Here is a 144179-nt window from a genome sequence, read left to right as displayed (position 1 = left end):
AAATGTGGCATCTTAATTGTATGCTTATATTCTTTCAAAGGAAATGTTGTTTTTTCCAACACCTTGACATCTCTGACAATGAGGACACAGCAATTTTGTTTTCATTTAGAATTGCGTAATTGCAGATACTTGTAATTTAGAGAAGATTTCAAGAACTTGACGATACAACTTAACAAAAATCACCTTTGTAAAAAAAAAAAAATCTTTTCATTGCCTAGTTTATTCTCTGTCCATATCTGTGTGTGTGTGTGTGTGTGTGTGTGTGTGTGTGTGTGTGTGCATTTGTGTGTATGTGAGTGTGTGTGTGTGTGTGTGTGCATTCACATCCGTACATGTGTGTATGTATGTATGTATGTGTGTGTGCGTGTGTGTGTGTGTGTGTGTGTGTCTGTGTGTGCTACTCTTGTGATGTGTATTTGTAATGTGCAGATGCTTGTAAGTCAGAGTAGCAGGGACAGTTTGAGACCATGTGGATAACTGTGGCCAGGAGGCTACAGTCTTAGGGTCACAGTCAGACAGGCATGCAGACCAGTGTGTAATGAAGCATTAGACACAGCTGGTGTTGACTGGGGCAAGCCCCAAGTTATGAGAATGAGAGAAAGGTCAAATATAAAGAAAGAAAAAAAAAGTGGCTTTAGGTTCCAAAAGCCATTTGGTTACAAAAAAAAGGACCAGACCCACTAGCCACCTGCTTTACAAAACAACATCTGAATGTTTTGGCTAACCTTGACATTGGACCTGGTAAAGGGGAGCTAGCTATATGGTTCCATAAACAACAACAAAAAAAAACCATACAAAAAGATGACTTTCAGTCCTCTCAAAGACATCACTCAGACACAAGTAAATATGCTACCGTCAGTATCAGTGCATAAATATGACTCCCCTCCAAAAAAATGCAAAAACCACAGGGAGAAAGCACGGACAGAGCAGATTTCATCAAGTCATGTAGAGCAGCCATACAATGACCTGTGAAGGGGAGCCAGGGGGAATCAATAATCTGAGCTACCAATCTGTTCCAGGTGCTTTATGATGTGACTGTGGTAATTATCACCTGATCAATAAAAGTGTTTGTTGTGCAAAGGGGATGGGCCCTGGGCCTCAGTAATTGGTTTCTCCTGGAGTGCAGGTTTTATGTATACATTTTTTTTTTCCTGCCCTCAATGCCGGGTAGGGGAGGAGCATCAGGAAAAAAAGGGGCGGAGAGGATGTCCAATCCCCTTCTGTTTTCTGCTCGGCATGACACATCGCCGATATCGTAACTTGCCGCTGTTTTTATTTACAGATGGGGGTTGCATTTACTTGCATCATTAAACAGTCATGAGGCGACAATTTCAGCTCTTCAGATGTAAAGAAGAGCGTGCAGCACCAGTGAATGAAATAAGAGTGAAAAGGATGAGGTCGGAAATTCTTCCTGGGAGAGATAGCAGATCTTTTTTCATTCGGTTTGTAATTTTCATGTGCCTTTAAAGTCACGAAGTTCTTCAAAAGTTATTTCCGAGCACAAGTGAAACATAATTCGGCATGAGATAGAATGATTTTTGCCAAGTCACAGCTATCGTTTCCTTCGCGTTGCACAACAATGGCAAAGCTATGAATTTTTGGAAGGTTGCATGTAAAGGCAATAAATAACTTACACCTTTTTAGCTCCTCCAGTCTGATGTTTGTCCTCCTGTCTAAGATGAAGAAAGGACGAACGAATCCGTCTTTACTGCAAGTTCTCTTCCAGCTTATGTTCTTGTACATAATGAGAGGAAAATGACTCAGTGCTAAGTCTTCACTCTGTGCTTTCAAATAATCTCAGCAGTAATTGTGCTTCTCTATGAGGGACCCAGACATTGCTAATCTAATTTACTTCTCCTTTCAAAATCAAGCCCCATCTGACAGCCATCCAACTGCCAAAGTAACCAACTATTCCTCTTCTCATGTCTCATTTAGACAAATCACGCTTTGCTCTACCATATCGCCATGAGCAATTCATCATCTGTCTGACACTATGTAGATTCTCACATGTCTAGTGAAATGTTTGGTTCATTAGTGCTGCACTTAAGGAAGCCTGAACTTTGTGCTCTGTCTTCTCTCTCTTTAATTTGGAACACTGTCCTGCTGCCAGCGAGTAATAGGCCATGATCCCAAAATAGCACAACCTCTGCCGAGAAAGGGGGAGCAGAAAAGCTGCCGCTGGATGAAACACACACACACACACACACACACACACACGCATACACATTTGTGCTGGTACTTAAGCCTTTCTGGTGATTATCACAATTGATCACAGCTAAGTGTGATTGATTGTTATGGTAATACCTCATAACACCATGTCAATCAATTAACCTTGTTTATAACATCCTGACTCATCTATACACTCAGTATATTGATATTTTAATACAACACTGGCATAAAACGTGTTTCAAAAAATTGGGGTCTTTCATGTCCTGGCAGTTTTTTCCTTACTGCATTTTTTTTTTCTCCCTGTGTTACTGCAGATGAATTTCTCCAGGCTTTATGTGTGTCTGCGCGGACCCACCAAAAGAGCAGCTGTCTCTGCACCGGCCATTGCTCTTCATATTTCATTATCGTAATTTACAGCAAAGGTCGTTTTTATGAATCGACTGAGGATAGACCAGTTTTTTTTTTTTTTTTTTGTCCCAACTTAATTAAAGCTCAGCTACTGCACACTGACAAGGCTGTTTTTTTTTTTTTTGTTTTGTTTTTTTTATCAAGATTCAATAATCAGCAGAAGTAAATCATATCCACTCTGTTGCATCAGTAGTTAGCAGGCCGGAACAAATGCAGAAAAATAAATAGACTGCTCACACATGCCTGGAATTATTGTGGTTAAAGATGCCAGGTTATAGACCAAAAGAAGTCCCAGACGCATTCCACTTAACCAAACAACATACAATGCAGGAGGCAGTATAACAACATCATTTTTTTTTTTTGGTACGTAGGCCTGCTGAGCGTGAGCCCGACGCTTCGAAAGAAGGCAGCGTTCATGATGATGATTTTGTGCAGTGATAAAGTGTGATTAGGACTGGATCCTCTTCCAGGCACAGCCTCATTAATTATCAGTGGTGATTTAGTAGGATGCCACCATCAGTTCTCCTCTCCTGTGAGTCTCATCCACTACTGTTGTCATTGCAAATTACTGTGAGTCTGCATCACTGAATTATGATCAACAGTTAAACTTCATTGTCAAATGTCCCCAACAAAATATTCTATAAAACGGCTCTCTCCGCTATATTTTGCTAACTAAAGCGGCTGAAATAGTGTGAAGCTCTATCGAAACATATGATTTCGTCGCATTACTAAACTGACATGATAGCATCGACCCTCTTTATTGGGGTTAGTGGTATTCCTTCCCCGCAGCAAATCACAGTCATTGAAATTTTGCTCACAAAATCCATAATCTTATGAGAGCTGCCTCATTTGCTGTGCGATAAGATGAAATAAGCTGAGAGGACTTATAACAAAAAACCTTAATCACTTATTTAAGCATGCAGCCCTGAGTCAATTGATATTTTTTCATTAGTAAAATATGTTTCTCAAATCTACACGAAGAATCCAATTCTGGTGTTGATACAGAATTTCATGCCAATTAATTGTTTTTGTAAACCGTTTTTATTTTGTCGCCAAAGTTGAAAAGACAAAGTGACTGGCCAAGCATGCTACCCTCTGCCATCAATCATGTAGCTGGATTAACTACCACAGTTCCCATCACAAAGAAATCAATTAAAGTTAAACTTGTTGATTTGTTTCTATAGCCCATAAATCACCTCTCTAAATGCCTCTCTCTCTCTCTCTCTCTCTCTCTCTCTTACTGTCCCCCCAATTTCAATTCCTGTGCTGTGCCAGGTGGCACAATAAAAACAAACAAATAAATAAATACATACGTAAATATTTTATGATTAAATTAATTTTAAAAGAGGTTTTTACATTGTTTTCTCAATTCTCTACAGATTTGAGCTCAAAGTGTATGTATACAATCTCTGGTATCTGGCCATCAAACACTCTATCTTATCTTCACACTGGAATAAATTCTTTTTGAACTGACCATAAAAAGGCCCTAAGTGTTTTCTCAGCCTCTCAATCTGGTTTTGTCATATCAAAGGGAGTTCAGTACATTGTGTTAAGCAGGCATATCCTCCAAGAATCACCAATTTTTCACTGGGCAATTATGGCCCTGTTTCCCCTCATCCGTGCCAGGGAGAAGCAGGTGGGTGGTGCGACAAAGCTGAGGCCTTCAGTACCTCAACAGGCTGCTACTCTTGGATGCATTGCTTCAGGTCTGTGGTGTGCCTTTTGTACTGGGTATGAAATGTGATGCCCCTGCTCTCCTTTGGCATCGCATTCTAGTTCTGCTGGTATTTGAATCTTCCAGCCCCAGCATATGCCTGTGGAGTCAGACAGTTCTCACAGTCTGTTGACATTCTGGAAGTATGCAGAAAATTCTGACATTCTCATTCTATCCAGTTGGGACGAAGGAAGTAGATCCAATTTAATAATGAGATTCAGGGCAAAGGGTTTCCATGGCGATTCACTCATGGCAGCATACAAGTTCTTGTTACAGGTTTGGATGTTCTGTAGATTGAACATATCCAGTCTGAAAATGTTTTATGAAGGGAAATTTGTGTGTAGAGTGTCAAGCACATAGCTTCTGCGCATATAACGAAGCTGAGGCACCAAGGTATCTCTAATCAATCAGCCCAGCAGAGCAGATTTTAAACAATTATTTCACTAGGCACTGAAAAATTACATGACAAATATAATAGGCAGATAATAAACCCAGTGGGTAAATTATTACACAAACAAATGAAGAACACGTTTCCTTAACTGATTTAAAATCAAGCTACATTAATTTCACAATAAGTTACCCTTCTACTAAGTTCCCATGAACACACATTTACAGCTTTCTATGACATAGATGAAATGATATAAATCGATACAGGAGCGAGAGGACGTGATCATGAAAAGTTTATTTATTTACTTATTTGTTTATTCACATTCATCTCGCTGTATGCATATAACTCGTGTACACTATCAACAGAAACATGTCAGTTCCAGGCGAATTAAGTTGGTTACTGGTCATTATCCCAAACACCTGAAAAACAGTAAAACAATACAGCCGTTGATTGCTGAAGTGCCTCATATTAATTACTCCAAGTACATTTCAAACAAATAAGACCCAGTACAGCACTTTTTGTGCCGAAGAAAAACAAGATGTGAAAAAATACACCCCACCTGGAGAGCACTTTGGTTCATTGGCATGGGGCATTTTGTTAGCATCTCTTCAAATCGCTGTTTGCCCATCTCACAGTTGAGGGTATTCTTTCAGACAGAATGTTTCTTTCATTCTTTCTAGAATGTGTATAATTCACAGTAGCCATTACTGATTCATCCCAGTTTGATTTAGACTTAATTACTGCAGGTGTTACGGCACTAACATTTTTTTGAATTAGCTTTAACTTGTGTTTTTTTCCCCCAGTTATCTTCTTCTCCTTCTCCTTCTTCTTCTTCTTCTTCTTCTTCTTCTTCTTCTTCAATCTTTCTTTCTTTGTTCTTCCACTTCTTCTACCAGTGTGACCCATATAGCTCCCAAACCATTTGATAACTTTTAATGATCTTTGGCACACCAGTAAAACCTTATTTTTAAGAGGATATCTTGAAAATTAGCTCTGTTTGTGCCTTAGAACACCATTCCACATTAGCACATTTAAAGACTCATATCTCGAAAGGCACTCATTATAGATGTCTCAGAGTCTCTAAGCAGCTTTTTCTGATCCATATGGCAATTTATGTCCTCTCCAAATTGTGATATCTACTGCCAAAAGATCCCTCTTTTCAGACACTGTTTGGTACATCAACCCATACTTGATATCATTTCAGTCAGTGACATCAGTTCAACAAAAGCTATCAACAGAGTTGCCACAACAAACAAAAAAGCCAGAGCGGTAGGAATCATTTGCTTTGGAGTATGACAAGTAAACAAAATGATCATTTTCAAAACTCATTGCTATTCTCAGTTTTAAAAATATCAAGAAACATAAAATGTCTGGTTGCAGCATTCTTCGATATTGCAAAACTGTTTTATAATTTACATAGATTTTCACATTCCTTTTCTGTCTTAATTTACATGTCCACCTTTGGAAGTGTACCAGAAAATATGTCAAAGTAAAAATTCCACGTGCATTGTTTGTCTTCAAAGATATTTTAGGGAAATGTTTGCCAAAACTGGATAATAAGTGATAGTGCGTCAACTGATTTTGTTTTGTATTTGATTTTTTTTTTTTTTTTTAATTTATCAAACTTACCACATGGTTTACCTAATTGCATGTATGTTTTCAGCGTTCTGCTGTACAGTGACAACTCCAATTTTATTCATTTTTAAATAATGTAAAAATAATGCATGTGTAAATTATATCTACTTGTTTTTAGCTGTGGTACTATAGTGCTGCAGTATGTCCCCACCAATGGGCTAATTCGTCCAAGACAGTTCGATCCTGATAAACTTGCATGAAAGGAGAGCAGAAAGACTGCCCTTTCAAAGATATTAAAATAAAGTTGCTGCATATAAAAGAATAACATCATGATCGGGTAACCAAATTTCTCTCATTGCATTCCCATTGCTAATCCAAAGCAAATATTGAACACTCAGGACAGGAGATTAATGACAAACACAGTTTTGAACCTCGAGTTGATATGCTGAATAATGACATTCACAGCAGAACTGACATCTTATCTTTAGTTAAGATCTTCTATAACGTTGAGCCAATTTCCCTTTTTTTTTCATGTGGAACAGCTAGTCAATTCATCAAGTTCCATGTTTTGACCAATTATTTTATGCCCCTCAGGATTGCCGCATGCAGCCACATTTAATGTTTTTTTTTTTTTTATTGTACGGAAGACACTGTCTGCAATTTTAATGAAATTAAAGGAAATCAATGTGAGCATGATGTTTTGGCATTTAGATATCACAAAGAGGTGCGTTGGGAGCACTGTATGACAATGATGTGTGAGGCTAACACATTCGTCAAACTGTTTCTGGAAGCGTACTCCGTGCCAGCATAAGAAAACAAAAAATTCATGTCTCCAGAGCCAGCTCAGCGTTGGTTCCATTCAGACTCAATACACATGCAGGAATGTGGACTGCTTGTGTCCAAGCTTTCACACTTACTAAAAGAATGCTCATTTAAGCTTCTGGCAAGCCAACCTCTAACATACCATCTCCCTCTGTTACTTGGCACAGACTCAATCTTGGCTCCCTCTTCATGAGGTGAGTCTTACTAATGAGCCAATCACAAGCAGGTGTGTGATTCCTGCCAGGCCTGCTAGAGAGGGTCACTTTCAACTTAGAACCCCCGAGTCCAAAGTTCACTGTCGAATGCTCCCGATCAGTACCCCTCAGCTGCCCAGTTTAGATTTGGAAAACCGCTGGCCTGCCCTGGGGTGCACTTCCAGCCAACTGAAACGCCCTGCCTGGCTCAGATCAGAAGGGATTGAATTACCAGCGCTGGCGAAGGGAACATCTGTACGTTCAGATCCCTTCTGGACTACTTAGACATCTTCATAAGCGCGAAGGAGGAAAAACAACAGAACCAGTCATCGCTTCAGCCTCCGTGTAAAATTAGTTTTGAATTCAAGTGCTGTGTTGTGTGTCCTCTTAATAATTATGCAGCTTACACAGCGATCGGAGGCAGATAGAGATAGAGAAAACTTTGTGGTGGAAATGAAGCAAGAATGTGTGCTCCAAATGAAAATGTAGGAACGTAAAAAAAACAAAAAAAAAAAACAACCTGAGATCTAACGTCCTGAGGCATTGCTGAGCACGGTGACACATCTCTTGTCATGTGACAGCGAGCAATTATTCCCTTGGAGCAGCGTTAGCAGAAGAGTAAACACCCTTTTTATGAGACATCTTTTCTCTTCAGTGGGTCTCAGACCCCCATCTGTTTGTTTACCCTTAGCAATGTCTTAGCATTTCATTCTTCAGATCCCCATGCTGTCCTCTAGAGCTTTGCAGCTTAATGAGTGACTTTTGTTACGAGATACAAAGGCTGATGCCATCTCCACCGACATAACATTTATGTGTTCAAAAATCTTGTCTCTTGGTTTTTTTTTTTTTTTGTTTTTTTGTTTTTTTGTTTTTCTTAATCATGAGGCCTTGACTTTGCCTCTTCACAGACTAACTTTTTCCTTTAGGGGTTACAAACTAATTCATTCCATCAGGAAAATGTTTCTATGTTATATTATGAATAGTTCTAACTGAGGAAGAGTCAAGGCATGACACAGCAGAGGAGGGTAAGATATTCCAGGGAGAATAATATAATATCGTGTTCTCAACAATTCACCAAACAGTTGAAGGCATTTCACATAAACTAGAATATGAGAGTTGTGATCTTGCATCCAAGCGTCTTTGTTACTGAGGCGCCGAATATTCATAACAAAACAGGATGAACATACAGACTGCGTTTGACTCTCACAAAAAAGAATTCAGAAAATAGTTTTCTTTTTGTCGAAAGAGAAACATTTCACCACACTACAATACACAGCCTTTGGAAGCTTTGCATCAACATTGGTTTCTGGGGAGACACAGGGAAAACACAAAAGCTTTACTTCAATTCATCTACTCAGGCAGGTTAACCAAGTTAGATATTTAACTCACCCGACGTTTCCAAGACACACACGCTACCCGGAAAAAATACTATCCATTAACTTTTCATTCAGTCTACAGTCACCTGAGAGTAAACAGGCAAACAGGAAAATATGAAAAAGGACGTTTATATATATATATACATATCATGTACTGCAGAGACAAATGATGAGTTATGGCAATGTGCCTTTTAATTATGCACCTATGGCATAGAACCAAAATGCTTGGATTTAATGCTGGCAGCGTGCCATCCTGCCCATCACTCGCTGTACCTGAGGTCTAACATGCTTTATTGATAACTATGAATCAATAGCCGGTGAGGAGACCTTGGGGAAACGGATGATTTTAATTACGGATCATTAATTTGATCAGGGCTTATGAATCATAAGGAAGATGAAAGGACTGAGGCTTACACCGCGATGGCAAACTGCTCTCTGTATTTTAACTGGCTCATTCAGCACAATATCAAAGAAGGACAGGGCACATAAAGGGACGGACAGATAGACAGTAACATAAAATGGAACGACATGAAGAAGCAGACAAAGAAAACGACCATGTCTACAAACAAATGCATGACAGGGAGAAGGCCAATAAAACCGAGCCCTGAGGTAATGCCCTTCACGATAATGTCTAGAAAACTAGAACGCCGCCCATTATAATCTCTCTGAGGCTTCCAATGATCCTGATTGTCCGTTCTATCGTGTCCATCACCTTATGAAATCTGCTACAGCCACACAAACAGGGACATTCCACATGCGGCGGGGACAGGTTATTCAATTTTTTTTGTCGTTCACCTGGATTGATTTGGAGCAAGGGAAAAGCATATGGCATACTTTGACTTGCAGCCCCTAGCTCCTTTGCAGTCAATCCTGCCAGGAAGTCAAAATCTAAAAAAGAGTAGCTGCCAGGCTATGCATGAGAGTGCTGTTTTCTACTTTTTCTTGGATGGGTGGGTGGATTAAAAGAATGTGAGGGGAGGAGGGAGGGAGAGAAGGAGAGAGAGAGAGAGAGAGAGAGAGAGAGAGAGAGAAATGAAGAGTCATGTGCCTGTAAGTAACTAGGTGGCACCATGCAGTCCTGAGACTGCTGCAGCAACACACATGAATCCTCAATGTCTGGGCCATTCTCTGCCATTAGTACAGCATTCCTCAGAGAGCCTGAGGGCCTGCCTGGAGACGCTCTGGTCTGTCAGGGCACAAGAAAACCTTTAACTGAGATTACCGTCAGAGAGCAGGCCCGGGCCACTGGACAGTACCCAAAGCATAGGCATCCTCTCATTCCCCCCGCCAACTCTGACTGTGCTAGCTTGCGGGCTCTCATTGAGATGCAATACGTATAGACGCACATCATTAACATACTTATCAATGTTGCTTTGAAACAATGTGTATTCAGAGGATGGAAACTTGTAATGCCACCTCTTTTTTTTTCTTCACTTTTTAGGCAACTGGATTATAATGTTATCCAATTAGAAATACAGACGTAACCACACAGCTCAGTCATTAAGTGACAATATGGTATTTGTCTAACTTAGCCAAGGATGAAATTCCCAATTAAGCAGCCAAGTCTTGGTTCAAATACATTAAATTTATGAACCATGAAACCATGTAATCTTAGGGCAGTTCCTTCCTTATGCTATAACTTCTCTTTACCACCCATCCATGGAAGGGAACCATACTATTAGATTACGTGGCATGCTATTAGGATGTGGTTCTTAAAACAAACAAACAAACAAACAAACAAATAAATTAATAAACAAAAAATAACCTCATTTATAATTTTATTAGGAATCAGATATTCAACTCCCCTTATTCATATGCAGTGTGTTGAATTTTTTGAAATGAGCAATATAATGTGCCACAGGGGGAGGCAAGTGGATCATTGAGTTCTGACTAAGATCCTCTTACATTTGGCACCATATGGTGCAGAGATGCAGTGATTTGGCCATTAAAAGAGAGATGATTTATGGGAGCTTGATGGAATCTAAGCGAGCTCTTTCTCGATCTGATGGCTGACTGATTCTCCTTGGCCTTGTCCGTCTCCACATATTAGCCTTGTCAAGGTCGGTGACATTGGCCCACAAGTGCTTATCACCCTCCCGCATTACTAATTAATATGTAGAGAACCAAGTCATTAATTACTTACTCACAACATGAGACACTGTTCATTGTAATTTATTACAAAGGAGAAATCAATAATCTTCTAATGAAGTAAATTACGTGGTATCGGTACAGTTGACAGTACGTTTGTACAAAGGAAAGTCACATTAAACTTTTGAGTGGCTCCATTTTTTCCCCTGGCACAGTGATTGAATATGATTTGCTTGATTTATTCCAACATTTTGCAGTGTTCTTTCCTTTAATCCCTGGAGTGGAGATGTTGTCAACTCGATTACAACTCATGACATGAATAAAAACACTTGGCCCAGCAACATTTTTAGATAAATATCAGTCAAAGAGGAAGACACTTTTAAGCCCAGGGCCTCCATAAGATTAACGGTGTGTTTTACTGTTCCTGGATGTGTAAAAGAATCAAGACAAAATGTTTCATGAAACTCTACATGCACCTTCCTGTCCTTCACACAAGGATAAATGTTTGTTTACACACACACAAAGATTATCTGCCAGTCAAGCAAAACCAGACATATTGATAGAAAGACATAATGACTATAAGAACTAATTGTTCTTTGTTGTTTCCATATCAACGCAACAATTCAACGTCATGTAAGGGCTAAAGTAGAAACATAAAAAGAATTCCTGCAAATATATAAAACTATATATTATATAAATATAAAATAACATATTGTATGTACACTCCAAGTCCATGTAAAGGCTTTAATCTGTCAGTTAACATTACTATGATACCTTTGATGCATTTAATGAAGTAAAGCTGTTTTGTTTTGAGAAAAAAAACACGAACTAAAGGATGAATTTGGAAGTTTCCTTGTCTTTTAGTCATGCACAGCTGACAGGAAAGAGCACATGGCCCAAAAGCATTTTAAAGAGCTCAACAACACACTCCAAATCATTCTGTAAATGTACTGTGCAAATCCACAGTTAACATCTGTAAAAAGAGAATATCCATCCTAGTCTTTTTTCTATATAGTTTGAACTACGACTGACAATCCTACATAATAAGATCTCTTTTAGGGGAACTTCCTGTGAAAAATGAATGATGATTCAGTTAATTTTGTTGTACAATGCTCTGTACTGTGTACACAAATTATACTGGGTGTATGTTAAATTTATTGTTATGAAAAAGGGCGCAGAACACAACTGAGTTGGAAATATCATATGAGATACCACTCTCAAAACCAGTGCTCAGCCCCCACGGTTCAATGTTAATGTGAATTTTAAACCTTTAAACGTCAAGGGGAAAATGCAATAATAGAGTGTATATGAAACAGGTCAACATACTTATGTCTCATCCTTCAGCTTTGTGTTCAGATTGCGTGTGTGTGTGTGTGCGTGAGAGAGAGAGAGAGAGAGAGAGAGAGAGAGAGAGAGGGAGAGAAGTGAAGAGACAAAAAGAGAGAATGAGAGTGAGAAATGGGAGTGAAAAAAGGAGAGGGGAGATAGACAGAGAAAGAGAGAGAGAGAGAGAAAGAGAGAGAGAGAGAGAGGGGAGTAGGAGAGGGGGGAGAGAGAAAGAGGGAGAGAGAGAGAGAGAGACTGTGAGAAAGTGCTACAGTGCCACCCAAAGGCACAGGCACACACCACAGTCTCTTGACAAGATTAGTCATGTATGGTGCATCAGTGCTTCCATCACAGATGACTGAATCTCAGTTGGAACACACTACAGTATGCACAGGCATTTACTCCCATGGCATGGGCATAATGCAGCTCTGAAAAACACTAAGTTTTAATTGACTGTAAGGCATACAGCCCATTTGAGCTATAAGCAATGCACTAGTGCATTGCAGCACCTTGTAGCAGATCCATCACTGCAGTGATTGCTGGCTCTTGGGCATGTTTTGAATACTTAGCATGTAGAGTGCCACTTTGTTCCCCCGTATTCCTCCTTTAATGACGTTTTGTTCGGTGATAGCCCGGAAGAGTAGATTTAATCAGTCTTTGTTAATGCTTGACCCTGCACATGTCCTTCTAGAAGGCACAAAAGGAATACTCAACAAGCCACTTCACCAGGAGAAAGACCCTTTACCTCTGATCCTGGGCACCTGCATATTTTAGTCATGTCACGTCACAGCGGTGGTGTTTGGCCTGGACCCACGGATGATACTGCAGACTCCATTTTTGCAGCTTGTTAAAAATGCATGATATAATTCGCAATCTGCAGTAACCAGCTTTGTATTTTAACCCTTTACAAGGCACCAGTGAGAAGATGGCAATTACTGCCAGCTGCCACTGCTTGAGACGCATAGCAGAGGTTACTGGATTAGAAATCTTGTGTGCTATTTAAAATGTTATTACTATTATTTTTTTAAATCTTTCATTCTTAAAAAAAAAAAAGGTACATTTTATTGGATGTGTATGACTTTAATGTATGCCTGTATGCATGACTCTGGGCTTCGGATATCAGAATGTTGTTTCATAAGTCAACGGATATTTCAACGTCAAAGCATTTATAAAGTTTGGATTTATGCTCCTCTGCTTGGGCGCACGGTGCCTAGTCCTGTCAATCAATACATCATGATAAACTGATTGGTTATGGTGTACGCTCTCTCAGGCATTCAGACAGCCTTATTACTGCATACAGGTTTTAACATGGTACAGCTCATTGCATTAGTTTTGATTCAATCTCTGTCCCATTTTAGCTGAGCTGGATATTCTCTTCAAATATCAGCAGTGACTATAAAGAGTTATTCACACTCTATAATCAATCACATTCATTTTCTACTTCACCAAAGAGTATGGTTGTTTGATTTAGACTTAGTATGAAAGAAACAGAAAAGGAGACAGTCATACAGGTAGAGCTGTAAAGCTTTGATGAAAGGCATTGTGTCAATAGCAGGTGTCTGTAAAATGGCACTCATGAATATTTATTGTGAAAAACTGATGACTGATTTTTCTAAAATGACATGAATATTTTAACAGTAACTCTTTATCTCATTCAAAAGTGCTAACTTATGACATGGTATTATACCTATCATCACAACATTGCCAACAGTAACTTTTCAGCATTTAGAAGTGTATCCTCACGAGCCTCAAAGACCATTACAATTATCACTGCCTTACAATGTTACAGAAATGTCACAACTAAATTGAAAAATGTTCCCTTACAATGTTACAGAAATGTCACAACTAAATTGGAAAATTTTCCCAAACCTAGAGTTTTCAGTGACTTAAAACTCACACAGTCAAAACAGTGTTTTGTTGTTGTTGTTTTTTTCATAATAAGATTTGCTAGGACAGTCGAGGTCCCACCCCCTCGCCCCCCTGTTTGCAAACAACATGGTATGCAGGTGTTGTAATCTCGTATTATGTAATGCGATTGTTCTGTTTTGTCATTCTTTCACATTAAAGTGTTTTATTTAAGAAAGGAAAACATCAAAACAATTGTAATAACAAACAACTGTTTAAGATTAATGGGAGGGATTTATAACATGGGAGAAAGATTTTTTTTTCTGTCTTTTTTTTTTTTTGAAGAAGAAAAGCATTTGAGACCCTTTATCACAGTACAAGTAAGCTTCTCTCTTATCTGATATGACAAGTCCTTATAGCTTCACAGGGGGCATTTCCTGACATTTCCTTCATCTCTTCTTGCTTCTGCTTTTTTTTTTTCTTTTTCGGTCCTCTGTTTGTTTGCTAAGTTAGTTGCAAGACAGGAGCTCACCAAAGACACATAGCCAAAGCTGTCTATCACATGTCCTGCCAGGAAACTCAGCAGTGGACACGGAAACACAGACACAATCGTCTTTTTTTTTTTTCTGGTCTGGACCCCATGCAGTGACAAAACACAACAGGGAGTCCTCTCAGGATGACTACATGAAACATATTTGACAGAATGCAAAAGCAAGCACTCACTAGGATCTCAGGCCACACAGGCTGTTTTCGAGACTTGAGGCTAATGCGAAAGGAGGAGGTGCTTGGGGTGTGGTAGTTTTTTTTTTTTTCTTTTCATCTTCCTGCAAGGTAAGCAAAGAGCCTGCCATATGTGTTTATGAAGAGGGGGAGGGGGGAGGTTCATATATCACAAGGTAGAGAGTGCATCAGGTCAATAACTAACTGTCTCCTAGAAGTGAAAAAAAAGACTTAAAAAAAAAAAGAGGAATAAAGATTTTTCTTAAAGTTCAATGGGCTAATGTGCGATAGGTCAGGTGTTTAATGACTATACATTCCAAGAAGTTGCGTAAACGGGGAGTGGGGGGAGGGGGGGGGGGCCTCTTGTAATGGCTGAAAGAGGCCTAGAGGCATCACTGACATTTAACATGTCCATATATAACAGCCAAGTCAGAGATCTGCCTAGAAGTTGTATTTGCCCCTGTAATAAAGTCTTTGGCAGAAGAGCGGGCTATTTATCGATCTGCAATTGCCGAGTAAATGCATGCCCTTGAAAAGAAGAGGTGAGCCTTAAATGGCTATGCATTTATTCATACACTGATGATGCTGCTCACAAGCGGAGAAAATCATCTTTGATGATCCCCCTCAAAGCTGGGAGACTGGAAATGACTGACCGCTAAACACACCAAGCATTCACTACAAGACGTTTCCCACTATATGTTCTCCATATAGGATGTGATAAAAATAGTATCAGTTGCATTTTATGAATGCCTGTACACTCTGTTTTATGGACACTGAATGTGTGGTGTTGCACGCTTTAGGTCTTTTATGCATAGTGAGAGAGCAAGTGAATTTTGCTTTTTTTTTTGTTGTTGTTGTTTAGACATGCATATTAAATCAATCAAAGTCTCACCAGCCTTTCTTGGTGACATTCTACAGGAAAAATGTAAATATCATTGCCATCCTACAGCAATGTGGACCAATTATTCAACTCACAAGGTACATGTCAATGCCCCAACTTGTATTTAAAGACCCTCCAATGGAGTCGGATGGCATGTGCTATGAAAATGCAGACATGTTAAAATCTGAAAGGATGACATTAAGGATGAAAGATGAACAGGTTGACGGAGGGTTGAGCGAGACAATAAAATCAAGGCCGCCCAAGAGGCAAGATGGATTGATGAGCTTATTGAGTGGAAATGGCAGGCTGCCAGCTAGCACGGAGGTCAGCACGGAAGGATACCTCTTTGAAGAAATGATGCATTCGAGAGGACCAAGGCTGCCAGGCTAATGTTACAGTTGAGAAGGGGAAAGGGCTGGGTGGGGGGGGTGGGGGGGGGGGGTCGGTGGCAGGGGAGGCAGAGAGAGAAAGGTGCGGAGAAAGAACAGAGAACAGAGAAAGCAGGAAGAGGGAGGAAGAAGAAGAAGAAGAAGAAGAAGAGAAAGAAGAAGAAGAGAGAGGTGAATGTGAGAGACAGTGGGCAGTGATGAAGAGTGGGAGTGAGACATGTGAAAGAGAGAGAGGCACGGGGGAAGACGTCGTGGCTGACTGAACGTGGTTCGTTTAAATTAAAGATCGCAATAGCAATGACATAAATCTCGCACCTCATGCGCTACCATTACGGTACTTTTCCATGGTTAACCATCCCTTACAAATTCATGTAGGAGTCAGGCTTCAGTGAGCACACACCAGCTTTGTTCTCGTACAGTATATTTATATACATTACACCGTGGTCAAACTTCTTTTATCAATCACTCTAATTATTCAAGACCATCAAGAAGGAAAAAAAAAAAAAAATTATGTACCGCCTCCCTGAGATGAAATATATTCTCCATCTGCCTGTTTCCATTTACTGCAGTGGAAAGCACAAAGACTGTGCGAACACTTGAGCCGTCTAATTGAGCTTTAGAACAGGATGCTGAAATGAAATTTATGCAACCCATCTGCCACATAAACAAACAGAGTTGATGGAGGCAACTGATGGAAACAGTCAAAAGTAAACTGCAACATTTTTCAAAAAAAAAAAAAATAAAATAACAAAGGTCTTAGTTCAATTTATTGTTACCACAGACTCCTGTACGATTTCCTCAGACCTTTTCGAGTCTCTGTGTTCTCCTCGCTCTTTGTTACCTTTTGACTCTCTCTGTTGTTGCCTTGGCTAAGGGGAGAACCCATGCTGCACTGTAGAACGGCTGAAGGTTTCTCTCCCTTTTTTTCTTTTTTTTTCATTTTCCTCATCGCACCTCTCTGACAGGGTGATAAATGCTTCAAGAATTATTTGTTGAGTTCGGCTTGTTGATTGATATCCCACATGGAGGTTTTCAAAAAGCAACACTTACGATGTCTCTGTGGTACAATCAAGTGATAAACAGAGGAAGCAGGAATTATTGCTATTAAGTAAAAGGCTTTGATCTGCGATATTGGCTCCTGTCTATGAGTTCATTATTGCACTCTAAAAATATGGAGGGGGCAAAAAACGAAAACTTTGCTCCATCTCTGTGAAAGCGTTTTCACGGGGGACTTCACTTTGTGCCTGAAAAAAAAAAAGGTATGCATGTATGATTGCACTTTTAATCTCAAACAATGCATGGTTTTCCTGCCTCACAATGTTCTGAAGAAGAAGAAGAAGAAGAAGAAGAAGAAGTGAAAGAGAGAAATAAAGGCCCGCAGTTGTCCCTGAGACAACTTGTTCAGTGTTCATTTTTTTTTTTCTCTCCATCTGTCAAAGTCTGTGTCTCTCACTCCACTACACAGCCTACAGTAAATAAAAAGGAGAAGGTTGTCATAAATGCCCATAAAGCTTATTAGAAGCTCTGCTGACAACTACTGAAGGCCAAATCAACCAAATGAAGCAGAGTGAATGTTCTGTCAGGCAAACATTTACATCACTGCAATTCAGGTCATCCTGAGACAGTAAAAATGAAACATTTAAGTTCCCCTCCTGCCGCGTCCCTTTCCGTTGCCATTTTCACTCCATTACTACTGTCGATGATGCATGTTTCCCACTCTCGCTGCCTAACTGTTGAAATGACCGATACAGTCTTTTTGCATGTAAGCATACAGGCAAACTACTCTAGATGTAACAAACAGAGAAACGCGACAAACATGAAAAAGAGTGCATGCTGTTGATTTAAAATATATATTACTGAACAGCCAGATGTAAACACCACGTTTTCTGCATACATCTTCACCATGACAGAAATAAATCATGAACATAGACAGTTTCAGGAGTGATACAAATCCATTTCTCCTTGTCAGTGGCCCACTAATCTGTGGTCCTCACAAAATGAACACCTGGTAAACAAAACAGCTAATTATATTCAAAGATGGTTTCGTTTCTTTGGTCTGGATAGCACTCTCGTTCTTTTCATTCCAGACTTTAAAGGATTATTGAAGGAGTTGTCTATCTAAATCTTTCCCGTTTCAGAATAAAATAAAAGTCATTTCTAAGTCAGACAACCCATCAATAATTAACTTTTACAAGGTCATCTATTGATAAGGAACTGACAAGCACTCCCTTCATGTTATCCTTGCTTTTTAAAAGTTGGCTTTAAATTGCTTCTGTTGAACCTCTTCCTTTATCGTACACTACATAAATCACCCTGTCACTGACTATACTGTCATTAGCTTTAAAACGAATTTCATTTTAACTAGACTTAACACAATCACTCGACATTTGCATTTACAGACAATATGGAAAAAAAAACAAAAACTTGTTCTGAAGTAATACACAAATCAACAAAAGAAAACATTAACATGAAATACAACACATTGTGTGGGTTCTGCAAGACACATGTGAACTGAGAGCTCTGAAATATAATCTATCCTCTTCGGGAACAAATCAGAGGAATGTACAAGTCATTTAATTACATGCTGTTAGCATACAGAAGTAAGATCTTTTATGTTTGTATTTTACACGACACAGCGCAAATAAACACAATTAAGCTACAACTACAAATGATGAATAGGGACACTGAGGTGATATTTAAAAAAACTAAGAAAAATCAGCATGCATTATAATAAAATATTTTCCTTGGAAACGTTAATAAAGGACACAGAATTCTAAAGGGGACTGTTTTAACCAATTCTCAGAACTGAATTACACATCAAAAGAGATTTCCACAAAACTGCTCTTGAGAAGTTTTCATGCACAGACAAATATACGGTCACGGCTTTCTCAAAGTACTGTTTGCAGTCTTCTTCTCTGAATTTTGACCAGTTTCAAAGAGAATCTTAAAAAAAAACCCCACAATAACAAGAACACATAAGGGCCTTAGTCATGCACTATATCCATTAACAATATGTCCTATGTCCTTTTGTTTAGCTTAGGCTATAGAAATATGTAGTGGACTTGCTGTTTTCATGCAGTCAGTCACTAACAGTTTTTTTTAATGTGCTGGCAGTCTAAAATATCTCACTCCAGCTGCAGTTCACCTTAGATGAGAATAGTGTTTGGCAGAGGGCACTAAATTCTTCACATATGGGATATACCACTTATATGGTTTAAAGACACTTTAAACGTTAGAATTTCTGTTGGAACTGAGCATTAATATACAATGAATTTTTTTGCACCTAACATTCAATATTAAGACAAAACACTCACAGAATAAATGTTTTCAGAAGACATTAATACTAAATAAAAGAAAACATAAGCATAAGGAGACAAGACCAAACACTAGGAAAGATAAAAAATGTATGTGTGTGTGTGTGCGCGCGCGTGTGTTCCTGTATGTGTGTTTGTGTGTGTGCATGTGTGTGCGTGTACACATGCCTGTGTGTTTGTGTTTGTGTGTGTGTGCACACAAACATACTGACATTTTGTTGACATGAAAATGGGATTCAAGACAGTGACCCTCACTGCAATCTTTACAGTCACTAGGTAAGCTGACAAAAGCAGATTTTTCTCTGCTTGAGACAGAACATGTTTAACTCTATGTGCAGTGTGTACTCCCCATAGCTGAAGTCTGATATGAAATGAAACATCAAAGATATACAGGCACTCACTGCATTCCTCCCCCACACTCAAGTGGTTTCCCCAGTTGCTGAATAGAAATGCTTTTGATCTAAAACAACTTGAAGCTTCTGTACTCTCAAATGAGAATTAATATTGCATGGAAACAACCTTGCAAGATACACTTTCTCTCTCTCTCTCTCTCTCTCTCTCTCTCTCTCTCTCTCTCTCTCTCTTTCTCTCTTTCGCAATGATTCTGCAATCTTCTGTGCACTATGTGTATCATTTGGTTTAAGTCATAGATGAATTGAAATCGGGATCTGGCACATCTTTCCACAGTGATCAAACTCCTGGGATCATTTTGCAGAATTACTGATGACAGCCTTCGGTAGGGTTACCTATGATGCAATCGCCTTACCTGTCAGTTCTCTGTGTTTCATCAAAGCAATTCTTCTCTAACATGCACAACCTTGTGATTAAAATCTCCTGAATCATCTTTCCAGCCAGATTTAAGGATTATTTCTTAAGCATAATAAATCATTTGACTCAGTACATAAATCAATCAATGCTCTTCAGAACTTACAGTGATGTTCTTATCCTGAACTGAACAAAAGTAGTCCACACAGTTGCTGCCCTTTAGTCCGCTTCCCCCTGGACAATTCTATCAGAGCATATAGTCCCTGAATTGTTGTTAAATTCCATTAGAGAGTAAGTGTATGATAATTGCATCCGATTAGGTGTGAAATTGAAGCACCTGAGTTTCACTCTTGTGGTTCTGAATTGGCACTGCATCACTGATTTTTTTTTCTTTTTTTTTTTTTTTTAACTGCTAAAACAGATGCATCAACAAAAACACATTTTCTATTAGCATCAGTTCTGGTATTGGCCTAATATTGATTTAGTCATGGAATACCTTTAAAAGAAAGTGATAATAAAACCGCTGAGATATACAGCGGTTCAAAGGGTTAAATGGCTGCATCATTTTCAGGGCTGGCAGGAAATTATTTTCATCAACTTTTCATTAGGTTTGCCTTAATACTAGATTGTGTCCCTTGATACCTGCAGGAATGAAATGAAGTTAATATGCCTGTTAGGTACAGATGAAGACTCCAGCTGGTTTTGATCTGAAGCGCTGTCAGCTCCCCCTCATTTGGTCCAATTGCCCCAAGGAACTCAATAATCACGCCTGTAATAACCTCATAGCAGCATCATTTGGGTCGGACAGGCTCTAAGACACGGAAAAGAGCTGGTCATCAGCAGAATAAACTCTTCCTGATTAACTGTCAGTACTGTCTCTAAAATATATTTCATCAGCCCCACACTTACAAACATCATTTGCTGTTTTACTATGCTGTCCCTCGTGGACACCTAATGGAAAAAATACCCTCCACCCACTTGAATCTGTCCTCAGTTCACTAAAGGGCAAGGGGGGGGGGGGGAATAATAAAGCACTTATTCTATTTCACCTTGGGAACCACAACAGTATAGAGTTCAACAAGGCATGAAAAATGGTATTTGAAACTCTCAAATGTCGTGACATGGTATATTCCCCCAGCCTTCACTTTTCATGTGCTTTTTTTTTAGCTAAACAACATGCTCAAAAACAAAAAAGGGTTATGTGTTTTGTTATTTTGTTGGTTTTTTTTTTTGGCTAGATTAAATTTATACATCGAATCATTGCAGTAACCAAGAAAGTCCAAAGGTCCAAAAAAATCCGAACTAGACAGAGAGGACAATGAAAGAGGACTGCTGTAACATATATGTCCACGAGCAAACAAACAAACAAACAAAAAAAAATGTGCAAAGGGTTTTAAAAAATGTGCGCTTTTACCGAGACTTTCACAGCCAGCTAAGCCTCATGAGTAGGGGAAAAAAGCGATGGTAAGAAGCTTTAATGTTCCATATTAAAGTGAAAAAAAAAGTGATTGATGTTAAAATTTCCTGTTACAAAGAAAACAAGAGGTTTCTAGAGAAAATAATATGCAAGTGTTCACAGTTTCAAAGCAACTTTTCTTTTGATTGAATTCGTGTATTAATTTGAATCCAAGTCAAAATCAGTTTTTAGATGACATATCAAAGTTAATGGCCAGAGTGATCTTTTTTAAGAAAAAAAAAATCTTTGCTTTTCTTGTACTTTTGTTAATGAAAGGAAAGTTCCAGCTCACATCTCTACTTTTGCTGGATAGCCCTCCATCCCACTTTTAACAAGGAAGTTATTTTATTATACGATGCTCTGTTCAGTGTAGTTACATCTATGGAGTGATGAAGTGCCCTGAGGAAAGCAATTCTGTGGATGAGGCTGTTAGTGTATAGGGGATCAAAGCAATTTGCAAAGAAACACACATCAAAAACCCAAGCACAATGTGTTACCTAGCAACCCCAGACCAGGTGTTTCAGAGCAAATGGAAAAAAAAGAGAATCAATGTACAATATTCTCCGATGCGCATTTTTAAACAATATGGAGGAAAGGAAAATGCATGGAGGAATGGGAAACTGTCCATACCATTCCAACCAATTTAATTCCACATAGCGTCCCTTAATAACATGTGCTTAGGCAATACTTGCACGTCGCCAGTTGGACAATTTGTACTTCAGCAATCCTGTGCTTACACACACACACATGCACATGCACATACACACATTCCAGACAAAGACAGACTGCATGGGGATAGTGTGATATCTGCAACTAGAACAGGTCGCCTCAAGTGGCCCATTTCCACTGAGTCGTTCTGTCAAGATGAAGTTGGGTAATCATGTCTGATGCTCTGCAGAGAGCAGCCATACGGCTGCAGAGAGGTGATGCCAGTGGGCCCACTCTCTCCACAGACAAGCCGTTACCCAGATTAAGGCACTGCTGTCATATTAGTGACAATTAAAGCACCACTAGTCCCCTCAAACCAAACAGACAGAGGGTAGAGCTGTCTCCGCCTGGTCTCTGCTGGCTTTGTATGTGCTAGTTTGTCCTCATGTGCAAAGAAGGCAATATACGCTAATCCACTTACACATTTCCTCTTCCAGATTTAGGGACTGCCGCTGAGTGACAGTAACGGCAGAGCTTTGTTTGAGGCAGCCTAGGTTATTTTCAGCAGCAGAAAGAGGGATGGTGGGGAAGTGTTAATGCCAAAGCGTTTGAGGAGAAATGTTCCCGTGTCTCACAGGGACACTTAAGTCGACTAGCCTTAAGATTGATGTGACACTACGTTGCTTGGCTGTCTGTCTTACACAGCAGAAACAGGTGTAAACCAATAGCCTGATGAAAGCTTACTTTAATGCCTCTGACTGATCAGCTCCCCCATTCAGACTCCTGACGTGTTTTCTCCCTAAACAATAGGAAGGCAAGGACAAAGTGTAGCTCCGGATATGGAACATACATAAAACATCCCTAAGACAGACTAGATCCTTCGGCTTTTAAAGAAATGGCTATAAGATGCGTCACTGCTCAGAGAAATGTGGGAGAACTTGGCAAAAATAAAGTCGTGAAATTCACCACAAGCCAAAATAAAAAGGAAAAGGAATCTGCTCTTAATATCAGCACTGCCTGTTTTTTAATAAAACAAACGGGACCCCAGCTACACAATTAAACGCTAACAGACTCTTCACCACGGCAGACAAAATATTTAATAAGAGGCTGCTTCCATTTGGACCCAACAACGGAGACATTGAAACTATTCTTGATACGACCATGAAGCAGAAGCTGTAAAATTGCATGAAAATAGAGTAAAGGAAACTGTAGCCTAAATTCTGCAGCGTAACAGATTGCAATGCATAGAACCATCATTAGGACAAGGAGAATTCGTTCCGTCAAGCAAATAAGCCTATGCCAATCAGAGTCCATTACACTAAGTTGTGGCATGAGCTCATATCACAAAAGAGAGGTTGCAAAATAATTGGAAAAAGGCTGTATTTAGCATAATACATGACAATTTAATCAGACCATAAGATGAAGATTAAAGAGATGTGAGACAATGATTCCCCAACTGCTTTTAAATATCCAGTAAATCAAAGTGCCTCTGAGGAACATCAGAGAGGAGCAGAGTGGGGTTTTTTTTTTCTTTTTTTTTTTTTTTCCTCTTTTTTTCATGAGGGCTGAGTGAATGATATGGCTAAGACTGATCAGACCCTGCAATACAGGCTGAAAGTCATGGCAAATGGAGCCAGGGCTGGCTGGGAAGAAGCTAGACCATGATGATATGTCTGAATGTGAGCTTGTTGAGAAGAGAGAGAGGCAAACTGAGGTGAGTCCCATAAACACCCAGAAGACTCATTCTACTGACAGCTATAATTTGAATAGAGGGAGCAGAGCGGGAGTTTCAAACGATCTGTCATCAGTTCTCCTGATCAGGCCACCTCTCCAATGGCCTATTATTATCAGAAGAGAAAAAAAAACACCACAGACTTCCCCTGCCAGATGTCCCTGTGAAACCAATTATTTCTCCATCTGAGGCTGCAGCCATGTCTCACAATATGTCACCTTTTATCCAAAGAACTGAGGCACCGAAAGATGTGAGGTTAGTTTTCATTCACTCCATTCCATCCAACTTCTCTCATGGACCATTTCATGCACCATCATACTCAACACCAAAACATCTACAGTTTTTAAGCTGTTGCTGTCCATACAGCATACACACGCACCACATAACACTGTTACTACTCTTCACATGGCCATAATACAGGGAGCAAAATTATTGTTCGTAAAATTCTGTAATAAGCCCTTTCGCATGATTAAACCATGTATTTGTTTCTCTGCAATTACATAAAACCTTTTTTCTAATGTAAATCCATGCTGCAACCTAGTTTAATGAGCTATGATTGACGTAGTCTTAAATAGTCCAAAGTTAATGCAAGTTTATATCCTTCATCAGTTGCAGAGCTCTTGACTGACACATTTATTGTGTATTCTGAATGTGCATGGAACAGCGAAGTTTGTTTACTTTTTGAAGCTTTGAAGATTTATAGTTAAACTTCACAGGTTTCCTGTCGGGTTCTATTTCACTGTTGTGATTTTAAAGTTATAAAGGTGAAAAGCAGTCCTCTCTTCTATTTCATGATGATTCAAATGCTGCTCTAAATGGAGAGATTCTCAGTAAGAGACTGCATACAGAAAATGGCTTTTTGTGAGTGTATACCAGTATCATATATTGTCAATTGTTATGTGTGCATTATTCAAAGCCAAGTAAACAACAGGCAGAGAAACAAGGTTTGGCTCTCTACCAACTGTCTCATTAGCTTTGTCGTGCTCCTGAAAAACAAACACTCACTACTCTCACTGAAAGGAAGCCAGGTTTCACATGAAAGTGCTACATTTACGAATACAGACAGCTGCTGTAGTCTACTTGAGGGAGCAGTTTTAGCTCCCATGCGTAAATCACAATAGACCCCCCCCCCTCAAATTACAAACTTTTATATTCACAATTTCTGCATTGCATGTAAAGGAGAGGCTTTTCTTTCTTTCTCTCTTTCTTTCTCTCTTTCTTTTTCCTCACCATTATTTGTGCCTCATAGTCTATTTCATATCTGGAACTAGATTTAATTTTTGGTCTTGTATGCTCCTATAGTTAGCTCAAATTCCTAGCTAAAACATCACAAATTTTAGCATGCTGAAATTCAGCCATCAAAGAAAAGATTCATGAAGATGTCACATACGGCAAAGGAGTGATTTATCTGCATGTTTTCGATCTCTGTAAAGCATGCGGTGTGGTTGGGGAATGGACACCACTGGGTAGGGTGAAATTACCTCCACCATTTGCTGAGATACATCTTGACTTTCCTTAGAAGCATGTGGGCAAAGGTTAATATTCTATGTACCTTTTCAGTGTCACCTACAACTCAAGGGGGCCTTGGAGAGAAGTGGTATTGGAGCCTCTTATAGCCCAATTTAGACAAATATATCTCTGTCACACTCGCTGTGTATATGTTTGACTGTCTGTTTCAACCGTAGAAACAGATATTCTCCTTTAATGTGTGCAAGTTGCTATTAACTTAAAGTTATTGAATAAGCTGACGATAAGTGCGTGTCTATGCCTGTAAGTAATTGTTTTCATTCTGATAGTACTGAGGCTGTTCTACTTGCCCCTTCAAAAATAAATCACTCCAGATAATGAAAAACCTGAAGCCGCCGTCTTCTGCATGTGGTGGGTTCTCCTTACGCTATACATGTAGGCTCAGTCATGCTGTCTGGCAGTGTATTTTCATTTCCTGCCATGTAAAATACGCCTGTGCTGGCGATTGATCATCCACTGGGATGTGCTATCACAAAGGCTCCCTTATCTCCCACCTCTCCCCGCAACCGCTGAGGGTGTGCAGATTGTCATATGACACATTTCACTCTGGCAATTCTTGTGTAATAACGCATGATGACAACATTGCAGGCTCGATAACAAAAAGCAGTGAGAGAATCTAAGCAAGCAATGACTTTTATCTGCATTGCACCTTATTAAAGTCATGACCTTGGCTGAGAGATAGCGAATCTGGGATTAGGAGGTCTTGTTTTTTTGGGGGGGGGGTTTTTGTAGATATACCAGAGGATGATGTTGATCGGTGGAAAGGAAGTCTGGTGCTGAGAATGCACCTGCAGCATAATTGGGCCCTTAAGCAGGGGGAAAGAGGGGCTGATGCAACAGCGCTGTCACGAGTCCTCTTCAGGTGGAATGTAAACAAGGCCAAGCGTTCGTTAGCCGCGGAGCCAAGTAAGATAGACACGGAGGTTGAATCAATCTGAACTATGAGTGAGGGGCGAGGAGACAGAGTGAGAGGAAGCAGTAACAAAGCAGAGATCTAACAGAGACGGATCTGTCTGTACTGTACGAGTACAGCCAAAGCTGAGATCTCTTTGAGCTACTGCCCTTCTTCATAGACACACTGATTAGAGCCGTTCACTCCCTACTCCTCGTGCTGATTACTGCTCTGTGTCCTGCTGTAATAGCGCTGCCCACTCACTCCCAATTAACCTGATCACTATCTCCCCCATGATATAGATAACATGAGCTTCATCCACTGGGTTTTCAGTGCTGTTTCTCCTCCACGAAGGTGAATGGTGATGTTTCAAAGTGACAATATTGCCATCTGTTGGAAACGTATTAAGTGCTGTCACCATAAATCCTCAAATGCAGAGTGCATCTCACTGACACCTATTGGAAAGATGACACTCTATCTTGCCATGATTTCTGTTTTCATTATATATAATCATATTCAATGAATGACTGCTGAGACCTTGAAGTGTAAATGCATTTGGAAGACATAAATCATTCTGAAACATTTGAATCTTTCTGAGCTGTGCATTGTTATAGAGAAAACTTCTTGTTATCTTGAGATTACTTGTAACATTTACACTTTAAGGCTGTCTTTCTTGAAGGACAGGGCAAGCTCATATGCATAGTATCTGGCAAAAAAACCCAACCAAAAAAAACAAAAAAACAAAACAAAGAAAACAAAAAACTAGCTTACAGTTGATGTCATACATGCATGTTTGAACAATGCACCAAGTAAGTTTTACAAATCAACTGCTATGTGTCTCCCAGTCTCAGAGGTTATTGTTTGGAGTGCAAACTGTGCATTCTTTGTTGTAATTGAGTGGGGACCACATCAAATATGGAATGTTCTGGAACTGATCGTGCATCCTGCTCTCTGAGGAGAGCTGAAGTGGAGATGTAACAAGGCTTCCAAAGTCTTTTCTTCTGTGACTTCTCACATACTAGAGTGCATTGAATCACTCCTTTCATAGTTCTTTCGGGGCACAGCATACTGCCATCTTTGCCTGAAACCACTGAAATCACTCATATGGATCAACCGATACAAAGACAAGAAAAGTCGAAAAACTACTGTTTCAAATTTCATATCCTCCAGTCTCTAGCCAGCATATCCTACATCTATATTTGAAAATGCTTTGACCTTGAGTACTTTAGATACTAATTGGATGGAAGATTTGGCAGGACCTGGGGCTTGAAGTTGCTATTGAGAAATAGAATAAAACTCCTACATGAGAAGAAAGAGGAACTTTGATTAAGAAGAGATGTAATATTTTATCATTTAGTTATGATACATTCTTGAACAGATGGCCATTACAAATGGTTTTTGCCCAAAAGAAAGGATGCACCATGATAAATTGTCTTAACAGAGTGTTGGGTCACCACAAACCACCAGAACAGCCTTGACATGTGTCTAGATTTCTACTGGACGGATGACACCATTATTTCACAAGAAATTCCATCATTTTATTGGTGGAGGTGGACAACACAGTCTTAGGCACCATATCCCAAAAAAGTTCATTTAAGCTGAAATCTGATGACTGATAGCCATACAGACAGGTAGCCATGGCCTACGGTTTGAATAGTTTTCATTCGCAGCATGCTGTTCAAAGACCACTCTCACCTTGTGGATAGGCAAAAGAAACTACTGTTCTCCTAAGAAGTTAATATGCTTTGTTATAGAATGCAAACAATAGCTCAGAATGGTTTTGTATTTATGGGCATTTACAGTGGTATCTAAAGACTTAAACGCACTTAAGTTAGGCAGATATGCACTGAAACTCATTCTTGGCAGTCTTCTCCATTAAGTTCTTGAAAAATGGCTCTTGATGAAACTACAGGCCCATGCCCTTGATATGTGCAGTCAATGGACTGCACATTTACTTATTTGTTCCAGGCTTGCACCTACAATCAATGCACACACATCACAGTCCAAGAGTATGAAAGTTCTATTGCAGAAGACCCTAGTTTAGAATATTTTCCCTTAGACAGCCATGTCCACATCTCTTTAGCTTCACTTTCCCTCTTGAAACAGAAAACTGAGATGTCTTTGTCACTGAAGTGCCTGCCAAATGTGCCCAACAATAACCACTCATTCAGAGCTATGGAGAACTCTCCTTCTTCTAGCTGCAAAAATAAAGGGTAACTGGGCCTGCCCAACTTTTTCACACATGACCACGCTCTTATGTGACGCCATTGCTTAATTAACTTAGGAACCAAAGGAACCAAAAATACTGCATTTCCAGAGAAAGGTCAAGTTGCTACATGGTGTGCTTACCTTGTGGTAATCTGATGTCATTGTTATAGTTCAAAACGATGAAAATTAAGAACAACAAGGTCCTCCAGAGTAAGACAAAAAAAAGTCGTTTTTTCATTTTGCTTTTCTGTAAAAGAGAATAACAAAATTTCTCGTCAGCAAAATAGAGATAAGAGTGTGGTTTGATTTGATTTGATTGTGCTGGTTTGCTGGTTTTGCCTGTTCTAAACAGATCAGTTTGATTGCTCTAGCCCTGTGTTAACTGGAGCAAGATTAAAAAGGGTATGAGAAAAACTTACCATGTGATCTTTGCATCGTCCCTCAAACCATAACATTTTTCCAAAACTAACTGTCGGTTTCTCCCTTCCACCATCACTTCCCTTCCTCGCATTAACCAGTGAGACTCCCATTCCATGAAGTCAGTGGTTAAAGTCCTTTGAAACCTACCTCCTCACCCTTGGACTTGAGTATGTCACTCCCACATGGAAAAAAAACTCTGTTATTTCACTGCTTGAGGGTGGAATGATAACATGTGCTGGGGAACTATAACCTCTTATAATGGAGGAGCAGCACTTTCGAATGAATACTTCACTTCCTCACAAAAGCATCTTACTTCGGCAATTCATCCGTAGACAATGCCACCAACTGTCTGGTGAGTCTGTACACCAACAAATGGGGGCTCAGCAAGGTTGTACGGCTTTGGCACATTATAAGATAAAATAATTCACAACCGACTGACCTTACACAAAAATAAGGCCAAAGTACATTAGACACCGCTACTTAAGAAATATGATTTAACACTGACAAAAGCAGTAGCTGTTGCTTTTAAAGTGGAGTCTGTAGTCAAGCTCAACTTGCGAACCACACTGTTTCCTCCCCCACCTCTGAGCTCTCTCACCAGACCATGCAGCCACCCACACACACTGACACGGACAGCTTGCTGGCTCCTGATGTCAGCATGACAGAGAGACACAAGGCAGTGGGTTTGGTACAGGGACAGCATTCACAGCCGTAACATCAGCGTAGAAGAACAAAATTGCCATGTACGTGGCCAGACTTGCCAAAATTGTGAAAAATATAACCGCTTGGCTAAAGCTTGCTGCTCTGCCTCTGTGAATTTGAAAGAACACTCAACTACTGTCATTCACAATGTGATCACTGGCCTAGCTGCTTCCAACTCACACACAGTGAGACTAAAAGTGTTAGTGTTCCTCTATTATTAGACAGTGGTGCTACTGTGTCACTACTTTGTATGTACACGTATAAATAATTGTTCATCTTTGTGCTGCTGGCTTCACCTACTTCCTCTGGGCATGTTTAACTGGACTCAAAAATTCATCTATCGGGCTCAATGTTCCAGACTCAGCATACACAACAGTGGTGACATTTTACTAGATGTATGGTTCAGTCTAGCTTGCCAGGCCACTTATCTGAGCCCAGACCTCTTATTTTCTTTGGGCTTTCCCACTTTGCTTAGGGATGGGAATTTCTGCATGTCACTGTTCTATGACACCAAGAATGCCCTCATTGTTTACTGTTCTTAACTGGATCTCTGCCTTTGATCAGTTGTCCTGTTATTGACCTCACTTTAACCCCTTTTATAAAGTTGCTATGTCACACCCAACTAATGGAGTCTCTGTTGAGCTGCAACAGGCTCAGGAAGCCAGCATAATCAAACCAGTTCAGGCATTCCCATGGATCTCCAGCCTGGTGATGGCACAGAAAAAGTATGCTGCTTTTAAATTGCCTTTAAATTGCTTTTAAATCGCCTTTAACTTCATGCTGTGACTAAGGCTATTATCCCTGGCAAGCATCCTCTGTGTGCCACAGAGGAACTTACAGTATACAGTCCCACCCTGTTCTCCAAATTTGTCTACAGCCAAATACCCCTTCACCCAGTCGCAGCAAGAACCTCAAACTCTTTGAAATCTGACTATTGGCCAATGGTCTTTCCTTGCTCCAATCCAATACTGGTGCTGTTCAAACCAAACCTGAACTTTTCTACCTTGCTGAAGTTGCCTCGTTCCTTAAAATGACGGGGAAGTAAATGAGGGGAAGTATCTTTCCCCATATACCCTGTCCACACTGCATCATCTGGGTTTGCCAGAGGAAGCATCTGAATCTATATGGGCATTTCTTTAGAATTACATTTGACCATTGGGTTCTTACACTCATGCTGAAAACATTACACATGGGCTATGGATCACTGAGTCTGTGCCACTAGCTTGATCACATCCACCAATTCCACTTCCACCTGCAGCTCATTGCCTAATGTGAGATAACACATATCTAATCCCCCTGCTCTGTTGAAGTCAAACCACTTTCCAATATCATTCAGATGCAGTGTGCACCACTCCTTACCACTGTGTCAGTATCTGAACTCAAAGAGACCTAAGAACAACGTTCAATTTTCTCGTCATCTCCGGCCTGCACCCGAAATAGTTTGACTGTGTACTGTCTCCAAAGTCAAAGACAAGCTTTCTTACTGAATTTTGTGTAGCTCCTCATCTTTGTACAGCACTCCTAAGTGATTTTTGTGCACAGATGCTGCAAATGGTGCATGAGTTCCATGGGGCCACAGTAAGGCTGAGACAGAGATGCTAGAATTTAGAGTGGTGGACCAGCATCAACTAGGAGATCGAGTCCTTCATTAAGGATTGTGTTACCTGTCTGTTGAGGAAAACTGCTCAACAGGCCCTTCTGATCTGCAACCAGCTCTGTGCCGTCTGAGGTCATTGGCATTGTCTTGGAGTCTCTCCTCTCCCGCTGGGGACTGCTTGAGACCATCACAATAGATAATGTGGCTCAGTTCATCTCTGTTGAAGTGGGTTTTTTTTTCTTCAGAGAAAAATAACATTCAGCACTTATGCATAGTGTATTAGCATCCTAAGGTCAAGGGCAAGGGCAGGGGGGAAGACAGATCCATCAGTTATTGACATTCAGGCACACCAGGCCAAGATTTGTTCATTTGGCCATGCACTACTTAACATATTCCTGCACTACAGACCATCACATCACTCCCCAAAGGTGGTCTAAACTGCATGTCTCATGCTGGGCCTTGAGCTCAAGTTAACCTTCAATTCATTCTGTCCCTTTCTTCCCCTGGAACAGTGCCCTCTAGGGCCCCCCCTACCCACATGGAAGCTTTGGTCACCAGACAGCGAGTAAAGAGACATTGTTCTGACTAATCCAGCAAAGCCAAGGCACCGAACACAACTGTCTCAGACTGGGTCAGAGGCTGCGGGTCTCGTCTCCAAAAACGAGAACCTCTTTATGGTTCTCCTCTCTCCCAGTCGAAACTGTCCAGGCACTTTCTGCATCACTAATGATGGTTCTCGGTGCTATGTCAGCCATGTTCAGCAGGGCACATTGCTTGTAATTATGGGACTACAGCCACCATTCATGCTCCCAGCTTCAAACCTAACCCCAGAAAGGCTGGCGGGGGGGGATCCATCAGACAAACATCAATGCCTCAGCTGTATCCTCAGGAGCCCCCGCGTTACAGTACACGTGCTTGCACTGTGCACCTGCAGGGTTTTATTGCCACATTCACATTTCAAATGCTGTAAAGACCAGGGCATATTGCAAATGTACAGTGTGTTAACAGTGTGTACCTAATTAATGGAGACTGGATTGTGCATTTTTTTGTTGTTGTTTATACTTTTCCTGGTCACACGAGCTTTTGACTGTGTCTTTTGGTGTTTTTTTTTTTGCTGAATGAAATTAAAAAGAATAAAAGAAAAACTGGTCACTGAGTCATTGTTTGAAACGAAACCATACCAATTCCTGTGACTTCTCCTATATTAAAAAGAAACAGTGCAAAGTCCAGAACTAATTTAAACATTATGGCGTGAAGGCACAGACAACCAGAGCAGCCCTTAATCCATGTAAACCACTTCAAGTGTATTCCAGACACATTTTAAGTAAAGTCTACAATGTTTCAAAGTTAAGTGCACAAGTGCTATTTTTTGGCACCATAATGACATACCTTGAGGTAAATGATTCAATAAAAACCTGTTCTCAGAAAATATGTTAAATTTAATCCTTTCCAAACGAAAGCAGCACATCACTTTTTCTCTCATCATTTATTCATCGAGTGCAAATGTTTTTCTCTGTTACTGCGCAAAAGTTCCCACTGCTCTGCTAGTCCAGTACACAGAGGTAAAGCAGCAGTTTGAAAATTTCACAGCAACTCTGCGTGTTCCTTTTTTCACCTTTGCCCTTTCCTGAGCTTTTTCAGCGATGTTCATTCTGATGTTTTGTGCGGAGTTAAAGTAGGAATTTGGTCTATCAAAAAGCCAAAATGACAAAATGTCAGTTTTGGAACAAATTAATAAAGCCTGGTTACCTTTGGAAAGGACAAGGAATAGTATCTACCAATACAGTTGTTATATCAGCAGATCCTCTGGTGAATATTCAAAGAAGTTCAGAGATATTTCTTGTGCCAGGTGCAAGTGTCTCATCCTATGCCACCAAGAAAATTGACATATGCTACTTTCACACCAGATCTTCAAAGACAAAGATCAGCATATCATTATCGGTGCAGATCTCTATTTTCCATACAATCCTACAAAAAGACACTGAATATTATAGAAGACATAAATCTGTTTTTTTTTTCCTTCTGTTTCAATTTGACATATCATTTTACTCCTAAAGAGACGCAAATGCATTTTCTCTATGCTCTGGATTTAGTTGGCTAGTTAGATTTCGTATGCTGCCAAGAAAACTGACATGAGTCACTCACCCAACAGATCTTCAAAGACATCTTTTCCTTTACCTCTGTAAGCACCCTGAATGTCCTGAAATGAACTGAGCAAACGTACATCCAAGCAATATGCTGGGTCAGAGGAGGGCTCTGACAAAATAACACAGCACCTCCTTAAGGACTCTTCCATCACCTCCACGAAAATAATGACTGTCATACAGTAAGCTATCTGTCAATCATATCAGGATAGAAAGCAAATATTTGAAAATCCCTAAGTCCAAGGAAAGATACAAGCCAGGAAACTGCAAGGTAAATGTTTCAAAAGAGAATACATGCTGTTTGACTGTCAGATAGACAGGAGGGAAATCAATGATATACTCACCAAATGAAATTTTAAGAACTAAAGAAGCAAGATTACAGATGTAATCACATCTTGTAATCACTTCTAGATGCCTCATCACATAGTTATCACCCCACCCCCAAGGCAGCAGGCTTTTTCATCGAGCATGCTTTTTTTTTTGACCAGCCTAAATCATCTAGATTATTGTGCCATGGTCTGCTCCAACAGCCTGCAATGCAGCAATGAATGTCTGGCTTCACTGAGTATCAAACTGAGAGGAAGGAGTTATCACAACCCACTCTTTCAGAGAACACATTTGAACTGAGATATACTAAAACTAAGCCACTGTGAACAGGCTCTTTTAAACTTGCTAGGACATTGCATTAGGTGATGTAAAAAAAAAATCCTCCCTTGATATTCTCACGCAAGTTAAGAAAGCACAATGCCCATGTACAGTGTGAAGTGTGATATTTGAAGAATAATATGTCATTTAAAGCACAAATCTCTGTTGTCAATACAATGCAACAAAAACATGGAATAACAAAGACTTCAATTTGCCATATCAGTTTACCAGACACATTTGCTCTAAGTTTTAGATTTAGTTTGTTCTACCCGTAAATGAGCAAAAAAACATAACCCAGTTTAGAATAGTTCTAAAATATTCATACAAAGACATTTGTGACTGTCAGACCACATATCACTCTCTCATTATCCTTGCTTCATAAAGAAAAACATGAGAAATTTGTTACTGAAATGACAAAAATGTGATAAAGTTAACTTTCTTCAATCTAGGTCCAAAATCAGCCTAGCAGCATTTCTTTCATTAACAAGACCAAGATGTTTGTCATTGAAAACGTGTGGTGCTGACAACCTCTTCAAGTATGAAGAGAACACTACCATCTGTGCTTTTTCAAGAGGGACTTCAATCCCATCTTTAACACGTTCACTGAAGCTTAAAGTATCTAGCCATGATTCTTTGTATCAAGAAGACCAGATTCATCTCCATCCAGCCATCTCCCTTGGAGACATCACAAGCTCCAATCAACCAAACTGAATGGGTGCATTTGGAGAGCACTTACCATCTCTATGTCAGGAGCTATTTCTCTTTAACCAGCAATGCCAAACCAAATCCTCATGACAAACAGGCTGTCAGTTCTCCATTGCTGTATGGCCACAAAACTTGGATGGCTTACAATAGACTTCTGAGAACCCTGGACATCAGGGATTATGATGCCAAATCCTGAGGATTAGCTGGAGGTCCTCTTGAAGAGGCATACAATGCTGGCACTAAGCCACCTCTGAAGATGTCATGAGGGCCAACATGAGAAAGCACCACATCAGTTCCAAATGTGAGAGAACTGCTAAGGATCTAACGGTGAAATAGAGGTTGGCACTAGAAATTAGTCCAAAGCCTTAGAGAAGGACGCAAATGGCAGCTCCAACAATGTAATTACATCATGCAAGTCTCTCCACAATACGCAATAATTGTCCACAATGCACTAAGGCCTATTGTTTGCCTTTTCTCTCCATTATCCAGTGTCCACCCTCCCAAGGGAGACAAAGGATAATTGTTGGCAAATGATTCTGACAATCTGTGAACTTGTCACTAAAAGTTGAGCAGAGAGTTAAAATTAATCAATCCTGTCATGCTTCTATATTGATTTATTATGAGTTGTTCACTTCCCAGATTAGATAACTAGGCTGTCAAAAGACATTTCTTGTCTTAAATATCCAAAGAGGTGGGGATAATACCAGCGTGGCATCACATACACTTGCTTTGGCTAACCACCATTCAAATGTCCTTCTGCCCATGGATACTAACACTGCTTTCAGATAGGTTTAGCTGGGTAACATTATACTTAGTCAGCCAATCAAAAACACTTCAGACACACTATACAGAGACGGCTAATTATCCAAATAGCAAATATCATTTTCTTAGCAAGCTTTTCTTACCAGTCCGCTCTGTCTTAGGTTTCATGGGGACAAATGGTATGATTATTTAGGTCATGTAGTGTCTGTTGGACCCTACTTAAAACAATTTTAAAACATTGCTAATCAATATTATCCATTCAAATGACTATAAGCAGTTAATCACAAAGGAAGCACTGTGGGTTGAGGAGAACACAGTAAAAGACTGTAATGAAATAGAGGTCAGCAGTCCTCTGTGGAGCACAGCATGGTAAAAGTATGAGAACTTTGTCAAATCTTCACATTATAATTGATGAAGCTACGTGCCTGATAATGCATCTCTATAATGGAGTGAAGATGGTGTGATTAAGCGTAGGTAGGTGATGTCTTGGGGGCCATTAGGCATGTGGTACATCTGGATTTTATCAGAGTGCCCTGGGTATTGATGGGGATAAATGATTCTTTAACAGGGGAGAGGGTGGCCCACAGGGGAGCAAGGGATGCTCAGGTATAATCAAAGTGAAGGTGGGTGTTATGGCTCTTTGCCACATCGCCCATTGCCTTTCAAGTACTGTGCAAGGTCACCAGCTCCACATTTAGAACAATCCCCACAAATTGTTGGACTCAAGCTTGATAATCTGCCCTGCTCTAATGGATCTAAGATATGTTTACCAAGTGGGTACACCTTACAAAGTCATTTCGCAATCTTTTTTTTTTCTCTCTCTCTCTCACCCTAACACAATAATAAAACTGGAATTGGCTTTTTGGTCAATGACATCAGTGGTTAACTTGATATATTTAATAAGTACAACAACCTTGAGCCGCGATTGCATCTGTATGCAATATGATTGCCTATGTGTGTGTGTGTGTGTGTGTGTGTGTTTATGCGTCTGTGTCTGGTTGTGTGTTGACACTTGTGCCAAATGAGTGTGCCTGCAAAGGAGCAGAATCCTCAGAGTTTTGACGTCTTTGTGACAAATTTTCTTTTCTGAAAAAGAAAAAGAAATCATTTCCTTTTATTCCTTTTTATCTATGCTCTTTATTTAATTATAGCAAACTTAAAAACCTTAGGGGGTTCATAACACTTTTCAGATTATCAGATGAGGATGCATACAAAAAAGCAAAAGAAATTGGTTTTCCCAGCCGCTAATGCACTGCCGGTCAAATTGATAGAAATAGGATAAAATCCTACAAGTTGTCGTAATACAGTGCGACAAAACAACCAAAAAAAAAAACCAAGTTCACTTGGTTTAGGAAGGTGTGCTGCAGGAAAACAGAGTCTGTACAGTTAGTTGTGATGTGTTTGAATTGGTGGGGATGTGCAACAGCCTGGGGGCAAAGTGGCAGATAGCAGGACTGAAAGGACACAGTGCTCACCACAACAAAGTTGCTGTGAGGGTTGTTTTATTTCCCCATGGTCTATTCAGAGGCATTAATGGTTGAATAGATAGGAATGGACAAGGCTAGGATTTAAACCAAAATATAGAGAATAGCTCAGAGCAAATTATTTCTGAATGTAGCCGTGCATCTAGCAAATAGTATGATGCACAGTAGAGTAGGAATAGTTTTATTATGAACATGTGGGAAAGGCTTCCCTTATCCACAACAGATTAATAAAATACGTCTTCTGATAGGAAACAAGAGCCTATAAGAGGAAAGACAGCACCATACTCATATCTACAGTTGAAACATGATACATATAGACAGTGTACTAAAGTAGCCATAAATTGCCCTGCACAGAGACACAAAGTAATACAAGGATATAGACACACAAAGCACACACACACATACACACACATTCACACACACACACACGCACACACACACACACACACTCAAATGAAAATGCATTTCATTTTCCATCTGAAAGACATGGATCAATGTGGAACCACTGCCTGTGGGCATGAGCACTCTGTTAGATCCTTTCTCCTGATATTTAACACTATGTGATCTGTCTAATGACCTTTTTTTTATATAATCCCACTTTCTGCTGGTGACTTGAACACCTACGCAACAAGACATGATGGAATCTTTGCAGTTATTATGAGGGAAATCTTTGGTTAATTGCTATTGGTAGTGAGAAACATCCGCCAATAAAGAGCCTTATTAGGAACAGTATCCTCACAACCAGATATTCTTGTAAAGGTCTGAGGACGAGTGAACAATATGCCTTATTTTTTTTATTTATTCTTTTTTTTTTATTCTAAGTGTTTCGTGAACATAACTCATGATTTGTTAGTCTAGACTGCACCGTTGTTGCCATTTCTTAATCACATCCCATTGGAACATTTTAGGACAGGTTTTTTTTTTTTTGTGCTGTTTCTTTGTCATCTTAATTTCAGTGCGGCAGAATCCATAATTCACACACATTTCCTTGACTTCATTGTCTTTCCCATGTGAAAAATTACGTTGCTGGAAACCCCATGTTCCTGAAGGAAAGCGAGGATTCGTATGCTAACAATGAGAACACTATTACAGTACTTGGCACAGAAGAACCTCAAAGGCCTTGGCACAAAAGACAGAACAAATTGGAGAAGATAGAAGCGCAAACTCATTAGCTCAGCTGCACACAATCTCAGCACATTAGATGGCAAGCATTCTTCCGCTTAGTGATCGTCTGATAACACTTATTTGTAGTATTTCAAAGTCTTGACTTCTTTCAAAAATGTAGCCTGTATTCCATGTAACACTGCCTTTGTAGGAAATGAGCTGGACATTTTTATTTAACTTAGACCGTTTGCTTTTTTTTCTATCATGAACTTGCTATGAACTTTCCTCACAAATGTATGACATTCTCACATCATTCTATTTCAGTAAACATACAAATAAAACATTATAATGTGTGACTTCATTTGAAGCCTCTAGGCTGCTCTGTGATGTTGACATCCAGGGTGCTTTGTATCTCTCTCTCTCTCTCTTGGCTGGAATGTACCTGTATACATATTGAGAAACTGATCTACAACACTATGCACTACATGACAAAAACAATTTTTTGCTGGTCAGACATCAGGACATCAAAGAAAACTCTAGTGAAAATATCAGGTCATTTTGTGTGACAGGGGATTGAGAAACATGCCGTGTATTAAAGTGTCTTTAAACTTTCATCTGTTTCCCCCCTGTTTAAAACCTGAATTTGATTGGTTTCAGGGCTTGTCACCAGAAGTGAAGCCAGCACACTTTTGATTAGTGGAGGAAAAAAACCTTTAGCAGCAAATGGGAAGACCTGACACAACAAAGTGTCTTCCGTTTGTTTGCTTTCTACAAATATTACAATAGAAAAAATTCTTTGTAGTGCAAATTATGCCCTTGTACACAAATTCCCTTTTGACTTATCACAGTGGAACAGATTGTTTTCTGACTTTCACTCACTATGTTTTGCAAGTAAGAGTTTACAACTCCATCCCAGCCATGCAGAGGGTGCCTAATCTATTGGTGGAAAATTACTTAAGGAGCAAATTTGTCTATTTAATACACTGGACTGCCTATGTCCATTCATTTCTCTCTTTCTCTCTCTCTCTTTCTCTCTCTCTCTTTCTCCCCCTCCCTCTCTCTCTCTCTCTCTCTCTCTTTCTCTCTCTCTCTCTCTCTCTCTCTAACCCCCCCCCTCCTTTTCCCCCCACACAACAGTGTAACATTTGATTAAAATTATAGAGGGATACACAGCTGCACAACGATTTTCTGAGACACAATATTTTGAATTAAAATGTTGAACATGACAGAGCTCTGTGTGAGATTCCACTGTTAATTCATGGGAATGTGGAATCTGCATCAGTGTATTTGGCAGGCAGCATCTTGCACCATCTTGCAAGATTACAGCATGAAGTGATGTTGCCATCTAGTGGTGCTTTTGAGAGACTCCCACAGGAAATGGGGTAACTCGTAATGTCATTATATGATGCAGGGTTTCCTTTTAGAAAACGTAATGTTCCTCTTGAGAAAAGGGGAGTTTGTGACTGGCATAGTAATCACATCTGCAAACATCTAAGATTATTTTTCTGCTCGCCCTGAGTCTGCAAACACTACAATAGCATACCTCCAAACAGAATTCCAGAATCTCAATCATAGGCAACACACGACTGAACTGTTATTACTTAGACCAAATGGCTTGCCTTGTACTGTGGCTGAAGCTAATTCTTAGTGGAGTGGCAAGCCCCAGTCGGTACTGAGCATTTACATGTTATTTGCACTCCTGCTGAAGGACAGTGATGCAATAAGCAGTGGCGGCAATGCACTGTGATTCAATGAACAGCCATCCAAGGTCTCCTCTCATGTGATACGATAAACATGCAGTACACTGTCATGTTTACAGCGACACAGGTAATAGAATGTCTGTTTGCAGCAACATTTCTGATGAACAATTTATAGGCCTTTCTTTAAAAAAGAAAAAAAAAAGTATACTTGTTTAATGTGAGTTATGAAATGTATCATTGAAATCATATAAAAAAAGAAATTACAGTAATTAAAATCATTCCTTTGTCCTGTGCTACGGAAAAGTCCTGACTGTACACTGATCTTCCTCTGGGGTTTGAGGGGCTCCATTCATCCATTAAGCACAGCTGCTCACTTTTTTTAACAGTTATATTATGTAAGATTATTATGTACCAACATTAATAGCAGTCAACTGTTTGGGCAACCAGCCAACTGTAATGACTTTATATAACTGCACAAATTACACCAATTAGAAGAGGTCTAAACCCCTTGCATTTTACTAGGAGATACTAAATATATGTAAGCAAGTGTTAGTAATTACACTGCTAATGTTGCCACTGATGTTTTATGTTATATTATACTATATTATATTATATTATATTATATTATATTATATTATATTATATTATTGAAAACAAAAATTTAGAAACATTGAGGAATTCAAATGTATCTCATAGATCTTAATGTCCATTTGTGTGTTTGGTTTTTTTTTTAGGACAGAAAATGACTATACTCTATTTGATGAGGTATTCCTCAAAGATCATGATCTCTGCCTCCACCCCGTGGAGTAGCTCCTGAAGCCCCTATTTAACACACATCACAACACAACCATTTTACTCCAGTGCATCAGTGAGCTTCAAATGTTCTACCTCAAGCAAAATCTCATTAACATGTTTCCAAGCTCAAAGCATGCCTGTATGCATTGACTACTCATTAAGATATATTTCAAAGACAGTATGCATTCTATTCTGTGTCTGTGTGTGTACATATGTACGTATACCGTGGGACATATACTGAGGGGCATGACTTGCTACCACATCCATTCATGCAAACAATCATAAATTTCAAATAAGAGTCTGGCCTCCACTGTCAAGATTTTATAACTCAGATTAATGGGAATAGAATAATGCAGACTATGCCTGGTTGATTCCCTTGGTGCATGTAAAGATCCAGAGACAGGGTGGGTCAAAAATACCAATGATAATGATTTTCTTTTCCATCTCTACTCGTGCTCTACAGTTCTTTTATTAGTGCTGTTTCTCTGCCTTGGCTTGGTTTGGCTGCCTTGTGTAAGAGGAGCCAACATCAATAACAAACGCAACACCTCACCATGGTAACAGACAATGCATTTACAAGATTAATGCAGAGTAAATCATGTTCAACCGGCACTCTCACAGGAGAGAAAAGAACATTCTGCTTAGCATATTTATACACATCCTATCCAAATATTTAAAAAAAAAATGATTTCATCAAATGAAAACATAAGTAGTGAGTTGTTTGCTTTATCTGGAATCTCTTTTACTACAAATGATTTTGCAATTCATGCTATTCAGTTAGGGGCCATTACATGTCAATGGAAAGGATGTTATCCACTCTACCAAGAAAGCTTGATTCCATTAGTTTCTATTAGTAGTGAAGCACAACCTCAGGATATTCAGTCTCACAGTGGGGTGGATGGAAAACAACAGATTGTCATCCAGTCATCCTAACATTGCATGATCTCACATTGCTGAACTGAAACATATTCTTAGTGATATTTAATATGTCTTTTCCCAGAGAGCTAACATATGCAAAACAAATGAAAAATAGTAAGATTTAACTTTGAAATAAATATGTAAATAAAATAATAAGTATATAAAACAGCATAAAAAGAAGTGCCACTTCTTGTGAATGTAGGAAAAACAATCAAACAAACAAAAAAACCCACTTTAGATGATGCCTCATGATACGGTTTGGCTGATACAGAGTTTTGGCTGATACATAGCAAATAGACTGACAATGGACAAAGCGTGAATGAAACATTTTATGCTGTGTGGCCACAGGTTGGCACTATCTCTCAAAATGTGTTTTTGAGAAGATGTTTAGAATCTCCACTCTCATAATAAGCGATAACCTGGATTGCAGTAGGAGCTAGGTATGTCAATATAAAAACTATGGTGAAAAGAAAAAAAGGACAGTGACCCTAAACAATTTTCCACGAGCGATCATTCATTAAAGTAAGAGAGTATATATTAATGAGGATTCTTCCTCTCACAGAAGATATCTTAAAGAAGATAAACAGTTCAAGTGCTCACTCACTATATTATCTATTCTTTCAAGATATGTCACACTAAATCAACTGTCTTAGTTATTAGTGTAGTTCATAACTTAAATTCCAATATCATAAAGTGTAACCATGCCATTTAATGAAATGAATACTTCAAATTACAAAGGTACGTTTCTGCCATGCCCTGTTCCTCTCATTCCCCCTCTAGTGGTCAGTTTTGGTTAAGTTGTCTGTTACTTCCTAGTTTCTTTGCTCAGTCTTGTTGGTTCAATCACACTCTAAGAAATCGTCCTGTAAAGTTACAGTGAAGTACTGGCAGCTGTGGTCACCAGTATTGTCCTGTGTTTTTACAGTGTCACAACCGTAATTTATTTCAACAGTGATGTGCTGTTTTAGTTATTACAGTACTGTATGGTAGAATTTGAGGTTTACAGTTAAACACTGGCAGCTGTGGTTGCCAGTGTTTTACTGTAGAAATAAATTATGATAGCGATACTGTCTACACTATCACAATTTATTTTTATAGTTCTTTGCTTCATTAGTTTTCTAAGCCGCTTGTCCTAATTAGTGTCACATGGGGTGCTGCAGCCTATCCTAGCATTCATTGGGTGAAAGGTATGGAAACACCCTGGAGAGGTCACCAGTCCATTGCAGGGCAGACACACAGTCAAACACATTCACACCTAGGGACAATGTAGTATCTCCAATTCGCCTGACTTACATGTCTTTGGACTGTGGGAGGAAGCGGAAGCTCCCAGAGGAATTGAACCCAGAACCTTCTTGCTTTGAGGCAACAGTGCTACCCACTGCACCACAACTTACTCCCAGAACTCTGCTTTAGTGGTAGGCAGTTTGATTCATTTTAGTGAACTGATTCAAACAGTTTGAGAAACTGAACCGTGTTTTTTTGGGTTTTTGAGTTTTGATTCTTTCGCAATTCGGTACGTTTCCTCACTTGTTTCTTCAGCTTACGGCATTCACTGAAGCTTTACATTGAATGCAAAAGGCCGTGTACAAATTTAGAGTTAATAAAATAATTACTCAAACTTTGCATAATTTCAAAAAAGCTATTTATCTCTTCTTTGCTAATGTTCGCTTTATATTTAAATTCATATACTCATATATATATTTATTCAACACGTCAGTTTAATGTGCATGTCCTTAATACTCTTTTTATTTATTTATTTCAAACAAACAGTGCTATTGTTTATATATAGCACTTCTAATATCAGATTTTTAATCAGGTTACATAAACCAATACGTCGCCTTTATTAGCTACACAAAAGTTTCTATTTATTTACGCATATGCGAGCCTGCGTGTCTTTCACCTTCTTACCTCCTTGTTTCAAAACTGCCAAAAAAGTATCTACTAGCTAGGCCTTATGGGATACTGGAATGTTGTGTCCACTGACTCGACAGAATGGCTGTGTCCGAAATGGCATACTACATACTACTCGCATACTGATCTTGATGTAAAAGTAGTAAGTGTGTGCAGTACGTGAGAAATAAAAATTTTGCAGTACACGACAGTTACCCGGATGATGTACTACTCTGGCGAAAATTTGCAGTATACAACCAGAGCTCACTTCGTCGGACACTGCATCCCATGAAGCAACACGGTGATTTCCAACTGTCAAAAAATTTTAAAGACATCGCGGACAGTGACAGAAGCAGCTTCAACTTCAACTGCAGCTGCAGTTCCGAATATAAATGTATCAGTTGCATATTTTGGTGTAATAAGTCTTCATACGCTTTCTTATAGGGCTACTTTTGATATATATTTGTGGTAGTTGTGTGTTGTTCGATTTTAACAGAACAGATAGCCCAACCGATAGCAAACGTGTAGTATACTACACGAAAGTTCTCATAATTGCGTATCATCCTGTATACTAGCGTGTGGAGTAGTATGCAGTACACAGTGTATACTGGGCCAGTATGCAGTATGCAGTACGCTAGTATGCCATTTCGGATCCCAGAACATGGCTGCGTCCAAAACTGCATATTACATGCTGCACACTACAGTTGCACTCAAGTAGGTGCTGCAGGAGTACGCACTATAAGACTGTAGACAGAAATAACGCTAGAATTTGGACACACTAATGAAGTAATCAAATTGCACCATATTTTTGCGCTTGAGCTTGAGCTTTATAATCTTGGTTTAATGATGACTTCCTGTCAACAAAGACACTGCGGTACATTTAAAAACCTGTTGTACCTGATGAATGAATAAAAAATTAATAAAAAATATGCAGCCTACATTTGAAAAAGACAAATTAAAACGAAAAGCTCTCAAACAAAACAACTCAATGCTAGCTAGCTACTTAGCTCCTAAGTTAAATGCTAACAAAAAGCCATTTCACTAACATCAACGTGCTGTGACGTCTAATGTTTAAATAAGGTTTACATGACATTTAAAAGATTCCTGATGACTATTTATTTTCACACAGACAAATAATTTGAACACAGCTTCTTAAGATCTGTACAGTGGTTGTCACATTACACTTGAAAATGAAGTTGTCCAACATTTTCTCACTCACAAATGACCACAACAGACATGCCCCTTTTTTTCTATGTGGCCTTATGGGATTAAAAAGTGTCCAGTGCTCGCCTACTTCGTTTTTCCAACGAAAGCAGTACGTCATCCAGGTACTATTCACATATTACCATATGCATATGATGTATTTGGACGTACTATTAATGGTGCTGTGCCTACTCGTATTTAAGTATGCAGTTTTGGATGCAGCCCACAAGTTAAGTCAAAACTCGCGAATTCGAACTTGAGCGGTCCGAGTTCAAACTCGTGAATTCGAACAAGCTGTCCGACTTCGAACTCTCAAAGTCAGGTTTTTGAACTCGACAGATAAAATACTGCATTGTACTATCAAATTTTACCTGCTGTTCGCAGTCAATCCTGTTTTTGGCTCCAAGAAAGCATCAGACTTTATAGTATTTCATGGTATTTTGGAAAAACGGTACATCACTGTTAGAATTTGGCTGTATTTTTACAGCAGCTTCTTAGAGTGCATTGGTTCCACCTGCTTTCTATTAGTTCAGCCTTGTTAACCAGTGTACAGATGCTTACAGCTGGGGCCCTCTCTCACAGCTAGGACTCCAGATCTGAACTTGGGGGGGGATGTCTTGCGGCAGGGCCCTCAGCTCTTGATCCAGTCACCACAGGCACAGTGGGGCTGGATCCAGCCACTGCAGAAGCTGTGTTCGCCTCTGAGTCTCCAGTCCCTGGTCCTGTTCTGGTCCCTGATCCTGTTCTGGTTTCTGGTCCTGTTCCTGTTCTGGTTCTTGATCCTGCTCTTGTTCTCGTTCCTGGTCCTGTTCTGGTTCCTGTCACTGCAGAGGCTGTGCTCACCTCTGGGTCTCCAGTCCCTGGTCCTGTTCCTGTTGCTTGTCCTGTTCCTGCTCCAGTCACCTCGGAGGCTCCTCCCCTGGCTCCTGTTCCCACTCATGCCACCTCGGAGGTCCCTCTTTCCGTCGCCTCGGATGCTCTTCTCTTGGCTCCTGGTCCCACTCCAGTCGCCTCAGAGGTCCTGTCTTTTGGCTTCTGTTCCTGCTCGGGTCACTCGGAGCCCCCTCCCTTGGCTCCTGTTCCTGGTCTCATTGCCTCGAAGGCTCCTCCTCCGGCTCTGGACCCGCCGTCACCCGCTCCACCGCTGCACCTGTCACAGCTTTGCCTCTCATTCTTCCTCTAGTGGTCAGTTTTGATTAAGTTGTCTGTCACTTCCTGGCTTCTTTGCTCAGTCTTGTTAGTTCAGTCATCAGTACCACCTGTTTTCAGTTAGTTCAGCCTTGTTAACCAGTGTATAAATGCTCCTTGTTTTCCTCTCAACATAAGAATTGTTTGTCTTATGTTGCGTTGGTTCTTCTGTCTGCCTGGAATCCTGGACCTGTAAGATCCTCAAGTTTTTTTGTTATGTTTGAAGTAAATAAAAAAAGAGAACTGACCCGCACATGCATCTAGTCTCTCTTACCCAGCGTGACAGTTTCCAATCCCAACAGTACACTGTATAATTAATAGTATAATTTTTATATTGTAATGTAATTATAGAGGAGCGTTCTTAAACATCCACTATAAGTAAACTGTAATTATTTCAATACGACATATTCATGAGAATTAGGCTTCTGACGCCACCTCAGCAGTGAACACTTTTCCCAATACACACAAATGCATTGTATACACAAAAATGACGTGACTTAGCTTTAGCTACAGCCAACTCATGTCCGGTCATCTAAGTTTCACAATTATCAATTCCAAAATCTACTGTAAGGTTGAGAAAATCTGAACAACATTTGTTGTATACATTATGTTCTAGGGGAAGTTTGTTGTCTCCTGTATGGAGAGTTGCTAAGTCTCAGAGACAACAAACTTCAGATGTGATGAATCATTTCTTCTTTATTTTACATGCATGGGAGGCTAAGAAGTGCAGAGCTTTTTATACATTAAGACAAACTACCAAGGACATATGTAGGGACATACAAGATAACTTTCCTCAGAGCTCAGCATACTTGGTGCTGAGTGGTACAGACATACAGTTCACTCAGAGGCCTTGTCTTCAACATGATATGCTCTCTGTTTTAACACACAGATACATTCTTGCAGCATATAGTAATTAATCAAGCACAGATCCCTGTCATATTAAGACGATAGTCATGACACACTTCTAAGAGTTACAGCTATAAAGCAAAGTGATATTTCCCCCCCAATATCCTTAAATATGCAAGACTGAATTAAAATTAATGGAAGGAAACTGTTGTGTGACAACTTTTACCCCTGAGTTGCTTCTATTCTTTTTTAACAAACTGAACACAACAAGGCACATACTCCCTCTCTTAAGGAACAAGTACCCAGTTACCACAAACTAGGCCTAATCTAAGCACACAATCTTACCAAACTAATCTTAGTCTATAAAAAAACAATGAATTTACAAATTCAGAGGAAAAGAAATATATTTATTTCTGAGTAACTACAATATTAGACACAGCAACCTTATAATACAAAATTCACACATCTTAAAACTAAGAGAATTCTGTCTGTGCAACAGCCAGTAAATTATTAAGAGAAACCACTAGTATGATCAGTTTAACACTTGGCTCATACATACTCTGGCCCTAATTGTTTTCTATTATTAGAAACAGTTACTGTAACACAAGGAGCCAAGTAATTAGTCTTTAGAAAAATTAGGAACTGTCTTACATGTGCCTCTTTCTTCTGGTATCAGAGGTTTCTAGCACTTGACATACCATGTGGTGTAATTTTTTACTGATACCTTCTGCCTCTTTTAAAAGACAGATCCTAGAAATTGGTCTATCAAATTCACTTGTCTTAATCTTGACACGAACCTTGTGAACTAGTCCATGTTCATTTTACTCTGTCTGGATGACTTTGTGCATTACCCATGAGTTTCTAGGTGCTGTATTGTCCATAATCAATACGATGTACCATGAAACATATGTCTATGATACGTTAACATACTTCTGACATTTCTGGAGCTCAGGTAAAAACCACGCCTAGGTGCATAAAGATCCTCTCTCTGAAAAAGTCCTGGTGGCACTCATGATTTTTCTTTTAGCATCGGGACATGGTTTGAGGTAAGTGCCTCCAGGTCATTAGGGTATACTATTCTAGGTCAAATGTTTCCTTCATAAAGGAACACCTGAAGGCCTTTCTCATCTAAATTTCTGAATTTTCTGAGTGGCACTGAGGATTTTCCTGATGAACCAAATTATATGCTCCCATATTCCTCCATGGTGAGAGCAAGATGGAGAGATGAACATCCATTTCATGCTACCCTGAAGCAGAACATTCTCTATTTTGAAAGTGTTCCACCCCTGGACAGCCTTTTTAACCTCTGCAGTTAGGACTGCAATGAAAATAGTTCTATTGCCAAAATGCATCTCCAGTACCTGACCTTTTCCGGCTGTGAAGCATTGAAGGGCACTGATAAAGGGTTACATGTACAAGGATATTGCCACTTATGGATATATGGACTGCGAGGATGGTGAGGCAGGTAAAGATGATGCCATGTAGATGTTGGCAGGACTCTTCTGATTAAGGAATAAGAACGTTGGATCCAGTGCTTTTGATGCAGTTGAGATATAATGTCATTGCACCGTGACCAATTTCTTTGTGGATCTCTTGCAGTATTACCTGGTCTTTTGCCAAAACAGAAGGGAGTTGTTCTTCCTCTGTCATGGATGCTTAACTGAGCCAACACAGAGAAATTCATTTTGGAGCACTGGATTAAGTTTGTAAATGTGACTGCTCTTCCTAACAGGCTCATGTCATTGCAGGGCAGAGATTGCCTCTTGAAATTTCTTTTGCTGGCAGTGACAAATGATTTCGAGCTCAGCTTGCTTAAGTTCTTTAACCGTAAGATTTCTCTTGCTGAGGTCATTTTGGAGCTCAATATTCCTTGGAAAAGCTCAAGTCTTTGTTGGTCTTTTTCTGCTTAAGTCTGTACAAGGCCTTCATTTAACTCCTCTCTCTTCCTGGATAGGCTCCACTGCATGTTTTTTATTCTAACAACGTGGAATGTACCACACCTTTCCATTGTTGTGTCTGAGATCTTCATCCAGAACCCTCATTTCTTGACCTTTAATGACCATATCGCTATGAAAGTGATGTAGATTTGAGCAGTTGGCTACACAGTTCTTCCAGTCTTGCCACAGGTTTTCAATGTGAAAATAACTGTGACACTCCATTTTTTGTTCTGCTGCACCAGCCCTCTCTCAGTGGTTCATTCACTGTCCATCCCTGCACAGTTGTTGCAGCATAAGGCTCATACTTTACACTACAGACTGCCTCATCTGCTTCTAATGCTTTTGGCACAGTAATGTCAATTAGCAATCCTATTTCTGCATGTACATGAGGTATTTGTACCCTTTTCAGATGGAGGCCACCAGTCTACATCTTCCTGTTGTGAGATCTTGTCTTTGCTCACTGGAATTGTTCTTTGAGAGAAGAATTCAGTAAGCCCAATGATGTCATTGCCATCGAGACTGATTACATTAAGACTCAAGTCCAAGTCTGCTACAACAATTCTGTGAACAGTCTTTTGCTCCTCCATGGTTTTCAGGAGATTATTAACCTTTTACCCATGAAGGGTAAGGTTTTTCATAAGCTCTTCTGTTAAACAGGAGGCGTTACTGATAGAATCTGAGAATACATGCAAAGTGACTACTTCATTGCTCTTCTCTGCTTTTACTTGTAATGGTTATAATACTGCCTATGTCCCCAGCTCCTGTGCTGGCACATTCTTTACTTTCTGTGTCCACAAATCCATTGATCACTGTCAGCTTCTCACCATCCTCTGGCAGTTCTTCTTTCAGTGCAGCTTTACCTTTGTTCTCCAGCCCAACACTGTGGGATGTGTCAATATTGCTGTTTTCTTGATTACTGTTCATAACATCCCCCACAACAGCTTCTTCTCTTGCACTTTTGTATCTCCCTGTTCATTAGTATTGCTTCTACCTGTCTTTGTCTATAGCCTACTCTTTTACTCTCTTCAACTATTCTTGCATCTTTATCCGGTCAATCACTGAACCGGAGCCATGGTACTTGTAACACCTGCTAGCCCCTTTAATGGCTATGTGCTTGGAATGTATCTTGCTTCACTTGTATAAAAAAGTCTAACTTTTATTTGTGAAGAGATTTATGAAGTTTCTTACACTGCTCCAAGACGTGCTCACCTTCACATAAGTGACAGGGCTTGCAGAATGCCTTCTCGGGACTGTTCTGGCTTTTCTTGCTTGGGCTTAACTCTATGCTGGCACCTTTGTGGGCTGCTCACTGGTGTCGCTGTAGTGGCAGAGCGCTTTCTACTGCCCATTTTCTCTGACTTGGTGCCTGACTGAGACTTTCTTTGTCCTTTGTTTTTATCCCTTAATTCCCTAAACAAAAGGTGCAGCACAGTCTTGTTTGTCAAGAAACTCAACAATGTCTTTAAATCCACTCTTGTTTCTACTAAATATTACAGGTCATGCTGCTCCATTTCTCTCTGAAACTGTGTAGGAGCTTAGAAATGATTGCATGCATATAGGGAGCATTATCCATCTCTTCCATATACTATAAGTCCATCATTGCCTTTAGCAACTAGTTAGGAAGAGGGCATAAGAATTATGCACTTCATTGTTGTCTGCTTTAATCATGGGTCAACTTAAAGCTTTATTTAAGTATGCGACCGATAAGTCATCCTGGAAATGTTCTTTCAGGACTTGCTTGACCTCACAGCAATTATTTCAGTGTGTTGTTGCTTCACCAAGGAATCCGTAATATCTTTCTGGCGCTGCATCAAAATGAACAAAGTCTCTAGATTCGCTGAGCGTTTTGACTGGCTAGCACCACCAATGGTGCTATACCACTGCACCACCTCTTACTCTGTAATTAGGCTTAGCAGCCCTGCTGGAGACAGACTGTAAATTTTGTTCATCTCACAGCATAGACAGTTATTATCACTGCCTCACTTTTTGAGTCACTTGATGCTTGTGACGCTTCATGTAAAACAGTGCTGCAGAGTACATATAACTTGTTCTACATTGTCTAGACCTAGACGATGTCACTGATATACTATCATCAGGGCAAATATCCTCACTCATCCTTCCTGTTTCCTCCCTGCATTGAAGGACCTCTTTAATATAAATATCTACTTCCTTCATAAATTCACTGAATGAATTTGCTTCAGGCTGGCACAAATGTTGCTGATCCTTAGTTGTGTCTTCCCCTGACATAATCTGCAGTAACAGCCCTTTAACAGAGATATTTAAGTAACACAATTGTCCAAAAAGCTGGCCGAACTCTGAAACTGAACACTATCAGATTCCCATAATCATCCATTAAATTAAGTATCTCATCTTTTTTCCTGTAAGTCGACACTTTCCTTGACCTTGTTTGCCTTTGTAAAGCATACTCCCTTGCCATGCATGTTAGTATCACTTGCCATTTTTCTACTGTGGCTGAATCTTTATTCTCTTCCACAATTTCTTATGTTTCCCAAGAGTATCCTTTTCCACTTGTTGATCTAGCTGCTGTAAACTAAACACAGCCCAGTATCTAATGTCTCTAAAAGCCACATCCAATAACCAGTTAACAGGTCCGTTAATCGACACTTATTCTTTTTCCCGACATTACAAGGAGGCAGAGATGCACTTACATGAGGTGCTGCGTGGATATTTCCTCCCTTTGGAGAATAATTTCCTGGCTTTTAACTCACACAAGTAGTGAAGCATGTTTTCTTACTAATGTAGATGTGACAACAACATAACTTGGTTTTAGCCATGGTTTCGTTGTGTACAGTTATCTAAGTTTAACAATTATCCACTCCAAATTCCATTATAAGAAAAAAATCCAAACATTTAATTTCCACATTATGTTCAGTGAGTTTACAGATAAAATTAAAACCACGCAACAGACATAGTAAGAAAACTATGTGCTTCCATAGCTGCCTCACAGAACAACTTTTCCTCCTCACTCCCTTCGAGCCTTTTTTGCCTGTGTACATAACTGGATGTAACAAGGCACACACTCTCTCTCTTAAAGAAAAAGTACCCAGCTACTGCGAATTCTTAACTATGTTTGTTCTAAGCACTCAAAACTAATCTTAGTCTACAAAATACAATGAATTTACATGTTCAAAGGGGGAAAAAACACATTTATCTCTAAATAAATACAATGTTAGACACTGCAACCTTATAATTCGAAATTAAAATATCTCAAAACCAACAGTGAAACAGCTAGTAAATAACAAGAGAAACCACAAATCCAATAACACTAGAAAGATAATCCCAACACTTGGTCCACACATGTATGCCACCTCATCAGAAATTAAACATCTGTAAGGTTTTCCTCATTTTTGCAGAGCAGTTAAGGGGGTTGACAAGGAGGTCTGGAATCATCTAGGGACTAATAAGACTGACACTACACTCTGGAGCCTTATAATCAGATGCTCACCACTCAACTTCCTTACTACTTGCTTCAGTATCATGTAAAATAGTGGAAGCATGTGGACTGCCACCAATCCAGTCAAAGTTGACATAAGATGATTCTGGCCCACACTAAGTGTTGCAATGACAATCTTGAGGAGTTCCAGTTCTCAAGAAGTTTTCCCTGAGCAATGCGTTGACAGGGTATGAAGCATTACGCACACTGTTGTGACACCTGTACGCATGTTTTGCCACTTTGGGGCTCCTGAAAAACTCTGTAGTGACCACAGCCAGAGGTGTGAGGCCCAGGTTATAAAGGTCTGCAATTATCTAGGGATCTATAAGACCCACACTAAACCCCTGCACAAGTGAAACATTATAATCACATACTCACCACTCAAGCATCCATCATAACTGGAACTTTTGTCTTGAGTGTGTCATTCATCTATTCAAGAGTTCACTGGTTGCACCTACATCCCACTCAGACACGAGATAAAGACTCGCATAGACATAGCCCATCATTCTAAACATCACTCTAAACATCATGTGTGAAAATACCATGCTTGCCTGGTCACTCATTATTTTGGCATCTATGGCTAAAGGAGGATATCTCAGTGACTTTGAAAGGGGTTATTATTGGCCCATGTTTGGAATGAGCTTCAGTGACCAAGACTGCTCTGTTTGCTGATGTTTCATGAGGGGAAAGTGGTGCAGATGATGCTAGCATGAAGAACCACCCACTGAAACCTTCACAGAGATAGTGTGGTGATACTGCAATGTATAAACCCCTTATTACACCTAAAATTCATGAAAGTAAAGTTTACAAGTAAAGACAGGCAAAGAACACAGGCACTGTTCTACTGAGCTCTGGAGAAAAGCATTTGGTCAGATGATTCAGCCTTCACCCTGTTCTTCATAATGGCAAGCGCATGCAATCGTGTGTTTCCCGTGGTGAAAAGCTTTGCTGGGTCTGTTAGTGTAGAATCCATGGTTTAGGTAATCTAAATCTCTTAGACAGCAAGGTAAATGTCAAAAGTTCAAGTCATTTTGAGTGACCATCTTCATCTTGTGGTAAACTATTTAAGTCCTGAAGTCTCCTCCACAAGCACAATACCTCTCTGCATCATTTGATGTTGTAGCATTGTCAGATTTTGTAAAACATTTCCCAGATAACTGGTATCTCTTTAAATTAACACATTTGACTATATACTGCCTCATGCAAATAAAGGCTATTGCACAAGAAATCAATCAATACAATGTGTGATTAATTCATACTCATTAGACTTTTTGATACATTCTTTTGTCATATTGCATTGCAGGGGTGAAGTATTTTCTTGGATGACTGTAAAAGACTCTTGAATGTTTTGTTTGTGTGTGTGTGTGTGTGTGTGTGTGTACTTATTTGCTTATCTACTTTCTACTTTACCGCAGCATTATTCTGAGCATACAGGCTACTTGACTGTTCCAAGAAGTGGTGCTACGTTGTCATTAAGCAGCAGAGGGCGTTACAGACCAAGAAGCCACAGCTTCCAGAAACTGCTGTTGTGATATGAGACACAGGCATGGAAGAGTATCATTATCTTAAGCGGAGAGGACTGGGAGAGCCAGAGTGGGGCTTTAAATAGTTTTCTGTGAGTTTAGACCATTAAGATGTAATCTTAATAAGTGGCAAGAATTCTCATTCATTTGGATCCCATGATTTCAAAAGTTACGACTGCTCCATACAGCTATGGAGCATTCCCACTGGATAGTTTAAATTTTGGCTCAGCTTAACTGCCAGAGATTCGGCTCTGTGAGAGGAATTTTGTATTATTCTTGGGGCCATCAAATCTTAATACTGGTCTTTGAGTTCGCTATAAGAAATCTAAATGTAGAATGACAAATACTTACATTTCACTCAGAATAACCGAAGGTCGGTGCGTTAGAATAACACCCAGTGCGTCCTGCAAACAAGTTTCCTTTTTCAATCTTTTAAACAAATGTGTCCAATCAAATTGGACTTCAAGATTATCTTGGTATTTTTTCAGATCTTAAAGGCTCTGTAAGAATCTTGAGACCGCTCTGACTACAGTCACAGACGCAACACCAAAAGCAAGAGTTCAGGTGCAATTTGCGAATTCCATTCCTTGTTCAGTACAGATGAGGGCAGTGTGGAAAGTCAGGCGCTAAAAAGTTTACACCACCGAAGAAGGAAGTAGCGTCCGTGATTGGCATAAGGCAGTAAAAGCGTATTAAGATACAACTGAGATTCAAAATAAGAGGATTTATAAAACTTGATCCTCTGTTCTCCATATTTAAGTCTCCAATCTGAGTTTAGATTGTTCCCATACTTTAAGAAACTTTTAATTTCGTTGTTTTCTCGTATCCTATCACTGAATATTACTCTCCTACACGTTCCAACGCCTATATAAAACAAGGTCAGGGGCCGTGACTTAGACTTTAATGGAATCACACTCTTACACGTTGATGTTCAACTGTTTGTTGTTGTTTTTTTACGGTAAAATTCCTCACTTTTAGGAAACACTACCGAAATTCAATTTTAGGCTTTCATTTGGATTTTAAATGACTATAGGCCAGTCTGTCACAATACGCACTTTTCCGTTTAGTTTTTTGTTGTATTAAATATAAATGAAGGCTTCCTTGTTGCAACAGTGTCGTTCCTCTAGAAGCCTATTTCTACCTATTTATCAACAACTTAATCGGTTTATTATCTGGCCTCCTCTACGTTTACTGTATCCTTGTTTTATGCTTATGGTTTTTCTGCTCTGACATTTGTCAAATAAAAATCTCAAGAAAATGTGTTTGGTCCTCATATTTTCATTAATTTGAGTGACCTTACTGCTATGCTGGTTGTGACAGCCAATTGTACTATGGTCGCCACACACCACAGCATACTATTACTACGCTGCCTGAAAGGTTATGGGGAATATGGATATCGTTGTGATGATGATGATGATGATGATGATGATGATGAATGTGGCGGTGTACTGTCTGCTTCAAATAAACTTGCCCTGATATCACATGAAAGATAGAAAAAGATGCTTTACAAAGCTTTATCATAGTGATATTAAGGAGCTGGCCAACTAACAGGCAAAGAAAATACCCACCTTTCATATCCCTAACAACATGTACCCTGGAATTCCGATGTTCTCATGGTGGAATTTAGGGTAATTTTTCTTACATAAAGCTTACTATATCATTTACCACACCAGCGGTGGGGTTGGCATAGGCGGGAGTGATCAATTGCACGAGCTACGTGATCCCCTCAAACGCGCCGTAAAAGGGGCCAACGCTATTGGCTGACAGCATCAAGAGGAAGGCCCACCTTGAGATCTTATTGTGATATTTCCTCCTTAAACGATATTTGAATCTACTGTGCAATAGCAGTGTAAGGTCCGAAGGGTACATTTTAAAAAGGTAAGAAATCACGAGGAATATTTCTATTAAGCTTCAATTTGTTTCTTATTTTCTTATGCGAATATGATTGGGAAAGCATGTTATTGGAAATTACTGCATGTGTGAGTCGTGAAGGACACGAAAAATATTCCTTTGATGTGCTTCATTGATGGAAATAAGCAATATCTACTCAATTTAAGTGTGAGACTTTATTTTTTTTAAAGGCGCATCAAGGGTTGTCTCTTGACAACCTGATGATAGAGAGAGAGCAATTGTTGCATTTCATTATGTATTTATCTCTGTCTTCTCCTGTTATTATGCTGTATAAGGATATTCGATGGGTGACTTCATACCCCCAAAAGATCAAATACAAGCGACTAAATTATCCTATTATCAAAATATCCCAAATCTAACGTGACTTACGACTGCTTTATGCATTTCTTCCCTTCGATTTTTATTCTGTAATTTGCTGCTCTTTGCAACCATAAACCTATACAATGCATCAGGTTTCGTCTCATTTTCACCCCACCATAACAATCAATATTCGATTAAAATGCTTTTTCGTGACAGCAATATGTGATACTACCGGAATTAATAAGTTTATTTATTTAAATTAACAATGCACTGACTAATAATTGATGGACGAATGTACAGTTATTCATTTCAGGACATCATGTACTCTGTAGTATTTTACAGTGAAAGAGTACGTTCTATCTTTGTGAAAATATTAGGTGGAACAGCTCTTTTTAATTGATTTAGCCTATAAGCGTGAAGCGGGTTCTGCTTAAGGCGAATCAGGCGTTCCTTATTGTTTAGCTGACAGGCGAGTGTTGGGTTGAGCGTCCACTCGCACTCTTTTCATCTATATCCTTAGCTCCTGTGTTATCACCCCTCATACTGCTCAGTTCTTTCACGTTCTTCTAAGAAATGTAGAAACATTGCTTTATTGATTTCCTCAGAGCAAAGGGGCCAAGATGGATGTTTTAATGAAGGGGCTTTCTAAAGCTAAAGAAGGAATGGCAGTGGCCGCAGAGAAAACCAAGGAAGGCGTTGCAGTCGCGGCTGAAAAGACCAAGGAAGGCGTGATGTTCGTGGGTATGAGATGATGCTCTCAACACTCATCGGTGCATGCATGTCACGAATAAACCGTTCGTTCAGTCCGTGTGGGAGGTGACCATCAAAAAGCGCTGTACCAGTTCAGCAGTAGGGGGTAGCTACATCTATTCCAACAGCGCTCATAGAGCTGCGCTATAGGATAAGACACCAATGTGTATGTTCTTGATTGGTTAAAAGAGGGGTGGAGTAGTTTTCTGTTTTCACACATTTACTATGGTTCATTATATATCATGGTGCATCTCAGTACCACAAATGCAGCTTCAAATATGTGTTTTGGGCTTTGACTTAGTGTTTGGGATTCACAACTGAGTTATTTCCACCATTGCATTTTGTGAGTAAGGATTACAGTTAATAGAGTTTCAAGGAATTTGAATATTTGAGGTAAGATGTTGTTTTTTGTGAAGAATAACTCAGCCTCACTCACAGGTGTTAAGCCAACAGAATTAAAACTAAATCATGCTAGCTAAATCATGCTCTGTGACCTTGATTTTGCAGATTTTCATGTGCTATGGAATTTAGGACCTCCTCATCAATACATAAGGAGAAGAAAAAAATTGTGCGCTTGTTATATAGTATTCAAGAACAGTTTTGTTTTAGGGGTACGTTTCAGTTTCAGCTATATTTTTTTGGACTTTGCTGTCTGTGTATTCGATAGGAGTAAACATGTATTTTGGAACTTTTCCAATAAGATTCTGATACCCTGCCTAAACTGGAAGGGAGCCTTGCAGGCCAGATGTCACACAATTCCATGAGCTCATAGAAGATCGTATTCACACTGGTGATGACGCTTATTGTCCTCTTTACATTTTATGTTTTACATACACACAGGGACTCGTAAGCAACAGGGTTTTGGTTGTTTCGAATTAAATTAAATAGGCTGTTGTGCATCCATACATCAAATTCTACTGTAATCCCTTGTTTGTATGGAACAATGCCATATGTCTATAAGTGTAAGGAAAGGTGCTGATGAGTGGATATGTTGGCTGAATTCTTACATGGTGCTCTTTGTGAATTACAAAAAGCATTATTTTGGTGACAGCTGGGACGTTTTATCACAATCTGCCCATGTATACATTGTGCATCAGTAATGATACAGTAGAGCTAGGAGTCACTGATCTGACCTCAACACAAAAGGAAAAATTGCTTTAGCGACTGAATGTTGTGTACATTCACCTGTATTTCACTTACGAGTAAAGCAAAGTGGTCAGAGAAATTCACAGTAGCATCACATCGTTGTTCATTTTATGTGCCATCTATTTTTTTTTCTTTTTTGAGTAACAGACCATAGAAAAATAATGCATTTATGCCATGGGCTCTCCAAGGAGAGCAAGAGACCCTGGATAGCATACACTAGACTTCTTATCATCACAGATGCACATTACATATGTAGGGATAGGGCTACATAGTTCTCATTGCTGGTTAGGAGAGATTTCTTTTTACTGGTGTTCTTATAGGCAATTGCAGAGCAGAGTATAGCTGTGCTTTTTCAAAACGAATGTGGTGCCCTAGAAAGCTACGCTTCATTTGATGGGCTCTTGGTTTGGGTGGAGGAGGGGTATGCATGAGCTGATAGGTTTTCACTCCACCTTTGACAGCAGCTGCACACCGCCCACCCAGCTGAGCAGCCAAAGGAAGGGAAGATACCCGGTGGCTCCCCTGTTATTGACATAGCACACAGCACTTCCTTGCTATTTTCCTGTGCTGCCCTCTCCATATTATTAGAAATTGATTTCAGTAGGGGGGTTGGTTGCTTTCTGCCATTCAGACAGTTGCTTTGTACTTTAGGCCCTTATTTGCTTGAGATACAGCTTGAGCTTTTTTAGCAAGTAATTACTGTATTAGATCAATTGAAATTTCCATATTTTGTTTATAAGTGAGTAAGCACAAAGCAATTTAAAACGCTGCAGTGTAATTGTGCTTGTTGTGTCCTGGTAACACAGTGACTCTCCTCCTGAGGCTTTGAGGTGTTTTACGACTCAAGCAATGTCGATAAAGTACATCAGATTTAATGGATGGTGGGTTATGTGCGAGTTCCTCAAGTGAGAACAGCTGCTCTGGGGCTTTTGCTCAGAATTGCACAGTGTTAGACTTATCATACCTACAGGTAATTTACCTTTTTATGATTGCATTATATTCTGGGAGTTTTCAGTGGTCCAGAAATACAGTAAAAGCAACTATGTAGAGATTAGCTGGAAAATTCACAACATCTACAACAAATGCACACACCTGTTTCACAGGTTGAAATCCAGCAGGACTTTTAGCTTTTAGAACTGGACCAGGGCTTCATCATTACTCCATCAATGTTACATACACACAAAGAGAAAATGTGATGCACAGCCAGCGCCCGAAACATTCCAGGTCTGTCAGTGAAATGTTTGGATTGCAAGACATGAGAATGATGCTAGCCACAAGGTGTAATTTTATGTGAGAAGACTGCAGTTTCCCTGGGCGTTGTAAAGATGGTTACAGTTTCCGATACTTTCTTCTCTTTTTCCAGGCAGCAAGACCAAAGACAGTGTTGCAACAGGTAAGCTACCTCTCTAGGCTGGGAACTTGCGCAGTCCAAATCATTCTCATTTAAAATATTTTGTATGGCATGGACTCAAGTTGTGCTTAACATATCAAGCACATTTACAGTTTTGTATGTTTAGGTTTTGATTATCCAGTTTCATTTTCTGAAACGTGGCTTAAAATGCTCCTATTTTATGGATGCTGCGTAGTCTTGGATTTAACTCTGTTTAAACACTATGTGGATAAGACCATTATGGAGGGAGATGTGGAATGTTTTTTAATGTGAGATGACTGTTTTATAATTGAGGCTCGTTTTGGTTTTCAAATACCTTTCCCAAATGTTTTTTGGGTTCGAAAAAAAAAAACCATTTGGCTGACGGAGTAGTATGAATAAAATTTATGATAACGCTTATTTGTCAACACTTATGTACAACATCATGGGAGATCAGAGGGATTTATTTTGAATTTTATAAATGAAAAAGGGTTAAAGACAATTCAAAACAGATTGATAGATTCATACATTCTGCTTCTCTGAATGATGAATGTAATACATCTAAAAATATTGGAAATATATGTTTAATATAAAATCAATAGAAATCCATAAAAATATGCAGGAATGTCCATTTCAACTGAATATTGAATTACTGTGGAGGGGCATTTGAATGTTGTTTTGCAACTTTCAAGCAATGTAAAATGTGTCTTTGTTTTAAACCTGATAGTTGACTTAAGACATTTACTATCTTGTTGAATAAGAGTAAGAAAAAGTAATAGGCCCTATCAACCTCTATAAAGTAAAAATACATCTATACAGCAGTTTTCAGTGAGCAACAGTAAGATATGTCTCTGCTGCTTTTTTCACATGTTAGCAAGCCCCTGTAGTTGCACAAATCAAGAATAACTTAGTTTAACAGCAAGTCTTAAAGGCTGATCTGTTTTATCAGGGTTTTTTTTATTAGAATGGGATGGTGACAGGAAATGTGTTTTTTTTCTTTAGTGGCTGAGAAGACGAAGGAACAGGCTTCACAGCTCGGAGGTGCTGTTATATCTGGTGCTGGGAACATTGCTGCTGCTACTGGTCTGGTGAAGAAAGATGAGTTTCCCACTGACATGAATGTATGCTCCATTCTTCTTATTATTTTGTTTTAATCTAAGCTTTTATTGGGTAATGCTCATAGTTTAGAAATTCAAGAAGATAATGCAACACATTGTAAAACATATCTTTCTGGATATATTGTAGTGCAGTAACAGATTCTTAAGCACAGTTTAAATTAGTGCTTGTGGTCAAAATATTGGGTATTCACCAGTCATGGCTACCGTTCTCGCACAAACAAACAATGCAAAGAGGCCATAGTCATTCCAGCCTTACCCTAAGTATATTCCAACTCCTGCCTTCTTTACTGTTAAGACCATATCACATGCTGATTACAGCATATATGAATTAGGCGAAGGGCTATAAAATCATTAAAGTGGAAAGGCATCAGATATCTGTTCTCAGCTCTGTGTCCTGCTGACAGTATCTGTCCTATACAGGTGACAGGTAATGGTGCCTGCAGGTCCCTCAGAGAATATCAGCTCCAACCTCATTTTCAATTCTCTGTCTCTGTCTCTGTCTCTGTCTCTCTCTCTCTCTCTCTCTCTCTCTCTCTCTCCTTCTCTCTGTCCCTGTCTTGACCTTGTCCAATGTCGCCAGGCCCTGGGCTCAGTTAGCAAACACTGAACACTGAGGGTGCTGCATTCATCAGTCATCAAAGTCTGTGTTCTTTTAGGATTGTAGTGATTTTACCTCTGACCAGTGGGCTTTTTGTGTCAAGTACAGTGTGAGTCTTAGGAGCTCTTAAAGGATTTCTTTCACAGATTATCTAAGCCATGTTATGACCCTTTTTTCATTCAGTAATCTCATAAATGCGTTAAGAGGATATGAATGTACACATTGCATGTAGTACATACATTGCATTTAACATATATATTTATGAGATAAAAACTCATTCACCTCAATTTTGCTCAAGCCGTTAAAGCATGCATCTAAAACAAATTTCTAAAACTGTGTTTTTGAACTACAGAATTATTCTAAAATTGTACAAATTCTGAACTTCTGTACAAATTCTACTCTTTCTAAAATAGCATGTTGTGCCAAATGTATTTCTGTGAAACATATAGAGACCAGTCTGGAGCTGTATAGATCTTAAGATCACTGTCACAGTTTTACACAGTGTCCAATAGCAGCTCATAACAATGTCCAGAGGGACTGGTGTGTGTAGTAGGACAGTAAATGTTCCACTACACAGGATTAGCAGTAGCTGCAGTATGGCCTAATTGCCTGTGATTAGCTTAGTTTAAAAATAAACCATGTCTGCTGTGACCCACTAGCTCTATCCCCTAGAACAGGTAATGAGGAGCGACACAGACGGTGACTGTATTATTGGTGATTACGACTGAAATTTACAGTTGAGGGATTACAAAAAAGGGGCTGATACATATGTTTCATTGACAAATGTTATGTAAGAAATATTATATTGTCCCTGTTAAGCTAGTCTTTTGTGTAGCAATAATCAAATTCTCAACTCTTTTCAGAGGACCATATTAATTTTTTATTTTTGCCCAGAACACATGCACAAATCTTAATTTTTTCAATATTTTTATTTTCACCAAGAAGGCAATTGTAGCTAAAGGAAACGGTAGATATGACAGTGAAACCTTCATTGGGCTGGAGCTCCATTAGAGCCGTGTGATTCTGGCCTGGTTCCCATTAGCTGGTAGGGAAGTACTGTAGGACCACATATATAAGAGTACAGTTTTTTTTTACAAAACACAGTGTATCTGACTGTGTGTGTGACTCTGTGTGTGTGTGTGTGTGTGTGTGTGTGTGTGTGTCTGTCCTTAGCCTGAGGAGTTTGGTCAGGAAGCCACAGAGGAACCAATGGGCGAGCCCCTAATGGAACCAGAGGGTGAGACATATGATGAAACTCAGCAGGTAAGACAGAGAGCCTTCCTCAGGTCATCCTGCAGTGAATTCCAGTTTCATGTTTTAAGGTTTTTAGAATTAAATGCTAAATCTTAAGTGCCTCACAGAAAAATGTCAAAAATGTATAATTTTTTTTTAATCTATAACACTTGAATAAATGTGAAATCTTGCAAAAAGAAACAATTGGAAATATTTTGTCCTTTCTTTATTAGACGTTATTTTTCACATTCAATTACACGTAAATACTTGGCATTCATTTGATGTATTCATTTACTTAATAAAGTATTTTCGAATTAATAAAGCAATGAGGCTGCATGGTAATTGTCACAAGGCTGAATTCCCTGCTTGGGAATATGAATATAGACGCCTTGCTGTACCATTCCCTCTGCCTGCCTTTCACCCTCCCCCTCATTACCTCACACACATGCTGAGTCTGACTGCATGGGTGTGGTGATGATGTCACTGACCATGGTGCATTGTGGGTAGCATCACAGCTTTCCCTGCATTGCTGTAAACATGGATTCTCCCAGCATCTCACAATGTCGGCATCTCGCTGAGGTTGCTTGCTGATCTCAGGAACCTTGACATGCGGTTCATGAGAAACAGATATCTCTGACTGTGTAAACTGATATTAATTTATATGCTCTTGCTATAAAAATTGTGACTGATATCTACCAAATAACTTGTCAATGGTGAAATGAGGCTGTGACTGTTTTTGCTGTACAATGCTGAGCTGTATCTAAGAGCAATAGCTGCCCCCTGCTGGACATTTTGAGATACTTACTGAGTGAAAGAGAAAAAAGGAGAGGAAAATAGGAAGAGTTTAGAATATGTAAATTGTGAAATATAGTATGTTAGGTTCATGTCACCCTTTCTTCATGCAGTAGTTTACAGACAGCCTGTGACTGGTTTTTTTTTTTTTTTTTTTTTACTCATTTTCAAATCTTGAATGCTCTACAGAAGTAATTCACAACTTAGTGCACCTTTTTTCTATGCAGTGTTATCATGTCATATAACTAAACTGGATAAATGACCCTCGTTTTTTACAACTATGGGGACATAAAACTATTTTTTTATCCATTTTACAACAGGAGCAAACCCAAGACTATGAGCCAGAGGCATAAACGCGTCCATTCCAAGTCCATGTCCAACCAGCAGCACAATAACGTTTGTATCAATAAAAGGACAAATGCTGAACTCATCACAATAACTCCTGTTGCAAAAAAAAAAAAAAAGAAAAGAAAAAAAAAAGAAAAGAAAATGATTACTCCTGCTGAAAAAAATGTTCTTCCTCTCAGAAATATACTTTTAATATGATCTATTGTAAATGTCATGTTATGACTGTAGTGTGTTGGATGTAGTTCTCTCTGAGTACAAGGGCAGATCCGTCTCATTTCTTTGATTCCCTCCCAATGAAATGAGACCTAAGCCCCATTTGTGACTCTTTGTAATTTGTGTATCTGTATTTATATTTGTGTAATAGATGTTTATAATCTTCCAATAAGATATTGGGGGAGAAAAAAAATATCTTCTGGTAAATATGTATGGGAATAATAATATTCTATAGCTGTGTACAATGCCTGTTTGTGGGTTCTTTTTTTTTTCATTTAATATTGAAATTATTTATTTAATGTTTTTCAAGTAAGAGTTTTATACATTGTACCTTTATAGTTGCTTGTGATATCATTCCAGTGGATTTTTTTGTTAGAGATGGGCAACCTTTTTTGTGTATGTGTGCGTGTGTGTCTGTGTACTGGACATTTTAAAGTCAGCATAACGTGTCTTGAAATGTTAATGGATGTCAGATCAATGTGTGCTTTACTATGCTGGAAATGTCAATATAAAGGTTTATGTGTCATGCAAGACAAACAAATCCTCTGTAAATTAAAAAAAGAAAAAAGAAAAAAAAAAAACAGCAATTGGTTCATGACTCCTATCTAAAAAAAAAAGAGAGAGAAAGAAAGAAGGAGATCTTGCTATACTGCTTTAAAAAACATGATAGCCATTGAGCTGTAAGCCAGTCAACATATGCAGTCTCAAACAGGCCAAACGTTTTGGGAACTGTGCACTGTTAACTCATTCTTTCTTCACAGGGTGTCCGGTTCGGCCTCCCAGAATGAAAAGAGTCATTTTGCAAAATGCAGACATGAGCACAATATTCGTGATGGCCAGGATAGCCAGTCCCATAGCTGGAATACCAGTGTAAGCTTGGCGCTTTTGATGGATTTGTGTGTGTAATTAGGTTGGAATGTGAGGGCTGGGCCATGCTGGTCAAAGGCAGAAGGTATTAAACTGCCAGTCCTGACAGCAGTTTTGGTTGTGTCAAGGCAGAGGTGCAGTTAGAACATTCAAGAACATGGCTTCCATTAAAAAATCTTTTGAGGAGCTAAAGAGCACCACTCAAACAGCTACTAAAGGTGTTGCTGATTCTGCAGGTACCGTGAGTTTTTTCCTCCCACGATTATTTTTCTCCCGCGATTACAAACACATAAAAAAAAATCGTTGTGCAAACATCTTTAGGATATCTATTACATTAAATGAAATCTTCAAGAGAGTAAACTGTAAATGTACCCTGTATTCTTAGTTATTTTCTTTAGTTCCTGAAAGAGTATCCAGCCTTTTATTTTCTATGTATTCTTCTCTGTGTGAAATCGTGCACTGCAGCTGTGCAAATATCAGTGATCATAGTGCATCTTGTCATTTGTCCAATCCAGAAATGCTGTTACAGTATCAGTCCTTATTTTTTTACGAGTCAGCCACACTGCAGCAATTATTCTACGAGTGCTGGTCTTTGAATAATTTGAGTGTAAAGTGGTCCAGCACTTTTGCTCCTGTAATTTCAGCACAAGCAGCTCAGGATGCTGTGCACCAGGTGGCAGAATCATCCAAAGAGACAGTCACTGTAGGTATGTATGAACATAAGGGCAGACCTATTAGCATGGATGAAACACACAAAGCCTCTTGATGTTCAAAAATACATGGGTCCTTGGTGATCTTTGGTAAAGTCTCTGAAATAATTAGGACGCACACACATGAACAACCAATATAGTGTGATCGCTCTGTGAAAAATAGTCACCACACAATTAATAGGCTTTCAACAGTTTCTATGTTTTTACATCTTCGGTCAAAATTTACAAAACAGTTTTGTTTTGTTTTGTTTTGTTTTGTTTTGTGGTTGCATTTACTCTATTTATTCTATTTTCTCTCTCTTTTTGTCTTCATTTTGCACTCACTCTCCTAACTGAAATATCTTCTATGCAGCTGCCAGTGAAGCTTCCAAACAAACACAGTCTGCCATAGGAACAGCTGCTGGTAAAGCCTCAGACACCATTAAGGATTTCGGACAGAAACTGGGGAGTAAATAACTGCTGAAAGATGCAGTAAAAATAAAGGCTGTGCCAGAGTGAATTCATGTGACATGCACATCTGTTAACTGAAGAAGATGTAATGTGTCTTTAATCGAGGTGCCAAAGAGTTAATGCTTAAACTATCAAGAGCACGCGTTGTGTTTAATTAATTACATTTGTCCCAACTAACATTAGAGGACCTTTTTCAATGCTATGTTGAGAAATAAATAATTCAGTTTTCATGTTTAAAATTAACACTCAAGTTGGAGAGACGTGCACAGCTACATATAGAACTCTGCTTCCACAGAGAGGTCCAAAATCAAGTCTTAAGACATGAAAACCCTTCTTAAATGAAACAGTTAGGTTTTGGGGGGGGTTTTTCAGTGTAGCATTTGCAATTTTTGCTTTGTTACTGTTCAGTTGTATGATTTCTGTGATCAAGAGCAGTTTTGTTTTGCTTTGAATTATCCAATCAGTAGGAATTTACTATCGTTTTATTTTTCTAAACCCTAAATAGACTAAACATGCAGTTAAAACAACATCTAATAACTTGAAAGATAAATCTGAGTAAGGTTATATAAGCTTCTCTGCTCAGGTCGAGTAATTTGAGCTTTCTCCACGCCAGCAACTTCAGGGATTTCGTAGCATCTTTCTCTAATTAATAGTCTGGATTGTTGTGAGTGAGCCATTACTTTCTGCTTTGTCACACTCCCTCAGGTCTACACATTGCTTGTGACTTGCCTTCATTGTGTCGTCATGACAGGAGCAATTGGTATGAGAGCATGGAGGAGGAGTGACGATATAGTGTTACTATGGCAACACTTAACACAGCTGCAGCCACACAGATTCATTCAAACTGCTTGAAGCAAGAGACCCAACGATATACCCAACAGACACTTGGACAAACTGCCTGTGGAATTACTGATGCTTTTCCTTAATGCGGTATCAATTACGTAGACTGTACCACATGTATGCTGAAACATACTAGCACTCTTGATCTCATTATGCCTTTCCATCAGTTTGTACATTCTATCCTGATCAGAAGATGTTGAAGGCTGTCTGAGAGGATGAGAGAGCAGCCATATAGTGAGGATCTTAACTGACCTCAGGAAAGAATTCTTCCCTAAAGTGAGGTTTGTATAAGAGGTAACTAACTTTGCACAATTGGTACCAATAAAATTAAACTGACAACAACATCAGTGCCAACAACAATAAAAAAAACAATAACAACAACAAAAAAACATCAACATATCAAGTCACCATAAAGTGACAGGCTACTACCTCAAATTCACCTGTCAGTCATTCCACTCCGTTCTACAAGAACTTCTTTACCTTGTTGAATGGCTTACTCTCAGTCCTGTTTACCTTTCTGTGCTGAGTGTCTGGTACCTCATTAAGGTGGCTGTCCAAGGTCCTGAAATGTTCTCTTCATTGTTGGTGCTGGGGCTCCTTGAGGCAAACTGACACTGAAAGCACGAGAGGTTGTTTGGTAACACGGATGAAATAATGTTCCCATTTACCAACACGTAACCTGAAATACAGACACACAGTGAGCCTCAGCCATTTCATTGTTGATTACAATGTAACATTACCTGAGACATATAGATAATGTTTATTTATATTTATCCAGAAAACACTTTTTACCTTCCAAGAAAAAAAAAAGAAGAAACAAACGCATTTGTCAAATTTATCATCCATGCCATTTGTAGCCATGTTTTTGTCTGATGAAATTAGCATCACAGTTTCAGGTGACATTTATAGGCTCATGTCTTGACACTGTCAGTGTTCAATTTTTAACATCAGTGTTCAATTTTAATTAATAATACACGAGTATGGGTCTGTTTATATGCCAATTTTCAATTTTCAATGGAGTACAGAATTTGGGCATAGTGTGAGTGTTGTTTCAAGACAAACTAAGGAACTTATCAGCATTTTCTGTCTTGAGGTAATGTGTCTCTCATTTCCATTAGTCAGTCTGTCCTCACCTCCTCCTCACTATTTCTCTGCCTACACTGCTAACAGACACAGTATATCTTCTCTCTTCTTCCATCTATCTGTCCTCCTCCACAGTCCGCCTTTTCTCTAAACCTTCCTCCTCCTCCTCCTCCTCCTCCTCCTCCTCTTCTACATCGCCAGCAGTGACAGGTTGCACCCCCTTGTTTGGGGTTGTGTGGTAGCTGTTTACACTGGCTCCCAGAAGCAGCCCCCCCCCCCCTTTTATCTACATGGCCGGTTGCTAGGTAACAGAATTCTGTGGGAGCGTGTGATTGGCAAAAGCCTTGGAACTAATGGTGAGAATGCAGGCGAAAGAACATAGCTGTTAGGGATGGACTGCCGTGAACACGCTGATTGTTAATAAAGATGAGCCTTTTATTCAAAATGTTGTGTACTACGTAAATACTCATGTATATGCAGTTATTGAAAATAATGTATAGAGTTGTGCAACACAGCGGTGTGTTGAGGTGTTCATTTTTACAGGAGATTAGGCTAATGTCTTACCAATCATTTTGCAAGTGTTGCTGCATGGCTTGTGATTCTGTTATTTCATATTTCAAAACAGCATACATCTGAACTTAGAGGCTGTAATTTTCTGTGCATAAAATGGTAGAATGATAGTGGCACCAGTAGTTGTGCTCACCAATTACAGCTTTATGGGAAATGTATGTTTATTGTATTCTACATGTTAGCATCGTTAATGAAACATGTCTTACTGTAAAAGCAGGGTTTTAATCACAATCATTTGTTGTTGATTAAAGAGCTGGAGAGACTTTGTCATTTCATTACTACTCACTGCCAGGTTGAGACTGGTTTCCAGGGAAACTGAAAATCAGTAGCTTTCAGTACTCTGAGCCACAGTGAAATCCAAGGACCTCTGTGTAGAACGATTCTTCTGGAAACGAACAGTGTTTTGCAATCTGTCTCTTTCAGCATTGGCAAAAAGACTTTTGATTATGTGAGATTTGACAATATGGAAAGGGTTCTCAATCATTTTTGCTGTTGAAGGTATGTATCATTTGATATATTATACGTACTGTACCCTCTAATGAAATAATATCTGGATAGATGTTCGTGCTTGTGTAGTCACTTAACAGTGGTATATGTTTTATTTGGGAAGATGTCATTGTTACACACAAGGAGTGAACATTCCTTTACACACTTAAATAGAGGTGTGAAGCAAAATAGTTATCTAAAATCAATGAACTTAGGTGTTGATATAATGACCTCTTTTGTGGTTGTTTTGAAAGTGAGTGGTACTTTTATTTTCCATTTACATCATGTAACATTTTTTTTTCTCTCAAAATTGTGGTTGTTAGAGTCTGCATTAAAAATACATAGATTCTTAAATACAAAATGACTTCATCATCTGTCGTTATTTAAGGGTTCTTTAAAAGTACACATCTCCGGAATAATGGATTGCAGAATCCCAGTATTGTATAGCATTACAATGTTTTTACATGTTTGCTGGTGCATTTATTCAGCTGTGATGAAAAGTAATGTCCACTTAAATCATAATGTCTTTGTTTGACTAGATACTGAGTTTCTGTCTGATAATTAAGTCTTGTCTCTTGTCTCATCCTGTTTGTATACACCAAAAAGCTTTTTTGAGCTAATGTTTATGAACATCTCTTACAGAAACTTTCTCTGTAGCATCACCACATAAGGCAGAACAAAGTGAAAATGGGAAGTCTCAGAAATCTGACTGACCACCCCGAAGAAGACAATTGCTCCAATCTTTTGATGAAGAAACCTGTTTCGGTGGAGCATGAGGTCTGGAATGTTGATTCAGGCAGTCCCGCCGATACAAAAAATGATAATGGAAGTGATGACTGCTCAGCCCTGCTCAATAACAGTATTAAAGAAAACAAGCTGTCTGAGGCTTCAGAGGACTTGGGGGCAGAAGTCCAACCACAGATAGCTATCCAAGTTACTCAGGAGGTATGTGAGCCAAAGGCTGAGCAAGATCAGCTTAAATCGGTAGCCCTGCAGGAAGTGTCATTAAAGGTGGATGTAATCTCTTCCCCAGAGTCAGTGAATGATGAGCATCAGACTGAGCTTTGGAATGAAGATAAAAGCTTTGTCAACCAAGGTGAAGTGCCTACTACTAAAAAGCCTTGTCCAGAAGTGAGACAAAATGACAATCAAGAGATTAGTCAGGAAATTACAATACTTGTGACCAGTCATGACTCCAGTTTGGAGATTGAGGAAGAAGAAGAAGAAGAAGAAGAAGAACAAGAACAAGAAGAGGCAGAAGAAGCAAAAGGGAAGTCTTCTGAGCTTTCCAGTAAACCTGAAACAATCACTACAAGTGGGCCTGAAAAACTTGTGGAGGATGGCAAGGCAGTTCCAGAAGATGGTTCCATCATCGTGGCAAGTCTGATTAAAATAAGTGAAGTGGAAAAAAACAACATAATTACGAGTATCTCAGAGCAAAGCTCTAATACAGGATATGACCTCAGTCAGAATAAGTCACGGGAGGATTGTACAGAGAGAGCAGGGGTGGACAAGAACGGAGTGCATCTTGAAAAGGTTTCGCCTGATGCCAAACAAACTACTGATGTAAACACTCCATGTCAGTCTAGCTTGAATGAGACAGTGTGCAGTGTGAGTTCAGGTGAGACTAGTCAAGCAGGCACAGAGCCTCCACAGGAAACTGACAGGGATCCCTTTGAGGAGAAAGAGCCAAATGACGCACAAAAAATGAAATCAGAAACATGCCCAATGAGCTCTGACTCTGAGACCAAGGAGGTACTGAGTGAAAGACTTTGTCAGTCACCTGGGAAACAGCAGCATGTTCAAACTCAGTACAGCCTAGAGGTGGTAAGCCAGTCTGTGGCCACTAGCCCAATGACCCCCCCTACAGGGTCAGCCGCATTCCTTTTCCCATCCTCCTTTGGCAAATTTGGTAATGTTAGTGCAGAGAAGACCCAAGTGGAGACAAAAGATGCTGAGATGCAAATGAAAACAAAAACACGTCTGAAGAGTTCCAGTTCCACAGAGCAAAGAGAAACCAAGGAAGTTTCAAGTGAAAGACTTTGTCAGTCACCTGGGAAACAGCAGCATGTTCAAACTCAGTACAGCCTAGAGGTGGTAAGCCAGTCTGTGGCCACTAGCCCAATGACCCCCCCTACAGGGTCAGCCGCATTCCTTTTCCCATCCTCCTTTGGTAAATTTGGCAGTGTTAGTGCAGAGAAGAACCAAGTGGAGACAAAAGATGCTGAGATGCAAATGAAAACAAAAACACGTCTGAAGAGTTCCAGTTCCACAGAGCAAAGAGAAACCAAGGAAGTTTCAAGTGAAAGACTTTGTCAGTCACCTGGGAAACAGCAGAATGTTCAAACTCAGTACAGCCTAGAGGTGGTAAGCCAGTCTGTGGCCACTAGCCCAATGACCCCCCCTACAGGGTCAGCTGCATTCCTTTTCCCATCCTCCTTTGGCAAATTTGGTAATGTTAGTGCAGAGAAGACCCAAGTGGAGACAAAAGATGCTGAGATGCAAATGAAAACAAAAACACGTCTGAAGAGTTCCAGTTCCACAGAGCAAAGAGAAACCAAGGAAGTTTCAAGTGAAAGACTTTGTCAGTCACCTGGGAAACAGCAGCATGTTCAAACTCAGTACAGCCTAGAGGTGGTAAGCCAGTCTGTGGCCACTAGCCCAATGACCCCCCCTACAGGGTCAGCCGCATTCCTTTTCCCTTCCTCCTTTGGCAAATTTGGCAGGGTTAGTACAGAGAAGAACCAAGTGGAGACAAAAGATGCTGAGATGCAAATGAAAACAAAAACACGTCTGAAGAGTTCCAGTTCCACGGAGCAAAGAGAAACCAAGGAAGTTTCAAGTGAAAGAATTTGTCAGTCACCTGGGAAACAGCAGAATGTTCAAACTCAGTACAGCCTAGAGGTGGTAAGCCAGTCTGTGGCCACTAGCCCAATGACCCCCCCTACAGGGTCAGCCGCATTCCTTTTCCCATCCTCCTTTGGCAAATTTGGCAGGGTTAGTACAGAGAAGAACCAAGTGGAGACAAAAGATGCTGAGATGCAAATGAAAACAAAAACACGTCTGAAGAGTTCCAGTTCCACAGAGCAAAGAGAGACCAAGGAAGTTTCAAGTGAAAGACTTTGTCAGTCACCTGGGAAACAGCAGCATGTTCAAACTCAGTACAGCCTAGAGGTGGTAAGCCAGTCTGTGGCCACTAGCCCAATGACCCCCCCTACAGGGTCAGCCGCTTTCCTCTTCCCATCCTCCTTTGGTAAATTTGGTAGCATTAGTACAGAGAAGATGGAACTGGAGAAAAAAGATGCCGAGATGCAGGTAGCCCTACAGGTAGAGTCCCGCTCTGTTGCCACAGCACCCATGAGCCCCATTGTCCCAACAGCTCCCGAGGTTCTTCCTGAACCCCAGGCCGAGGGTGGGTCCGAGGATCCAGTGGAACCAGTGCAGGAGGTGCGGTGGGATGAGAAAGGTATGACATGGGAGGTATATGGGGCTGTAGTTGAAGTAGCGGTGTTGGGCACAGCCATTCAGAAGCATCTGGAAAAACAAGTCAAGAAGCACAGGAAACAGCCATCAACTGTGGCGACGCCAACACCAAACCCAACAGATGGACCAAGCCCCCCTCCGTCCAGTCCACCCCCAACCTCGGTATCTAGCCACAGCGGCTCAACCAAAGGTTCTAGCAAGAAAAAGGATGAGAAGAAAACAAAGAGGGCCAGACGTCGACAGAATCCCCTACGCTTGATGTTTCGGAACATGCATCAGCCAAGCTGCTGTTCCAGAACTCAGCCTGATCAGTGATACTGAAGTAATATGTTTCTTTGTCAGTGTAACAGTGTGTCTAACAATAGACTTTGTCTTTGTTTCTTAAAAAAATTACAGTCTTTCTTTTGTTAAGCTTGACATCACTGGCCTGAAACCTTTGGCCAAAACACTTGGCCATTAATGCATACAACATGTCTCTTAACAGCTTGTCCACGTTAAAACGAAGTTGAAATACCAAGAAGTGCTCTTTATTTGGGAGACAAAGACGACTCTAGACTGAGAACAGAGGAATATCATGCTGGTGTTAGTATATAGAATGTATTGTGGCTTCTGTCAAAATGGTATGTTTCTTCTGTTTTTTTTTTGTTTGTTTGTTTGTTTTTTAGATTGAACACAAAAATCAAGTTACCAAGTTGTATAAAAAACTTTTACCTTTGCAGCATCACTTTGTTATAGTCATGTCAATAATTTCATCAATGATAATATAGGTTAACAGCAAGAATTGCCATTGTTTGTCTGAAGTAAAGGACAGACAAATATTACTGTGGGTATGTGACCTAGTTAAAAATCTCTCACTGTTTTCTTACAGTAACTTCAACGCAAGAGATGTGAAAGTAAAAAAGTAACTGGAGGACAAAATATGTCAAACAAATATTAAAACATACATGCCAAGAAATATTGCTTTACAATAAACAAGTAACAATTCTTAATGAGCATGAATTATAAGAGATGAATGACTGGTTTACAAGGCTCCAGAAATATAATCTTTGATTTAAGGTGTTTTGGAGTTTATCAGATCTCGAATGAATTTATGTATTGATGTGCTTTGTAACTTGTTTCTAAGTATTCCTTTTGTAAAACCACAATATATTTTGATCGAACAATCACGTAAATGCCATTGCTCTTCATGTGTTCATAGTTACCTGCCCTACTTCTGTAAATGACTATGTTTTGTGAAAGTATCGTTGTTTATGAGGTCAGACATGCCATTTGAATGGTTCTAAAGGGAACCATTTCCCAATTGAATGACTTAACCATTAATTGCACCCTAACAGCATATATTTACGTATTGGATCTTTATTTGAACCATGGAGAAATATTTGGAGAGCAGGATTTAATTAAAAGATTGCACTTAGCATACATTCATCAATTTACATCTCATATAGACAAAGTCAGATGTATGTTTATATATATATACACTCTGACTACCAACACAATCCAGTATACATCATTCAAACACAGATCCAATCTGAAGCTTTATGCTTCAGTCATGGAGCATGCTCAGTGGGTTGGTTCCAGAAAACTTTTGGCAGGGCTGTCACTTTTTACATTTCATGGAAAGTAAATTATATTTGAGAACTGTACTCCTGACTGGCATTTCTTTTGCTCATCTTCTATACAACATAAACCTGAGAACTATAAAGGCAGGATTACAAATGCAAAACTAACATATTCAGTTTTGGATAGACTGATGAAATGGAAAGAAATGAATTTAATTTATGGGGAGTATGAGTTCCACAGAAAAAAAGGAAAAATACAAACATTAAAAGATGTTATATAAAAATATTTAACAAACACAAATGTACTTAAATAATTTACAGTAATTATATTCTCATTTAAAAAATAAAGTGATTTACATGTACCAAAACATGATGTATTATTTCTTTTTTCAATTACCCAAGATCACTATTTTTCACAACAAAAAGTCTTTTCAAAGTGCATTTGGGGCTTTCTTTTTAGACCAAACTTGATCGTATTGTTTAAAAATTGGTGAAAACAGACCGGGGGTCTTTTTCATATGGTCATACAAAAACCAGGCATTTAAAGTAGCATTGCAAATGGTGTGTCTTATCTGGCCCCTGCCAGCGGAATAGCAAATCAACAGAGAGTTCAAATTAGTAATGTGCGATAATCGCCTTTGGAATATGAATGCAAGATTTTGTACCCAAAAACATTTGCATGATTCTTGTTGAGAAGACAAGAGGTTGTCAAAGCCAGGCTGTAAAGGATGATGGTTGAATACACCCTGGTGATCACAGGTCAGTGGTGCTCACAGAGGGGTTGGAGAAACTTAAAACGGGACTCTCAGACCCTTTTTTCTTGCCTCGCTGAGCCAGCGCCTCTCCTAGTGGTTCAATGTAATGAGGCATGCTCCCATTCTCTTCATCTTCCTCCTCAATGGCCTACCCAAACAAACGTACACACACATAGAGGTATACCAATCAGTACACAGCAAACGTCCATGTTCTACCGCTGATCGTGCTATGATACTGTATAGAATACAACCCAAAGTCTTGATATACTGTTATCTGTATCCCTGAATTTGTGTAAATGTGTGTTTACTCTGTAAAGTAAACGTTTCTACATGTTGTGTATTTTATTTATGCCGCTAGCTGCGTCCTTACCATCATTGGCATTGTGTCTTTCTCACTCATGGTCATATCAATGTTGTAGTCCAGCGAATTAAGACTAAAAACAAAGTAAATATCACATGAAATCAGTATTTCACACCGTGCCATCATTCTTTGCATACTGAACCACAACGAACTTTATAAGACTATTAACAGTGAACCATTAGCTTAGTTGCTTCAAATAAACAAACAAACAAACAAAAAAGACAAGCATTCCATTGACCATACATCTACACATTCAGTGCAGAGAAGATGACTTTGAGAAGACTTTGACACAGTGGTCAAAGGGGTCACGGTGTTGTAAAGCGTAAAGTGTCCTGTTTACAGTCACATTGTCCAGCTAAAGCGTTGTGGAATTACTGGTGAAGAAGAGTAACTTGACAGTTTATTCTGGTCCAGGATTTCCTTATCTATTTTAACTGACTAAGGGAATGATGGGGGGTTGATAAGATGAAATAGGCATGTTCATGATGGGCCTCGAATCCTCCATGACCCTATGTGTGGTCCACAGAATATATGTTTATATAGTACGAGGAGCTTTTCCAGAAACTGATGGCAATCTATCTCTGTCACAGAACAGAAGAGCTTTCTACTATCCATTTGCCATTAACCGACTATTATCAATATTTTAAAACCGCTGAATTCAAAATGTTTTGATATGATTGGAAATTGAAGGTTTTTCTTCACCAGACGCCAATTAACTTAAAATCTTCTTCTATGTGGCCATCTAAGATGAGAATAAAGCTAACAGATGCTGAATTAAAAAAAAAAAACTCAGTAGTTAAAGCTGTAATATAGTTCTTAAATTAGATATTAACATATTTCTGTTATGCTCTGGGCTTGAATAATGCATGATGACAAACACTTCCCTGATGAACAACAAATGATATCTAGACACTTTGAAGAAACAGAGAATTTGAAAACAACACAGGCATCTAGACAATGAAAATAAAGCCATAAATGGTTTTGACAGATGCTATGACTTTTTCTCTCAACAAATGCTCGTAGGAAATTCTTCCTGTTCTTTGCTCTATTAAAACAACCAACAATGAGATCACAATTCATTTCCAGTCTGTTTACATAAAATCATGGTTCCTGTAGCGGAAGGTTTACTACAGAAAACATATGCATCCAAATGCCTGCATGTTATGTTTATGTTCAATAAGCAATATTAGAGGCCTAGTTATTGTCAAATGTAAAGTCAAATGTAAAACTACTAATAAATGCGAAATGTAAAGTCATTTCCAATCTGTAAAATTCAGGACATGCTCCGTTACCATACCTCAGTTTGTCTGGATTAGAGCTCTCTTCATCAAAGCCAAGGTCTGTGCTGGTGTCAATATTCAAATTCAGCACTGGGTTTGCCCTACAAGATACATACAGGGACACATACAGTACTGTTGAAAGCTGACAGCCGGAGTACCGGCCAACTGCAAAGCCTTCCATTTAAAATGGTTCAAATTCACAATCTGGTCACAGCATGTGGCTGTAGTACACAGTGGACACTGCCATGGACGTTGACTCACCCCTCCATAGTGTATTTGTTGGTGCCAGGCACAACAGGACCAGCCTTCTGACCCTCTATGGCCACCATGCTTGCAGAGTTCATGGCTTTGGCTGCCTTCAGCTTCGTCTTGTAACTGGAAAGATAGCATCAGTTTGTTTGAACAAAAACAGAATAAACGGATGTATGAAAACAACAAGTGTGGAAGTTTGTTACTGTGCTTTCCACACCCCAGTGTTGAGAAGAGATCTAATAGCCACAATCCTTTTCTGACTTACACCTGTTAGCAGGTTTAAAAGACCTATGGTGCCACAGTGGAGCCTTAATGCTCAACTCAAAGAGCAAGAAAGAGATGTCAATGCTGACCAGGTTTCATTTCCATTCACCTCAAATTCAGTGTCTGCTTTCAATCTAATAGAACACGAGGAGCAAGATGTTGCCATAGTGATGAAAGGGACGAGTACATATAAAGAATGGAATCTTTGTTCACATCAAGTGTGATCTTCAGAAAGCATGTGATAACAAAGCTATAAGCTATAAGATGCTGACTGTCCACTGTAGTTTTCCACAAATGTCTCCAACATGTCAGCCAGTTACTTATAATATTTCCAAGCATTTATTTGCAAATTTGTCCTGTTGTACCATTTACAAATTTGAAAGACTTTATTCTCAAGTCACCCAACACAGATCTTGAAAATGTGTCTTGTCATTTCAATCAAAATAGTAATTACTGACTTTAATGTCTTTATCATCACTTACCTCCTTCTAACGCAAATGAGGGATGTGGTTGTCACAGCCAGAACAATAACCAGGGCTCCCACCACTCCAATCAAAATAAATAAGTCAGTCCTATCTTGGACTGTCTCAGAATTACCTGTCATCTGTCAGAAAACAAGTAGGGGTTCAGTATTGCCTTTCAGGAAAAGCAACATGCAGCAAATTACTCAGATAAATCATAAATGATACCCACACACGCACACACACACACACATACATGTATATATATATATATATATATATATATATATATATATATATATATATATAAATGCAGATATACAAAATATGTGAGGTTCAGCAAACTTTTTGTTGTCAGAGGAGTGCTAAAGGATGTGTTATGTTCCCTTTGCAGACTTACAATAGTTGTGAGACCATACTGACGCAATACGCTTCCATAAGTCTCATACACTTCCTTTTGATTCAGAATTCTCCAGACGGCATCAGAATCGAGGGCAGTTCCATTGGGGAATACAAAATAGGTCTCTAAATAAGTGACCGGCTGATTCCTGAAAAAGATACGCCACCCACACCTTAGTTTCCCATTTTCATTTGTTAGTCAATGTCTTTATTATGCTGTAAATTTAGCGTAATTCTCAAAACACGGTGCACATGCAGATAAGAAACACCATGCACACACACAGACATTGACCGTCAGTGTTTTGCTATAGTGTAACAGTATGTATGCCACCTAGTGGAACAAGAGCATCAAAAGAGAAGTGGAGTAACCGCTATCGTTCTTTCCAGTGTTCTCGATTTTCTTCTCTTTTTCTTTTTTTTTTTTTTTTCTTTCTTTCTTTTATCACACTGCTGCTTCTGCACAGTATTACCACACCAGATTTTTTTTGTTTATTTATTTATTTTTAATTTAAGTATCAGGCCACTGAGTTAATGAATAAGTCAGAAAACAATGCGCATGGTTAAAAATGAAAATAAAAATAAAACATTCATATTTTTATGTTGGATTTTGTGGAGAGATGTGCACTTATTGCATGACGGTGTATGTTCATGATGTTCCTACCTCTGGGAAGATGTGTCTGCTGAGACCTTTACAATGTGGACTGAAGCTTTAGTAGCTGCAGTGAGAGTCCTGTGAATGGAATTGTAAATTAATAGTCATTTTTATATATTTAAACTCATTTAAAACATTCATTATCAAAGTATTAAAAAATTTCGCCTATTTTTGAACTTTCTCTATTTTGCAAAAACTAAGCTTTACATCTGAGATCATGACTGTACTGCAAAACAAATTGCATGGGCTTGTCCTCATTAGTGAGCAATGGGTCAAACTACAATGTAAGTTTTCTGGCCCATCATTTCTCATTATGACTCATAGGACCTGTCAACTGGTCTTATCTGTTGTTCCCATAAAGATTACGTGACACAGTCGTTAAACATGAACAATGACAATGAAATATAGAAAGATTATCTCGCCCTCTTATTTCGTCTAGGTTGCTGGTGACGTCTTCCACTGAAGATTCAAATTGAAGGCTAACTCTGAAGGACTTGTCAACTGTTAAAACCTGCCAAAAACAAATTAAAAAGCAAAAATTAGGGGTTGCTTGTTAGTTTGAGTCTCTCTCTCTCTCTTATATACAAACACACACACACACACTCTCACAAACACACACACACACACACGCACACGCACACGCACATACACACACACAAGTCTGATGTGCTAAAGTGACACCTACTTGTAATACATCAGTTGTTCTAAGTCCACCAGAGTCAGTAGCTGCCACATTCACCAGGTACTTTCCTCGCTTGTCACTGTTCAGAGTCTGACGAGACCTACAGTGATCCGACATGAGGTCAGCTTTACATAACTAACTTAATGTTTTACATAAATACATTTATTCACAAAATCATTGCATTCCCTTTTTCATTACATTTTCAAAAGCTGACCCAAATCAGCTGTGAAAAAAAACAAAACAAAACAAAAAACAACAGAATGAACGGGGAGTGTGAAACATGATACAATGATCAAAACATTTGCTTACGTTATAATGCCACTGTAGAAGCCCTGTGCATCTGCCTGATCACTGCTCTCAGCTTGGAAGATCGTACCCACATTCTGCTCTGGAGACCCATCACTCCCAGCAAATTGTACCGACAAAACGTCAAACTTGATTTTAGCATTCATTGCAGAATCTCTGTCTTTGGCCTTCGGAGAGACATGTAAAACAGACAAAACAGGCACACGTGAAACACGAGTCACCTCGATGGCAATGAACGAATCCCTGTGTGTTTATACAACGGTAGCACTAGTTCATCACGCAACCTTGAAGTATTTCAATAATAACATGTCTTATTCAGATTAAGAAAAAAACAAACAAACAACAAAAAAACAAACAAACAAAAAACGCAGTTTGCATTTCTGTAACACGAGTTCAGAAATCCTTTGATTAGAGAAGTACAAAACCAGAGATGATCTACTCACCCGAACACTTGCAACTGATGTACCCTGTTCAACATTCTCAGAAACCACAACTGAAGGAGAAAAGAGAGGAGAAATTTTCAGGCCCAAGGATGAGGTTTAGTTATTCATAAACTGTTATGTAATATTATCTCTGTATCATAAAAATTTGTACATGTTATCTAGTGTTTACCTACATTTCTAAGGGTCTAAGTTTTCACACATTTCTTAAAAAGACATAATAATGGTTACAACAATATACCAAAAAAATCCATGACTGCAGTGAATTCTGGGGCATTATCATTGATGTCCTCAATGTTGATGGTGACTACACCTGGAAAAGATATAAGTAAAATGCTCTCATAAAAAAAGTACTCTTAGACTTTTATTTTTAAATCCACTCCAATCCATCTGTACTAATATATAATAGCAAAACCACACAGAGATAATATCTAGCACCACCTGTCAGACATGTAGCGTTTTGAGGAAAACATGGATATGGAAACAAGCGTACCCTCACTGCTACTCTGTCCCTTCTCTGTGTAGATGTCAACCACTCGTGCTGTCATGAGCACTTGATCACACATTTCGTGGTCGATCACATTGTCTGGGTTAGTTTTTATGGCACCAGTGGGCTCCAGGATGAGCCAGTCTTCCTGACAGGGCCCAATGGAGCCATTGCAGCGGCACTCGGTGCCCGTGAGCTCATAGACTAGAGAGTGGTTAGTGTCTGGGTCAGTCCCTTCAATTAGTTCCACAGGTCCACTAAAAGTGGTGTTTTCCTTCACAGTTATGGAGATGCCGTTGGGGAAAACAGGCGTTTCGTCATTCACATCCACCACCACCACCTCTACTATGGCATCATCCTTCTTCTGGCCTAGGTCTGTGGCCTCCACTTTGAGAGTGTAAGTCTTACGGTTACTCTCATAGTCAAGTTCCACCTCAGGATCTACAATGATGTTCCCTTTGTAGCCATCCTCGTATTTCTCTGAAGAGATGAGGAAGCTCCCAAAACTGCCCTCGATAATGCGGTAGGAAATCCGGTTATAGAAGTCTAATTGATCTGCGTCACGAGCAAACACAGAACCAACAGGTATGCCTGAAGGAGAAAATGAAAGAACAAAATATTGCCATCATATACAAAGTTCAACTGAAATGAATTCTCAGGAAAGTGTCACTCTTTTATATGGAATTCAAAGTACTTAACAACAAATAATAGTGCGACTTACCTGTCTCACGTTCCTTTACATAAAAAGTGTAAGTGGATCTGTCGAACACTGGACCATTGTCATTGACATCCTAAAACAGAGAAGGAAAAACATGGAAAGAAATTATTTCTATGTATTTAAAAGTACTGATGCACAATGCTTATTACCATTTGTATAAGGTCTATAATTTATACTCCTATACTCGAATCCATGGCAACCATTACATAAGAGGATTCTGAAATTTGCAGTACCTCAACAGTGATAAAGACTTGAGTCTGGGAGGACAGGGGTGGCGTGCCCATGTCAGAGACAGTCACATTCAGCTTAATCAGTCCATTCAGCGAGGGGTTGATGGACTCACGGTCCAAAGGAACTCTGTTCTCCAACAAACCCGTGTTTATGTCAATAGTGAACATGTTACTATATTCGCTGCTGTCAATACGATACTGGAGTTTGCTGTTGGCTGATCCTGGTTTATCCCCATCAATAGCCTGTAATAAACAAACAAACAAATAAATACAATTCTTAAAAGAGCAGAAACATCAGCATCATTCAGAATCAGCTAGTCAGTCTATATCAGTCTGCACATCATTTCAAATAAGATTTTATGTAAGCATGTCATTTAACTCTAAAATGGAAATGAGTAAGTCATTTGTATTTTGATTAAAAAAAAAAAAAAGGCAATTTTATTTTTGAGTACTCAAGCCTTTGCTGAATTGTGAAAATCCATATTACTAACTTGGATCTGAAGCTTCAAATCGCTGCCCTCTCCAACTAAAACCTCGTATGGGTTCCGGTTAATCTCTGGAGCATGATCATTAATGTCCAACACTGTGATCTCTAGGATTGTGCTACCAATATTGCCAGCCGTATCTATGGCTTGCAAAGTAGGAGAGTATGAATTCGTGCCCTCCCAGTTAAGCAGATTGCCGTTATTGACGGAAATCGTTCCATGTTTTGGGTCAACACCAAAATATGGCAGTCTGAAAAGGAAAAGCAAAGTGAGCATTTAGTTACAGGTCACAATCACTCTTAAACCTGGTCAATAGTATTAAACCTAAACTTATTCAAGCGACAAAATGTGCTGCTATTGAATAACAGGATATTTGAGACATAAAGCTCAAATACATACATGCTGTCTGGAACCAGTCTGTAGGTAATACTGTTGGCGTCCATCGTATCCTTATCCGTTGCCTATGATTTAAAATTATAAATAACAGAAAATAGCACAAAATAGCACATACAAATAAGATGTCTATATGTTTAACGTGTTACACAGACAGATGGACAGTAATATATAGTGCAGTAGTAATAATAGTAACATACTGTAATAACGCCCAGAACAGTTCCATCTGCACAATGCTCTTCCACTGCTAAGCTATAGGTGTCGTTCTTAAACACTGGACTGTTGTCATTTATGTCATTGATTTGAATAGTGACAGTGGCTGTAGATTGTTTCCCAGGGTCCTGTGCATCTGTGGCAATGACCTGTAGGGTATGATCAGGCCTTGTTTCAAAGTGCGACAGCTCATCTCAGTTTTAAAGACTTTCATAAGAGTGCAAGAAGTGAATATTACAGTCGCCACACAATACTATCACAGAAACAACCCAAGATAAAGACAAACTCTACAATGTTTTTTTTTCTTTTTCTATCAGTGTAATATTAAAGTGGTATTGCAATGATAGAGAATAACAAACAGGAATCTTTAGCATTTCAAGATGTGTTTTCTCTATATTACTTGTCATCACTCCAGAAGTAAATGATCTTAAGTAAGCTTGCCTGTCTTATCTAAGCAAAGCCAATCCTTACTAAGCTGGGATAATTCTGGCGTCTTATAATATCCCCAATATCTAAGCACATCTGCTTCCCTCTGTGCCTAACTCCCTGTTTGCACTCTTACCTGGACAGTCATAGTTTTTTTCTTCTCATAATCAACAGCATTGGAGTCTTTGACTAATATCTGCACAAAGCTCTCAGATAATGCAGACAGTGGCGAGACAGAGAAAGCGTCCTTATCTGTCCCCTCTAGAAGTAGTGTGAATTGACTGTTTACACCCTAAGGGTAAGAAATAAAATTCCATGAATTGAATTCATTATATAAATACATTTTTCAAACAAGAACAAGAAGACTGCATCTGATACTCCTAATAGCCATTTCCTACTTCCTTGAGAAGTTAAATTTTTACAGCATTGCGTCAAACATAAAGCAATTAAAAGTGCTAAAGGTGAGGACAATAGAGAATTGATTGAGTCAGCCCTAACCTTGTCTGTATCTTTCACTTTAATATGCAGGCCTGCAACAGGAAGTCCTGCAGAGGTGTGCTCATCTATGTTTCCATTGAAGTTGCTCTCTTCTAGGCATGAACTATCAGCGCAATTGTAAAACTTGGGTTCATTGTCATTGATGTCTCCAATAGTAATTTGTACTTTTTCTGTTGCGGAAGCATGGATTCCGTTGACATTGGGGTTAGCCTCAGTTGCCTGAAACACAGAAAGATCATTTGAAAATAGTACACTCATCTGGAAAAAAAACCTTACAACACAATAAAAGATGCAATGCAATAAAAAGTCTTTTGAGTACCTTCACTTGTAGCTCAACAATTTTATCTGGATCTGAGAAATCTTCCCGGTCAAAGTTTTTTTTTACAGTTATCACACCATCAACCTCGTTGATTTGAAACAGGTCATACTCTGCCACATCTGGTGCTGTGAATCACAGAAAAAAGCACATATTTACACTCTCTGAACGATATGTAAACGTGTTAGTCAGCAGCTGTTCTATACAGGGATCATAAATTCAAAAGATTTATTTAATTAGTTAGTCGTCTTCCTATGGACAGAATTTTAAAGAATATGGTCACTTTTTGGGTCACAGACTTATTTTCCCTGGACCCATGCTCCAAGGTTGATAAAACAACTCATTAACTTTACTTTCTCTTCTCCGAAAATCTACATTTTGCTTACTTATTAGGCTGTATCGGATTGCATCATTGACCCCTGTGTCTGGATCTCGTGCCTGCACTTTCAAGATGGATTTGCCCTAAAGAAAAGGGATGAATTTGTCAGTGAATGAAATGGATGAAAAATGAAAAGGCTGGAAAAAAGAAAAAGATGAATTTGAAATGTCAAATTTGCAACAGGTCTGACAATAGTTTGTTATTTTAATCATTATAACTATCAAATCCTTTGTAGGCGGAAAGCAAAGCCTATTGGAAAGGACAAAGGACTCACTACAGGGGAGTGTTCATCCACAGTGGCCAGATAAGGTGTACCAAGAAACTGGGGATCAAGATCTGGTACATCAGTGACTGTGATAAAAACAGTTGTCTCACTGGACTGAATGAAATTCTCCACATCATTGAGAGGTCCGCCACCATCCTATGTAACAACAGACAACCAATATGAGGAACACCTGGCTTAAAAAAAAAACAACCTAGAGCATAAAAGTGTTGTGCTGTTTTCTATCAAATATCCATCTACCTCATTCATAAAAAGGGTTTCTAATAAGTTGAACTACTATGTGAACATATTTTGAAACCGCACTTTCATGAAAAGAAAAAGAAAAGATATAAATTTCTCTGCAGTGTTTAAAATAGCTGATTTTCCAGAGTGTAGAATGATAACCGTGTACGAATTATAAATTATATTTTTTCAGACTCATACTCAGATGGCTGTCAACATATGTCTTGCATTAGTGTTGTACTTACAGTTGCTCTGATCTTTAGCTGATAGTTTGAGCTTAAGCTTGTATAACTAAGCTGTCCCTCCAGCTTTATGTTTCCATCACCCCCGTTGATTGAAAACAGACTTGTACCAGCACTTGGCATCACCTGTGAGATAAAGGCACAACTTTGAGACAACAAAATCTCCACTTTTTTTGAAAGAAGAGCAAATGAATGAGGGCACAGGACAACATACCTCAACAATTTGGTAAGTCACAACTTTAGCCAGCCCAGCATCAGCATCTGTTGCATTTACTCGAAAGATAATAGTATTCACTGTTGTATTCTGAGGAAAGGGATTGAGAACAATCAAAGGTATCATTGCACTGATGTCACTGCAGTGGCATAGCAAAATCTTTATATTTACAAATCAAACACACAGTACTGTGTAGGCCTGGCTAAGATGCAAAAAAAAGGACAAAGATCCCTTACATGCACATGTAAAAAAAAAAAAAACTCCTAAGGATACAGGACAAATTAATAGTTGTTATTATTAACCTGAAGGACCAATGTACAAGTAGCCTCACCATAGAAGTAATTGTATAAATATACTCTGACTGTTCACTAAGACTATTCTATCTGGGGGAACACTTAAATCCTACTTCATCTTGCACTAACCTCACTAACTACTGGCTTTTCTTCACTAAGCCTTGCTGCCCAATGCTAGAGTGAAACTGCAGGAGATTATAAACAGATTTAAACGTGTTCACATTTCCACAGGATGAAGACTGTAAAGGCTCTTCTTAAATCGCCTTTTTGTGCTAATCTGTACTGGCAGTCTGTCACTACATTTATTATTACAGTTACCATGATAAAAGTTATTGTCACATTTGCCACGATTCTAAGTGCAACATGATCATGAGTGAATAGAAAATGTTTACCTCTGGGATGGAAACGCCGTATGGCAAACCTTGAAATAGTGGCCGATTATCATTGGCATCTTTCACTGAGATGTAAATGTCCTTAGTTTCCTGGATAGCGTATGAAGGAATTGTTCAATAAGGCAAATATTCACTGTAAGACCAAAATTTTTTTACAATATAAAAGTGAACTTACTTCATAGTCATTATCCCTCACAACAACCTGTATCCCAAACAGATCTAAAGTCTAAGTTTAAAAAAAGAAAAAAGAAAAAAAAGAAAACACAGTTCACATCACGTTTACATACACATTGTACATTTTCTTATTATGGTTAAAAAACAATAGAAATTTTCAATATCACACTATAAGAATACCTCTCGATCAAGCTTAGATTTGATAGTCACTGAGCCTGTATTTTCATCAACATTGAAGAAATATGCATTGTTATCGGCAGGGCTGATGTCTTTAATTCCATATCTCAGTGAGTCACCATCTGGATCGTATGCCTCGATTTTAAAGGCAAATGCACCTGTTATGAAAAACAAGTTTCACTTTAAGGCCTTAACAGTCTTAATACAATCCGAACTCAAATTTTGCAGGGAAGATGAGCTGACCTGAATAAAAAATTAATGTTTACATATCAAAAATGCATACCCACTGGAAGGTCCTCTCTTATTTCTACCACGGTGGACATGTTTATCACTGGCATAAGCTGGCAATAACCTGAAAAAATATAATAATTAACTTAGATAAGTACAATGGTGAAGGGATTCCATAAAAGCAATACAATGAATACAATAGATTTCAATTTCATTTCTGGTGGCATGTAGACTGTCCTTCGTAACACTTTGAAAAATCGTCATGTCTGACACATCATTGAATTCTGTACGTATGATGGACTTTGAACGACTGAAATTTGGAACAGCAATTGCAGATATTTTCACTTAAATGAAAGTTTCAAATACTCACATGTGGCAAAAAAGGTCACCAACAGCAACAAAGTGCTGCTCATTCTCCCCATCTTTGTCAATGAGGCTATAAAAGATAAAAAAGAGAAAGAAGTCCCATTTACTGAAGTAAGAACACTTCCCTTGTGATTACACTGTCAAACCGGACTAATTAAATCTACCAATGTCACAGAGAGGTAGGAACACTTAATTAGAAATAGAATTTTACAAATTGTATATTTTAGTTTTACAAATAAGCTCACATACTGTTAGTTTTACAAATAAATCTCTCAAATGAGCTTCTCAGCCAACAAATGTTTGTACTTCAAATGTTAAATACAATTCTATGGCACAAATATCACATTAACAGTTTAAGTCTGTTCTTGTGGTACGGTCTAAACACCCTCTATTTTTTTTGACAAGATCCAGTAAAAAGATCAAATTATTAATGTATTATCGTACTTATGTACACGAAAACTTACTGTACCTAATTTTCTCCTCGATGCTGTTCCTAAAGCTGCTCCACCTTGAATGAGGAATCAGATTGGACTGGATGAGACCTTTGACTTGTATGGCCCCGTCAGTTACCGTATCCAGGTTGTAAATGTAAAATATTAACAAACAGGTGGGAAAAACACTGGGTGTAGTTATTCAGTTAGCCTCTTCACGCCTTTGACACGTAAAGAAATCTGCTTAGTAGTAAGCATGAGACCTGTTTCTAAACCAGCAGCACGAAGACATGTAGATAGCTTAGTGCTTAACTAACCATTTGGCTAAGCATATTACAGTCAATGAAAATCATATGAACAGTTATTGTTCAATTAAGGCATTAATATCTACCAGTAGTGAGTTACTTTATTCATCTCAAAGCCTAGTTCATAACACAGATATCTCAGAATGTAGCAGAGAAAACTGGCTTATTACATTCTTACCTGAATAAACCAGAGGAATGGCTACTGGAGACAAATTTTAGGACATTTTAATCTAATGACTTTCAGTGAAATGTTGTGTCAGGTCAGTAGCATTCTGTCTCACCTGAAAAAAAGCTCACCCTTGCTCACAAAAAGCAAGTGTTATTTGGTATCTCCACTAAGTTTTGAGCATGTGAACACTTCTCTGGCCAGACATTCACCCCAGTGAGGTGGATGTAATGTGGGTGAGAGCTTCAACGGTATTTGGCTCAAATGAGTTCACATAGTGTGAGCTATTCAAAATCCATTTCTCACTCGAAGCCACACTAATGAGCTCTTTCACGTAAAGTCTCCCCCTCCCCCCATTTGGATTCCACAATTAACGCAGGACAGACAAAGGATTATCCTCGTCAGTGTGTACTTATTGGCATCAAACTATTTCCACCAAACAAAAACAATGTCTGAATTTTTGGGAGCTAGTTTGGCTAGTTTTGGCCCTCTCATTTTTTTTCTGTGTGTAATATTTTCTCACAGTTTGTGAATGAGACCTACTACACCCCTAACCTGCTCAGTCTCATTAAGAAGAACTACACATAAACACAATGTTACATAAAATTTGCTGCATAGAGAATACTGTATTTGTCTAAGAAACACAAACTAAAAATAACTGTGTGCCATATAATTACTGATACCCATATAACAGGGAGCCTGAAGGCTCCGAGACCAGAAGAGCCTTGACTGATTCTACATCTGTATTCAAGCTAGGTTTTGGAAACAGGCTCTGAAATTTGAGTCGTGGAGGAGATGGGAGACTGCACTGAAATATTTTATTTTGTTTAATTTAACAAGTGAAACTGGTTGCAACCTCTAAAATAGAGCTAACCTGACTAACCTGACATAAATGATTAATCAAAGAAACTGAATCTCTTTATGACAAATAATTTCTAAAGAAAACATGAAATAGCAAACATAATTCCTCTTTACATCAACCAAAATCTGAACTTAGACAGTTTATATATTTGGATGTTGTATACTTGGTCCAGGGGACCAAACAATCAGTGACCTAATTTAACAGCAAGCTTAGGCATAACGTTACAATCCCAATTAGTCCCATTTGTGACGTGAAAACATTCAGCTGTGTATGATTCAGCTATTATTTTGTAAGTGCTTTGGGTAAGTGTTATTTTTTTTTTTTTTTAATTTGCCTGACATTCTCTGAAAAGAGAACTGTCGAAAATTTCCAATTTTATGCAACAATGCTAAGAAAAATAGCTCACTACAGTATCATACCATACACAGTCTATCATGCTATCCAGAAGGCAATACTGCCAGGAATAATTATAAAGATGTAAGTTTCGAATCTTATCGTTTTAGACTTTGGTTTATGGAGTGTTCTGCGTAGGTTGCCCCTCCTGTTCAAAGATAGGCCATGTGACGCACGCTATGGAGGCTGTTTAAAACAGTAGAACAATGGTAAGATTTTTTAAAAAAATACTCAGATTACTAATAAATGTTAATTAGTTTTGCTATAATGGAAAGCACATATTTCACTATACAAAAGGTAGAACATGTGCTGATTTCATAGGGCAAGGAATGATTCATTACAATTCACAGACACATTTTGGCATGTGTCCTGTTGTTCAGTGACTAATGCTAATAAAATATTTTTACAGTCTTCACTCTGATCTCAGCAACTGGCAGGTCAGAGTTCAATCTATGGATGAGGGAAGGATTTCAACCTTTTAATCCCCTTCCTTGAGTTTATTGAAGTAGATGTACGGGCTGTAATTTTGTAACTGAAGGCAGGCCCGGCATCTGGGGGGGGGGGGCAACTGGGGAGGTTGTCCTAGGCCCAACCCAGGGGGGTGGCCCTGGAGAGAGAGAGTGATCCTCACTCATTGGGATGGGGGTGGGGGCCTCTTCAAATAATTTTAGTCCCAGGCCCAGGCATCATGCATGCTGGCCCTGACTGAAGGAATGTGTTATTAATCACAACATAGAAACTCAAAATTCAAATACTGAAAAAACATCTATTCTTAGAACTGTAGTTAGAACTTGTGGACATCAACCCCAATAAAGGGCTATTTATGCGTAACGAATTCACGTAATCAGATTACTGCATAGAGATTGACGTTTTAGAATGTTAATTTTTTTTTATTGCAGTAAACAAACCTGTGCCTCCTAAGGCAAAGGTCACTGGTGTAGTCACCATATGATTACTAAGAATTTATCTTTTCCTTTCATTTACCAGTCTTGTACCTTTAAAACTACTACCAATTTTCAAAACAGAACTGGTGAAAGAAAGAAAGAAAGAAAGAAAGAAAGAAAGAAAGAAAGAAAGAAAGAAAGAAAGAAAGAAAGAAAGAAAGAAAGACAGAAAACATTTAAAGATGTGCATTTAGGTAGGGAACCAGAATACAGTACCTTTTAGTGAGGATTTAGTGGTGTGTGTCAACACTCTGGGTCATCCGATTAGAATGGATAAGATACCACAATACCAGCAGATCTCCCAAAGTGATCTTTATTTGTGTGTATTTGTTTGAGTCTGTGTGGCTTGGGGTCAGTGGATGGACAAACAACCAAATAATGTGTTATTTCTGAATGCTGGTGTCAGTAGTTACTATACTACTTTCCAGCGTCAGTTATATAGCCATAGTAACAATAGAACCAATGTCCCTTTTAACAAGACAATGTCCCTTTTAAAGAGGCAGCACACCTCCACAGAGGCATAGAACCAGGTGAGCGGAGATGCCATACTGGGGACCCACATATGAGTGCAGGGATCCACTGGGGGAGAAATAACTATGTCTGGGCCCTGGTCAGTCTGAGCAGCACAAGGTAGTCAAGGGGTGTTGTCTGAGGAGGGGCGTAACACCAGTTGGTTAAACTCTGTTGGTTATCACTGCTCTGGAAGTCAGCTACAATAAAATGAACACTGAGACAAGCAATTGCAGCGTTTACAGAGTAATGAAACTGAGTCAGAGTATTTTAAGTTTGATATAAATTGCATTGCATTTGACAGGCATCTAGCATTCTGATTAAAAGACTTCCATTGAAATATGATTGATTTTGGGGAAGTTAGTCGCCCCTAAAACAAATTGATGTGAAAACATATGTACATTATAAGACGTAACAACAGAGCAGAACTGCCGCCAATGCACAGCTCCACCAGAGGGAGACAAAGCAAAAAGCTCATTGGGGTACTGACTCGCTCATATGAGTTATTTATATTTTGAGTATCAATGAGGTTTTTGAATAACTATTAATAAAACGCTAAGCATGGCCTCCAACTGCCCATGTTTCACAGTACCTTTTGAAAATGTGATATGAGTATAAATGGGCTGCAGTTGTATCGGACTTTCGTGTTTAAATGGCCTCAGTAGTAATTTCAGTGTAGGCTGATCACCAGGCGGACTGGAGTTGAGTGGTATCCCAGCACACAGCACATCTCTGATCTTTTAACTTCAAATCCCGGGTCAGTTTACCATTCAGTTTATTAAGGGCCTCTTTAAATTTATCAGACAAATGTCCTTAACTCATCAGTGATCATCTGTCATGATTAGGTGTATGCTGAGCCAGACTAAGCGGTTTTGCAGTTAATCTATGGGATGGAGTTTAAAGTCTACACAGTAGTATGGAGAGTATGATTATCTACAGTGATAAAACAAGGAACAATGTGTTATCCAATATTCAGAAGGACAGAATTCATTCTTAAACAAATAAGAGCATAGTCAACTTTTCTAAAGCATCAGAAGACACTGTGTTTTCAAATGCATCTAGTCAAAACCGTTGCGGAAAAATCATCAGTGTTTCGCGAATAAACGGATTCGCGTTTGCAGGTGAACTCGAAGCGCGTGTAACTTGCTTTCTTGGCTACACAGTTTAACAATTTGTTTGTCGTCATAGCGCGTAGAACATGAAATGACAATTTGTTGCCTACAATATTACAGAAAATATACCTTGGGATAAGGTTCCTTGACCTACCCATGTTTCTCTGATCTTGGTAACCGACACATGACATTGGGAAGTTTTAACGGTTTCACTACTATTATCATTACGGTAAACTTTGTCGTAATGAAGAGCGCCCTCTTAAAGGTTCTTGAAAGGGGTAAGTCGTAAAATAATGCAGATGTCCAGGGAAAAAGCAACACTTCTGTCGGCCATAGCACTTTTACAAAACGTAAAGAGTCGTGGAAAATGCGTCTCTTGCAACTGCTTGTATATGTAACACCAAACTTTCAAGTTTTTCTTTTCATTTAACAACCTGTGCACCTTTTTACCACAGCAGTGGTGAACTCCACGGAATGTTCCATTTACAGGAACAGTTGAGGATAATGCCGCACCGAATATGTGAGGGATGTAAAGGATTACAAGGAGAAATGTCAGTGTTACAGATTCTTGCAAATTAACAATCAGGTAACTTCTGAGGACATATTTGTGCACGGTTTCGGTGCTTCAGTGGGTTCTGTTGGCCAGCATGCAAGGTACTTTGGCAAAAGCTGGAATCTGGGGGTTTGCGTTATACCTCTGTTTGTCTTTCCCCCTAGCCTTGAGCCCCTCCTTGTTTTGTTGCTGGTTAGAAGAGCTATGCCGTAATGTTTACATTTTACTGTGAGTACATCGGAAACAGCTTGTGTTCTCATTGTGTCTACCCATTACAGTGCATGTACGGATGTCAGGCCAGGATAACAAGCATAGTTTTTTTTTTTTAATCCATTCGTCCCCTTGCCTCTCCTTGATAATGTTGAGATGTGCAACATTGCAGTGTTTCTCTGCATGGAAGGGAATTGGAGAGGCCTGTTCAAACGCTTGAAAAATATTGCTGTAGTATACGAGACGCCTGACATTCAGGATTCAGTCTGAAATTCTGAGAATGAGGTACCCACAACATTAAACAATTAAAACAAACAGTTAAATCAGTCTCTTATTCCAAACGTATAGTTCACTGGCTAAATTCGAAATAATACAGGGTTAAGTTAACGTTTTCTTTCTACGAACTTAAGGTTCATCGCTGTAATTCATATCCCAGTAACGAATTCTGCTCGACTGACTTGCCAGCTTTGGTGCAAGGCTTACGTAATAGACTGGGCTATGTTATCTCTAATAAAGCAGATGAAATGGCCCAGTCTCAGTAAATGAGCTCGAAGACAAAACAGGCTGCCGGCTTACACATAACTCCACATTTCTTTAGCACGCCTGTATGCTTTAAATAATGGGCAGTTTTCATGAACAGATCATTTATTGGCGAAACACTTAAACGTTTCTGCCTCCTCATGTCGGCAGTTTGCATCTTAACTCATAGTACAGGTGCTTGAGTAAACGACCACATCAACCGCTGGAAGCAAACATTAAGTCTGACGAAGGAGAGGGACTGAAAACGGCGCTTATTGTGAACAGATTAAGCCCTTGAATACACGATGTAATTCAAGCTTTTGGGCCACATTTGAAGCTTTATGGACAATGTTCTGAGGCTCAGTGTGCTTTTTCGTGATTGAAGATGATGTCAACTTTGATGTGGAGATAGCCTACTTTTGAATGGTGTATGGGTATCCCTTGATAGCTTGTGGGTATATTCGAAATAGTCGTCGTTGGTTCAGAAGTCCAATAGGCGAACTTTGTAATTGTTTAGAATTTAAAGAAAATATCAGCAATCATAAATCAGAAACCATTTGCATACCTCCATGTATATGAAACCTGAATTCTAGATGGGAGCGAACTTGGTTGTTGCTTAATAATAAGATGGAGAATTACTGTCTAATGCAGTTCAGAAAACATTGTAGCATATATGTTGGCATGTCAGGACATGTATAAAGATTAAGTATTTCTTTGAGGAAGACAAACTGAGTGCTGTGCTCTTGTAGTCCAGATAAGAGCAAAAGATGATTTATGTTGTCAGCTGGCAATTTAATAATTTAGCTTACCTATGGAAAAAAAATGACTGTTGTTGCTTTAATTTCTGTACGTCTTGCAAGCTGTGATTGTGTATAACTCCAGACTACATATTTGTTTATATCAAAATGCATTAGAGGGTATACTGTATTTTTAATTGTCAGCTAAACAAATGAGAGGAACTTTAAGTCGGTTGAATCAAGCTCCATGTGCTTTGTATGAAAATGGAAGTGTTATTCGTCCACAGTTGTCTGGAAAGGACGAAGTAATATCTGCTTGTCCATTTGAGCATGAATCTTTGACTCTTATGTTTCAAAGAGTAGAATTCCTTTGGCTACAAACGAACTGCCTATCAAACAAACTTATTTGCTGATTGAGAACAGCAATGAGAAGTTCTTGAATTAGTGATAGCAGTTCCCTCTTGCATTCTCATTTGGAATTACATAAGGCTTCAAGAAGCACTCCATTGCAATTAAGGACACATCACAGATGCGCTTGATTTTGAATCAAATAAAGAAATGTTTAAAGCGTGGTTCGTTTGAGTACACTTTCCCAACTCTGTTCCTCAGGTAGTTAAGAGAGATCTGGCGAGTTGGTTTTGCGCGTGGCTCTGAAGATTTGCAGAATCGTCCTGTCTATTATATGACGGGCATTTCTTATACCACACCATTCCTTCATTCACTGCTTATAGGCCATGGTCAAATATGCTCATATAAACGGTGGCAAATAAATCTGCTGTTCTTTTCTTATTGTCAAAAGTTCCTTATGTTCCTTATGAACTACACGCATAATTTTGGCGTTCTGTTCCCCTCGTTCCTTGCTTGCATGACAGGGCGCGTGTTGTCTCTCCTTAATAACCGGGCGGGCAGTTTGATAAAACGAATGTAACTGGTCCTTGCCTAGTGAGTTCAGCAAGAAGGCGTGGCTACACGTGAATTTCTCACAATAATGATGTAGGCAATGACCAATTCAGCAGCCTTCTGTGAGGGACAAAGCACACTGTAAACACGCGCTGGGGAATGTTATTAGTTAAATATCTTTGGAATTCAAATATATAACTAACTGTTCTTAAAGAAACTGTTAATACTCTGTTGTTTGCTCTCTTACATTCGCCAGCTAAGTTAGCTAGGTTAGGTAAATAGGAAAAGACGAGTGAAGTCAGAGGTTAGGTAGTGCTAATGGGCTTTTCCTCTGCTCAGTATTTGATGTCAATAGTTACTTACACTCAGCGGCCCGTCGCGAAAGGAAATAAACGGGCGAAACAGAAAAAAAAGTCAATCATGCAGTCGCCAGCTCAAGTGGATAACTACATTAGATAGCTAGCTTATTTAAGTATTTACGATACTCTTAAGTTTGCATGAAGGTTAGCTACAAAGTGTGTGGACCAGTCGGAAGCAACTGACCAGCAAGTGCCAGCCGAAAACAAGTAAGCCATGGTACAAGCTAGCTGAAGCTAGCACAGAAAGTAAACCTAATGATATGCAAATAGACTGCTTTGTATTAAACAGTATATTATATACCAAAAGACACATTGCACAGCAATGCGATATTTTAATTTACAAACGACCAAAGAATTTGGTCTTTCGTGCAAGTGAGAATGCTAATGGATGCATCCTTGTGTTTACTATTGGGGAAACTAGCATGAAGGCATAGACATGTCATGTGAGCTAACGATTTGGTTAGAGGTCGTAATTCATTTACTTTATCTCGCAAGGGTTTTCTGTATTACAGTAACTCCATAGACATTACACTTGACAATCACAAAGTTATGAAGGTCAGGCTAGCATGTGAATATTTTTACTAACCTACTGCCCGACTCGCTAGCCAGCTAACTAGCGAGCCACATGTGTAGCCAGCTAACACCCTCTGCCTTTGTGTTTTTGTTGTTGTATGCTAGCCTGGTGAGACGGAATTTGCTCTTTTGGACCATGTGTTAAAAAAATAGCAAGCAGTCTCACGTTACTTAAATAAGCAAAACAATATTTGTATGGCGCTTTGTTCATATCAGCTATCGCAAACTTGCAATAAACGTGTGGTCTCTTGACGTTGCTCCTTTGTTGTTGCTTTGTTTCCGTCCATGAGCACATGGTCTTGCTCGCTTTGTTGTCTAAGTTACCTTGCTCCCTTTTGCAACATACTTCCTCTCTGTTTTTCAAGTAGTGGTTAAGATTTTAATCATTACGATTAACACAATTTAACATTACTCAAAACAACAGTAAATTGCAACACAATCGCCGTTTGTCGTTTTGTACCTCAACTTTTAATTGTAAAGCTCAAAACATACCTCTGCATTTTCTCAAGCGCGAGTGATGCATAGAACTGAAATAAACCTGTGTCTTGTCAGGTTGTCCTATATAACGGAAAATAAAAACTTTTTGAAAGCAAACATTTCGAAACGTGTGACCTCCGTCTGTTCCTAACAGTATTCCACATTGAGTGCTACGTGCAAGTTATTCACAATTGCTTTTGCTACTCAACTAATTGAAGTTCCAGTTCTTTTGTGTGGTATATCTATGAGTTTGTCATGACAAAGAAGAAATATGCACACAGATTTGATAGTAATTATCATCAGTCTAGGAAAATACAACTAATTCCTCTTGTTTTACAGAGTGAAGACAATCTGTGGAATTAGACACAAGTGCCTCCAGCACTGTTGGTCACCCAACCCTCCTGAGTGTGACTCGTCCCCACGACGTCACAAATGCGACCATGGGAAATAGCTGTGAATAGGCGGCCACCAACAGCCCCCTTAAATCAGAGGAGGTTTCTTGGGGAGCCCTGCAACACCCCTGTGCATCTCAGGAGAAGGTGAGATGCCTGTTGCAATCCCCCAGTGCATATCAGCCTTTGAACTTCACGTGGTAGTATCCAGAGATAGGTGTTTTTGTTTTTTAAAGCAGTTCTTTTCTGATTCAATGACACATGTCTGGCTGAACTTCAGTCCTCCAGTAAGACGGCAGTGGGGACAGCGAGACAGACCTTTACTGCACAGTTCCTTTCATCAGGATGAGAACTTCCACGTTCCCCTCTACTCACAGCATCAGCAGCAGGTTCCTTTAGATGAGTCCAGACAATACAGCCACACCAGTGCTCCTCCTCGTATGCTCCATCCCGTCACACATCCTCCTCAGCAAAATTCCATCATGGTGGATCTTCATGAACAGGTATGTGTCTCCCTTAGACAGGCTGGGCTCAGAAAAAAAATTTAAGACACTGTGAATTTGATTTACAAAGGTCATGTTATGTCAGTGCACAGATTTATGTTTATGTTCTGAATGTTTTGAACCATACCACCTTTAAAATTATTATTATTATTGTTATTATTATTATTATTGTTGTTGTAGTTCTTATTGTTATGATTGTTGGCAGTAGTAGTAATAGTTTTTTTGTTGTTTCGGAGTTTGAATAATGTTTTCTATCCCTCTTTAAGATGCACCAAGGATCAGTACCAATATCATACACAGTTACCACGGTGACGACCCATGGTTTTCCCATCCACACCGGGCAACCTATCCCAGCGTGCAACACTCAGCAGCTCCCAGCATGCTCGGTAATGTTCAGCGGACAGCTCTCTCTGCTCTGCTGCCTTCCTCCTCCTGTGAGTTTGAAAAGGAAGAGCTGGAATGTCAGTGAAGTGTGTGCAGTACACTCCTAACCCACCATACCACTCCAGCTTTACTCTGTCAGTATCTGTGCTCTAGACCAGGAGTAGGCAAGCGTCCTGCTGCTAATGCACAGTGGATTCAGCCATTTGCTCTAATCCTGAACATTTGAGACATATATTGGTATTTTTACTTCAGCTGTTCATCCGGCCCTTGATTAGCCAAGGTATGTACGAGCTGGGTTGGAGCAAAAGCCTGTATACACTAAAGCTTTGCAGGAGGACAGTGGCCTTCCCCTGTTCATGACGGTCATTAAACCAACTCTTTTGAGTAAATGTAAATATGAGGGATAATTTCCGATTTAGTGTTCAGTATATTGTACTTAAACTTGATATAAATGTTAAGTGTGCACACTTAAGATTTTGTAAAAGGTATGTATGAAGTGAAAACTATCTCCATACCTCTCTTAGTCTTTTGTTTATACTGTTTATTGCGTATAGATGAGGAAAGCCTTTGTTGTCTGCTTAAGTCATCGCATTTGTTCTGTCGTCATTTCCATTTTTTTTTACAACGTGTATTTTCCTAGTGCGAGTATGTGAGGATGAAGCATCTCATTTTTAGTTTAAAGACACCAAAGCCTTTTTACCCTGACCCGTTCCTACAAGCTCAGCGAAAGGGCTAGTCGTATGAACGCAGTTTGTCGTGAGTTAACGGCGTAATTATTTTTGTGTGTGTATCTGTGCTTCTTTCTCTGCAGCTCATTCAAGCATGTACAATGCAGCACTTGCCAGTGTCTTACCAGGCCTTTCCACCACTGATCTCCAGTGAGCATTTTTTACTGCACCCTTCTCCACCTGTGCCGCCCCACCAGCCACCTCACCTTGCTCCACTGAGCCAGTTTGTTCCTTTACAGCCTCAACACCCGCGCATGGTAGGTAAACCCGTCTATTCCCTCATGGGGCAAAGCTTTCATGGATGCATGTCACAAGAATACCTACTGTAATATGGGTCATTTTCATAGTTACTCACAAGATTCTGCTGTGAAGTATCCAGAGGCAGCAAGATTTGGATTTTTGGATTTTTTTTTATGGAAATGTGTGCAAACAGAGGCAGGCAGAATGCTTTCGTTACAAGATGATGCTCCAAATTTAATCAGAGCTTACAGAATGATGTATTAAGGTAACTTACGATCTTACCGAATACTTCCTCAATCACTATGCGTATTACCCTGTTTAACGTTTTGTGACTAGTTCTATGTTAGTTTCTTTGTCATTGAAATGGTTTCTCAGATGTGGGATGTTATTTTAGCCTTTGCAAAGGGTGGAGAATGAAGTTGACCTGAGAGGGGAGCAGCATCCTTTGGGAACTTTCTCTTATCCTCCTACCCATCATCCACCAGCAATGCCTCCGTCTGTTCCTCTCCAATACCTTCCTCAAGAACCCATACACCAAGAGCTACCCTTTGGAGTGGTACGTTATCAGTGCAGTCACCAAAACACATCCCGTCAGCGGACTTAGAATGCAGATATACATTTATAAGATCTAAGGTCTGCTTTGAATTTACGTATGCGAATGTCCATGCCGTTTATGTATTTCAGTTTTTTTCTTTTTCTTGTTCTGCCTCTCTAGCCATACCCTCATGTGCTGCCACGGCGTGTGAGCGGACAAAGATACAGGTTACAGCAGCCTTTGCCCCCACCGCCACCTCCTCCACCATACTACCCAGGCTTCTTACCGTACTTCCTGTGAGTTTTTTTTTTTTTAATTCCCCTGCACTCTCATCGTATACAATTCTGTGAGTGAACTATCGCTTGCATTGGTCGAAGAACGGTTTTAAAGGCAAGTCCAGATGCTAGACCGTATTTTATGACCATGTTAGAAGAAGTACGTGATTATTATTTTCTTTTTTTTTTTTCTTTTTTTTCCATTGTGCTGTTTTGTGTTTTCGTGCTAGCCAGTTAATGATGGTTATACCTTCTCACCTTTGTATAGCTCAATGCTTCCAGTGCCTCCAACTGCAGTGGGCCCAGCTATTAGCTTGGACCTGGATGTAGATGATGTGGAAATGGAAAACTATGAGGTAAGTGACAGAATGATCCAGAAGACATGCTAAATTGTTATGAGAATGCTGTTTCTGAAGAACAAATAGTTTCTCTCTCTGTATGTATTGGTAGAGCTGGTGTTAGTAATTTAGCTGTGTGTTGTGGTTGAATTGTTGACAAGCATTCAATGAGTTTTCTTCTGGGATCACTCAAAGGCATTATTAAACCTTGCTGAGAGGCTTGGAGAGGCCAAACCCAGAGGACTTACTAAAGCTGATATAGAGCAGCTTCCATCCTACAGGTTCAATTCAGAGAATCATCAATCAGAACAAACTTTGTAAGTCCAGTCTTTGAAACATCCCTTTCAGTTGAATATGGTGCAAAAAGTTGGCTTGCAACTGTACACAAATATCGAAATTGTCATGCCATAGGGTCAAACATAATTGACTTATTTTTCACTTTTCCTCTAGGTGTGTTGTATGCTTTAGTGATTTTGAGTCGAGGCAGCTACTTCGAGTATTACCCTGTAACCATGAATTTCATGCAAAGTGTGTGGACAAATGGTTAAAGGTAAAGTTTTCCCCCATTAAATCGTCATTATTTGTGAAATAAATCGCATCGTTACAGTTCTGTGATGTATGCTGTCTGTATCGGCCTAAATCATCTCAGTCCATTTATATATACCTTGCAGACTAATCGCACTTGTCCAATCTGTCGAGCCGACGCATCTGAAGTTCACCGGGATGTCGAGTGAGTCCAGGCTTTAAGTCCTTCATTGGAAAGCAGCACAAATCCTGGAGTCTGTTCTGCGATGGGGACATCTGCCACCTGACCTGTGCTCTCAAGCCAAACGCAAACCAACCGCCCACTCCCATCCCACCTCAACAATAAGCAATCTTGGATTTTGTATGGAACCTGTTTGACCTCTGCTGTGCATCATCGTGTGAGTTTAATGAAAGCTACTGCCTACTATAGCCACCTAGAGTTCTGGAATTGTACCCCTGTTTCTTTTCCGCCCTTGTTTTTGCAGATTCCAAAGATTTAATGTGTAATATGTGTTGTGTTGGCATATTTGTTTACACAATTGAATATTATCTAGCTGTTTTGATCTTTCTTCACAAATTATTCAAGTTGTGCTTTAGTGGTGTGTGGGAGTATTGGAGTGGACCACGATGATACTTGGATTTGGCTAACTGTGCAATCAGACGAGTAATAAGAAGACTTAAACAATGGTTTGTCCAAGCAAAGCCGTTCGTTGGCTTGGAGGAAATGGTTTGACCATCATAGATGCATGTTTGTATAGGTGATGGGCTAAGCGACTTGTTAATAATGTATGTTTTGCAATAATGTATTGATGATTTCAATATCTCTATCCCAATGCTCTTTTTATCTGCGAATGCTTTTGTGAAAGTATGACTTGCAGTGGTTTAAAGTTATGAATCTCTGAGGCCTGAGGTTGAAAGGGAAAATAAGGACTGCAAATGACGGACATGCATCTACTGGAAATCTCCCCTTTTGCTTTCCACTCAAAGAGAAAAAAACAAACAAACAAAAAAAAAAGACATTGACATTGAGGACACGTTCTGTGGCAAGGACAAGGGACATTGCTTATGAGTTTCCAAGGTCACTCTGGTGAAGGGCACTCAGTCTGGCCCAGGCAAACACAGGGAGGAGGACAGCACACTGCCTCTTGCCAGTATCACCTGGCCACACTGCACAACTACCACAACCTCTACACTCGCCAAACCTCTCTGGCAAAACCGTCTGCATCTGGCCCCATCACAGAGCTGTCTCTTTGGATGACGGCTAGATCCAGGAGAACACCGCAGGATTTGCATGGACTGTTCTTTTAGACTAGCAATATTTTAATCAACAATTTCCACCACATTTAAACAATTAGACACAAGTAAAAAAAAAAACAAAAACAAAAAAAAAAACAAAAAACAAACAGGAAAAAAAAAACAAAAACAACAACAAAAAAACAAATCAAAAAGAAACAACAACGAATTCTAGCTTAACCAGAGGGAAGCAGATCTCGGAATAACCTGTGACTCGCCATTATTGCACCCTTGCGTTGATGGCGATGACAGGAAGATTTTTACCCCTAATATCCAAGATGACATTGAAGAGGTTGGAGAACTTTGCAGAAAGCAATATGTGCAGTGAGTGTCGGTTCTGAATGGACTATTTCCTCCTGTTTTTGGAGGATCAGGCTTTTACTTGTTTGTGAGCCAAAAATTCAATATACTCTTCAAGATTTCAGCTCTGCCTTCTCAAGACCTTGACAAGCACAAACCTATTACTAATCTTAAAGGTAACCTTTGTCAGTTCCACTTGTTTTAAGAGTATACAGTTTTTAAATGGTGTTATTTATTGATTTTATCTTCCTTGAGAAAATTTGAAGGATGAGGTCAGAGTACTAACATGGTATACATATGGTGTGTTATATTTTGGCAACTTGTCAGGTCTCAGGCCATGTTGATGGTGTAACGTGATGTAAACGATAAAAGAGAAAAAAAAAAGCATTGTATGCGTAGCTTCAGTGTGAAAGGTTTAAATTATCGTCTTGTTTTGAAGACAGAAGAATGTTTAAACACCCTCTATATGTAGTTGACCCTTCTCCTGTGTGCCATTTGACTGTAACAGTTCCACAATGATTAAGATGGGACTCAGATCACAGACATAGAGCTGGAGAGGTCATTTGAGTAATGCACTGTTAACTCTAGCTCTCTTCTACTTAGACCTCCAAAACTGAGCATGGTTTAAGACATTTTCGTTACAGGACTTCATTTTGTTCCTGCTTCACTGTAACCCTGATTAGTGGCCATAACCAATTGGATGGACTTGCTCTCATTAGTAAAGGGACTTTGTCATGTTAGAGAATATGGGAGTGATGTTAGAGAATATGGGAGTCACTGGTAATGTGTGCCAGTTTAAGAGAAAAAAAAAGCCATTGTAACGACTTAAACCCACAATTTTGATAATTAATGTATGTATACATATCTGTTCACTGGCATATATATTTTAGTTTGGAAAAAAAAAATCACTCAGGGCCTCTCAGTATCTAAGAATAAAGGAAAACAGTCAATTTAAATGGGAGTGATGCCATGAAGGGGATGTATTTGAATTTTCTTGGTTGTTTTCCTCAGGCCATGCATACTTTTAAATGTAACCAATTCAACTAATAATCTTAATTTTTACGGTAGTAGTGAATATTACACCATTTTAAAGACCGGCATGCAAGGAAAAAAAAAAAAAGATACATAGAGAAGTTGTATTGAGTGAAAAGAGGCAACGTGTCACTGCAACCAATCATCAGAGTGTATGTTACTCAGAACTGTTAAACGTTTTGTTTCTGTGTTTCTCGTACTTGAACCACACATACATAGAGGTTGTGATCCCGTCAAAAAGAAAAAAAAAAAAAAGAGAAAAGTGCCATGGGGCACACTATCCTACCTAAACCACTTCCAAAACTATTCTAACGGTGTTTGCATGATTAAAAAAGAAAAACAAACAAAAAAATAAATAAATAAACCGTGTATTTTCAGTGAAAGATATCTAGAAATGGGTGGGGAACTATTTAATTGTGCACAATATGCATGCATGTCTGACCAGGTCCCTACTGGTTTTTAGCTAGCTCTAGTTGGCTTTGGGTTCTGGGGATTGGGGACTTTCTGCTCAGCTGATAACTGCCATGCATTGTACTGCACACATTTGTAATAGAACTGAATGACTACAAGATTTTATTGCGCTAGTACTTGCACACATCCAAATGAAATTAAGAAAAAAAAATGAACTAAAAGAGTAAGATAACTACAACCATTAGCTTTAGTGCAAATGGACTGAAAACAGATTTTGTGACATGCAGGCAGATTGGCTCGTAACATATCTGTGCTTATGTTTTCGCCTCTGACTGACTATGTCATGCCTAAAATCTAGATCGAAAGCCATATAGTAAAAGGTGCTAGATGTTCTATCTTAGGTATGTTGCTACGGTCACTTAAGGGAATGCAATAGTTTGCTATGAATCTCATGTATTCTTGTAGCATGCTGTGCTAGTAGCCCCTATAAATGGTCAACAGCTGTAACAAGGGAAGAAAACTCATAAGGGGTCAAGCCAAGGTAGTTTTCACTTTTAAGTAAGCTTGCTGTTACTAGTTTTAACATTCAAAATGTGCACTTAATGCATAGTATTCTTTTACTGCCCGGGTGATCAGATCAAGTACATCTGCCTTAAATTTGCTAAATGTGTGTTGTCTGGGACTTAGACATGTCCTGCTTTCACCAAAACAGTCCAGAACTTGTACCTGCCAGATAGCTCTTGACCCTTACTAAGCATTATCTGAAAAAAGTAAAAAAGGTTTTCAGATTCAGTTCAGATGACAAACATGAGCATTATAGTTGATGAACTCTCTTGTTGGAACTCTCTTCTTAAACTATTATTTAGATTTTTAAGCAAGTTTTCATAATATCCCAAACTCTTAAAAAAACCTCAATGTTACTTGTGCTAGTAAAATAATAATAATAATAAAAAAAACACACACACATATATATAAAAAAAACGGAAAAACAAACAAACAAAAAAGATAATGAAAATAGAATCTTGTAGTCTTTCTGTAATCCAATTAATAAATAATCTCACAGCTTGTGTGGTGCAAAATTGTGTTCCAATAAGCAGCTAAAATAATTTAGGATTTGTGATTTGTTGATTGCTCCGTAGATGCCACTGATTGTTTACCAATGATTTTTGCTGTGGTGGGATAGTGGATTGTTTACTGTTCTTCTCCCCTGGCCTCAAGGGGTCCTTGCCTGAACTTCAGACTACCCACCCGCCAACAGGGCCAGGGGCATGTGTTCTGTGTTAGGAAGATATTTTGCTTTGGTACTTGCACATTTACAGTTACCTCATTTTTGCCATGTTTGTATTTGGAAGACAAAAAAATAAAAAAAATAAAAAAGCTAATATATATTATATATAGGAAATGGTTCTTAATGCTATAATTTTTCATTCCATTGGAATCATATTGTTTGTAGCATTTAACATATAACTAGTTATAGTGTATTATATATACATCTGTATACTGATTGAAATTTTTAAGATTTGTACTTTTTTTAAATGAAAGTTGCTAGTTCTGCTTTAATGAGTAGTGCAATCATATTTTTTTTAATTGTTGTGGCTGATTTGAGAGGGTTGTTCACTAATAAATGTATGATGTATACCAATACTACAATGACTACTTCATCAGTTCCTTTGTAGACCTTTCATAGATCAGTAGTTACAGCAAAAAAATCTCCCTGTTGTATTGAGAGAACATTTTATCAGCTGTAATCACATCACAATTGCTGGATTCAGTCTATAATCAGGTTGGGACACCACACCTTACAGGATGACTTCCCAAAAACACATGTATTGTCTTACAGCCTTCATCAATAATATGCTTTAAAAGAAATATTTTACTCATATATTAGTTTAACATTTTTATTGTTTTTTTTCCACATACCTACAAAAATATTAAAACTGACATGGCTTCAAGGTTAGCAGTGTCCAGCAGCAGGCTGCAATGCAAAGGTTACCAAATGCTTGAACAAGAATATTCTCAAAATCAAACCACCACAACATTTTAAAATGTTTAATTTAGAATTGGAAAATTACATCTTTACATGACCAGCCCATTCAGATGGTACATGGGCGAAACAGGCATCTATGAATTACCACAGGCACACTATGGGCAGACTTGTACTATTCTATATAGACAAGGCCACAACTCAACACTGTGGCCTTTTTCATCTGTCTCAGCAACTGCCGACACCCCATCTGATACTTCACCACCAACTTTCATTTGGTCATTAGATGACAAATGCATTATAAGGTCAACTTTGATTTACATTTGTAAAGTGAATTTCAGGCTTGTTTGTTGTCTTTTTTTTTTTTTTTAAATATCTAGGTAATGTATTTACATAGTCGTTCACCTTGCACTCATCTGATATTACCGAACCTTACTGGAGGGGACGTGGGCTAAATTCTTTCCAACATAGGTTTATTTCAGTGATCCCTTGTGCACGATGGCTGTTTAACAAAACAAAAAGGAAAGAAAACGCTGCGAGAGGATGAGGTCAGCTGAAGGTCAATCGTCTGTCAGGTCCTGCACAAATAGAACCTCAGAGCGACTGAGACCTGCTTCCTTCAACGTGGGAGGGTTGGGCTGCTCTTCGGTGGGCAGGCAAGGCAGGACCCGGCGAGGGAAGTTTGTTACTATTTGGAATTTCTCTGGAGTTTCTTTCAAGGAAAACAGGAAGTCATATATTACCTAGCAACAGAAGAAAAAGAAAAGAAAAGAAAAGAAAGGTCAGTTAACAAGTTTTTAAATGGTTCCCGAACTAGGTCTGTGAAATTTGAGGAGCGCCATTACCGTTAGAGACTGCCCAAACAGGAACCTCCGCTCGACTCGTGTGTCGTTGGGCAGTTTGAACACTATTTTGACACTGTCTGGGTCATTGATGGCTGGTTCTGGAGGAAGACATTCAGACTTGCGCTCCTTCTCCTCCTCAAGTGTCTACAACCAAAATACATCAAAAAAAAAAAAAAAAGGGGGGTGTCATATTAGAGTATTAAATCTAATGCTACTGACAAACTGAAAACCATCATGTTTTATAATTAGATGACATCACTGTCAGAATTACTTTTGTAAAACAGTTCTAGCCCTTAAAGCTTCCTGACTGCAACAGAGTAACGCTTTATCCACAATCACCTCATAAAGCCTTTATCCGTTTACCTTCCCTTCCCTTATTAAAATAATTTTGCACTTATATAGAGGTTACCAAAACTACTTTCATTCAAGGTGGGCAAGAGCCACAATTGTAAGTACCCTCTCTCACTTAACCACAATGTCTGTAGAGAAGTGTCTCTGTGGTAGGGCTTTATGGTTCAGGTATAAATCACAATTCCTAGTAATGAAAAATATCTTGAATGAAACTATGTCCTTGTTGTTGTTTCTAGTATGTAGTTCTTCATTATGAAAGTTACGAGGCACTCAAGGTTATGCTGTATCACAATCAAAAGGCATTGTTAGGTCTGTTACAAAGCAGCCACTGAACAGCCTCCAGTACCGCTGCATTGCAGTCTGAATATATTTGTGTAATTACAGAGTAATTTCCCAGACCGGTACGATGAACAATGAGAGTGAGTGGGCTCCACGTTGGACATATAATCTCAAATCCTTGGCTCTCTAATCCTTTTTCTCATTTTTATTTGTCAAAGTTACTCACCCTTCGCCTTCTTTCCTCAGCTAATATGCTCTGACGAGCCTTCTCCTCCTCTTGGCGTTTCTGTTCCTGCTCCTCTCTCTTCTTCCTGTCCTTCTCCTGGTCTGCTCGGAGAGAAGCTTCGTAGGCCTCATCCTGCTGCTGTCTCAGCACTTGGGTCTGGTTCCTCTCCTCCCTGGATTACACACACACACACACACACACACACACAATCACTCCTGTCTCTACTGAGTCATGCACATGGTATGTCATACTTGACTCTCTTCTGGAAAAATTCATTGTTCACGTCTTACTGGAAAGCTCACTCAACCCAAGGAACATGCTGATACTAACAAAATATACCCTGTGCTTGCTGGAAACCAGCTGTGAAGCACTGCTCACCTCTCTAGCCTCTCTGACATCAGATATGTCTGGTTGGCCTCCATGATGAAAGTGAGCTGGTTGATTAGGTCTTCTGGTTGGATCAGTCCTTCCAGCCTACCAACCACGGTCATTCTCCGGTCCTTCAGCATAATCATGGCCAAGAAGGGATATGTGTTCTCCCGCAAAGCTTGAGACACTGACACACACAAACAAATGCTTTGTTTGGTGCATGTTTCACAAGCCATACAAATCAGAATTCAAAGTCAGTTAGAAGCTATGACCTTTTGGTAATTTATCTGCGCTAAAAGTTATTCCTTTGAACATGCGCGCGCCAAAAATGGGAGACCAGGTACCTCGGTATCCCTCTGGTTTGCTGGTGGTACACGCCCAGAAGAGCATTCTTGTATTGATGAAGTTCACAACCTCTTCTGTACATAACGTGTTTCTAAACGGGGATATAAAAAAAAAAAAAAAAAAAAACAGAGCACAGCGTCACATGAAAGCCTGAGGAAGCTGAGGAGAGAAAGAATGCTGCCATTTTACGATGACTTGACGTACCGGCAAAATTCATCTGTGTCCTGGTGATCGTCTCCATGTAGGTAAACTAACAAGTAACGCAGCTCCCGTTTGGCATCATTCAGCGCCTACGAAAAGGACATAAAATGTGATTACAAAGAGCACATTTACAATAGATGAAGCCAACGCTGCTAAACAGCTGTTATTATTGCTACAGCACACAGAACAGCAGAGCAATCACAAAACTCTAATCTGTTAACTGTTAATTAGTGACCAATATGTCATTTTAAAAGGAGGATGAATTACTGGAAAAATATCCTTACTTTTATCATTTATTAGGTGACAGTAGTTGTCTTACAGGTACATCATTTGCATGATGAAGGACTGAAAAATTCATACAGTACTGACCCATTAATATTGAATCCCTTTCATGGATATAAAGTTACACTTACAAAAAGACACTAAGGGAATCTTTACCGATTGATGGACAACAAATGAATGGGCAGATGGATATATAGATAGATAGATAGATAGATAGATAATTCATCCACACGTTTTAGGGCTGGACTTTTCAGTATGAGCAATTTACACTGCTGGTTGTCAGAAGAGGTTGAACCTACTTAAGAGGACTGTGCTGTGGAAATTTAAAATGGAAATTGTTGATCTTTTTGGGGATCCATTTTCAGGAAGACTGAACATCCTAACTTATCCTCATACATATTATCACCTTGTTTACACAGCAAATTATTGTTTACAAATTATGAATCAATGTTGAATTTAGGTATTTGAGTAGTAAGAACAAACTGATTTCTTTCCAATGAGAGCTAAATGACCTGATACTGTCTCGCTGAAAAGAATCCGTTCTTTTCCAATTTTAAATCACCACAAAACTGCATGTTCTCAGTGTGTGAATGTGTGCATAACTATGTTCCCTGCATAAATTGCTAAACATGAAAACACACACACACACAAAAAACAAAAACAAACAAACAAAACCCCATTCAAACTGACCTGACTATAAGTCCCTTGGTAGAAAACAGGATGTGATCGGCCATACTTCTCCTCAAAACTATGAATAAAGGACACCACGTCTCCAACTGGATCTGTGACACGACCTCTGGGGTCTGGCCGAATGAACCGCAGAGCAAACCTGGGGAGCGAGAATCACACAAAGTATAAGCATGGCACCACTGAATAAACTAGCAATTAAAATGGCTTAGTCTAAATATTTGAACATGGTACAGTTAATAATCTCAAGCAAGAATGAATTGTTACACCACATTCGTTATTACCTGAAGATGTCCAAAAGTGTGTAATATGTAAACCTGAAGGGGAGCATTATCAAGTAGTAACTCCAACCTAACAAGCCCTGACAGAAGTAGAAACAAAATGTTAATGACAGCCTTTACCATAACTATAATTTAGTCCTTTATAATAAGAGGACTATGCTGAAGTGCAAAGTTATAAGATGTTCTCTGAGCAGTTCTTAATATTAAACAGAGATAACAAAATCAAAGCTTATGTTCTTTTTAAAACGAATACAATTTGCTGTTTAATAAAACCAAAAAAACACTTACTCTTGGCTGTGGCCTTGAGACAATATAGCTATACACTCTGTGGTCTGCTGTATTGACCTGTAAAGGTCTGGAGGGTGGCGGGTTAAAAACACTAGGAACTCCTTCCTGTTCATTTAGTCTATCTTGTACTGCTGCCTATAAAAGCAAGAGAGATTGAGATAAATGAAACCCATTCGCTCTGTCAAAAGCATCCCAATTCAGCAAAGAAAAGACAATGAAGGCCCTGTCAAAAAGCTGTCACTAATCAAAAGAATGAATCTCACCTCAATGTTCCAATTGTGTTGTTCTAACGTGCGCCGACATTGGTCCATTGACTCCAAGCCTGTCAGGTCCTGTGTGAGCACATGGACAATCATTAGTCACACCCCCAATAGAAGCTCTTCGCAAGACAACTGACTCTTTTAAGTCTCTGAAGAATAGTTAAAGGTTATTTCACTTTAAGCCTGATGAACTCACAAGATGCCAACAACTGTGAAGTATAATACCTCCATATCTTCACAGGGAGGTTGCGTGAATAAACCAACTCAAGTAACATATATGAATTCTCCAAAGGCTCGGTTTCTTTTTCACATTGACGACAGCCGGCAACTTATATAACTTATATTGCCAATGTGTGTTCCCAAGGGAAATAATATTGTCGTCATGAACGCTAAAACAAATCTGTTTAACTGTAAAGCTCTAACTAAACGCTAATTTAATTGATGTGTTTAACCAGTAAATCAACTAAGACTATCACTGTGTCCGGTTTGAGTTTCGAACATAGCATACACTGCCAATAGCAAGCTAATGTCAAGCAGTGCTGAGATGATACGAGAAGCAAGACCCAAAAGCAAGTGAGCTTATCAGGAGTGACAAATTGTAGGCAATGGGCTTATATCAAAGCGTCATCTCCATTAAGCGAACCATAAGGAGCGGCGACAATCAACTGCAAGAAAAGTAAACCGATACGAAACCTTAGCCGTGCAACATACTAAAGGGCTACATAGCAAGTGGTGGATGTGTGCATTAACAACGCTAGCTAACAGGCTGGCCAGCTAACTAACGTGTTCACGAAGTTTGATGAGTAACCAAACCTAACTATAATGTGAACCGTATTCTCGCAAATAGGTTAATATACCATGTCCATTTACCGAATCGTGAATGTTGAGTGATATTTGGTAGTAAGCCAATGTGTATTGTTCTATTTGATAACTTAACATGTTTGTCAATATTTGGTTCGATATTGCGAAATGGTGTCAAACGTGACGTTATCACCTACAAACGGATTATACCCATGTTCAACTCGCTACAAACCATCATAGTCGTGCCATCATGTACATTAATGCAGCTTAGCTAAAATTGAGATAGTAGCTACCCTAGCTGGAGTGTATACAAACGACACAGCTAGCTATATTAGCAAGAGTTTATGCCCACTAAATAGATAACTAGCTAGCTGGCCAACATAACTTAGCAACATTAGCTTGCTAAGCAAGCTAGCTGGCTTACTTGCTGGCTGCTTATTTTAAGAGAATTTAACTCCAATGAAGATTTTCGAACAGTCAGTATGTAAACTGTTTACATTGTTGGCAGGTATGCAAACATTCGTTAGCCTTCTAAAAGAGCAAGGAAAAATGTATCCAACCTGAAACTGAAGGAGTTTCTCGGTCTGCGCCTGAGATAATTCCTGCTCCTCTGGCGCCGCCATCTTACCTCGCCAGTCCTCAGCGAAACGAACTGACGTATAGAAGCAACGTTATTAGACACGTAATCCAAATCTCGTCAATAACGTTTTCCCCCCTTCTGTACGTTATTATTACTGTACAGTAAAATAATTCACTCCGGAAGTATCTGTCAGTAGGACACGTTTGTGCAAGAAGTGCACATCACATGAGGTGTCTTAATAAAATTAAATAATTGCAACAAAGAAGTCTGGAACTTGGTGGCAGTGTTAGCCCCCCGGAATTGCATTTATTGCATTACAATTATTGTACTTCCCATGACTGAACAAATTTGAAGGTCTGCCATCTGGCCTTTCTATGGGCCATCTACAGTCACAAACACTCTTCAGTCTATTTTATAAAAATCTGTCTGCAGTTTTGGAGACCTCATCCGCTGTCAATACATCCGTTAACTTTTCTCCTCCTTTTTACGACTTGCATTTCGGGCTTATATTTTTCAAGATATTCCTATAATGCATAAATTAGAATAAACGGCATAATTCTCCATCCATGTGAAGTTGTACAACAAGGTGATGAACATATCTCTTTGTTGATGTAACAGTAGGAATGCACAAGTCTGCCCTCCTTGTGACACATGCACACACACACGCACGCGCGCGCAATGAAAGAAAGGAAGCAGAGTAAAAGGCTTGTCCTTAATAAGTGTACATACACTGTATTTCTTATGCACCATTCATAGTCATAGCACATGTGATAATTTACTGGGCTTATTAAAGTCTCTTTTCTATCTTAATAATCTATTTGATATGGACCATCATGTAACGTGTTAAATGACACTTTCTTTGTCTTATTATACCAGTGTCCAGTTGAGGCCTTTAGTATATGTGACAAATACCATTTTCCAAGTTTCACCGTCTGTGTGAATTTATTTATTTATTTATTGCTATAAACTATTTTTTGATACAAACTACATTTGTACTGTGTCAGAGAGACTTCCTGATTGATTAAGGATTTCTCTGACACGGGATAATTTCACGAACAAGTTTCCATGTCATATAGCTCATATAGCCCATTTTTAGGTCTACAGTTAGCTAAACAATAAAAGTTTTTCAGCCCTTTTTCCCCCAACAAGCTATCAGATATTATGACTGCCTGGTTTTATTTCACTGTAATCTTTGGTAAGAGACAGAAGACAATATGTCTCGGTTTATAGTCCACATAAAGCTCGGTTTATAGTCCACATGCTTTCTGCTCAGGCTTTTATTTTCTTTGAACTCGTCTGTCAGTGGCCATCTTGATCATTCCTATGTGTGTGGATTTTTAAACATATAGGACACAATATGCCATCTCAGCTCTTTTCTACATTACAAAGTCTAAGGTGATTCAAATGTACGACAAAGAAGTCATCATTTCAAAATATCCTCTTAAATTCAAAAAGTTGTAAAGTTTTGACCCACTAAAGAACTACACTTCCCTTGATTCTGCTCGGAACGACGTTGTCAGCTGACCAACGTGTGGCTCCAAAGAACCATGGGTACTTTGGCATTTTTTTAAAGGAACATACGGTCCTCCTGGGTTATGTAGTACGTGAAACATGTTGTACTCCACATACTACTGCAAGAATGGCAGCTGCATCAACTCCAGTTGAGCGAGACCAAGTCGTCAAAACACCACAGTCTGGACCAGTTCCCTTTGACATATCTAAGCCTCCCGTCATTGAAGGATTTACCCCATTGCCACGAGCAAAAGAAGAGGGGTTCAAGGATAAATTCATAAGGAAAACAAAGGAAAACCCTTTCGTCCCCATTGGTGAGTTACGCAAGGCATACCTCATTAGGCCTACGTTTGGAGGAGATACATTGGTGACAAAATTTTGGACTGAGGAATTACATATCTTGTTTTCTTGATACTCGTGTCCGATTGTCCTTATTTCGTAATTCCCATTGAAAGACACGATTTCGTTAATGTCACTGTATGATCCGTGCCACCCCCCATTTACCAAATTGTATATGCCAAGTTGGTCTGCTTCTTAGCTAGTTGGCTGCTCAGAAAAGTGACATTGCACCGACCACTGTCCTCTTGATATAGTTTTTCATATGGAAACTGAGCATGACTTGAAACTAGGCTTTGTTGTGAAGATCTGCCGCGGTGAAAGTTGACACAGTCACGGATTATTACATAATAATGATAATTTAGGAATTACATAACTAAACTTAAAGTCATTGTGATGAGTCCGTACACGGTTTGGGGAACATACCGTTTGTAATTAACTGGAGCTTTAGATATTGGAATGGCCCCGAGCACCGTCTCGGGTAGACAGATAATGTATAGACCAGTTTGCCAGCTATACTGAGATTGTGGGTGAAGAAAAAAGGCTTTTGCAGAACAAAGTTATTTTAAGGGGGAAAAATGGGTCATCATAAAACGCATCCTAAAATTTGAATTCACTAATTATTAATAATACTGAAAACAGGTGCACTAAACAACTTCCTGCATCCCACTCTTATTCATTATATTTATTTAGCTTGGGTTTTCATAACAATACTAGCATGAAATAAATTGTATGTCTCTGTTTTTATCTGTCTCTCTCCAGGTTGCTTAGGAACAGCAGGGGCTTTGATATATGGTCTCAGTGCCTTCAGACAAGGAAAAACTCGCCAGTCTCAGTTGCTGATGCGGGCACGTATCTTTGCCCAAGGATTTACTGTTGTCGCCATCATAGTTGGTGTTGCCACCACAGCACTGAAGTCTAAGTAATGAATGAGGAGGCGGAAGGCAACACAAAATGACACCATGCGGTGTTGTACACTCTGAGGAGAGCCTTTTTCAACAGCAGAAATGTAATCATTTGAACTGTGAATTATTTGAATGATATGTTTAAAAGGCACAGTGCAAGTTCGATTGTTTGTTTAAGATATAATTTAATTCCTTTTAAAAGGAGTAATAAAGGCTACCTCAAAGGACAGACACTGAATCCTTAGAGGTCACACACACAATGTGCTCTTCTAGAGCTTTAATAAGTTTCATGGTGTTTTGGAAACACCTGTAGTCATTTTTTTTTTTATAATTTGACTCCACAAACTGATTTTACCCCTTTGGAGGTTCTGTAGCCTGTTTTTTTTTTTTTCTCTCTTTTGAATTTCCCTGGTGACTATGTCTGACCACAGATACTGAAATGCATGTCTATGCTATATATCAAGCTCATTGTTGTGTATACAATGACTGAGGACTCCCACCTTAAAGATATTAAAACAATAATTCAACACTGTTTCCTCCTGATATTGGTCATGAACAAAGTTAAGCCGTTTTATTGAGAAGTTTATGAAATGTAACAATGTCTTGCACAACTTCAGGAAGAGCACACTTTGCAGTAAGAGATGTATCGGCATAAAAATATGTTAGCAATTTCAAGTGACGGCACTCCAGATGAAACAGACATTAGAAAATTTCAATGGAATCTTTGGCAGTCAAGAGACATTCAGATTATATTGTGCAAATAAACTAGTTAAAATCAACAGCTTGTAACAGTGGTCAAAGTTACATTTCCGCAAGGCTTTAAGTTATGTGTAAGCATGTAACAGGTCATCAGTAACATATTGAAAACTCCAAAACAGTCAGCCACTCTTCACTGGGGAAACGTGAACGATAAAATACGAACTCAGTCAAATGAAACTAAATTTGCACATGGTAACTGCTATAGTTCTGAGTAAACATAATCTTCAAATCAAGGAAAATTAGCACACAAGACACCTTAGGCTTCAAAAGAGAAACAAAACTATTCTGCAAGTAGCCAGCTGTGGATCTACTTTACATGACCCCATGAAAATATGCTGACACAGAGTTTTAAAACATTTCAGTATTCTTGAGACCTGACTGTGAGGCATTATTTGCAATGGATGGGCACAGAAACATACTGTATTGTGAGTGGCATCTTATTACATCTTATGCTACTGTTAGTCTTGGTTACATGTAACAGATGGGTCCAAGAGTGTTAAGGCTTAAGATTAGGAACTTTCTTTTTGTATGGTCTCTCACAGGCTCTTAGGCCATTTCAACTTTCATGGTGTGTGTGTGTGTGTAACAGTTACATTAAACAGACATACATAAACATTGGATTGAATCCTTGACATGATTAGGGCTGTGGACAAAATTTTTCCTTATAAAAATTTGGCAAATATGAAGACGTACGAATGGAAGGCAGAAAATCTTTTGACAAGGCAGAAACACCAGGGCAGAGTCTAAATAGATCAGGAGCTTCAATATATCGAATGCCCTCTATAACCTTTAAATATTACCAATTAGTGTACACTTCACTGCTAATATAAAGTGCAAGAAGGAAAGAGAGAAAAGCTTGGACAAAAAAGGGACCTCAATTTTAGCGAACCAAGGGTGTCTGTTTAAGAGATATAAGCACAGAGCGCATTCGAGAGACATCCTTTGTCTGGCGGCTTGTTTTTGGGTTGAAATCACAGAGCCTTGCCACTTTTTCCCACTCAGATCCGGGGCTATTGTCATCACATTCCTTCAGGAAGGCCTCCTCTGACGCCCTACAAAAAACAGGAAGAGCTTAGTCGTAAGGTCATAGGGTCAGGACGTCACAAAGCGCATCACAGACGTGCCATGCCCAAGTGAGCCATGATATGCAACGAGCAGCACTTCATTTCAAAAGCATATGGAAATGCATTATTCTCCTCTTTGTTTAATGGGAATATAAGGTTCCAGAGGTACCTTAAAAATGACTTGTTTCACACAAAGTGATGAAAACTGTTTTTTTTTTTTAAGCTTGTAACACCCATGCTCAAAGAATGCGGAACTATGTGTTTACAATGATATCACATGTCTGTGATATCAGGCAGGACAGAGCAGTGAACATATTAAGGTAAACATACACAAAGCCTATCACATCAGAGTGAGGTTGTTTGTAGAAAGCCTTATCAGCAATCCTTTACGGCAAGTAGCCAAGACAGCAAAGGAAGGAAAGGAGAAAAAAGGAGTGAAGGAGAGAAAGAGAGAGAGAGAAGAAAAACAGTCAGTGTCACACAAGTAACACACATAAGTAGGTGTTAGAAGTGCATTAAGTCACGTAAAACTCATGACACCAAGAAGACTGAACAAGAAGGAAATTGATTTGAGACTGATTAGGGGAAAAGTGATTAAATGTTGTTATACCATTACAACAGCATAACAGAAAACTTCCCTACAGCCAGGTAGCTAACCAAATTCAGCTTTGGTTGAACCAGGATTAAGTTACAGAGGTCAGAGGCAAGATTAATTTGTTAAGATGTAAATTAGTTAGACAAATGAAAGTTTGTAAGTTCTGGTGTATCTAATGCTGTGCTTCACTAAACAGGTGGGGGAAATTTTTAACAGGTTACAAATGTGTTCTGAAAACAAACTGAGGAACTCACTTCAGTGAGAGGGAAAGGAGAAAGGAAGCTATCAAATCTGAGGAAGGATCTAATTTTAAATCAAATCCTCAATCAGATTATGTTTCTCGACTAGGCAGACATTAAATATGTGTGATTTGGTAGTTTAAAAGCAGTCTTCTCTGTGTGCATGGAGCATCAGAGGAATAACAGATTCATAGTTGCAAACTTATACCGTGCAAGACTTGGACAGAGTCTGTTGAAAGGTATGGAAAAAGGCTCACATTAGAAGGCAAAAATAAGTACCTCCATAGCATTGCTCAACACTCTTTTCAAAATAAACGTATATATATTGTGTGAGGGTAGCTCATACTTAAAAATAAATAAATAAATACTTAGACTGTCGTAATACTTCATGTGTTAGTTGCTGAGAGCTATGATAAGTGAAATTCAATCACAAACTTTAGTTTCATTGTGTATCCTCAGAAGAGACAGAGAACTACAAAATCTGGCAAAAGGGTTTGTGATCAGTCCAACATGTCAAAATACTTGTAATCAAAATAAAAACCTGTTGTTCGCTTTATTCTTCTCCATCTGCTCATTCTGATGCAAGTGCCAGTCTTCTAGCTCCTTCTTGGCCTTTTCTTTCCATTCAGCCTCTGCCGCTTTGGAAGCCGAATCTAAGGACAAACAAAACGCCCATGTAAATGTTGTCACTGGACAAAAGAGATTAAACACATTCATCTGTGAATAAAACGCAGGTCAAACAAATCCTAGTGAAATGAAATCTCTAATTAAACGTAATGTTACGAAAGAGGCTTGATGAAGGAGAAATACAATCAACTGTCTAAAATGAAGAATACAAAATAATTAAACATATATGTCCCCCCATGTAATTCGATGAACTTCAATCAAGGAAGGAGCCATAATGCTGATCTGTCCAACAGAACGCAGCATAAATAGCTTAACAATAACCTCACCCTTTACTGTGTGGCATTCACATATTTTAAACAACGGCAACATGGAACTGGTCAAACATCTTAGTACCTAAAGCTTCCAGACGGGCCCTCTGCTCCTCCCTCCATTTGCGAAGGCTTTCTGGCTCCTGTCTCTGCTGGTCAACTTGGGCAATAGCTGAATAGCTGTCAGTGGTGCCATTGGCAGTCTAGAGGTAAACAGTCACAAAAAGTAAGTAAAATTTGGAATCTATACCTTTTGTCCATTTGTAAAAGGAAGACGAACAAAACAAATACACCAATAACAGTTAACAGCCATATCCTCATACGGAAGAGAATAATTCACTTTCTAGGAAAATAAAAGTGATTCTTACCTCAAACATGTCTCCATTTACTGTTGCTGCAGGTTCTTCTTCAAATGCGTCTGTCTCTAGGACTGAGAACACAATAATTTAGAACACCTCACAGGAAATACTCTCTTTATAGAGCCAGCAAAGTTACTAAGATCTCTAAAAGAATGCAGATATCACAAGAATGTGAAAACTCCAGTCTGGTTAGTACTGCAGCCTATTAGGAAACACATGGAAAAAGAGTGACTTGAAGTTTTTGCTCAAAAGGACCCTAAGTATCTTGCTTTGTATCCCACTACCCTAAAAGATCATATGTAGCGTTGAGTAAAAAAATATATCTCTCTATCTATTACTGGAAATTTCGCTTGACATCACAAATTACATCTTTGAAGATGACGTTTCAATGTACTGTGAAATTAGTTAATGTCTCAACTCCGTATTTCTATCGGGGAGCCCATTTACTCCAATGCGCTGAGAAGAACGGCAAAAGACCAAAGATAAACACATCTGGTTATGTGGCAATATCACTGCGTTTGGAATGACAGTTTCAAGATTCAATTCATTGTATCAACAGGTCAAACCTGTTTCTAAAGGGAAGCGCAATCTACACTACATTCTGTAGAACATCAAAATACGGGTATTTAGAAACGCAACTGTTTTAAGAAAAACAAATTAAATGAACAAAACAACTGAAATGAAGTGGTAAACAACTGAACATTAGCAAACGTAAAGCCACCCATCACTCTTGACTTCGTGTAGGATGATATGGTTAGAAGCTGATCCAGGTAATAGCTTGCTAACGAGTTATTAGCAATCAACATGCTGAAGTGCTGTTACTGAGTGTAATTTAAACAACAGCAACAATAATAATAATTTAAAAAAAGGTTATGACTTAAACATAACACACTCCATGTATGAGAGGTCATGTAGAGGTTACAATACATCGTTACTGCGTTGTCAATGACTATGGATAGCTAGCTGGCTAGCTTAGCTAAATAAGCAAACCCACCGGGATGTGACTGAGGGGGAGATGACTGCGATTCTTGGGGTGGCTGTTCTGCTTCCTCCAGGGTCCCGAAACCATCGTCATCATTCTCAATCACCGCTATTTCACTTTCTTGTTGAGCTAGAAACGCAGCTGCTGGGTCTTCTTCAACCCCATGTACCCCGTTGTCAAAAGTCGAGAAACCGAAGTCGTCAGCCATTTTCAACCTAGTAGCACTGGCACCTGCTTCCAACACCAAAGTAAAGTTAGTAAGATTTTTGCTCCAGCTGTTTGGTCTCAGAGGTCAAAAGTTTTAGATTATTTTACTACTAGTTTAAGTTGTAGAACATTAAGCTTTTTAATATTTTCATATCCGAGACATAACTTACGAAATAGATTCTGGCTTTTTTGTTGGTTTGTTTTTAGAAAACTGAATGTGCCGCTGACATCTAAAAGTCACAGAAACACAGTGCAACGAAACAATGTAATGAGGACTTTTTGTAACAGTGTGTCGCCATCTATTGGCAGAAGTGAGAAGTGTGCATCGTCTCTCAGTTGTATTGTGATTTACCGATACTGGATACAGTGTATCAGACGACTTGCTCAAACTATATAGTGATCTGAGGTAATAAATTCGGTGTAGTAACCAGACTAATCACAGCACCAAAGGTAGCATTAGCAAATTTAACAAATTCATTGAATAAAAAATTTCAATCAATTTAAATGTCAGGGATACCCAAGCCACCACAAATTTAAGGCCATTACTGTTCCTAACTATTAGTCCACTACTATGAGACATTTCAAACCTTGTTCACAAACTGTTTCTGTCGGACATCATTTATTCGGCAGTTTGGGTGCATCTGACCGGTACATTTATTTGCACAGTTAAAAGGTTTGTCTCTGAAGGATCCTCTTGCTTACCGCTTTTAACAATTTGTTAAATAATTGTTAACTAATTATGATGTTTCTGATACCGAGAAAGAGTGATTTTTAAAAATGGACATGGGAGGATGTGTATCGATCTCCAGGATTTGAAGGGAACAAAGATGTGACTTTGTACTCTGGTCTTTGGGCTAATAGATGAAAGACAAAATGTATATCACACAAGAGTTCATTAATTCAACACTGTGACAAAATAAATAGTTACTCGTGATTAAAGAATTAAAAACATTCAAACAATTAATAACGGTCTATACTGCGCCTACTTCTAATAGCGGAAGTTAATCATGTTTCCTCAAAATAACAATATGAGTAATTTGTATCAAGGGTTTCACCGAATTAATCTTCATATCACTGTATCCATGAGGACTTAATCTAGCGTAATTTATTACTCAGGTGAGTCTTTCTGCTACACTGCTCCGGATATGCCACGTGACTCTATGACGTTCTATCACGGTTCTACTAAAAGAAATCCAAGAGAATGTACTGTTGCTGCTGCGGGAAGGGTCACTGGAGCCTTGACGCCAGAGTCAAGGAAGTCTGAGGCTAGAGTCGGTTTGTTAGTGGTTCGTGTTCCCATCTAACCAATAAAAGGTATTCGCGATGTCTGGAGGACACAAAGAGACGCACGAGGTAATTACAAATATCACCAAGGTTTGCTGGGTCTACGATGGAGAGTTTGGTTGGATGTAAACGTAGTGGCTTACTTTAAAACCCCCTGTTCTCTATCTTGCAGTTTATGTAGCTTGCTTGCTAAAATGTCACCCAACCTTTGTCCATCAGATCGAGAGCACCTCAAAAATATTACTACCGCTTACATTCTTATTTTGGATCTTCTCTCTGGGTTTTGTATTTTTGTTTTAACTGGCTGGTTTGAGAGTCCAAACTTCACTGAAGTGAAACTTTCATCAAAGTTGCTTGTAATTCAAGGCAAATGTTTGATGTATTCGGACATTACTACTGTATGTTGACAGTATGAACATCGACTGTCATATTGCGAGGTCCACTTGCAGCATATTCTTATTTTAGTGAGTGTGAAAGAGCTCGTGGGCCGCGGTCTCTCAATCAAACTGTCTCACCGGGTTCACACGCTTAACATTTTTTCACCGCCCAATGGCTCCTGTTTTCAGTCGATGCCCAATCAGTTTTTCTAACACAGGGTTGATTCTCTGTTTGTTAATGAATGGTTTGCTATGTTTTTCTATGTCTTCGTAATGAACAATCTTAGCTGTGTTTGGTTATTGTTTCCATAGCGTTTTATGATGTCTCTCTTCTAAGTTTTGTTCGTATTTCGACACAACGATTGTAGTTGCATCTAATTGCTTGTGTAACCTTAACGTGTCCGATCTGATCATGATAATTCATCTACACACAGATGACTAGTATTTTTCGTGGAATTGAGGAGCTGCTTCATCCCAGTTTACAGTTATGTCAAGATATTGTGTTCTTCAGAGTTTACCCGGGGAATTGTAACCACTGACGTGAGGCTTACGTAAAATTTGAGGTTGTTCCCTGGAGATTAATTGTTACGGTTGAGAGAGGACATCAGTATATCTTGAGTATGTACAGGAAGGCGAGTTAACTTGGTTGGTCTTGGTAAAAAGGAATCTTTAATCGTATCAATTCTGTCATTCTGCAGTCTCCAAGGGGCTAGTTTAAGATGTTAGGGCTTTGCCTTGGCTACTTCTGTTTCACAGCAAATAGTTTTAATTATTTGTTTCTCAGCAAATTGTTTTGTAGAAATGTTTTACGTTAACCCTAGCTGAGAATGTGATGATTGACAGGGGTCAATAGTTGTCAGATCCATATACATGTGATTGAGCTTTAGCTGGTGAGAAAAAATAGTTTGTAAAATAAAAACTGAGCTCATGGTAAGTACAAGGAAAAGGGATTTGCGTTTGATGACTCAATTAAGTGAATAGTATAGGAGGGGAAAAATCACGTACTGGGAACAGTAACGTTTTAAATAGACAGATGAGGTCTTTAACTTGGCCACAAGAAAAGGCTAAAAAAGGACCCATCATCAATCTTTCATATCCTTTGGTGGCCAGTTTCATAATGTTTCTCAAAAAACAAAACTAACAAAAAAAAACAAACAAACCAAAAAAAAGAATAAATAAGCTGTACACACGGAATGGAATGTTCACTCGCTTCCACGGTCCTACTTCTGAGTTTTTCTCTATGACTAATTATTGCTTTTTAATGTGGACGTCTGAGCCAGAAAATCTGGGTAGTTGATGTTTTCTCTCCATCACTCCCTCTCTTTCCCCCCTCTCTGTGACTCATGTGGGTGTAGGGCTGAAATAGTTTGGTGTAGTTTTACATTCCTTATATAGCCTGTGGAGTGTAGAGAGACGTAGAGAGCTCAGCCGTGTCACGGGGGGGCGGGGGGAGTGGGGGGTGTGGGTGTGTGTGTGTGTGGGGTGGGGGGGGGTTGCCACTAGTGAGAAAGTCAGACTCCCTCTTTGCGCCAGCTTTCCATTTGGTTTTCTGAAGGTTTGGGTTACGGGTTTGGCCCTCAGGACAAGGTATGTTTGCACCACTGTGTAACAGGTATGCTGTGTCAAATATTGAGTGCCATCTTATGCAGGTTTGAAGCCAGCGCGTTTGTAAGTCATTTTGGACGGGGCAAATGCTGTGCTCTTGGGACTCGGCTTGCCCTTGGCTCCTTAAATGGCTTAAGATTTTTTTGTCATACTGCCATTTGGGCTTTTGCATTCTAAATGTCTTTAGCATGGTGATGTAATAATTTGGGACTCTTAATTCTCTCCTAACGTTATGGATAATTTGGTTCAGATGTGGAACTTTCTGGAAATTACATCCTTATGTTTATTATGAATATTTACTTATCTGATCTGTTACAAAGCTTTCAATGTGTTGACCATCGGCACAATAACTACATACTTGTATTTGAGACTGTTATTTCCACTGCTTACATCTGTACGTAACTGTAGGTACAGTTATAGAAAGTGTTTAAACTGTACAATTATTAAATATTTAGCGCATTCAGCAATTAGGTTGCATCCAGTTTTTCTGAAAACCCGCTTTGCTGCAGGATTATGTCAAAGTTTTTTTTTTTTTTTTTTCTTGAACTGTTGAGTTGGAAACGAGATATGAGACATCAGTGCTATGTCGGAACTGTGTCTCACCCCCGGTAATCACAATGCAGTGTTTTTGTTTTAATCTCATCAGGGAGTTGTGTCTCTTATTCCAATATGATAACAAATTCCCCTTCTCTCTTTCCTCTCCATTAGGCCATGAATATATACTGTATCACACTCAACGGACCAGCTCCCTGGGGGTTCAGGCTTCAGGGGGGCAAGGACTTCAGCATGCCCTTAACTGTGTCCAGGGTAAGTGTACCCCTCCTTCCTTTGGTTACTGGTGCCATTTTAATGCAAATCATTTTTAGTGTCTCTGTTCAAAAACTTAAAGGGAGAGTTCAAGGGAAGAAAAAAAAAATTCAAATTTCTGCAGCTGAAGAAAATCTCGTATCAAAGGTGTAAGTGAGGTGTATACCTTAAGGCCTTGGTTACGTTAACTGGAATGGGCCGGTGAGCTAATTACTTGTGTGGCCTACAATTAGGTTTTCGCAGTTTTCCAACATTTTATGGTTAGACTTCAGAGAACAGAGAGACATGAAACGAGAGCTCAAGAGGCAGTTGTAATAAGGTTAATGAGATCCGTATGCTCACTTCTACATGGGGTCCATTTCAACACATGCATTCCTTTTGAAGCATGTCACCACTTGATAACAAACCCAATAAGACAAGTCTCTCCACAAAATTCTTGAGCACTTGTCTCCTCACAAGGGCATGTTGTAGTGTGTTTGGTTCTTAGATGCTTTGTCTTCTCTTTTTATGTCATCCAATCTTCGTTAAATGGATCATCCAGTGCTCTGTATCCAAAGGAATAACGCCCAGCACAGAATTTCCTGCCCTTATATGTGCAGTATTACCTTCAGTATACACATACAACAATTCTGCTGGCAGCATTTAGACATCCAACACTGACATTCTACTATACAGACACTTAGCACTAGTGCAACATTGAATTGCTACATTAGAACTCGGGTCCACATATAAATGACATTTATTAAATATATAAAGCATATTTATCATATCTCCATATTTTTTTTTTTTAAGATTATGTGCTTTCAAAATAACTGGGCAGACATCATTCTTTCTAAAATCTGTTTCTATTATTTTGAAATTCAAGTTTCATTAACTGATATTTTGGCCTGTTCACATTTTCAGAATATTTTTCCCTATTGTTTTCTCTTGAGCATAGATGAGCTGTATCACTCATTACCTGTTAAACCAGCTAGAGAGCTGCAGATGGAGAACAATGTAACAAACATTATAGGCATGTAATAAGATACATAACCCATTTAATAATTACAAGTGGTTGGTAATGGTGTTATAGCACAGCATCATAACGTAGAGAATAGCCAGCAAAGTTATTTAATTTGTTTGTTTTTGCGCTACCTTCAGATATTTTACCATCCAGGATATTTCCCCTTACATATCTGAAGCATGAAGATTTAATGATACTGGCTGACCACTTAAAGAGCAGCCTGATCCTCTGTATTGTATATGGGCCTATGACACTGCTAAGATATGCACATAACAGCATCTCACATGCTTCATTTCCCAATCACCATCTGCACTTTTACCTCTTATTTATGGACTTCTAATCAAACGCGCCGTTTTACTTGGTCATCACCTAAAATGCAATCACGTCTACAGATTTACAGTGCCATTAACAGTGTACAATGGCGTTATATGTGTCTGTTCTAAATGACCAAAGAAGTCTTTGTTTTTTAATGACAAAGGGCCCATTTCCTATTATTGTTGGGTCTTCCATATTCTTTTTCAGTCTGTCAGGAGACAGGACAAAAGCAATGTCTGGATTAGTTTATCTCTCAGACAAGAGGCAAAAGTATTTCAAAGTGTAGAAGTCGTGAACTGACATACTTTCATACTTCCAAATGTGAACTCCAGCGACGTCGAAGTGTAAATATTTGTTTACTGCAGTAACTATCACAAAAATGCACGAATGGTTTACAAGGAGTCAAATATTAAAATGGGTCCAAATGTGAAAAAGGGAAAACGTCCCTTTTTAAATGAAGTGTTGTCAAGCCGCAGCATGTAACCAAATTCAACTCATTTCCTTAAACGAGTAATTAAATTCAAAGCAGGGTTGATAACGCAAATGCTCGCTTAATTTCTAAAACAGACAGCGTTATGAAGTCGCCCTGCCAAAACATTATGATTTTTTTTTTTTTTTTTTTTTTTGCTCATCCTGCCGAATCTCTGAAAGCTAACGCTGAACTGGGAATATAAACACTTGTTTGGATGGCAACCATGCGTGATTAATGACTTGATTTTAATGCCGTGTTTCGACCTGACAGTGGTGATCACCTTAATTCAGGTAACATAATGACTTGTTTGCTCTGGGCTTGACAGTGACATCATGTTTCAGTGTAACAGCCTGTCTGAAAGATTCCCGCTGTAGCCAAGTTTATGAAGGTACACTAGCTTGTCTGTACATGTTAATTCTCAACCAGATGTGTTGTTAGGAGACTGCTTAACTTTTATGGTGGATATAATTTATGATCAGGCTTGGACAAAGTCCATCTAATTCTTTTTTTTTTTTTTTCTTTTTTAAATAATGAACTGAAAGTAAGTGGTGACAATCAGACAACATATCCGCCTCATTTTTAATCCACGTAATACATTTTAAAAGAGCAAAGCAGAGTGATATGATTTTTCTCATGACTTCTTGTCATCTGTGATTTACTGCCTCACTGACACAGAGACCCAGGCGGCATTCCTTCTCGGGTGTCATTTAAACACCATCAGTTTAAAAGTACTGAAGAGGATCACAATGCAACTCTGCTGCTTCCAAACTCCACATTCTCTTTGTGTTCAGTTTCCTGTATTACTTAGCTACTGAAGTAGCTATTAGAGAGGAGCCGTTTGTATCCTTCAAGAGCAAAACAAACATTTTTTTGTGTCATTCACCACTGAAAGACAAGTTAATGAATTAGTACAAGAATGTGGTAGCACCAACCTCTCATGCTGAAGATGAACATGAGAAAGATTTGACACTGTAGAATGACCTAACAGGTGAGAAGCGTTCTCTGTGATTACTTGAACTTTGCCTGAAGGTGATTGTTGGTCGGATGGGAAGAGGATGTGATTCATACGAGCACTGCTCGGTGGTTCCACCCACTTGTACTGCCTTACTGTCTAGGTATGTGGCTTTTACCCCATAAAAAGTGGAACTTTACCATGATGATAACTGGATCTCATTCAAGCACAAGAGGCAGATGAATCTACCAAAAGAACTTAACAGGTTTGACAGAGAGCCGGACTGAAGGGAGTATCTGTCATAGTATTAAAGACTGTGAATATTTATCATGTGTAGAGTAGCATTTCTCATGACTCGTTCATGCAGTCTTTCATGGTAAGTTTATCAGTGGTTGTCTTTGACTGCATATGCTTTCCTGAAGGTCACGTTGTACATGGGGAATTATGTTCATCTCGTGCTCATAGAGAAAGGTGTGTTGGTTTAAATGTTTCTGGGAATGTTTTCCTTCCTATGTCCTCCCTTCGTGGCGCAGTTTGCCACATTTACTCCAGCATTCCTGAGATTTTTAACGCTTCTGTCATATTACTGGCAATAGAAAACCTCTTTGTCTCTGTGCTCTTTCCAGTTCAGTAACTGCCAACCATCACTTTCAAGTTTTTTTTGAGCCGTCACTGGAATACTTTCCTTGTGAAATCACAGAATAAGTTCAACCCACTTTTTTTTTTTTCTTTTTGACAGACTTGTGAAATTTTTCAGAAACCTTTAGTGATTTTTTTTTTTTCACAGATTTCTTGTGTAAGCTGGACATCATTTGGTTCAAAATGAATATTGATTCAAAGGAATAAATACGCTCTCTGTTGCTCCGCTCTAGACCATACATCTGGTTTTCATTAAAAGGGACATGCCATTCAGCTTAAATCAAATGTCTATATAATTGGGAAATTACAGATGATGTCGTCATCTTTTTGACATGTCATGCTGGAGACTGTTTCAGTCTCTTGTTTTTTCATCGTCTGACATCTCACGATCCGTCATCTTTTATGATTATTGTTCTTTTGAAGGCTTAACGTGAGACCAGTTCTCTAGATCTCCTCTTAACTGTTATTGATGACTCTGTTGTTTCTGACCGTCTGAATCTCTCTCTGACTTAAATGAACTGTTTGAGAGGGATTAAACTGGTGAGGCCTTTGGGAGAAACATGATTCTTGTAATGACTTTTGGTATCAGTCCCGTTCACATTGCCGTAAGGACTTTTTGGTTTTTTTGCATACGTTGCTTGTCTCAGTGTCGTTTTCGCACCCATTGACAGTGTTTTATATCCTTCTTTACTCCTTTTTTTTTTTCTTGGTACTCCATTTTCCTGTCAGAGTAGCAGATACTGCAGATCTCTGGAGAAAGTGTTTGAGCTGCGCTCTTCCAAGAGAGATATTTATGGCCTTCTGGTATTAGCTGATGAGACGTCAGTGAATCCCACTGTCTTACAACCCCCAGAGGGCGGTGGGAAAGAGTAAAAGTAAAATATGGAGAGTGTGTAATGGCCAGTTCAGGGGTGGCCTTTTGGGCTTATCCTCAGGTAACTTTGTAATCGCGTCAAGGCCAAATATCTTGGACTTCTTCACTTAAAGAAAACAAATGATGAAAACTAATTAAGTGTTTATGAAAAGACTCCCTTTGTTCCTAGAAATGTGGCCTCGCTATCTCCAACGTTTTGGAAGTAATTTAGCAATATTTTGACTGGAATTTGGGACTGTTGCAATACAGAACGTCGGAGATTCATGGTCTAATAATTGTTGAGTTGTGTTCATTGCTTTACTTTTGGCCACGACACCACATCTTTGTAGTCGCCAATCCGTGGCACGCGTCCACCTATTAGTTCATTTAAAAATTATCCATGACATAGGTGACGGTTGTCCCATTTATAACTCTAGGTGTTGGCTTGATGGTGTGTAAGGGAACATGTTTTCTGCTGTCATACTGAGTATTGATAAACTGCGCGGGGGTTTAAGGTTTCCACCTTCCCCCACCACTCCAGAACCCTGAGCACAGCACTTTAGGGCCACCAACTCAAGTGAAGGAACAGCTGGTGTGTGAACCAGAGCCAGGAACACAGGTGGCAATGTCCATCAGAGCTCCTTGAGGCTGTCCGGAACCTAGACTTTCTGTCTTTCCTCTCAGCTTAGCTCTCCTCCTTCACCAGCTGTATTCTCTCTCTCCTCCCGGGTCCGTTCCCCGCTCCGCTCAGCTAGAATCTGAAGGCCTTTTAATTTGTTGTCCTTTTCATACCCCTTGTCTACCGCTTGCGTCACTCGATGAACACGCCCTTTTTTGATTGTTAGTCAGACACCTGCATCGTAGTTTGGTCCTCTGTTCGTTAACTACCAGAATACTTTTGCATTATGATTATTCTCAGACGGGACGGGACTTGTTTGTTTGTTTGTTTGTTTGTTTAGATAAGAGCTCTTGACATTAGGGCTTTCATTGTGAAGGCAATGTGGAAGTTTTTGTAACTGAAGTTTCTGGTGAAATATTTTCAAACGGAAGATGTTTGTGTAACTGCAGAGAGGAGAGTTAGGTAGAGGCAGGAAATTACAGTGAGCTGTGTGAGGGTAGAGTTGGCATGTGTGCTGTGTGCATGGCAGATGTTTAAAGGGTTTGCTGCAGCTTTATATAGACATGAAGGCAGGCTCAGGCCATTATATCCAGACATTTTATATGCATGCAGAGAGCAAAACTGGCTGCATTTAGTTTAGGATTCTCAGATAGGAGTCGTACTTTTTCAAAATTCCTTTCACTTAGCCACTTACCACAGATGTCGTGAGGATCTGTCATTGTCTGTCGCTTGTATTTATAGTTGATCATTAATTTCATTTTTGTATGTTGTAAATAACTTTGATTTGCGGTTTACTAACTTGATGCGCGCCTAAACATAAACGACAGCTGTCTGGTTCACTGTCTAGCTAGAATTCTCTTTTTCTTTTTTTTTTTTTTGATTCCCCTCTTTGTTTTAGGACTGTGCAGATGGCTCTTTCCTCAGTATTTTGCATGTATTTTCTTAGATTTTGGCTTGATTCCTGGAAGTCACAGCTGCATCGTTAAGTGCTAAATGTATCTTTTTTTTTTCCCCCTCCAGTGGGCAGATGTTTGACTAGATTGAGACAAAATAAAAATGACTGAACAGGGCTTGATGTGACTGTGATCAACCTGCTGTGGATATTTTGTACTCTGCTGACCTGTGACTTCACTGCAAGCTCTCGGCGCTAACGCAGCCTCAGAGAATAAATGACTAAGCCATGACACAAAACCTTCTGACTCTGTAACATAAAGAGCCCTAATGCAGTTAAACGACACATATAGACGTTGAATCACTATGATTAATCGTGTGTGTGCGTGATTTGAATTTCTTGCACATTATTTGGTCTTATGTCCTTTGGTTCTCCATTGTTTTGGCCCAAGAGCAAACACAATAGACTAAATGTTCATTTACTCTCTTGTGTTTGCTCTTACATATAACTTTGTCATAATTCTACCTTGTATAAGGTTTGTCTTATGAACAGAAATTCTGACTGCTGGCAAATAACTTTAAAGTGATTTGAAAGATCATGCATTCTTTCTAAACAAAGCTGTGCTATCCTGTTGAGATTATTTAGGACATTACTGTGTGAGAATTCACCACACACTAAACTTTTGTGAGAGCTTTTTGGGCTTTAAGTTGGACAGTGTATTATTCACCACAAAAGGCCAAACGGATATGATCAGACACACAGAAAAAAAAAAATGACATACCAGTGGATAAGTGAAAACACACAAACTCGAGATACTAAAAGTTTTCCTGTGGTGCTTGGCCTGTTTGCTTGTCTGATATATGGAATCACGTCTAGAGTGGATCAAACATCAGGACCATGTGGAAGCACTGACACATTTTCAGCTGCATCCAGCTGGACGTTATCAGTTACTGAAACAAAAATTACAAGTGTGTTGATTTTAAAGTTGCCTTTATTTACCAGCGTGCCAAAATATAATTAACACTGATATGCTCTGTGCTGTTATCATCATTCTTGCGCTTGTCTTGCACAAGAGACAAGGCACATGCAAGAGCGGTCGAAGGAAGATGACATGGCTTACCAGAGATCTGTCTGACCTTTTTCTCGTAGCTGACGCCCGGGGGAAAAGCTGCACAGGCGGGAGTCAGCGTCGGAGACTGGGTGGTGTCCATCAGTGACTCCAACGCGGAGGACATGACCCACGTGGAGGCACAGAACAAAATTAGGGCGGCCACGGATTCGCTCACCCTTACCCTCAGCAGGTAACCTAGACCAAGCCTTGTCATTCCTCATTTTCCTCTACACGACATGTTTTCCTGTTATTTTGAGAACGCTTTACGGTTGAGTCGCAAAAGGGTAACACCCTCAAAGGAAGCGTTCCTGAGTGTGAAGTTTTAATTTGCTCATTTTCCATCAATACCGTCTTCTGGGTCGTCGGTACGCCGCAGGTTATTAAAGTATGAACGTCTCACAGTCATGAATGTCTTGTCTCTTAGACAAAGCTGTTTTAACACATGCACACTGCCTGTACTGTATTGTTATCCCGGTATTTGACTGTTAGTTATTCTTTTAAAAATAGACAGCAGCCTTTGATTATACTTAAAAGTGCTTGTGTCTAAATAGCGAAAAATTTTCCTTTCTTTATTAGCCATTGCCTTGGTTTGCAGTTGTTAGTGGACTATGTCTGGGGCGTGTTTGTCTAGACTGCTCAAATGATTGTGCTGGTTTCTTTTTTTTCTTTTTAAATCTTGCTGGAGTCATTCTGTTGATTAGATTCACAAGGTATCAGAACAAGGTATTTAGCGTAATTGAACAGAATCAGGCCAAGTAACTGAATAAAAGCTCACACAGACTCCTGAACCTCACAGGTTGGAACACATTCCTCTGGGCTGGATCTGATCCTTATGCTGCTCCTTCTTTAGATAAATTTCTCCTGTTCCCAGCCATGCCAATAAAAACTGCTCAAATGCCTTTCTTTTTGTGGGACCCTTTGGGGCTGAATCTTTTGAAGATAACCCCTGAGATGAAGATAACATTGTCTGTAACTTTTGCCTTTGGGACAAATTTTTTTTTTGGGTAGCTAAAGGTTTTCTCCTAAAAAGGTGAGGGTGAGACAATAAGTGCCCTCTTTGGGCAGGAATGAGTTCGGATGAATAGGGGGAGGAGTCAAACCACAGTGAAGAATGACATATACGCTCCCTTAACCCTCTGGCTTTTCATAGACAAATACTCTGTCATTAGGGCCCTCCCCCATGCAAACATAAGCTGACGAAAGGGCACCTAATAAGCCAAACCGCAGGCAGGTCTGTGGTTCACTACGCTTTTGGTTAAAGTGGAAAGTCTGCTGTGTCAGATGATGAATTAATAGGAACGCAATGGGAAATGCTGAGAGAAGTAATTTCAAGGTTTCTGCCGGGCTCTGAAATAACCGGTTTCAGTATCTCCTCATCTGTATTGAATGCGACCTGGATCATATCTGTCCCAGCTCTGTCTTAGACATATGGAAAATGTTTAATTCCCCATCCTGTCTCTCCCCACAGCGATCCCAGGATTTTTTTTATTTTTATTTATTTATTTTTTTTTTGTCCTTTCAACATACTTTTATAAAATGAACCACATGCCCCTGTCAACATATCAAAAACAAGCTCATTTTTACATATCCGACCTCATTCCACTGAAAACAGGAGGATGCGTGTTTTGTGTGTCTGTAGTGTTGGTGTGAAGTGTTGCTGATGTGGCTAATCTATGTTTCCTCGGAGAGCTTATTGTTACACAGAGTGCATGGCTGCAGACAGCAGAAAGGACTGAATAAACAGCACAAAGGGGGTGGCTATAGTCCTCTTCTTCCATGTGCTATTAGTTTTAGACATGGGGAGCAACTACAAAATGTCTAAAATGTGTTTCAGTCGAAGTTCAGTTTTTTTTTTTGTTTGTTTGTTTTTTTGTTTTTTAAGTTGTTCAATAGTTTATTTATTTATTCTTGGGGGGGGGGAAAGACTTTTGCTCACGAAGCAGCAATTCCAATTAATGCCTCTATACCCTTTTTTTTTTTTTTTTATATGCCACTGTGCTTTGACTTTTCAATCTTTTTATTTGTTCAGGATTCTTTCTGTCTCTTCATGGATTTATTAAAATGTTCCTTTACTTTGGCAGGTCGTAACTGAATTTACAAGTCAGGGCAAGCCTGCGTGTTTGTTTAACATTAGAAATACTTTTGTGCATTGGGCGGGTTCGTTTTGGTTCACAAGCGTTTTATAATTGGATGTGCAGGCAGAGGTTTTGTGGTATGGAGGAAACTTTCGAAACATTGCGGAATCCCCCCCTTATTTTTTTTTGGGGGGGGGGGGGGGGGGGATGCGCTGTCATTTATAAAATGAATGTGTCTCTGGCTTTATCCATACCACTCCCTTCCTGTCTATCGTACTGTATGATTGACTTTCAGTTGCTTTTGCCAGAGGACACTGTAATGTTAAATCTGTGATGGCATCATTTGTTTCTTTCTTTCATTTGTTCTCTAAATGTTTGAGCTAAAATAGAAGGCAGTTCATGGTACAGCTGAAACTTCCCTTGGAACTTGGTTACGGCGTGTCTCTCAACTCGTATTATGCTTTCAAGTTCTGCTTCACGGTCTACCTTTACATCTTATTGCAAAAAAAAAAAAAAAATACAATCAAGAGCTAGCTAATAAAGCCAGACAAAGCATGCTGCAAAACAATGAACAGGAAGGTATGTGTCACACGCAATGATGAATACAGTTTTAATACAAAATGGGTTACAGTCTGACTCTAAATGTAGTTTGATGTCTCAGCAAGATCGGTTGGGTGTCATTCATTTTCTGGGGAACGCTGCAAATTGGAGTTGTTTCTGAAGAGAAAAAAAAAAAAACTGCATTCGAATGGATTTTGATCTTTAGATCTTTGTGGCATTTACGATTGAGATTTTCAATGCAGGAAATGCTTTTAGAACTGGCTTTCAAATGTAGTCTTTCTCTTGTAAAGTACTAACAGACATGTCTCTACACTACCCACTGGTTAAAGTCTTGCTACACTTGGTATTCCTGTGAGCTCTTCCTTTTTTTTTTTTATGCGCGCAGTCAGAACAGGAACATGATTTGGCATGTATGCTGTGGCTTCGTTATCTTATTCACCACTTGAAGTTCTGACCTCTTCTGATAACCCCTGTCTTCACTATCGCTGTCAGTTTTCTTGTAGTATGTTGTCACTCAGTACATGTTACTGTGCTCTATCTGCGTTAAAGCAGGAGACAATGTGAGCTCTGGGTCTCAAAGTCCAGCATGTAGTGGGTCACACAGAGGTCACTGACAAAGTTTCGGCAGACGAACAGACTTTTTTACTGCACATGAATGAAAAAGAGTCAGAGTTATAACTGTGGGGAAGGCTCTATCTGCACTCGTTGATATTCTGCCCAAAGTTCGTGACGTTAGCTCAGTGTTTTTTGTGATTTGCTTCAAATGAAATAATAACACATTAGCACTGGAGTCAATATCTGAATCCTTTTAGCTACTGTCTCTGAGTAAAAGTGCAGTCCAACAACAGCGTCACAAAAGCATGATAAACAACATCGATATTCAGTCCCTTGGATGATCACGGTGGGGAACGATTAGGACATGGGGTTTCGGTCATTTCTTAAGTATCTAAATGACGTTAGTTTCACTGTGTCTCCACAAGGTTGTCAGTACATCTCAGTCAAGCTGAACCTCTTGCTGAAGGCTCTGACTTATTTACTGAATTTGTAATTGTTCTCTCTTTGCTTTGCAGGGCTTTTCATCCTGCTGGAGAAGAACACAAGGTAAGTTTCTGACGTTTATCACACCGTAGAGCATTGTAATGCTTCCACAATGTGATTCAGCCACTGTTTTATTAATTAAGTTGCAAAGCACTGCTCGTAGGCTGTGTGTTAGGTATAACTACTGGGCTTAGGCAGCTGGAAAACCTCCTCTGTTAAATATAGATATCTGGGTGCCTTTTGATTTAACACACTTAGACCTGAGGTACCTGCAATCTGGTTTTCACATATGGGAGAGAAACTACATTTCTGTTACAAGTCAATTTTATATTGATTGTAGAACTTTCAACTAGTGGCTAATATGCTTTGTGGAAGCATCAGTAATCAATTACCGTCGGTAATTGATATGCAAGTTTTGTGGTTTGCTTGTCAAGTAATGAGACACAGTGTTCTTGCATCCTTGAAAAAATTGCTCTCGTCCGTACTTCTTGGTTTGAGCTTTCACAATATGCACAATCCTAAACAGATTCAGAATCAGTCTTTCCCTCTCTCTCTCTCTCTCACTCTCTTTGTGTCTTTGTCTCTGCCTCTCTCTTGTCTCTGCATATACCGTTATGCAGGTTAAAATCCCCAGCCGAGAGACTAATATAGAGATCACTGTAAAGCATCATCTCTCAAAGTTTGCAATTTTTGAACCATTTGTTTGAACTATTAATACTTTTAGATGAAGCATTTTTTTAAAACCGAAACATAGCTTACCCTGTCATCCAAAATAAGAAAAAGCGCCCTCTTGTGGAAGTCAATGCGAACCGCAGTGCGTCTCTCTGTAGTGATCTTGAATTAATCCCTGGCATATCAGTTTAAGTTAATACGTCGCCGCACTGTCAAGTGCTGAGTGCACAGCCAGCAGAAATGAAAGATGAATTTGTGGGCAGTGTTTGGCTGGCTTCCAAGATAAATATTTGCCAGACAATAGGGTGTGTTCACACTTCGAGAGCATTTCCTTTTTACACACTCGCAGCACAACGTCTGCGGTGGAGATTCATTGAATGAGTTCACACATTTTTCCATTTCCAATTTCTCCAGAGGAGAGAGAGAGAGAGAGAGAGAGAGAGAGGATTAGAGTTTAAAGCTGTACGTCTGGGGATTGTCCGTTCACCTGATTTTCTTGTATATGTGTGTTTGTATGTGTGTGTGTGTGTGTGTGTATGCACTGTCTGACTGCATGGTTTTTGCCTTGGTGCTCTGTGTTTCTCCTGTCTCACACTCAGGGTTCGCTTGCTCCTGCATCCAGTCAGCCCAAGTACTCCTTTGCACCAAGCACGACCATAAACAAGATGGCACGGCCTTTCTCTGCCAGCGGCACTAATGCCAACGCAGGCCCTGTCATCAAACCTGTGGCCTATGCCCCAAAGCTTAACCTCAGCTCACAGACACCTGCCAGCATGCCAACGCCACACAATGGGTAGGTTACCAACAGTCCTGTCTAAAAAAGAGAGCCACACACACACACACACACACACACACACTCTGAAGCACAATTTAACACAAGTGGACATGCATTGAACCTTGTCCCGAGCGCCTGAAATAATGATTCTCTCTCCAAGGAGTCCCTGTGCCTCATGCTGTTGCTATGCATGAACAGAATGATTGAAGACTCTATGAGAGTTCAAACAGTTACCATATTTAACTTGTTTTTTTTGTTGTTGTTGTTTTTTTGTCCAAAAGTATGTGGACTGTAACTGTTTTGTGTGGATTATCTGGTCAGCATTTTTGTGTAGTGAGAAGCGGAGAGGGACTTGTTGTTCTTGAGTTGTCTAACAGGGAGCCTAGCCTTTGATTCTGCTGTCTCGCTGGGTTATTTTTTTTTTTTTTTGTACATGCAGTCTCTTGGTTTTTTTATAAACAGGGCTGTTAGCAGTAAGCAGCTGTCACTGTTGAACTTTCGGACGTTGTCGGTGCATAGTTGTTCTGGTGTCCAGACCACACCAGTGGCAATTTTGTTGGAACAGTAACACGTCAATCACTCTTACAGTCTTCATTTGTGTGTGTGTGTGTGTGTGTGTGTGTGTATTTTCTCCCTCAATGTTCTTTTTCATTCTTTTGGCCTGCGGCTATTTTTGACAGTCAATACTTGGCAAATCACATGCTTAGACAGTTTTCTTTTGTTTATAATGAGCGTGTTTGTTTTTTTTTTTTGTTTTTTTTTCAAAACAACAGATGGTTGTAGTCAACCTGAATAATAGTGAAGGTAATACACTTTTCTCCCTTTCTGGAGCTTTCCTTTGAATAGCCTGTTTGTCTAGTTAGGTTTGTGATCTGGTTCAGGTAGGGAAAGAGTTAAGAGTAGACTTTTTGAAAAGGTCTTGATGTTGTCTGTTGCTGTTTATAGCCCCTGAACCCCTCCCATAAAATCTGCTGAGTTCTCAAATTGCTTTTACTGCAAGCGTGCTGAATTACCTGACAGCCTTACTTGGAGAGCCTTGTATATGTGTGTGTGTGTGTGTGTACACTCTTTTGAGCATGCTCCCATTGATTGAAGGGAGGATTTCATAAATGTTTAACGCTATTGACATGCAACACATAACATTTCAGCGTGACTGCGACTAAACACACCGGGGGAGTAATAAAACAAAGTAATGAAACACACTCTGCAATGGTGTAAGTTTTAATTTATGACTGGAGTATTAAGTAGAGTGGGAAGAAGTCAGCGAGAGGTGAACATGATCTGGAGTGTGTGTGTGTGTGTGTGTGCTAGCAGTGTTTGCATATCAGTGTAGAGCTCACAATGTTCTCAGGAGATTAGAGTTGCGTCACCACACCAACATGTTTACAGTACCGTGCGCCTTGGGTTGAAATGTAGGAATATTTACTTGCACGGCAAAGCTGTGCACTCTTGCTTGGACAGCGTGTGAAAAATTGCGAGGGGAACATTTAAGAGTTCGACTGCGTTACGCGCTTTCCTCAAAGCATTGGGGTGAATGGTAGAGATAATCGTTTTTTTTTTTTTTTTTATCAGTGATAGTTGCTGAAAAACAGAGATTTTGGTTCTAATTTTGTGTGTGTGTGTGTGTGTGTGTGAATATACAAGGAAGGAAATCGCCTTTGTTATTCACAGCATGTTGTTGGGTTTTTTTTTTCCTCTTTGCTTGCTGTTTGACTTTCTTTCTAATACTGTTTATTGTATCCTTTTCCTAAATCTGTCTTTTTTTCAGTCTAATGTTCTTCCTTTCTGTTTTTCTCTTTTTTTTTTTCTTTCTCCGTTTCTCACGCTTCTTCCTGCAGATGGAGGCTCTTGACAAGTTAGTAAATCTTTCCTCATTTTTTTTTTTTTTTTTTTTTAATACATGCCAGCTAATATGAGTTCATTTTTGTTGGCTATCAGAAACCTGTCCCTGTAGATAAGCCTCCACCCGTTCCTGCTTTAGGGAAACATATTTTATAAGGACAAATTAATCATTCTTTCCATTTCCTATGCCTGATATTATTATTCCTGTTACACTTTGGACTTTTTTCTTTATATGTTGTGGTACCGTATACCGCGGAGAGACCATGGAACGTTTACTCGTATGTCTATGATAAATGTCAGTGAGTTCATCAGCTTTAAAATATGTCCTCCAGACACCCAGACAGAGACTCCTCTGCTAGCTTTGACTTGGATAGGCTCTTGTAATGGATGGTATTCTGCTGCCCTCTCTGCCCTGTCTATTGTTATTTGTTCTTCTCTTCCTTTCTCTCTCCATCCTGTTTTGTTTTTCTTTTTTTTTCTTTTTTTCTCTCTTCCTCTCCCTTTCCCTCTCATCTGTCTCCTGTTCATTAGAGGGGAAGGCTACTATGAGGAGCTGTATCCTGAGGCCAAGTAAGTGCTGGATGCACGTTGATTTAATGCACTGGCTGGAAGAAGAGACTTAGTGGCTGACCTAACTCACTAGCGTGTCTGAGATATTGGCTAACATTACTCTCCACATGGCCTTCTCCCTGACAGCCGGGCTTTTATGAAATGCTATTCTCACCGGCTCCTTTTAAACAATTAACAAAAGTCGGCCTGCCACTTAAAGTTAGTGTGGTAAAACACTTGAGGAGAATGATGCAGCTGACCTCAACACTTGATTAAATAACTTGATTAAAGTAAGCTGTAAAGCAGCACTGTATGCCACATAGAGAAAGGCTACACGCATTCTGACAGATGATTTTTATCAGATCTGCTGTCTGTATGTTTTGGCAATGGCGTGTTTCCCCAACAACCCCCCCCCCCCCAAAAAAAAAGGCGTGCCCCTTTTCCCGAAAGCATCGTCCTCAGCAGTCGTGTTTTTTGCCTTTGAGGAAGAGTGGTGACTCAAACGAGTGGTTAACCCCTTCACCTCCGCGTCCGTAGGCACGGGCTGAGAGTGGACAGCGCTCCCGCCTTCATCCCTAACGACCGCAGTAAGAAGAGACTGATCGAGGACACTGAGGACTGGCAGCCACGCACCGGCACCACCCAGTCCCGCTCTTTCCGTATCTTGGCCCAGCTCACGGGCACTGACTTCAGTAAGTCAGGAAAAAAAAACACCCCCAAAAACCCTGCATTCTGCCCCCTTAGACTTTTAACCAGTGCAGGAATACCGTAAGAACCGAACAGAATCCGAAGACCGAATCGGCCTTACGCATGCAGTCTCGAAGTAGAAAAAGATCTTCGGGTTTTTTCTTGTTACCCAATAAGCCCAGTTCATGTAAAACAATATGTCATTTCGCCTTTGTCGTGTTATGTAGTTAACTCCTGTGTTGAATGTGTAGCGGTGCAGTTCTCTTTGGGGATCTGATCGCTGTCACGGCGTGTGTTTGATGTGGTAAATGTGATAAGTGATGGAATTTGACGTGCGTTTCTTTCCTGGTTCCCTCAGTGCAGGATCCCGATGATGAGAACATGAAAAGGGCCAGGTAAAGCCAATGTTATGTGTATGTGTGTGTGAAAGCTTGACACTTTCCAATGGAATGAGCAGGAAGCAAGCAGTTCACTCAAACTAACCTTGACCTCACACCAATTAGAAGCCAAAGGTGCTTAGCCTCCAGTGTGAGTCATGTTATATGCTGTGTGTTATTATACACTTGGACTGGGGTGAGAGGTGAGCAGCTTGTTATGCTGAAGATACAGTGCAGCGGACATTTGCCGTATTGTCACGTGGATGAAAAAACTAGTTTCAGACTGCATGGCCAGTAGACAGTCAGTTTGGAGTGGTCTTCACTTTTTTTCACATCCTTTCAAAAGCTCTCGCTGCTTTTCACCTTTCTTTTTCCTCTTCCCTGATTTTTTTTTTCTCTCTCCTGTTTCTCTCTCTCTCTCCTTCTCTGTTTCTTTTCTGTGTTGTCTGGCTGTTCCTGCCCACGCCACCGCGGCTAGAGAAAAGTTCCTTGCTGAGATTCAGAGCCCTCGATACGCCAGGCTGAGGGACTGGCATCACGACCGGTCCGCCCGCGCCCTCAATATCAAGTCCTGAGCGACTAGGCCGACGTGAAGAAACAGGCTGAGAGAAAGCTCGCTAAACATATATGTGCACCATCGCCACGAGTGCATGCCACGGCCACGAACATACACACACACACACACACGGGCCTTACGAGGGGGGGGGGGGGGGGGGAGATCGGTTGAAACGAAAAGTAAAAGATGAAAAAAAAAATCATAAAAATAGAAACGCGTGAAGAAGGACAGCCTAGAGATCATAAGCCAAAGTCGATATGTGCAAAACTGAGCCTTACTCTGTCAGGTTCCCTTCTTATGTCGGAAAATCTGAATGTTTTGTTGCAGTTTTAAATAGTTCTGCTGCTCGTGTCATTCTCACTTCCTCACATGGATCTTTCTTTCTTTCTCTCTTTCTTTCTTTCTTTCTTTCTTTCTTTCTTTTTTTCCTGAAAAGTTCTCAGTGATGGGACTGTATCATTTTTATTCCTCTCTGTGCTGTGTTGTGTTGTGCAGGCCCTCTGTACCATTTGAACCCTCTCTTGCCGTGTGTTGTATGTTCTCTGCATCTCCATGTGACATTTCTGAGTTCTTACTCTCCCAGGTTCTGCCTATAGTGAACAAGAAGGGGAAAAAAAACCAATCTGTAACTTTTTTCTCTGCTGTTATCAATACATAAAATGTTGAAAAAGACCCTTTTTTCTGCTGTCCTCTCTTTGTTTCTTCACAACAAATGCTTCACAACAAACGCTCTCTTACATTTGAACACATTTGAACCTGATGGCTGTGTAAAGGAGTGGTCATGAGGTTGATGCACAAACATTCCAATTTTACAGATCACATTATATGCCTAAATTGAAATGTTTGCAACACTTTTTCTATGATGTATTTTAACATGTTGAAATGTCACGAAAACTGGCACCAGCATTTGTTTAGCATCGAACAACATTTTGGCCCTAAGAAAACCACTGATGCTTGCTTTCTTTCTTTCTTTTTCTTTCTTTCTAGCTTTTTTTAGTGCTTCAATCACTTATTTTACCAGTTTCAGCTGACATTTTTGAGTAGCAGTCTCCATTAACGGGTAGTTTGAATCGGGGCCCATTTGTCTTTCACTTAATATTCAACATTCTTTTTTTTTTTTTTTTTTTGGACCCTCTGGAATCCTTTCACACAAGCACGACACACAGCACTGTTTATGCCTTTTCTACAGCCCTGCTTCAGGTTTGTCACTTTAACAAATATTGGGTTAGAGAATGGAAAGAAATTGGAAACATTTTTAGTGAGGTGCAGACCCATACAATCATAAAAACAATTTGCAGAAATGGTTGGAGCTCTCTGCAGTGCATTTAACGTCTCAGCAGTGGACCGCCTTTAAGACCTTCTGTTTTTTGGCTCATGAAAATCTCAGGCCATTCCTTGTGCACTATTTCTTTTTGTGTTAAATCTGATTAAATATACCACTGCTGTGAGCTGTCTACTTCATGTCGATGTTTATGCTGTTCAGGAGCCCCCCCGCCCCCCCGAAAAAAACAAAAGAACAAACAAAAAAAAAAGCAAAACAATTTGTTGTCCTGTGCAAGCACTGTCAATTTGTCAGGGCCTCTCTGTAAGTGGAATTCTTTTTTTTTTTCTTCTTCTTCTCCACAGTCATGGATTGACGGCCTGTCCTGCCAAATCTAAAGTAACAGACAAAAGTGATGAAAGCCAAGGTAAGAAATGGCCGTTCTAAAAACCTTAACAAAATCTTTTTTTTTTTTCTTAGAGTTCAGTGGATAAGCAGAGGCCTTTTGGGACAGGAGAGCTTAAGTGTTATTTCAAAGTTTATGGCCGTGGATCATAATTTGTGTCAGAGACTCTGCTGAGAAACAATTTATAGTGGAAGTTATACAAAGCCATATAATTCGTAGTATTTGAACAGCCAATGAAGCAGAACACGTTAAGCTTATTTTATAATAACCAGCTGTTGGGACTCTCGCAATAATGTATGTGTGTAGGACCAATATACTCCTGTTTTGAGAGCTGGCCAACTCAGGCAAATGTAGTTTTTTTTTTTTTGTTGTTGTTGTTTTTTTACAGGCACCGTTCAGTGTCCTGTCAAGGAACATTTTGCTTAAATGAAAAAGAAACGAGATTAATAATTGGAGATATGTTTTGGTAACCTGGTACTTTCTTCTGTGATTTTGAAGCCAAGCCAACTTCTAAAGAGGCATCGAGTGGCCCTGCATGCAGGCCGCCCTGGGTTACCGACCCCGGCTTTGCCGAACGCTACCACCCAGACAAGACCAGCACAGTGGTGACACAGCACAAGCAGCCTGCCGAGCCCACGCCCATGCAAAACCGCAGCTCCATCCTGCAGGCGGCGCAGCAGAACCCTGCGGACAGTGGCCGCACCCCGCTCTGCGCCGCATGCAACAAGGTCATCAGGTAGGCCTCCGCTGCCCCCTACTGGCCCTGCTCCGCTACACTCAGATTTCAACATTCGCACCAAGGCCCCTCTTTAACTTTAAATACATAGTGGAGAACTGCAGGCAAAAGAAAAAAAAAAAAAAAAACTCCACTAAATGAATGACCAGTGCTGCTAAATTTCAATACTTACAACATGGTGAGTGACCACGGGTCAAAAAAAGAGGTTATGTCAGATGTAGTATTCCTTAAAATATTCTGTGCCAAAAAAAGAGAAAAAAAAAGAGAAAAATAAAATAGGGCAATGGCCTCCAGCTTCAGACCACACTGAATCAATATTGAATGCTGTGGGTCTCCTCGCCTGAACCTTTATTTCCGTCAGGGTGCTTTTTGTTCTCCTCACTCTTAGCAGCGCTAAAGTCAGTTTTGGTTCCAGTTCTGACCCTTTCACTGTAATGCACTTGAGTTGTAAGAGCTCTTTGTGTTTGTGTTTGTGTGTGTGTGTGTGTGTGTGTTTCAAGGGGCCGATATGTAGTCGCGCTTGGTCGTTCCTGGCACCCAGAGGAGTTTACTTGCTGTCAGTGTAAAGTGGTCCTGGACGAGGGGGGTTTCTTTGAGGAAAAAGGGTCTATTTACTGCACCAAATGTTACGATAACCGCTACGCACCCAACTGTGCCAAATGCAAGAAAAAGATCATTGGGGTGAGTTTTTTCTAGCAGCTACTGGGAAAAAAAAAAGATATTTTATATTTGACGCCACATGTTTTAACATCAGGACTTTTCAGGAATCAATTTCAGTTCTTGAAATGTTCTGATTTGTAAATGGTTTGCTCTGTCATGAAAATCTCTGACTGACTATGATGTTATTTCAAATTGGGGATGCGAAGTTCAAGAGTGAGTGAGTGGGTGGAGGAGTGGTTTGGTACTGGGTTAAAGTGAATAAAAGCATGGAAAGAAAATGGGGATGGGTGAGAGGTGTGTGAGCATGTGTGTGTGCGTGCGTGTGTGTGAGCGTGTGTGTGTGTGCGTGCATGCAAGTAAGTTTGCACCCCAGTGGCAGTTTGAACCGCGCGATTGAGCTTCGCGTGAGTTGAAAGATCACACCTTTCCTTTGCCTCTGCAGGAGATCATGCATGCCCTGAAGATGACCTACCACGTCCAATGCTTCTTATGCGCAGCCTGTAAAACGCCCATTAGAAACCAAGCCTTTTACATGGAGGAGGGGGAGCCCTATTGCGAGAGAGGTGAGAATCACCGGTTCCTGCCGTCAAAACGCTCTACCTCACATTCTATTGACAGCCCCCCTGCTGTGAGAGCACCTCTGCTCTCCAGTGTTCAATCATTCAATTGCTGCCACTTCACAGCAGCCATCCAGCCAGCACAATGCTGTTTCTGATGTCTCAGTTCGATTGATCAGTAATTTGTGAGAGCAAGGATATGCTTACGTAGGGGGAAAAAAAAAAAGGAAAGAAATGCTTTTTGAAAAGCAATTTCTTGTAGCCAGGTTTTGTCAAATCCAGTACGACGTGTGCATTTTTTTTTAATTGTTTTTTTTTTTTTTTTTTCCCTTTCGTTCTTTTAAATTTGTGCCCCACCCCACCACCCCCACACCACCTTGTACTGATTTATAATCCTCTGAAATGTGTTTCTATTTTTCACTCAGTTAACAAGGCAATTAGAATTCATAATTTTAACCAACCGTCGTGCCGAAATTTGTTATTTGCCTGTAGTGTACAAAAACGTTTTTATCATGTAAATGGAGTTAGCTGCCCATGCATGCTCTTTTTGGACAGATTTAGAGTGTGTTGGCCTTGTGTCAGCAGTCGGTGCAGAGACCAGCTGTTTATTAGGAAAAAAAAAAAAAAAGAGAACCTAAGTTGGTGATGAGAGAATAGCTGCAACATCAGCACCCTAAAAGGATTGGGCTCTGAAGCGCTCGCCTAGAGCGACGGCCCAAAAGCCAGACATTTTAAAGTTCCTGTCGTGGAGAGGAAAAAAAAAAAAAAAAAAAAACTGGGGCAATCCATTTAAGTATGTGGAGCAATTCTCTTATCACAGTTTCTGCCCTCTGGATGAGAAGACCTCGGAAATGTAATTCTTTTTCTCTCCACTCTTGATAACTTTCTTTTGCTCTAGCCAAACCTCCCTGAACCAAGATTTTTCACTATGCTAATGGTTTTTTTTTTTTTTGTTTTGTTTTTTTTTGTTATTTTTGGTTTGTTTTCTCTGCAGACTATGAAAAGATGTTCGGTACTAAATGCCATGGCTGTGACTTTAAGATTGATGCTGGGGACCGTTTTCTGGAGGCTCTAGGCTACAGCTGGCATGACACTTGCTTTGTCTGTGCTGTAAGTCATTTTGATTCATTGAGTGTGTGTTGTCTTGTCTCAGCCTGTCTGTCCTGCACAATGCCACCAAAAACATTGTCACTGACTCGCGACCCAGAACATTCCCCTCTTGGAGGGACACGTCTGGTAAACCAAGTCAAATGAAATAACCTGAGCCAGCTGGAAGCCAGCAAGAGACTCTTTGTATTCACTTTGAGATTATTGTATTTTCTTTTATGAACATCCCTCCATTAACCTGTTTTATCTGTTTCCGTCTCTTTCCCGTAGCTTTGCCAGATCAATCTGGAGGGGAAGACGTTCTACTCTAAGAAGGATAAACCACTGTGTAAAAGCCATGCTTTCTCACCCGTCTGAGGAGAGACCTCCTAGTCGCAGTTAGGGAGAAGGAGCAGTGATGGGTCCACACTTATGCCAAAAATCTCCAACCTCACCCACTTAAGACTGATAAACCAGTTGCGAACGGAACATTATTCATTGTGACGAGAACTCGTAACGGTTCATGTCTATATCCATACCTTTTTTTTGCCATCTACTAATCAAGTAATACAGCAAAATTCTGTAGATCTGAGAGAACAGAATATTGTCGTATTTTAAAAGGAGGTGTTGAGTCCTGTGCTTTTTGGCATTCTCTAATAGATGTGCGTGAACTGTTATGAGCTCTTAAAACAAATGCAATGAAAATTTTCAAATTGATACGTCAGGCTAACTACAGTCCTGTGATGGTTTGCTAGTAAAATGTTGCCCAAGCAAACTTTCCGTCCTTAAAACTCCTCCAAAGGACTCGGCCATTTCTCCTCTGTTTTCAGCTGCCAGTATTTATAAAAAAAAAAAAGGCGTGCGTTTCCTAGACTGAGGTCACTGCCCATTCTCTTCTCTTTTTCAGACAGCAGACAGACTTTCTATACATATTTTAAGGTTTACATACCAGAAATGTTTGTTTTTTTTTTTTTTTAAAGGTGATCTACAGATGCAGGTCTTTGTAGGGGTAGCGTGTGATTATTTCTGGGTTTTTCTTTTTTTTCTTTTGATGTCCATGGAAATACAGGGGGAAAGCACTTTGATATCATGTGTAACAGTGGACAATTAATTAAAACATGCAAAAAAAAAAAAAAAAAGCTTACCAAATGCAATACACTGTGCAGTGTAAAGCATTAGGCTTTTGATTTCTTAAAATGGCCTTTAAATCCTCTTGGCAGGGCCTCATCCCAGTTACCCCTATGCTTTATATTCTTTGCCTGGGTACTTAAGGTAATGAGAAGCCACTGAAGAATAAAATGTATCTGGCAGACACAGCATAGTGCATTAGCACTGATTGCATGCATTTCATATTGACCCAAGCAATGAACTGCACATGCTTCAAATACTAAACATCATACATTTATCTGCCTAAATTAGACAGGTATGTCTAATCAAGCAGAGTTAGACTGTGCTCTCAACTACAAAAAAATATGTAATCAAGTGTGTCATCAAACCAGAAAATAATTTTTGTAGGTCAGTCTATCCCAAAGTACAAATCATTATGTCACTAGTAGAATGATGACTGAAATTTTGAAAGCAGAACGTTTTAAGAGTAAGAATCTAATTTATATATTTAAACCCTAGTGTCTGTCTGGAAAGATGTAGCCTTGCCTTTACCATCACGGCCGTCTGAAACTCCAAATTTGATCTACTTGCAGGAAATATTGAAGATAATATTGAAGGTTTGCACACTTTGATGTGCAGCCATGATAACTGACATATAACCTTGCACATTCTCTTCATTTCGATATTTACTGTGTTTGAGAGTTTACCATATTTTATTTATCGCTAACTTTCCAGTTTGATTAGTTTATTCCAAATCTG

General features: G+C 39.4%; 8 protein-coding genes across 12 annotated transcripts; 5 read left to right on the top strand and 3 right to left on the bottom strand.

Moving 5' to 3' along the window:
- Positions 1-56284: 56284 nt before the first annotated feature.
- On the top strand, positions 56285-63023 carry sncb (synuclein, beta). 3 transcript variants are annotated; one of them, XM_030766597.1, is made up of 5 exons: positions 56285-56405; positions 58924-58953; positions 59932-60050; positions 61819-61908; positions 62991-63023. In XM_030766597.1, exons 1-5 carry the CDS (start codon positions 56285-56287, stop codon positions 63021-63023), a joined length of 393 nt encoding a protein of 130 aa, XP_030622457.1. The 3 variants fall into 3 exon arrangements, with proteins under 3 accessions (XP_030622457.1, XP_030622459.1, XP_030622460.1); XM_030766599.1 differs by lacking the exon at positions 58924-58953; XM_030766600.1 differs by lacking the exon at positions 61819-61908.
- Positions 63024-68924: 5901 nt separating this feature from the next.
- On the top strand, positions 68925-72035 carry gprin1 (G protein regulated inducer of neurite outgrowth 1). Its single transcript, XM_030765533.1, has one exon. The coding sequence runs from the start codon at positions 68925-68927 to the stop codon at positions 72033-72035; it is 3111 nt and encodes a 1036-aa protein (XP_030621393.1).
- Positions 72036-74032: 1997 nt separating this feature from the next.
- Positions 74033-85923, bottom strand: cdhr2 (cadherin related family member 2). Its single transcript, XM_030765532.1, has 29 exons — positions 85872-85923; positions 85557-85625; positions 85277-85431; positions 85098-85148; positions 84923-85012; positions 84238-84327; positions 84027-84149; positions 83551-83697; positions 83284-83359; positions 82901-83019; positions 82582-82800; positions 82220-82375; positions 81645-81806; positions 81451-81512; positions 81058-81301; positions 80570-80809; positions 80340-80409; positions 79625-80209; positions 79373-79444; positions 79135-79184; positions 78695-78858; positions 78389-78485; positions 78126-78214; positions 77053-77200; positions 76674-76795; positions 75937-76050; positions 75693-75776; positions 74405-74468; positions 74033-74182 (listed from the first exon to the last, which is right to left on the bottom strand). Exons 1-29 carry the CDS (start codon positions 85921-85923, stop codon positions 74033-74035), a joined length of 3864 nt encoding a protein of 1287 aa, XP_030621392.1.
- A 5178-nt stretch (positions 85924-91101) lies between these two features.
- On the top strand, positions 91102-100259 carry rnf44 (ring finger protein 44). 2 transcript variants are annotated; one of them, XM_030765088.1, is made up of 11 exons: positions 91102-91176; positions 95258-95457; positions 95591-95813; positions 96080-96199; positions 97009-97182; positions 97560-97721; positions 97881-97996; positions 98244-98331; positions 98509-98630; positions 98764-98863; positions 98985-100259. In XM_030765088.1, exons 2-11 carry the CDS (start codon positions 95351-95353, stop codon positions 99045-99047), a joined length of 1275 nt encoding a protein of 424 aa, XP_030620948.1. In that variant the 5' UTR covers positions 91102-91176; positions 95258-95350; the 3' UTR covers positions 99048-100259. The 2 variants fall into 2 exon arrangements, with proteins under 2 accessions (XP_030620948.1, XP_030620947.1); XM_030765087.1 differs by having other exon boundaries at positions 96080-96247.
- A 3520-nt stretch (positions 100260-103779) lies between these two features.
- On the bottom strand, positions 103780-109702 carry faf2 (Fas associated factor family member 2). The gene is made up of 11 exons (XM_030766492.1): positions 109634-109702; positions 108276-108344; positions 108013-108147; positions 107728-107804; positions 107447-107585; positions 106478-106563; positions 106273-106364; positions 105938-106115; positions 105560-105731; positions 104704-104847; positions 103780-104601 (listed from the first exon to the last, which is right to left on the bottom strand). The coding sequence occupies exons 1-11, from the start codon at positions 109694-109696 to the stop codon at positions 104419-104421; spliced, it is 1338 nt and encodes a 445-aa protein (XP_030622352.1). The 5' UTR covers positions 109697-109702; the 3' UTR covers positions 103780-104418.
- Positions 109703-111260: 1558 nt separating this feature from the next.
- On the top strand, positions 111261-112933 carry higd2a (HIG1 hypoxia inducible domain family, member 2A). Its single transcript, XM_030765058.1, has 2 exons — positions 111261-111479; positions 112264-112933. The coding sequence occupies exons 1-2, from the start codon at positions 111293-111295 to the stop codon at positions 112425-112427; spliced, it is 351 nt and encodes a 116-aa protein (XP_030620918.1). The 5' UTR covers positions 111261-111292; the 3' UTR covers positions 112428-112933.
- Positions 112934-112942: 9 nt separating this feature from the next.
- Positions 112943-117802, bottom strand: cltb (clathrin, light chain B). 2 transcript variants are annotated; one of them, XM_030765057.1, is made up of 7 exons: positions 117717-117802; positions 117352-117570; positions 116367-116422; positions 116084-116201; positions 115605-115716; positions 114560-114613; positions 112943-114217 (listed from the first exon to the last, which is right to left on the bottom strand). In XM_030765057.1, exons 2-7 carry the CDS (start codon positions 117545-117547, stop codon positions 114046-114048), a joined length of 708 nt encoding a protein of 235 aa, XP_030620917.1. In that variant the 5' UTR covers positions 117548-117570; positions 117717-117802; the 3' UTR covers positions 112943-114045. The 2 variants fall into 2 exon arrangements, with proteins under 2 accessions (XP_030620917.1, XP_030620916.1); XM_030765056.1 differs by lacking the exon at positions 114560-114613 and having other exon boundaries at positions 116367-116428.
- A 1032-nt stretch (positions 117803-118834) lies between these two features.
- Positions 118835-142778, top strand: pdlim7 (PDZ and LIM domain 7). The gene is made up of 15 exons (XM_030765531.1): positions 118835-118899; positions 121521-121619; positions 128514-128665; positions 133046-133076; positions 133421-133546; positions 135992-136008; positions 136576-136679; positions 137033-137069; positions 137530-137619; positions 139234-139295; positions 139773-140010; positions 140511-140691; positions 141113-141233; positions 142222-142337; positions 142605-142778. The coding sequence occupies exons 1-15, from the start codon at positions 118870-118872 to the stop codon at positions 142689-142691; spliced, it is 1491 nt and encodes a 496-aa protein (XP_030621391.1). The 5' UTR covers positions 118835-118869; the 3' UTR covers positions 142692-142778.
- The last annotated feature ends 1401 nt before the right edge of the window (positions 142779-144179 follow it).

Source organism: Chanos chanos, chromosome 2, assembly GCF_902362185.1.
Source record: "Chanos chanos chromosome 2, fChaCha1.1, whole genome shotgun sequence".
NCBI lineage: Eukaryota > Metazoa > Chordata > Actinopteri > Gonorynchiformes > Chanidae > Chanos > Chanos chanos.
This window is presented reverse-complemented; position numbering and strand designations above follow the sequence as displayed.

Excerpts from the sequence above, each read along its gene's own strand:
- sncb (XM_030766597.1), top strand. The coding sequence starts at position 56,285 with ATGGATGTTTTAATGAAGGGGCTTTCTAAAGCTAAAGAAGGAATGGCA. Across the intron at positions 58,954-59,931 it reads CAAAGACAGTGTTGCAACAG|TGGCTGAGAAGACGAAGGAA; the intron begins GTAAGCTACCTC and ends TTTTTTCTTTAG. Across the intron at positions 60,051-61,818 it reads AGTTTCCCACTGACATGAAT|CCTGAGGAGTTTGGTCAGGA; the intron begins GTATGCTCCATT and ends GTCTGTCCTTAG.
- gprin1 (XM_030765533.1), top strand. The coding sequence starts at position 68,925 with ATGGGAAGTCTCAGAAATCTGACTGACCACCCCGAAGAAGACAATTGC.
- cdhr2 (XM_030765532.1), bottom strand. The coding sequence starts at position 85,923 with ATGGGGAGAATGAGCAGCACTTTGTTGCTGTTGGTGACCTTTTTTGCC. Across the intron at positions 85,149-85,276 it reads AATCTAAGCTTGATCGAGAG|ACTTTAGATCTGTTTGGGAT; the intron begins GTATTCTTATAG and ends TTTTAAACTTAG. Across the intron at positions 75,777-75,936 it reads AACAAATACACTATGGAGGG|GGCAAACCCAGTGCTGAATT; the intron begins GTGAGTCAACGT and ends TGTATCTTGTAG.
- rnf44 (XM_030765087.1), top strand. The coding sequence starts at position 95,351 with ATGCGACCATGGGAAATAGCTGTGAATAGGCGGCCACCAACAGCCCCC. Across the intron at positions 95,458-95,590 it reads CCTGTGCATCTCAGGAGAAG|TCCTCCAGTAAGACGGCAGT; the intron begins GTGAGATGCCTG and ends GCTGAACTTCAG. Across the intron at positions 97,997-98,243 it reads GGCTTCTTACCGTACTTCCT|CTCAATGCTTCCAGTGCCTC; the intron begins GTGAGTTTTTTT and ends ACCTTTGTATAG.
- faf2 (XM_030766492.1), bottom strand. The coding sequence starts at position 109,696 with ATGGCGGCGCCAGAGGAGCAGGAATTATCTCAGGCGCAGACCGAGAAA. Across the intron at positions 107,586-107,727 it reads ACACTTTTGGACATCTTCAG|GTTTGCTCTGCGGTTCATTC; the intron begins GTAATAACGAAT and ends CTCGCTCCCCAG. Across the intron at positions 106,116-106,272 it reads CAAACCAGAGGGATACCGAG|TGTCTCAAGCTTTGCGGGAG; the intron begins GTACCTGGTCTC and ends TGTGTGTGTCAG.
- higd2a (XM_030765058.1), top strand. The coding sequence starts at position 111,293 with ATGGCAGCTGCATCAACTCCAGTTGAGCGAGACCAAGTCGTCAAAACA. Across the intron at positions 111,480-112,263 it reads AAACCCTTTCGTCCCCATTG|GTTGCTTAGGAACAGCAGGG; the intron begins GTGAGTTACGCA and ends GTCTCTCTCCAG.
- cltb (XM_030765057.1), bottom strand. The coding sequence starts at position 117,547 with ATGGCTGACGACTTCGGTTTCTCGACTTTTGACAACGGGGTACATGGG. Across the intron at positions 114,614-115,604 it reads AAGAATAAAGCGAACAACAG|GATTGCTGATAAGGCTTTCT; the intron begins GTTTTTATTTTG and ends CTTGCCGTAAAG. Across the intron at positions 114,218-114,559 it reads TCTGATGTGATAGGCTTTGT|GGCGTCAGAGGAGGCCTTCC; the intron begins GTATGTTTACCT and ends TGTTTTTTGTAG.
- pdlim7 (XM_030765531.1), top strand. The coding sequence starts at position 118,870 with ATGTCTGGAGGACACAAAGAGACGCACGAG. Across the intron at positions 121,620-128,513 it reads TGCCCTTAACTGTGTCCAGG|CTGACGCCCGGGGGAAAAGC; the intron begins GTAAGTGTACCC and ends TTTTTCTCGTAG. Across the intron at positions 139,296-139,772 it reads CAAAAGTGATGAAAGCCAAG|CCAAGCCAACTTCTAAAGAG; the intron begins GTAAGAAATGGC and ends GTGATTTTGAAG.